The following is a 144,179-nucleotide window of genomic DNA, read 5'->3' as shown; positions in this document are numbered from 1 at the left end:
GCTGTGCAGATATTTTATAAAGTTAACATCTACAATCAGTTGGCTTTAAGCAAAAGAGATTCTTATTGATAATATGATCCAATGAATATAATGGATTGGATGATAATAATCCAATCAGGTGAAGTACCTGAAAAGCAAAACCAGCATTTCCAGGAAGAAGAAGATCTACTTCTGTATTCTCTGGATTGCTGCATCAGTTATTGCTTAAAGCTTTCTAGTGTGTCAACCTACCCTATATAGATTTTAGATTTGCCAGCCTCCAGAACCATGTAAGTCCTCTCTCTCTCTCTCTCTCTCTCTGTCTCCATCTATCTACCTACCTACTTATGTATCTGCATATATCCTACTGGCTCCGCCTTTCTTGTATAGCCCTGAAATCTCCCATGCAGAAAAATTCCAAATAATGTTTACATACATTATCCTTAAGGATGGTAACTCCCCTCTTTTTAGATGTGTCTGTACATTGTGACTTCCTTCAAAAAGAGTGAAGTATGGTGTGCTATTGATGTTCAAGGAGGGAGAGATCTACTGGGCTTCGTGGCAGAATTAGCTTTTGAGTTGGATATTAAAAGACAAGTGGTGTTTTGATGGATGAGGAGACAGGAAAGTAATTTCATGAGGAAGGAACAGATGGAGCCAGTCTATCAAGAGATAGACCTTGGCAATTAAAGTCGGTCTGGTTTAGAGAAGGGTAGTGTTTATTTATGAGAATATGGGGACAGAACCAATGAAAGAAAGTGTATTTTCTTTCATTGTCTTATCTCCCTAAAATTTATACTGAGCTTCAGTAGAGGTTTAAAACATGGTGATCCTGGGGGAACCTGGGTGACTCAGTCGGTTAAGCATCGGACTTTGGCTCAGGTCATGATGGACTTGTCTCAGGTCATGAGGTCACAGTTTGTGAGTTCAAATCCTGTATTGGGCTCTCTGCTGTCAGTGTGGAGCCTGATTCAGATGCTCTGAACCCCCCTTTTTGTTCTCTTCTTTTGCTCACATTCTCTCTCTCTCTCTCTCTCAAAAATAAATAATAAAAACATTAAAAAAAAACAACAACAACCAAACAACAAAAAAAGACATGGTGATGCATTAGTCCCTCAGTAAACATAGCCAAGTACTTAAGGAAAGACCTACTAGACATGCTAAGAATATATACACAAAAAGCTTATACACAGAGAGCTCTCACCCATTAGGAGGAAAGTGAAAGTGGGCATTTACTGAACTCCATTACTGTCACACTTATACCAGATGCTTTCAATTTCATCTAGCCAGTACCAGCTCTAAACCAGGCACTATTATACGCAATAAGAACCCAATGACACAGTCTCTTATCTTTCTCACTGTATTATGGTTATTTGTTTATGTCTATCTTTACTGCTAAATAATGAATTCTTGGCATGCAATAGATCACTGAGAAAGACAGCTTCTAGTCTGAAACTTAAAATAACACCTTCAATTGCTTAGGTGTGAACAATTAGACTGAAAAGTAATTATTTTATAGAGAATTAAAATTATTTTTTCTTTTCTGCCTTAAAACAAAATCTTTCAGTCTTGGACTAATTATACTACACACAAATTACTCCTGTGGGCTGTTTGTTTGGCTTAATAATGCGGAAAAAAAGTTGGATTAGAAGATTTTGGAAGACAAAAGAGAGTATGTTTTAACTTCACATTTCATCATCTTTAAAATTGCAGAGAATCTGAATAGTTTTTCATTTTCTGAAAAATATTATGATCCATCTACCATAAGTCAGGCAGTGTGCTTCATGCTGTTGCCTCACTGATGGAAAGTTAGTTGGTTTGCCCTCAGTGAGAGTACAATATAGTGGAGAAACGGACACATGAATATTCAAATATATGAAAATCAATCAACTTTTCTATTGAGCATCTACTACGTATTAGCACTAGCCCAGGCACTGGGAACATACTGGTAAACAAAATCAACTCAGCCTTTCCTTATGGAGGATATAGTCTAGTGGGGAAGAGATATGTAAAGCAAGGAAGTATGTCTTACCAAATATAACTACAGGTCTATACTAGGTTTTAATAACTTTGACACAATTAGCATTCTGAGCTGAATAATTCTTTGCATATTATAAAATATTCAGCAGTAACTTTGGTCTCTACACTCACTGATGCCAGTAGTAGTCCCTTCTCTTCATTCCTGCAACTGTGCAGTTAAATATGGGTTGAACATTGCCTAATGCCCCTGGGAGGAATGCTGCCCTAGAATGGGAACCATAGCTCCTAACTTAATCTATGAGATCACTGTCAACATTATCTTCACTTTACAAAGACAGTTCCTAATTTTCCTGAGGGTCATATAGCTAGGAAGAGGTAGAACAATAATTCTAACCAAGGCCTGATTCTAAATCAGGCCACCAATTATGTGTTATATTTACTACTTTTCAGCAAAGCCAGACTTTCTTAGTGAGCAAAACCAAGGGGGTAGAAATTAGTGGGTATTTTTATGAATGTGGTCTCAAAAATTCTTAGATAAGACCTATAAAGGAGATATAAACAAAGGTTACATTTTTTGCATATATTTTTAATATATGTTTCTAGGGCTTAGATATAAAGATAAGACTTGGATATAAAAATAAGGTAGAGGAAAGCATCTGAAATCATTCCAGTTTTTGCTTGACTTAAACATCATCCAGCCATTAAAAAAAAAGTTATAGAGAGCAAAGGTGGTTACTTGTTAAGTCTATCTTTAAACATAGGGTTCTTGAGCTACTTGAGTGCATTCCAGATAAAAATACCTAGTAGGCAGTTGGATATAAGAATCTAGATTACCATAAAGATTCCTAAGGAAATGTAAAAAAGAAAAAAAATGTGCCTAATGATCAAATCACAAATGGTTTAAAACAGTTATAATGAAAAAAAAGTTACAGTAACTACTATTTACATCTATGAACATCTCCACTTGAAATCAAGACAGGTATATGTGTATTTCCAGATTTTGCCAATGTACAGTCTATCTCATATTACTACACACCAACTTTATGTCTCCATATTTTTATTGTTTATTTTTCCAAGTTCAAAAACGTGCAGCCATCTCCTCTCACAAACTACATCAAATCTGTTAACAAATTGTCTTGTATTGCCTTCAAAACATGTCCAAAATTAGATCTACTGCTATTGTTGTCCAAGCCTATCACTTGGATTATTTCAATAGTCTTTTAAGAGTTAACTTTGGGGGCACCTGGGTGGCTCAGTCGGTTAAGCGTCCGACTTCGGCTCAGGTCATGATCTCACAGCCCGTGAGTTCGAGCCCCGCGTCAGGCTCTGTGCTGACAGCTCAGAGCCTGGAGCCTATTTCCGACTCTGTGTCTCCCTCTCTCTCTGACCCTCCCCTGTTCATGCTCTGTCTCTGTCTCAAAAAAATAAAATAAAATAAAGTTAAAAAAAAAAACGTTAAAAAAAAAAAAAAACAGTTAACTTTGTTTCTTCCCTTCCTGAATCTCCCATACTGTCAACACAGGAACCAGTGATCTTTTTAAAATGTAATGCATATATGATCAATTGATGTTGAAACAACCCAGTGAGCTAACAAAATGCGGAAAGTCTTTCAACGTATGGACCTCTATGAAAAATAAAAACAAGAACAAAATCCCTCCTCAATCCGTACTGCACTTTACATACAAAAATGTATTTGAAATACATCACAAACCTAAATGCAAAAGCTAATATTATAAAACTTTTAGGTTAAAGTATAAAATACCACTGAGAACTTGTGAAAACATGTTAAACAAGACATACAAAGTATTGATCTGAAAAGAAAAAAAAAACATTAATGGATTTCATCAAAAGTAAAAATTTACGCTCATCAAAAGATCCCATTAAGACAATGAAATAGGCAAACTGCACCCTGGTAAAAATATTTAGAATGCATATATCTAAAAACAGCACTTTTGTGAGGTTATATACAGAACTTCCACAAATCAACAATACAAAGACAAGAGACTCATTTAGAAAATAGACAAAGCCCATGAACTAGCATGTCACAAAGAAAATATAGAAATGGCCAGTAAGTGCAGGCAGTGATGTTCATCATTAACCAACAGAAAAATGCAAATTAAAACAACAAAGACCATTTCACACCCACTTTTATGAATACAATTTGAAAAAAATATTACTAATATCAATGGAGAACAACGACAATCCTAAAACAATGCTGGTGGGAGTATAAAATGATAACCACTTTGGAGAACTATTTGGAAGTTTACTATAAAGTTGAATATGTGTCTACCCTTTGGTCCAGCTCCCCAGCTAGGTATATACTCCAAACAAATAAAAACATACGGTCTCAAAAATACATTATAGCAACCTTACTAATAAGAAGTGAAAACTGGAAACAGCCCAAATATCCATCAACAGGAAAAGGGATACATACAAAATATAAACAAATAAACATTAGAATGCTGTGCAGCAATAAAAAGAAATAGACTATTAATTTATGTAACAACAAAGATGTCTCTCATAGACATTGAGTTGAGCAAGATATGCCAGTCAGAAAAAGAGGACATACTAAATGATTCCATTAATGTAGCTTTAAGAACAGAAAAAGAGAAGAATTGAATGGAAATGGAATGAGGGTACTTTCTTGTGTGATAAGAATGTTCTCTATTTTATTCTGAGCAGTGGTTATGTGGATATATACAAATAAATAACTGTCAAGATTCTTAGAGCTGAAAATTTAAGACCAGTGCATTTTATTGTGATAAATTTTGTTTCATTAAGTTAAAGGAAAGAAAATAAAAATAATTAAAAACAAGGGAGAGTATGCAGTCCTATAAGTCAGTCAACATTTTTACAAAAGCCTTAGAGGTCTGAACATAATCTTCCTTCCCTCAGACCCACCCTGTTACTTTCAGCCCTCATCTCTTACCACACTCCCTTCCTTCATTCAGTTCCAGCCGCTCTGGCCTCCTTGCTGTTCTCTGAACATACCAAGCAGAGCCAGCCTAAGGGCCTTCATACCTGCTGTTCCCTTCTTGTGAAAAACCCTTATCCAGAGCTCACAGTTTCTTCCACTGCTTCCAGATGTCTGCCCAAATGACATCTTATCATAAAACCTTTCCTGCCAACCCTAGTAAAAATAACTTCACACACACACACACACACACACACACACACACACACACATACACACACACACCTATATATTACCACCATTAACAGAATCCCCTTTCATCTTAACTGCTTTATTTTTTCTCTGCAGCAGTTAACACTGTCCTACTTATAAAATTTACTTATTTCGTTTTTACCAATTATCTCTCCTAAGTAGATAGAGGAAGTGTTCATTAGAGCCGGGACTTTTTATGTATACTTCTTCATCTTCATATATCTAGAACTGTACATTATATAATAAACTCTTGAAATATATTTGCTGAGTAACTATTACTTCAACATAGCTAATTTCTTTTAAACCTTAAATAAGTCATAAAATCTGAAAAAAAAATAGAATGCATGGCCAAGGAACAGAAGGGATGAATGAAAATATATGCAACTATGTAAAGGTGAAAATAATAATGGGGCACCTAGAGTTTTGAAAAGTTTGTGAGTCAGGAAATAGTCAAAGCTACAAGTTTGAATATGTGCTTAACTTCATTCACATCTGCAAGTATTCTGGTTGTAAAGACACACTGCTTCATCATAGTACTGCATGTGATCGTATTCAGTGTTGTAAGAGACCTGTTAATCGTGTCTGAATGAAATAGGAAGCTGTGAAGCATGTGGGGCTATGAGAAAAGGTGTTGTTTTTTTAAATCCATCCAAGTTGTATTTATGTTCATAAAATAAAAGTATAATAATGCCAATTTTAGTGAAATAAAACATTTTGGATCTTAATAGAAAGTACATGGAAGTCTATTTAGAGCTTCCCTTTGTAAATAATTATGTATTATTTTAATTCTCTAAATTAAATTCTGACTGTTGGAGTGTAGCTAATCCATCTTTTTTCTTTGAGAACTTAGCAAGAAGTGTGCTCCTGTCATCTCAGTTCCACTTCAAAAATTTTTTTCTTAATGTTTATTTATTTTTGAGAGAGAGAGAGAAAGAGAGAGAGAGAGAGAGAGCATGAGCGGTGATGGGGAAGAGAGATAGGGAGGCACAGAATCCAAAGCAAGTTCCAGGCTCTGAGCTGTCAGCACAGAGCCTGATGCAGGGCTCGAACCTACCGACCAGCAGATCATGACCTGAACTGAAGTCGGACGCTCAACTGACTGAGCCACCCAGGTGCCCCACCTCAGTTCTACTTCATAATGAGCAAAATAAATGGGCAAAACAAATATAGAAATTAAAATAAAGGAAAGGGCCCTTAGAAAGATGATAGATATCAAAGATGAAGACATGAATCTGGAATCTGAGAAAGTAGGTAAAGGATATTATGACATTTCATAGAAATGCTGTGAAAGCATCTAAACAAAAGCAATTATTTCATATCCTTCCAGTTTATTCAACAACCAAAAATAAATGTTAGCCTAGAAGTTGTAAGGATTGAATTAGAAACTCTGTAAATATAGTAGGAGACAAGAAGTAGTCGCTGAAACACACAATTTTGAACAGCTTAAAATTAGAAGGAAGCTTACCGAAGAGAGGACTGGGATGGGTGACTTACCAAGTGTGGTGCTAATGTAAGTTCTATCTGTGGCTGTCCTTAATTCTAAAGTCCAAAGTATGTAGAAGAAAGGTCTCTATCTACTACCTTCTAAGTCAGAATTTTTACTGGAAATTATTGTGCATTATAGGAACTGAATGTCTGAGCCTTTTCACTCCCCGTTTCATCATGCAATCTAGGTCATAATGTACTGATCTGCACCTCTAAGTTTGAAATTCATAAAATCATACCATATGCATATGCCATATTGTCATATTTCAAGAAAAATAATTGATACGTCACAAACAAATACTTAGGTACATTTTAAATACACACACACACACACACACATACAGAACACTGAGGGTGTAGAAAACAAGATGGGAAACTTACATTATTATATTTTATTGTTATTATATTATATTTTAATAATCTACTTTAGCTAGTGTCAAAGATTGATCTTTAATGCCAGGTTATTTTCATTGAGAACTGTGATGCAAAGTTCTAGCACATACATTATAAGCACATCAACAATGTCCTGGATGGCATCTTCTCATGTGGCAGAATTCTTCTAAGAAATTCACACTCTTTCCAAGCCTTTATCCTTAGGAACAGTAGTACTCTTAGAAAAAAAAAAAATCTGACGCAGGATATATCTTTTTACACAAAGTAAGAAAGTAGAACAGAAAGTTATCTGGTGGGTAGCTTTTCCTTTTCTCTACTCTCAAGCAAGAATCAATGAACTGTCAACTAACACTTGGCTTACGGATTTGGGAAAGAAAGTAGATTTAAGGATTTAGGAAGCAGAGGAATTCTTGTAAAATTCATGCCTGAAGAATTTAATTTAAAATAAATGGGGGGAAAAAAAGCACAGCCCAATCAAAAGACACAGGGATGACAAAAGATTTAAAATAGGAACTCCTAACCTTATAGACTTCTTAGTCTCGAGGTTAGATGTCATTAATGAAATGATAGAACCCTGGGGACATTAGCCAGGAAAGATCTAAATAAATAAAAGGAAATAAAAATATGTGTTTGGGCATGGGGGAAACAAAATAATACTGAGTGGAGGGTGGCAGGTGGGTTAAGGAGACAGGACTAGTCATGAAAAATCTGAGTGATAATGGCCTGATTGTGTTAAAAGCATTGTATGCATTCAGGATACTGAAAAATATAAGGAAACTCTTAGGGTAAAAGTAGAATGTAATTGCAGTACCAAAAAAAGCGGAAGTGAGCTATGCAAGAGAATCATCACACCATTACCAAGGACCATCATTGGTACTCTAATGATGAATTGCTTAATAGAGCTCTTCTCCTCTAGAGTCAACCTATATTTATTACAAAATAAATAGACTTCTTTGGCTTCGCTTTTTGCCTACTTAAAGCTGTTAAACCACCAAGTGTTATGGTTTAGCCAATGCCCAGGTATACACTAGGTGCTCAAAAAATTCCTGTAATTTGATATCTAGGTTATGACAAAAGTTCCATAATAAAGTAAAATTACTCTTACTTAACATGGTTTAAAAGGCTTCGTTATTTTAGGTGGGTAGAAAATATTAAGAAAAATCACCCGAAATGGAAAAGAGTACCATGTTTATTCCAATTAAGGAACCATTAAATATTAGCAAAGATCTCAAAAGTTTCAGAAGTCCTGCTCTATTGGATTCTACCTTTGTAAAGAGTGCTATGTATACTCTTAGAGACAGAAAGGGAAGATTATCTGTCATGTAGGATACAAATCATGCTTACTCAGAAATGCTGTCTTAATAGTAAATCAGTAGAAATTACTGCCTAGAAGAAGATATTATTCATTTTCAACAAGCTATCATTTGCAGGTGAGAACATATTTATCTTATTAATATGTACAATACAAGTATAATTCACCTGACTGAAGTGTTTATGTTCAGCCCCAGGCAAAATGGGTACCTTCATGGCTCCCTCTTACTTTTCCGAATAACATTCCATGCCTTCTAAACTTTTTAGCCCACCAAACCCACCATCTCCTGTCCTAACCAACTCGGAGTATGCATTTCAACATCTAGGCCTGCTTTCAAGTCTGATACTCTGGTCCATTTATACTTAAATACATAACTAGTACCTGTTTTTCATATGTCTACCCACTAAAGTGTGTCCTGTCTCCTCTAGTTGGAAGGAAATCCCAGGTTATTCTGAATAGATCCAAGCTAAGCTGTTAAGACCTGATCATAGGAGCTACTGCTGCTCCTCTTAATATTTTGATCAGGGGATAATTCCTTAACTGAAAGGTGGAATTGCAGCGGTCTGTGGCAAACTAGTACAGGAAACTTTCTGTTGCAGAACTTTATGAACCAATACAGTCTTTCTCAGAGAGGGTACGTAGAGAGATGAGGATGCATCTCAAAGGGATACATATATTATATAGATTAGATATAGATATAGATATAGATATAGATATAGATATAGATAGATATAGATATGCAGTGGTAGTTGTGCTTCAACTATAAAGCTGTATTCTATAATCATTTGTAAAGTAAATTCAATGGTCATTAGTTTATTCATTTTGTCCTGAAATTGTGGGTTTCTTCCTAAGTCTGTACTAGCAAACTTACTAATGCATTAATGAAAATAACTTAGAAGTATTTTCTTTTTTTAATTTTTTTAACGTTTATTTCTTCTTGAGAGAGAGAGAGAGAGAGAGAGAGAGAGAGAGAGAGAGAGCATGAGGGGGAGAGGGGCAGAGAGAGAGGGAGACACAGAATCTGAAGCAGGCTCTAGGCTCTGAGCTGTCAGCATAGTGTCTGACAAGGGACTCAAACTCACAAACCGTGAGATCATGACCTGAGCCGAAGTTGGATGCCTAACCAACTGAGCGACGCAGGCACCCCAACTTAGAAGTATTTTCAAGACACATACTTACCCTCCAGAAAAAGTTATCGTTATATAGTATACGTAAAGGATATAACAAGACTAGAGAATCTATTATAATTCCACTTTCCATAGATCTCAGCATCCCTTGCTATTAATTTTCACTTTCACTCATTCATTTATTCATTTAATCAACAATGAGGTCTCATTATATGTCCAATGCTGAGTTTGATGCTGAATATGGAGATTTTTCTTCTAGAGCTCCTTTACTAAAGTAAAAGGCTAAAGTTCCGTTAAGGAATAAGATGTGTGCTTGGGGTGGAGTATTCATACATAGGGAGAAGAACTTGTACATGATAGCCAAAAAAAATGAATCAATTTTTAGAGTATGGCAAGAATATATATATTCTAAAAGATATACATAGGAGCAAGGAAATATTGGAAAAGGAAAGGGACAACATCTGTCTCCTAAGATAATACCTGATTAGAGTTTTATTCCAAAATCCAAATACAAATGTTGGAGAGAATGGATTTTGCCATGATTGATTATAGAATTTCTAAATATTCTATCAACACAAACATTTTTAGTAGCGATCCAATGATATTTTGCTTAGTGCAGGCTGTCCTAAGTACCCTGTTTATGCTTTGCATCATATAAGGTATCCAGTTCAACATAATACTATCATGTGCTGTTGACATTTTACATACAGGTGCAAAAATATTATTTATTTGGCTTTAGGGAAGAGAATGAAGGAGAGGCCGAAGGTGGGTGATAGGATAGTCTGGGTAAATTGGCAGCCAGTCAGATGGATAAAGTAAATTCTAGAAAGAGGAAAATATAAAGAGTGATTTCTCAAGTGTAAGTTAAGTCCAAGCTGAAACTGAGGCGAAAAGACCAATAGGATTTATATGTAATGACAAGTGATAAGTGATCACCATAATGCTTTTCCTGGAATGGAGTCCTGCTAATCTCCCCTCTCTCACACCAACTGCTGTGGCTGTTCTAATGCTGTTTGAAATGGTATGTGTGTAAGCACAAGCAACTGTATTGTCAAGAAGGGATTTTTTTTTCTTATTTCTGTCTTTAAAAAACCAAAACATCTTTTGGTTAGTCGTCTTTAATATTTGGAAAGAAGAATGTTAATGCTTTCATTGTTATTTTTATTTATGATTCAACAAATGGATTGAATGTGGATAGATTTATTTGTGTGGTGGGGAACTGGGATGTGGTGCCTTGAAAATAAGACTGCAAACCACCTTATCTTTGGATCAGAAAAATGTGCCTCGAGAGAAAAATCCATTTCATTACAGATTTTACAAATGCCTTAAAACAAAAACAAAAATATGAATTTAACTGCTAGCTTTCTGCTTGCTCACTTTGCAGTGTCTTCCAGAGTCAAGAGAGGAACAGTAAATGAATATTTAACCAAAATGTTCTGAACAAATGCTTTCCTTATATACATAGTCTCAGTACACAGTCGCTGCTTTGCTGACCTCACTCTTACTACCTGACAAGTTATGGCACGTCAATTATATTTGACTGAGATCACATTTTGTCTTTCTCTCTTTCCTTTATTCTATTTCATTAAGCACTCAGATTTAGTCATTCAAGAGTCAGCTCAAATGTTACCTGCAGTGTGAAACCTTTTGGACATGTCCCTCCTTAGTCAGAATCAGTTTCTCCTTCTTAAGAATTCCCATAGTAATTTGTTTATACTTCTCTTCTTTCTACCCTTGACACCTTCCTACCCCTGACAGCTAGAAGGCAGAGATGTTACCGTACTCTATTTCTCTATCCCAAAGAGCCTAGAAGATGGAGAGACAGGTTGAAGAAGGGACTAACAGAAAAAGGCCTAAAAAGCACATATTTAGTGATAGCTCAGATGTACTGAGTGCCCATCCATGCCAAAATATTAGATTAAATATGTTGCATATTCATCTCATATAATCAAACAATTGCTAGCTAGTGCCAAGCACTTTACATAAACCATTGTTTTCAGTGCTCACAGAAATTCCTTAAATTGTAGTTCTTAATATCACCATGTTACAAGCAGTGAAAGGAAGGCTCAGAGAGGTTAAATAATCTGCCCAATGTCAACCAACCAGCAAATTACAGAAGGGATATGAAGCCTAGTTGGAATGATTCCAAAGTCCATGATCTAAATAGCCATGAAACACAATTAATTTGTGGAGAGCTAAGGACTCTGGCAGATGTAATCTAACTGTTAACAATATACACTCTTAAGACAGATGATGACGGTAGCTGGTCTGCAGCTAGTTTGGAGACTGGAGAGATGAACTGCAGTCATGAGAAAAATTAGAGAAAATGCTGCAAAGGCAGTGACAAGATGGAAAACTTATTCCCATGTGTGATAATAGATAACAACCCTGGGCTTATGGAATATGACTCAGAGTTCATTCTGGTACAAAGCTTAGCTTCAGACCAGATATAATTTCAGTTTCTCTAGGCATCAATCAGAACAGCGGTTAACTTGAGATACGGGCCCACTTTCATGTGGACCTGAAGCTATGAGACAGTTCCAGAATCTCCAGGGCCAGCTTGTGGGAGTCCTCTAGGCTTCATTAAGCCAAAGGAAAAGTTCCAGGTGAGAGTCATTGGTAACCTGGACTCTCCAAATCCTGCGAATAACTGGCCAGACTAAAAATGCACCCTCCATGGAGAGTTCTTATTCACAGATCACTAGAGAGTCATACATATTGGCTCACATTCTGAATGGCCCACAGCTCCTTCCCAGGAGACAGACAGAGAAATAGAGCTGCCAATCATGAAGGAACCTTCTAGAGTGGAAGATGCCAGTGTTTTTGAAGTGAGAAGAAGCACTGCAGTCCGGATAAGAGTTAGTTAGGATGTCTGTTGGTATGTGACACACCAGTCTGAGTTGCTAATCATACAGGTGGTCTTCGAATTGTGGTTCATACCTCTCTGTGAAGGTTTTTATGTCACATAACAACTACAACACAACGACAAGTGAAACAAAAGTAACAGCACCAGCAGTGACAATGACAGTTACAGAATAGTTACCACAAGCCAGGGACTCTTATGTACTTTACTTCTATTAACTCCTATAAGAAAGATAAATATAGAGAGATGTGTATATAGATAAAATAGACATAAGCCATACATAACCCTAACTCATGTTAATTCTCACATAGAACCTATGACCAAATCATCCAATTATCAGACAAAATCCAGAAAGCCTCAACACTAGAGTCCACACATTCCAGGTTTGGGGATATTCATGTCAGTAATCATGTGACAAAATGTAGTGTAAGAATGGAAGCAAACCTTTTAGGATTTTTCTAGCATTAGATGAGGGCAGGAATCAGTTCAACTTAGAGAATAGCATTCCGCATATGGAATTTGAGATCATAAAATCTGAGATCATTGTTTAACCGAAAGTAAATTTTGAGGGATATTATTATTGGTAGAGAGATATCAGGTAACAGTAACATTTTATGCTGGAAGGATACTTGGGAAGACTTAAAAATTAAGAAAAGAAATCTAATAAATAGATGTGTATGAATAGGAAATAAATTGTTCCAATTCACTGACAAGCATGAAGAGTGTTCTGGCAGCTAAATAAAATGTTCTATTGGCCTCTTACAATTTGCCAACCGATATCTCTTCTGCTTAATGTCACCCATTTCCATATAAAAATAATGTTTGATTCACATCCAGGTAGGAAAACATGTCCCTTGGATTCAGAGACAAAAGATCTAATGGTCTAGGATAAGGCTCGGGAGGAAACGAGGTACCCCTTGCATGTTGCATTGGCAAGGTTTCTTTGCAATCCCACCAAATATTTGTGCGAATTGTAGTCTGTTATTCTTTTGTTAAGATCTTTTTTTTTAAGTTTATTTATTTATTTGGGGAGAGAAAGTGTGTGAGCTTGAGAGGGGCAGAGAGAGAGGGGGAGAGAGAGAATCCCAAGCAGGCTCTGAACTGTCAGCGCAGAGCCCAATGTGGGGTTTGAATTCACGAACCATTAGATCATGACTTGAGCCAAAATCAAGAGTCTAAAGCTTAACTAACTGAGACACTCAGGAGCCCCCAATGGTAGTCTTTAATTTCCCTATCTATATACACTCAAACATATCTCAGGTTTGTACTCTCACTTTCCAAATATCTACTCGGACATCTCCTAATAGCATATCTATTTACTTCATGCCTATAAAAATCTTAAAAAAATTCTTATCACCTCTTACCTATTCTAAGATCAGTCTCATTCTTTAGACATACTTTCTAGTCTATTTATATCTACTTACAGTTTGGTCTCTGAAGCACCTCTTGCTAAATAATCTTTGAGGGTAAAATCTAATAAGGTAATGCTGAGATGAAGTTAGACTATGATATGGTGAGTATAGATGTTATTTCTTCCTGCTTTACCAAAACTCTAAATACAGACAAGCTTTTAGAAATAAGAAGGCAGTACGAGAAATATATTGACGCATGGTTGCATCACACATAAGAAATTTTCATTTACTTGTTCCTTACATCAAGATCTTAAGTTTGTCTTATTTTCTGTGTGTATATATTTATTTATATGATATACATGAATACATATGATATATAAATATACATATATGTGCCCATATATATATACACATACCTATACTTACATGTTTGTGTGCATGCACATCTATATTATTTTAAGCTTACAAAATGTAATCCAATTTGTAGATGTCTCGAAATTGCTAAAGAAGTAAGGAATAATTTCACAATCAGTGATCAGTAATCAACAGTCCATGATTTAAAATAAAAATGACTTCTGTAAGAAAGAAATATCTTAAAGCATGACCTGGGAGGATGCCACAACTCTACAATGATATTTTTAGGTGTTATATATTATTTGGAGGAAAAAAAGATCTTCAGTGTCTGAATTCACAATGGCAACCTGTCTTCCTACATGTATAATAATTTAAGAAGTGTAGGATATCAAATGAGTTCAAGGACTAGGGGATTGGGTTGACAGCTGTCATTTCCAGTTGTTTCAACCAAAACCCTATTTAAATCCCCCAATGTAGCTTAGCTTTTCCACATTCTAGTTTTTAATTTGTAAATCGGGATTTAAAGTGTTTAACCTCTTTGGAGCATATTTAACAATTTCCAGTGACATTAGATCACAGTAATTAGTATTTGTAAAGAGATTTGGGATTCTGGATGAAAGCAGTTATAAAAGTGCAGAATACTAGCATGTCTGTATATCATGAGACAATCTTAAGCAAAACAGATATAGAACAATGTGGTAATCAAAGATAAATCAAGGAATCAAGTACATTAAGCCTTCACCTTAACAACAACAGTATTTTTTCCTTGGTTTTCAAGCAGAGTTTACTTTAGCAAATATATTTTAAAAAATGTCAAATATATTAAGTCAACATTTTTGTAGATAGACACGTGGGCTTTTTCTTTTTTCTTCCCTGAAAGATGGGATTAGGCAAAGCAGCGGTAGCTGTCGGAAGCTCAAACTCCCTGCCTCCCAGAATGGGTACTTGTAATTAAAAGCTTAGCTCACCTTATCCTTCCAGTTTCCCAGGCGAAAAGTCAAAGCCTGCATTTAATTGCATATATATATGTGCATGTTTCTAAAACCAAAGCTCCAAAGAGAGTCAGTACTTAGGAGGCAAGAAGGTGATGCACAGACAGATATTTGACACAGAATCAAAAATAAAGAAAAATAGAGAAAACGGGATGATGAGACAACAGAAGTCTGGCACTTCCCTTTTGGCTTGTTACCAGCTAGAATGGGGAGTGCTTGTTGTTTGGCATTTCTATATAGATAAGCAGCAATAATAAACTGACCTAAGTATGCTCTATTGCCTGAAGGTTTGCCATAAGCATTTTCCATCTTTTGGTTGGTATATTTAATCAGAGTGCTGTCAGAACCGGGATTAGAAAGTGGCAGAATCATTCTGTTGAGGGAAATCCAGTACCAAGTGAGACCACTGGAGCCTATCTGTGGCATGACAGTAAGGCTGGGTGAATTACTGGGAGAATGGTAATTCAGGGATCAGCACTATGACCAACCTAAAGGGAAGAAAAAAATGTGCAAATCTCAAGAACTCTGGGCCAGACGCCAAAGTATCTTTTTAAACAGAAAAAGGACAACAAGATAAGAGTTTCAAACAATAGCTAATAAGCAAGAGCTAGAAGGTAGGAGTACGGTGGTAATGATCATAGTGGGACTGGAGATTAAACAGAGAACATCCAGCCTTTGAGAAAGCTGGATATAGAACCTCAAATACTCACTTGGAAATAAAGAATATTTTAACTGGAAATAAAGACCATATCATGATCAGCAACAGCAAATTGGACTCAGTGATGAGACCTGCTATGGGCTAAAAGACAAAGCCTGAGGATTATAGATCCAAAAGGAAGTTAAGGGTTATCTACATTCACACATGTTAATGTTAAGGGTTAAGGGTTATCTACATGCCCAGCACACAGTAGGTTCTTAATAAGAATGAATGCATCTTCCTTGTACAAATGGAGTAACTTAGTCCCAGACCAGGGAAGTGACCTGCCAAAGTTAAAATATTAGTGCATCATCACAGTTAGAATCCAGCTCTCTTCCAAGCCTGCAACATTTAACACTAAACTCTGCTACTTAACTCTGGGGAGCAATATGGAGATTTCCTGTTGCTGAGGGTTAAGTAAGTCATGGAGCTGAGGTAAATGGGAATCAGCAAGCCCAGGCAGGCTTTTATGAACTGACACTAAAACTTTAGAAAAGACAAATCATCTTTGTATCAAGATGATTGTGGCAAATGCTATGGTCATTACTATTTGTATGGTGATGGGGTTTTCTACAGTGTGGTTTTGGAAAAGATGCTATTCAAGAGCTTAAACTAGTGAAAAAGCATAGAGTTTTTAAAACGTTAGTAACTAGGGGGTCACTGAGGTGAAAAGTGCCTGTCGGGACCAGAGCTACAGAGCACTAATTCTGTACTGGAATAAGTGAACAGCCTAAATTGGCCTCACAAGTTGGATATTTTAATTTCCTTTCTGGCCTCTCTGAGTTCCTATGATCCTTAGAGGTCTGGCCTGATTGACCTCTGGTGAAACTGCTGAAGTAAGTAACCTATTTCCTCTCTCAGGGTCTCAACCCTCATCCAAACATTCATCTTGCTGAGGATCCTGCTCAACTATAGCAACTAATTTCTCTAAGGTATTTGCTGATAAAACTGCAGTATTGTCTTTCAGCAGGTCTTCCTTCCTTCCTTCCTTCCTTCCTTCCTTCCTTCCTTCCAAACAGCGTGTGCTTAATATGGCACAATCTTTTTTTTTTTTTTTTTAAGAGAGAGCAGGCACACAAGCAGGGGAGGGGCAGAAAGAGAGGGAGACACAGAATCCAAAGCAGACTCCAGGCTCAGAGCTGTCAGCACAGAGCCTGACACGGGGTTTGAACCCACGAACCGGGAGACCATGACCTGAGTTGAAGTAGGATGCTTAATTGACTGAGCTAGCCAGGCACCCCTGTCACAGTCTTTTAATAGGCAGGGAAATAAATCCATTATTGAGGAAACTCAGTCATAGACAGCATGAGTGAATAAAAAAAAATGAGGAGCAGTATTATCTTTTTATTTCTACCCAAATCACACAATAAAGCAAAACCCTATTATAGCTTAGCCCTAAAAACTATGAAGGACTAAAAAGGGAGCCCATGCTACATGCCCCAGTAGACATGGTTTATTTTTTGAGTGGGGGTGGGGAAGATGAGCAAACTCACTGGACTTAACCATAGAGAAAATGGAGAAAACTGTTTTGTTAAATTGCCAAATGAGACAGAGACACTCCTTTCTTCACAGTGCTACAATCTGGGCTGCAAAGCAACTTGGTAAGATGCTCTAAACTGAAAACCTCACTCATCCCCTTGTGAAATTTAACATGGCTGTAGAGAAAGCAATTTCTTTCTTTTAATAACAACTCTCATCTTAAGTTGTGCCTCAAATCCCAGTTTTCTATTTCATTTCAGAAGTTCCTTCTTCAGAAAATCATCTTTGTTATTCTGTTCTCTCAATCTCTGCTAAGAACTAGGAGATCTTGTCTCTGAGTAGTTTGCTCAGCAATCTCTAGTATATCCTCTCCTACAAAGGGACACACTATCCCTCTACTTCCAGAAAACATAAGACCACAGGCTTATTGATTTATAGCTTGTTTAGCTGGTGTCTCCTAGCAACTGTTTAAGATACAAAGAGGAAGAGTTTTTCAAGTCATAGAATCCCTTAGAACACAATAACATGGAACTTTAAATTCTTTCAGCAAATAAAAAGGACACAACAGCAAACATTAGAAAGAGGTTGAAGAAAACAGAAAACCAGAGTAGGGACAGAAGGTCTTCTTCACCTAAGCTCTGTATGGATTTATCTCTTTTTGTTGTACTTGTGTTATGATGGTTATATTATATAGAAACATGGCTATTCCTCTGAAGTCTGTGTAAAACCAAGGGCACTGTATGACAGGTGAGGCCAGGAAAGAAACTGTCAACTGTTGGAGAGGAGGCTCCAATTTAGTTCATAATACGTGTTGGCCTCTCTTGATCTATACTTTAGATAGTCTGGTACAAAGCAATATAGTGTTAGGTGCTGGCTACTATGAAACACTCAAGAAATAACAAACTTTTATGAAGAAATCAGCAGTAACCCAAGAAAGTAAGATATGGTTTTTCAAATCAGATGATATCCAAAAAAGATTCTCAGATTATTCTTTGTGGCCCATTTATGGACACTAAAGAATCCATGAGTTTTATTAATTATATACAGACGTGTTGCATGAGTATTTATCTGTAGTTTAATCAGTAAGAAAATCTATGATTTACATTAGATTCGCAAATGTCTATAAAAGCACAACAAGAAGACTTTTATCCTCTGTTGACTTTCCTTTACTCGTATGTTGCCTGAATATACTGGACTTGTCTCAGCTATGGTAGGGATATTAGGTGAAGAGTTATTTATACAGGCTAAGACCAGGGTATTACAGAGAAATCAAGTCTTATAGGCACTTTTGAGCTAGTGGCATCATTAGTAAGAAAATCCATGGGGAAAGTGGCCTGCAGAGGCAAAGTGGTATTGCATGGTTCAGCTCCTCTTTTTTTTTTTTCTTTATTATTTAAGTATAGTTGACATACGGTGTTATATTAGTTTCAGTTGCACAGCATAGTGATTTTACAATTCTATACATTACACAATATTCACCAAGATAAGTATATTACCATCTGTCACCATACAACATTATTACATAATTTTTTACTATACTCCCTATGCTGTATTTTCATCTCTGTGATTTTAGAATGAATGAATTCAGTAAAGTTGCAGGAGAAAAAATTAATACACCCAAACCTGTTGCATTTCTATATAGCAGGAAGAGAAATTAAGAAAGCAATCCCGTTTACAGTTGGACCAAAAATTGTAACATATGAGGAATAAATTTAACCAGGAAGGTCCAGCCCCTTTTTTTCTGAGTAATTAAGAATATCAACAGTGGGGCGCCTGGGTGGCGCAGTCGGTTAAGCGTCCGACTTCAGCCAGGTCACGATCTCGTGGTCCATGAGTTCGAGCCCCGCGTCGGGCTCTGGGCTCATGGCTCAGAGCCTGGAGCCTGTTTCCGATTCTGTGTCTCCCTCTCTCTCTGCCCCTCCCCCGTTCATGCTCTGTCTCTTTCTGTCCCAAAAAATAAATAAACGTTGAAAAAAAATTAAAAAAAAAAAAAAAGAATATCAACAGCATGGGTCCATAAATTTTGAGTGTTACTTTTACCCCAAAAAAGTTTTTTTTTTTTTCTGATAAGAACCAAGAGGATTTCTGTAAAAATGACATCTAACTCGGTAGATGCAAATGATATGCAAATGAAAGGCCAATTGGCACCTGCTATTTTCTTTTAGCAGAAATCACAGATTTTATATAATAGATCTGAACTATAAATATACTAAACTATCATTCTATTTCCATGAAGAGATGGTAATGAAAGGCAAACTTCAATCAGTATTTGCTGGACCATCAAGGAAGCACACATACTAGCTTGCCTCAGTTTACTTAAGTGTATATTGTAGCTGCCCTGCCTACCTCACAGGATAGTCATAAGGGTCAGAAGGGCCAAGTGATTCAATGAATATGAAAGCATTTTACAAACACCAAAGAGTGTTTCATTATTGCCATGTATATATGTTAGCACCTGGATCTCTTAAGCATTTCCCTGGTGGAAAAGAAAAATGGCTCAAACATCAGACAGTCTGGAAAAATGAATCATAATTCAAAATTTGTACTCTCTTATACTCAACAATTCAACTAGGAATGTAACCCAAAATTATATAACAATATATAAGCATATTAATATCAATATTGTATTTTTAAGGTTCACAAGTATTGTTTACAAGAATGTAAAAATTGAAATAACCAAAATGCTCATTAATAAGCAGGTGATCAAACATAATCATTTTAATATATAATGTAGCCGTTATATATGTAGGTCTATCCTTATTGACCTAGAAATTTCTCCATAATATATTTATTTAAAAATGAGACAGTATATGATTTAGTTTTCTTGTATATTAGCAAAGAAAAATATCGAAATGCTATATAAATCAAAAGTTAAAAGTGGATGTCTGAGAAGAGGGGTCTAATAAAAGATTATTTTCTTTTCTTTCTCTCGTACCTAATCCATACTTGTATAATATATGGATGGATTGCCTTAATGATCAGAAAAAGTGAATAAAGCTATTTTCATTTTTTAAATATTTTACCTTTTTCCCTGGATTATGAATTTACATTTTATTTTTTGGTAACCTCTATACCCGACATGGGGCTTGAACTCATGAGATTAAGAGTCATATGCTGTTCCCATTGAGCCAGTCAGGCATCCACCTTTTTTTCATTTTTAAATGAGAAAGAACAGTCTTCAAAGCTTTTAGCTCCTCAGAGGCCCAAATACATAGACCCAAAACAGCTCCCACCCACCATTGTCAAAATTCAAGCATGAAGAGGCAAACTAGTGAGTACTGCAGAAACATATACCACCTGCTTCACAGCTATGTCTTAATCCAAGGTGCTTATCATTGGCATTAAAGCAAGCATGGTCAACAACCCATCAAATTTCCAAAGGCCAAATTGATATTTTTCCTTCCTTCTTTCCTCTCTCTTCTCTGCCTACTCACTTTTCCTAATTCTAGGCAAATTCTCTTTATAACTTCATATCAAAGGAAAGAAAGACTGTTTGCTGGAAAGATTGGAGAGCCAACTACAGGTGACCCTTGAACAACATAGGGGTTAGGGATGTCAACCCCCCCCCCCCACAACACACACTGTTAACTAGATGCCTTACTGATAACATAAACAGTTGATTAACACATTTTCTACATGTATTATGTATTATACTCTTACAATAATCACTAAATTTTTCTCAGTTTTCTTCTCTTCCCTTCTCTTTCTTTTTTTCTTCCTCTTTCTTTCTTTCTTTCTTTCTTTCTTTCTTTCTTTCTTTCTTTCTTTCTTGATATTTTAGGCTATATAGTCTGTCTACAAGTTTCTTCAAATGGTCACAAATATCAAAAAAAAATCCCAATACATTTATCGAAAAACATCTGTGTTTAAGTGAACCCATACAGTCCAAATCTTTGTTGTTCCAGGGTCAATTGTATTAGCAAGTTTCTCTTGTTTTAGACTTGAATTCCACTTCCTTCCATATCAATATAGAGGGCTGGGAGGAGGGAAAGAAGTAGTATGTTTTGAGCCTTGAAAACATGCCAGTTCTTTTAATGTAAATAACTTTTACTTAAAGTTCAAAATTACCCAAGAAGTAGATCTTTTTTTTTTCTTTTTTCTTTTTTTCAGATACTAAAACCAATGAACAATGAATAACTTGCTCAAGGTCACCTGAGCCCTATATGGCATAACCCATTTCTGATCTTAGATCTGTATGACTCCAAAGCCAAGGAGCGTGCATCCTTAATTCAATAAACCTTATTGTCTACTACATGCCAATCACTGCATTAGGTACAGAGACTATGTAGCCGTAGTCTTTGCCTTGGACCTCAAAGACTAAGAGGAGACTCTGGGAAGACAATGAGATGACACAATGATTTGTGTCATTATTTCTATAATAATATGGGGATAGCAGTTCTTAAGTTGTTATCAGATATTTATTTCACAAACACAAACTCAGAAAACAAAAACTAAAACAAAACTCCTGAGATAAATCTGGCCTGTCCTAGGTAGCACACCCACTCTCTCCATTTCTATGCTATTTGTAAGACACAAATTACTAAATACATGTAATCTCTGATTTTATTAACAGTTTTATATTATATATGCAGATTGTGCTGTACTGATTTGGTGTTCAAAGTAAATGTTGACAACTGTTATTAATATTCACTTACCTAAATTTACAAGTTGATCTAAGGAAGTTGGCTTGAAACATATGGTAATTTTTTTTTAAAGGAACAATTTTTAATTAGGGAAGATTTGAAAATCTAGGGAATGTGTTTTAATTCCTTGAGGAGTTAAAGAAAATAGATATTAAAATAAATAAAGGAAGTAAGCTAAGCATAGTAACCATCAATTAAAAATATATATACAAGTTTCAGGGAGGATCATAGTAACACGGGTCATGCTCATTACTGAATTATAGATTTGTCATACCATGTCTTCGTTGCAAATCTGTAGCTTGAATTTCTCAATGTTCATTCATGACATTCCAGAAAAATGCTATTTATTTATGGCTTCTTAAACAATAGAATAAAATATAAGAAATGAATATTTGTGTCATATTTAGTTAGCTTTTACATATGGTGATGATTTCTTTCTTTTAGTCCTGTGGTAGCATTTTGCATTTCATACCTGCTATATTAGCAACCTTGGTGAAAAGATATGAGATTTTCAAATGGGAGATGGATATCCATTCCCATTCCTGTAAAAATGAACAAGTATATATGGAAGAGTAAGAAAATGAAAGCCTAGAGACACTTATCATTATCTCTTTCGTAAGGCTTAATGTACAGAGGCAAAATGCAAATGAAGATGGGGACCTGGGTACACCCTCCCCTCTGGAATTTGAGGCTGCCCCACACAACTGCCTGTCATGTTGACCAGGGGTCCCTATTGTGAAGCTCTGGATTGAATATTAATGGTGCTCAAAATCTAACTCTATTTCCTTCTTTCTTCCTTCTAAGTTGTGAATACATTAGCATCTCTGGCTCAATGAGTACCTAGCAGCAACCTCACAATATATCTAAGGTAAAACAGAAAACATAAAAAAGCTACTTTTGAATGCTAAGTCAACAATGCTGTTCAAATGGATGGAATGTCAGTAATTGCACCAAAAAATACTATTCACTATGTTATTTCTTCTTAAAAGGTGGTATGTGTCAAAATGAAAGCTGCTGACTTTGGCTTAGACTTCTACCACTCACCAAGGGCAGCATGGAGCCTGACATAGGAATCAACACAGACCTCAAAAGCACCCAAAAGGGCAAGAGAGCTTCACAGCTGCTCTACGATAAACTCTCTACTTACTTAACAGCACTTTGTAAACCCAAACTACTAGAATGATGTCTCTAACTGTTCAGTGTCAGCACATTGTCAGAATGACTGGTACCACTTGATATCTTTTTAATTTGCAGCTTTCTAGTACTATTTGAGAAATGGAATGTTTTTGATATTATGTAGCCATCGCCCCATAACAAACCAGTTTTAATTTCATACAAGGAGCATGCAAAGTGGACACAGGGGAAATGTGCAGTTTGGTGCACACAGGATAAGGAGTAACATCCCACAGGATGGCATTTTAATCACTGCTCCCCAATTCAGGGTTGTAGGAGGCTTGTTATTTTCCAAGTCCTAACAAACCGTTCAACTGCACAACTTTTACAAAGGCAGAAAGGAAAGAGGGGTACAGGCTGCAGAATGATTTATTGGAGTTGTAATGCTAGGACAGCACAAAAACCCCATAAATATTCTTCTTAATGTTTTACTTTATATGACAGCCTTCAAGCGATATATCATCTGACAATTTTCAAGATGGCTATATAAACACATTCTTTGCTGCAGTCTAATATATGATGAAGTCTCTGCAGGCTAATATATGGAACAGAGTGTGTTTTAGTGTGCATAGTCTTGATAATTGAGATTTCTGTACCTAAAAAAAATCTATCTTGACTTTGTACAGTGGGTTTCTTTTTAACATCTCAAAAGAAAAAAAAAGTGAAAGCAAAAGCAAAAAACAAACAAACAAAACAGTCAAGAGTAGTACCACACCTGTGTTTCCATTCTTACCCAACCAACCCCGAGTATCTGTAATTGTTTGCGTAAGCAGAACTCACAGCACTACAATCTCTTTACTCATCTTTATGGAGCCCTATACCAAACCTAAAGTTTGACAGTACCTTTTAAACTACATGTTTAAAATTAGACATACGATATTTTTTTCTTGGTAAGGCAGCCATCAAAGACACTAAAAGTGTAATAATGCTGCAGAAAGAATCCTAGTACCCACTGAAATGAGAAACTGTAACACAAACAATTATTTTTTTGTTTCCAAAAATTGGCCAAGGGGGTGACAGAGTGGCTCAGTCAGTTAAGCATCAGACTCTTGACTTTGGCTCAGGTTATGATCTCGCGGTTCGTTAGATAGAGCTGTGAGCCAGGTTCCACGCTTACAGCATGGAACCTGCTAGGGGTTCTCTCCCCTCTCTCTCAAAAATAAATAAACATTTTTAAAATTTTTTTTAAAATAATAAAAAATGGCCAGAATTTGATACTCTGCATAACTTAAGCCTGAGTCATGCTGTACCTTGCAGCAGAGGAGTGGGGAGGAGGAAGCTGTCTAGAAACACAGAAATTTGTGCTCTGAAGAGGTATCCTAGGGTAGATGTGAGAATGCCAAGGGAAAAGAGCTGAAGACCAAACTGCTAGATCCAAAATAACACAGTGAATCCTCTAGGTTTAGGCTGGGTTTTCCAAAAGGTCTGATTAAAGAAAGAGAAACAAAGGAGTCCACGGAGGGATTGGCTCGATACCCAGCAGTAGGTGAGGGTACTGAGCCCTGCCGTCATGAGGTGCCACCAGGATTCAAGCAGGACACTGTGACTGAAGGTGCTGGGACTAGGATGTAGACCCTAAAGGCAGATATCTGCAGGAGTGAGAAGGGGGCCAGAGGCCTACACAAATGGGCTTGGGCTTTGGGTTTGTTCCAAGGGGCTCAGAAGGGCAGGCAGCTCCGAAGAATGGAATGGAAATGTGGCAATGCACAGGGAAGGGGAGGGGTGGTGATTAGAGAAAGAAAGCTCAGCTTGGTGCTGATGCAGTCCTTGGGAGAAAAGGGACACCTGGCATAGGGCTACAGACTAATTTTCTTATTCCTGCTGGTAGAGAATTAGTTTCTAATATACCACCAGGCCTGAATCTTAATGATTCAGGAATTAGGCAAAGCTGAGCAATCTGTTGGGAGCTCTTCAGTAGCCACAGCTGGGAGTACAGTGGCAGAAACTGACAAAGGAGTCCATACATAGCAGGGATCTTTTTTTATTTTAGGAAATTTAAAATAAATGGGAGAATCCATTTAAAGGGACACATTCGATGCTTCAAGAATACACAACGCTTAACTATTTCGAGGAAGAGAATCTGTCACAGTGACTTTTTTTGTCAGTTGCAAATATATAAGCCACATGTCCAAGAATTATTCTGTAGGGTACATTCAGTCTGGTCTGACCATGCTTTTAAACAAAATGTGTTTCTAGGGAAAGTCTCAATGCAAGTCCTCAGTTCTGTTTTCAGTATCAGAAGAAACGCAGAATTGTGGCTACTTCCTCACAAAAGAAGAACTTGGGAGAAGAGGGTGTGGAAGTGTCAATAAGATGATCTTTAAGGTCACTTGTAACTTCAGCATTCAATTATTCTATCACTCACTCATTCATGTAGCACATGGGCAGTACCAGAGGCTGCATCTCTAAGGAAAGGATTCTTCCATCTGCACACGGACTATTTGGAGAGGAGGACACTCTTCGATGCTTATTTGCTTTGAGTGTGGTTAGCCAGGAGTGAGGAGTCTGCAATCTCCCCATCCTCCACTAATCCAAACTATCCACTTGCCAGGGAGGTGCTAGTTGACTGAAAAGAAGAAAAACTGCTCTAAAATCAAATCAGATGAATTCTGTAGTAATGCATACTCATTGAATCAGAATCTCTCCTGGAAAGGCAGAAGTTGGAAAGCCTCGGGTAGAGCAACTGAGCCTGATTTAGTCACAAAGCTTCCTAATCCCATGTATAGAGCACAAATGCACATAGCATCATTTCCCTTCATGAAGATAAACTCAGTTTTCCAAATGTCTTTGAAGAGAGAAAAAAAAAAAGACTTTTCTAGCAACAGAGCTGACAAAAACTACATAGACACTGCTGATTTTTATTTACTGGATCAATTAAGTATTCTTTTAGAAATTCTTGAATGTCCTATGACTACTTTAATAGATGTTTCTCATCTTATGCAGTTTTAATTCAACAACCATTGAGGGAACAAAAGAGATTAAAAGTAGAGGAAAGTGGGGGGGGAGGGAAGGCAGGGAGTTGGGGGAGTGTCCCTGGGTTGGGGGGAGTTAAGCCTCCAGCTCTAGATCTCAGGTCAGGTCATGATCTCATGATCTCATGATCTCATGATAGGACTGAGCCCTGCACTGGGCTTTGCACTGATAGCCTGGAGCATTTCTGGGATTCTCTCTCTCCCTCTCTCTCTGTCTCTCTCTCTGCCCCTCCCCCACTTGGGCGCTCACATGTTCTCTCTCTCTCAAAATGAAATGAAATAAAATAAAATGAAATAAAGTAAGATTAAAGTAACAGTATCTGCTCTCATGGTACTTACCACCTTTATCTGTACTGTTCAGTGCACTAGTCACTAGCCACATGTGACTACTGAGCACTTGAAAGGTGACTGATCTCTATCGAGATTTAATACAATGTTAAATACATGTGAGGTTTCCAATATTTGGAACAACAACAAAAAAAACAGAATGAGAAACATTCATTAATTTTTATGTAGATTAAATGCTGAATGATAAATATTTTGTATACATTGGATTAAATAAAACATATTAAAATTAATTGTGTCCTTAGGCCCTAATGTAAATGCTATGGGCTTTGGATGATAATGATATATCAATGTAGGTTCATTAATTATATAACAGAATTGCCATTCCAATAGGTGATGTTGATAACAGGGAGGCTGTTTGGGGGCAGGGGATGTATGTGAAATCTTCACATTCTGCTCAATCTTCCAGTGAATCCAAAACTGCTTTGAAAAATAAATAGCATTTTTTCAAAAAGAAAAAAAATAATAATTTCCTTTTTTAGCATTTCTTAACCTGGCTACCAGAAAATTTAAAATTACATATGTGGCTCACATTAGTGGCTTGCATTTTATATGTTTTGGACAGCACTGATCTATAATATGGTTGATATAGAGCCAGTAAACCCAAACCTATGAGACAGTGTATCAAGTGCTAGAAAGGGCTACAAGTAAAATATAATGGAAACTTGTAGAGAGTGTAAGTTATCAAAAGGAGATTTTCCCAAACTCTCTACCCCCAAACCTGCACATAATTGGGAATTCACACCTTACTTTCTGTCTTTTCCTGTTGCCACAAATAATTAATTAGCTTCCTGTTTAAGGCTAATTCTTAGTTTGCTTTACTTTCTTCCCTGAGACTTACAAGAATTTTCCCTCTCTTCTACATTTTCAATTTCAATCTTTCTACTGGACCTTTCTCTGTAGTATGTAAACATATGATCTTTCATAATTTAAAATATTCCTTTTTCACCCCATATTTACCTTTAGCTTCCAATGTCCTTTTTTTTTTTTCACTGTTTCACAATCTTCCTATAATAGCTCTCACTTGGAGTGTCACCATTTTACACTCATTCCCACCTCAATCCAGGGTAGTCTGGCTATACCCCCAGAGTTCCACTAAAGATGTTTTTTCCAGAGCTCACACTGATTCCTTTTAGGGCAAATTTAATAGGCACTTCTCATTCCTTATCTTACACAACTTCTTAGGAGCATTTAACTCTCGCTTATCTTTAACTTATTTCCTCCTACTGTGCCATCACACCCTCTTGCTTTTTCTCCCTTTGCTTTTCTGGCCATTTCTGCTTAGACTCCTGGACCATTCCTTAAATATTGGTATTCTTCAACTTCATGTTTTAGCTTCACACTCCTGCATACTAATCTTGAGCCATATCCTGCTCTGTTGTTAAGTTAGTGACCACAGCATTCTGAAGATTCTCAGATCTAAATTTTCAAATTATAGGTCTCTCCTTTCTTGTTCTGTATACCCAGGTTCCCACTGGATCAACGTTGCTATTGTAGTTTGATAACAACTATTATAAACTCTACTTCCTCCCTGTATCAGCTTCCATCACTTTTTTAATTTGTTTTATGTTCATATTATTTGGAAATTCTCTCCATTCCTCAAATGTTCTGTGTATTTTGTTTCATTTCATTTCATTTCATTTTATTTTTATTTTTTATTTTTTTAACGTTTATTTATTTTTGAGACAGAGAGAGACAAAGCATGAACGGGGGAGGGTCAGAGAGAGGGAGACACAGAATCTGAAACAGGCTCCAGGCTCTCAGCTGTCAGCCCAGAGCCGACGCGGGGCTCGAACTCATGGACCGCAAGATCATGACCTGAGACGAAGTCAGCCGCTTAACCGACTGAGCCACCCAGGCGCCCCTACTTTATTTTATTTTATGTTGGGGCCTTAACACATGTTTTCTATCTGCATGGAACCTTTTTCCCTCATCCTTATTCATCATTCCTACATTTGGTAAACTCTGATCCCAGCCTTGGCATAAATGTCACTTTTTCACAGAATCCTTTCACTGCTGAAGACTAGGCCAAGTTCCCCTCGAACCCAAAGAACCTTGTGGGTCCTCCCTCATAGTACTCTTTGCACATTGCTATGTTTCTCTTTTGCCTCTCCTTGGGCTTAAAAATCCTGAAGGCAAAAAAAAAAAAAAAAAAAATACTATCGCTAAATTATTCACAATTGTATTTCTAGTAACTAATGGTCTTACTAACATATAGTTTATCATCAGTAAAACTCTACTGGAAAGAAGAAAAGAAGTTCAGATGGACAGAATAAATGATTTTCTGGTACAAATAGCATTTGTGCTGGATCTTGAAAGATGATGAAATTTTATCAGTTCAGTAGGCATTATTTTATACAGTGGAAATAAAAGCAATTGGCCAATACTGACAGGAATCCAGGAAACACTTTATAGGCCAGTTTAGAAGCAGATACACATTTAAAATAGTATCTTGTTATGAAATCTTGTTATGAAAGACCTTGAATGCCAGGCTAAATTTGCCCTTCATTTTCAAGTTATCACAGGGACGAGTAACATAATTGGTGATATTTATGGAAAAAAAAATAAGTAGCAGGAAGAGTGGTCCAAGAAGGCATTGCAGGAAGATTCCAAACTCTCATGGACACACCGAACCTACAGCTACATGTGGATCATTTCCCTCTGGAATAGATCTGAAAACTAGGTAAACAGGTTTTCCATAACACAGGATAAAAGGATCACATCTGGAGAAGTAGGAACGACAGACACACAGTCTCACCAAAATCCCCACCCCTGGTACAGTGACACACAAAGGGAGGGATCTCACCGGTCTGTAGATTTTCCTGGAGGAGCAAGGGGTGAATGCCCCACATCAGGACTCCCGACCCTTGAGCTCTGCAACAGAGAAATGAGCTCTTTGGCTTAGAAAAACAATGGAGTTGCTGGCCAAAGTGCTATAAAAAATTGAGATTCTACTTTAAAAGACTTGCATACTATCTCACTTGACCTGGGATACAGTGCAAAGCACCAATTAGAAAAGCACCTGGAATGTATGTGAAGGAGATTCATTTGTTGTTTTGGGGGCATCTGCTGGAGGGGCAGGGGAAACAAGTGAGGCTCTCTGGAGACGAGATGCTGGCAGATGACACTTGTGCCACTCTCCACCTACAGTTAGCACAGGCAGACATGCTTGGCATGGTACCCTCCTATTGCTTTGCATGTGAATGGTCGTGGCATTTTCCCACTCCCCTTCTCAAGTCAGGAAGCAAGAGCAGTTTTAAACTCCCCAGCACCCTACCAGGGGCCATCAAGTATAGGTAGTTACAGCATTTTCCTGCCCCAACCTGGTCTGCTGGGCATGCACACACAGCACAGTTTCCTGTAGCATCTCTGAAGACCATTGGTATACCCAGACAAGACATTTTCTGGCTGGCTGCCTTTCACAAGCCAGTGAGTGTCCCTGTCTCCCACATTCTACAGTGGTCCTGCTAAAGACAGGGTGTCTGTGAAAATCACTTAGGGGATGCGGTTATTTGCCTGGCCAAAGGGACTAGTGGTATTGAGTTCCAAGGAACTATAACAAACAGAAAGAGAGTTCTTGACAAGCCAACACTCCCAGTGCACTCCACAGACAGCAGACACATGCACCGCTAGTCTTCTTGTGAAAAAGGCCTATTTACTTATCATAGAGCTTCAGCCTGAGTGACAGGCTTCAAGTTTTCCACACATCTAGAGGTGATGGAGGCACTCCAAGGGAATGTAATCAGGGAGACACCATCCTTGCACACTCTCTTGGTTTTACTACAGTTCAAGAAGGCCTCCCTGAGGCTCTTGGTTTGCTCAGTCAGTTAAGCATCTGACTTCATCTCAGATCATGATGCTGTGAATTCGTGAGTTTGAACCCCACCTTGGATTCTCTGCTGCCAGCACAGAGCCTGCTTTGGATCCTCTGTTTCTCTTTCTCTCTGACTCTCCCCTGCCTCATACATGCTCTCTCTCTCTCTCAAAAATAAATAAACATTAATTTTTTTTTGTTAAAAAAAAAAAAAGGCCTCCTATAAAGGACCTTATCCATTCATCTGCAGCCCCAATTTTTACAACCCTTGCCCAAGTGATACTACTATATCTCCCAAGCTGGAGGTCATCAGAGTATGACTGTGGCCCCATAGGTCTGTATATATTTGCATATTTTAAAAGCTGCTGCCTGACGGTTTTGAATCTGTTTGAAACCAAATGCTAAGTGAGATTCCTCCCAAGGAACACTGACAGGTCTTGACATACTTTCAACAATGTGGGGACATATCAAATATAAATCAGGCTGTTTAGACAATCACAAATGTTTGACAGAAAAGAACTAGGACAAGAGTGAATAAGAAGTCTTACCACCTACCCAAGGGCACTCCTTTAAGACTGCAAGAGGTAGCTATTTCACCTAATAAATGAAAATACAGAGAGCCAAGCAAAATGAGGAAACAAAAATAATATCCAAGTGAAGAAACAAAATCAAACCTCAGAAAAAAAAACTAATGATATGAAGATAAATAATCTACTTGATAAAGAATTCAACGTAGTGGTCATAAAGATACACACTAAAGTAAAACAAACAAACAAAAAAGAATAGATGAGCACAATGAGGACTTCAACCAAGAAACGGAAACTAATAAGGTAGCAAACAGAAGTCAAAGAGTTGAAGAATACAATGACTGAACTAAAAAATACACTACAAGGGTTCAACAGCAGACTAAATGAAACCGAAGAACAGATCAATGAGCTGGAAGACAAAGCATTGGAACTCATCCAGACAGAACAACAACAACAACAACAACAAAAGGAATTTTGAAAAAGTGAAGATAACTTAAGAGATCAATAGGACAGCATTCAGCAACATAATATTCACATTATAAGAGTCCTAGAAGGAGAAAAGAACATGAAGGGGCAGAAAAGTTAGAAGAAATTATGGCTAAAAACTCCCCTAATCCAGAGAAGGAAACAGACATCCAGGTCCAGGCATCCCAGAGAATTCCAAGTTAGATGAACAAAAGGAGATCCAAACCAAGACACAAAGGAATTAAAAGTTAAAAGTTAAAGATAGATGGGGTGCCTGGGTGGCTCAGTTGGTTAAGCGCCGACTTTGGCTCAGGTCATGATCTCACGGTTTGTGAGTTTGAGCCCTGTGTTGGGCTCTGTGCTGACAGCTCAGAGCCTAGAGCCTGCTTCGGATTCTATGTCTCCCTGTCTCTCTCTGCCCCTTCCCCACTCACCCTCTGTCTCTCTCTCAAGAGTAAATAAAAAACAAAAAACAAAAAACATTTTTTTTAAGTTAAAGATAGAAAGAGAATCTTAAAAGCAGCAAGAGAAAAGCAACTGATGTACAACAGAAACCCCATAGGCTATAAGGAGATTTTTCAGTAGAGGCTTTGCAGGCCAGAAAGGAGTGGCATGACATAATTAAAGTGCTAAAAGAAATACAACAACAATAAAAACTTCCAATCAAGAATACTCTACCTGGCAAGGTTATCTATCATTCAGAATTGAAGGAGAGATGGAAGAGTTTTCCAGATAAGCAAAAGCCAAATCACCACTAAAATGGCCCTACCAGAAATGTTAAAAGGACTTTATGCTGAAAAGAAATGGCACTAATAACAAGAAAATAAATGAAAATAAAAATTTCACTGGAAAAGGTAAATATGTAGTAAGGGTAGTAGGTAAATAACTTATAAAGCTAGTACAAAGGTTAAAAGATAAAAAGTAAAATTAACTAAAACTATAGTTAAGGGGTACATAAAATAAAATCTGTAAAATGTGGGATCTAAAACATAAAAAATTAGGGGTGGACAAATTTAAGTTGCTATCCAACCTAAAATATATACATAGGATGGTATTTGTCAACCTCATGGTAACCACACAGCAAAAACTTATGGCAAATGCACAGAGGAAAATGAGAAAGAAATATGAACATAATATTAAAAGAAGACATTATACCACAAGGGAAGGGGGAAGGAAACAAAACAAAAACCAAAGAAAAAACCAAAAACGAAACAAAAACAAAAAAATTGAAAAGAAAACAAAAACAAAAAGAAAGGAACAGAGAAGAACTAAAAAACAGCCAGAAAACAATTAACAAAATGGCAATAAATATATTCCTATCAATAATTACCTAAAAATATAAGGCTGTAATATCTGGAAAAAGATATTACATCCAAATGGGAGGGGGGAAAAAAAGCTGGCGTAGGTATACTCCTATCAGACAAAATAGATTTTAAAACAAAGATTGTATTAAAAGACAAAGAAGGAGGGGTGCCTGGGTGGCGCAGTCGGTTAAGCGTCCGACTTCAGCCAGGTCACGATCTCGCGGTCCGGGAGTTCGAGCCCCGCGTCAGGCTCTGGGCTGATGGCTCAGAGCCTGGAGCCTGTTTCCGATTCTGTGTCTCCCTCTCTCTCTGCCCCTCCCCCATTCATGCTCTGTCTCTGTCTGTCCCAAAAATAAATAAACGTTGAAAAAAAAAATTAAAAAAAAAAAAAAAAAAAAAAAGACAAAGAAGGACATTTCATAATAATAAGGGGCCAATCCAACAAAAAGATATAACATTTATAAAGATGTTATATCCCAACATAAGAACACAAAAATAAATAAATCTAATATTAACAGACATAAAGGGGAAAATCAAAAGCAATACTGTATGGTAGGGAACATCAACACCCCACTAGCATCAGTGGATAGATCATCCAGACAGAAAAATCAATAAGAAAACATTGGCCTTAAACAACACAAAACAAGTCTCAATAAATTCAAAAAGAAAACTTTTCAAGCACCTTTCCTGATTACAATTGTATGACACTAAAAATCAACTAAAGAAGAAAACAAACAAACAAACAAATTAAACAACATGCTAGTGAACAACATGCTAGTGAACAACCACTAGGCCATCATAGAATCAAAGGGGCAATTTTTAAAAAAACACCCAGAGACAAACAAAAGCAGAAATATGACGTACCACAATTTATGAGATGTAGCAAAAGTTGTTCCTAAGGAAGCTCATAGCAATGCAGGCCTACTTCAAAGAAACAAGAAAAATCATAAATAAACAATCAAACATTACACCTTAAAGAACCAGAAAAACAACACATAAAGCTGAACATTAGTAGAAGGAAGGAAATAGTAAAGATCAGAGCAGAAGTAAGTGAAATAGAGACAAAAAAAAAAAGCAATAGAAACAAAATCAATGAAGGTAAGAACTGTTTCTTTGAAAAGATAAGCAAAATTGCGCAGCCTTTACCTAGATATGACAAGAAAAAAAAAAGTCAGATAAATAAAACCAGAAATTAAAGAAAAGCTGCAACTGATACCACAGAAATACAAAGTTTTATAAGAGACTACTGTAAATAATCATACACCAACAAATTGTACAACCTAGAAGAAATGAAAAAAATTCTAGGAACATACAGTCTCCCGTGAGAATCAGGAAAAATAGAAAAATCTGAAGACCGATTACTAGTAAGAAAATTGAATCAGTAATAAAAAAATCACCTTGTTAACAAAAGTCCTGGACTAGATGACTTTACTGATGAATTCTACCAAACATTCAAAAAAAGGTTTAATACCTCTTATTTTCAAACTCTTCTAAAAAACTGAAAAGAAGGGAACACTTCCACATTCATTTTGTGAGGCCAGAACTACCTGGATACCAAATCAAGACCCCCCCCACGCCCACTCCCCAAAAAAACTAAAGAAAGAAAATTATGGGCCAGTATTCCTGATGCATATAGGTGCAAAAATCCTCAACCAACTGGTAGCAAATCAAACTCAACAATACGTTAAAAGGGATCACACACCATGATCCAGTGGCATTTATTCTAGGGATAGCAAGGATGGTTCAACATCTGCAAATCAACCAACATGATACATCACATTAACAAAATTAAAGATAGAAATCAAATGACGATTTCAAAGATGCATAAAATACAAATTGACAAAATTCAACATCAATTTAGGATAAAAATTCTTAATTAAGAAGGCAGAGAAGAAATGAACCTCAATATAATAAAGACTACATAGGACAACTCAACAATTTATATTATACTCAATGGTGAAAAGCTACAAGATTTTCCTCTATGATCAGGAATAAGACAAGGATACCCACTCTCCTTATTTTTATTCAGTAGAGTGTTTTAGTCCTAGCCGTAGCAATTAGGCCAGAAAAATAAAAGGCATACAAATTGCAAAAGAAGACATAAAACTGCCCCTATTTGCAGATGACATAACAGTGTGTGTGTGTGTGTGTGTGTGTGTGTGTGTGTGTGTTTAACCCTAATGACCCCACCCAAAAATGTTAGAACAAATGAATTCCATAAAGTTGTATGGTACAAAATTAATATGCAAAAAATCTGTTGTGTTTCTATACACTAAGAGGAAACTATCATAAAGTGAAATCAAGACAACAATCCTATTTACAATAGCAACAAAAACAATAAAATATGTAGGAATAAATTTAACCAAGGAAATGAAAGACCTCTACACTGAGAACTATAAAGCATCAATGAAAGAAATTGAAGAGAACACAAATAAATGGAAATATATTCTGCGCTCATGGGTTGAAAGGATTAATATTGTTAAAATGTCCATACTACCCAAAGCAATTTACATACTCAATGTAATTTTTATCACAATTCCAATTGGATTTTTTAAACAACTCGAATGAATAATCCTAAAATTCAGATGGAATCACAAAAGACCCTAAAGACCCATAACAATCTTGAGAATGATGGAAAATGTTGGAGGTATCACCTTCTTGGATTTTAAACTATACTACAAAGCTATAGTAATCAAAACAGTACAGTATTGGCATAAAAACAGACAAATAGAAGAAAGAGCTCAGAAAAAAAACCCATGCATATATGGTCAATTAATTAAGGACAAAAGAGGCAAGAATATGCAAAGGGGGAAGGATATTACCTTCAATCAGGGTGTTGGGAAATCTGGACAGCTAAATGCAAAAGAATGAAACTAGGCCACTATCTTACATCACGTACAAAAAATTAACTCAAAATGGATTAAAGACTTGAATGTAAGACCTTAAATTATAAAACTCCTGAAAGAACACAGACAGTAAGCTCCTTGACACCAATCTTATCAATGTTTTGTTTGTTTGCTTGCTTCTTTGTTTTTGGTTCTGCCTCTAAAGGCAAGGACAAAAAAAGCAAAAATAAGTGAAACTACATTAAACTAAAAAGCTTTTGCACAGTGAAAGAAACCATCAACAAAATTAAAAAGCAACCTATTGAATGGGAGAAGATATTTACAAGTAATATGTGATAAGGGGTAATATCAAAAAATCAACTCAATAACAATAACAACAAAATAATTGATTAAAAAATAGGCAGAGAATTGGAATAGACATTCTGTCTAAATAACACATACAGAGAGCCAAAAGGCACGTGAAAAGATGGTCAACATTACCAATCAGGGAAATGCAAATCAAAACCACAATGAGATACCACTTTTCACCTGTCAGAATGGCTGTCATCAGAAAGACAAGAAATAACAAGTGTTGGTGAAGATGTAGAGAAAAAGAAACCCTTGTGCATTGTGTTGGTGGCACTGCAATTGATACAGCCAGTATGGAAAAAAAGTATGGAGTTTCCTAAAAAATTAAAAATAAAACCACCATATGATACAGCAGTTCCACCCTGGGTATCTATCCAAAGAAAACAAAAACACTAGTTTGGAAAGATATATGCAGCACTCATTTTGGTTATTGCAGCATTATTCACAATAACCAAGATACGGAAATAATCTAGATGTCCACTGATTGCTGAATTCACAAAGAAGTTGTGGTATACACACACACATACACACACACACAATGGTGCCACTCAGCCATAAAAAAAAAAAAAATCTTGCCATTTGCAACATGGATGGACCTTGAGGATATTATGTTAAATGAAGTGAATCCAGTCAGACAGAGAAAAACAAATACTGCGTGATTTCAATTAACGGTGGAATCTAAAAAAACTAAATAAACAAGGAAACAAAACAAAACCCAGAGTCATAGGTACATTAAAAAAAAAAAAAATTGGTAGTTGCCAGAGGGGGAAATAGGGTGGGGGCAAAATTGGTGAAGGGAATCAAGAGGTACAAACTTCAAGTTGTAAAACAGTAAGTCATTAGATGTAACATACAGTATGGGGAGTATAGTCCATAATATTTTATTACTTTTGTATGGTGATGGATTGTAACTAGAGTTATTGAAGCATCCACTTTGCAATGTATAAAAAGGTCAAATCACTATGCTGTATACATGAAACTAATGTGACACTGTATATCAGTTATATTTCAATAAAAGAAAAGTAGCAGTATTACATAGAATGGATAAGAGTGAAGATCTTGATGTTTTAATAATACTGAAAGCTAAAATCTCTCACTATACTTTAAATATTTGGGATGATGGAAATTAGAAGAAAAAGGAAAGATGGATGGGTGACGAAGAGAAATAAGAAGAAAGCTTAGCATCTCAGTGAGGGCAGGCAGGTAGAAACAAGTGACATCAGGCCAAAATAGAAATAGGCCTTGAACATAACCACAGTTTTCTTCAAGCACAAATGGTCACTAGGAACCACATAATCCTGCTAATGTGTAAATACAGCCACATGTGTTTGTGAAAGCAAATATCAGGTCTGGCTCTTGAAAGTCTCCTGCAGCTGGATCAGCAGAGAGACAACAAAAATTTGTTTTTTCATTTAGGACAAGAGAAATAAGTTCAGAAAGAACAAGTTAAGTACCATCTCCACCCAGACATTTGGACTAGATTGATGGATTCTCAGAAAATGGAAAGTGCTGGTCTTTCTCCCTTGAAGAATGATAGGTGAGATAAAATGGCTCTAACTAATGTATTATGAAGGACAAGCCATTTTCTCTAGGTCCTCGTGAAAACCAAACCATTATGTAGGATTTTATGCAGGAATTACTGGTTTGAATAAAAACATCACAAAATGGAAAATGGCATAAACTGTCAAGGGTCTTTCAAAAACTACTCAGAAAACTTGGCTATACTTTCTAGAAACTTGGGCTACCTTTTCCAGAAAACATGAATCATATGCATTCAATAGCCTTGTTCCCCTCAAAACATTTACTATCTCTCCATTTTGATGAGGTAAAAGGGCTCTTGGCTGTAGCATAGGAAGAGAAAGAGGAAGAGAGAAAACCCTACTGCATGTTGAATTACTTTGTGCTTAATTTCAAATCACCTAGTTCAATATGCATGTGTTACAGATAGTTCTAGGAGGGCATTTTGCTATAAGCTAATGAAACGAGAGACATGGGGAGCAGAGGGCATCACTGGAAGCCACAGACCTCAGTTCTGGGGCTCATTTTGTTTCTGCTAAACAACTATTGTAATTAACAGTCAACAAACACTCTTATAATTGTATAATATTTAAGATCTATCTAGACTTAACATTGTTGTATAATAAAAAATTTGTTTGGTCTTTGTTCCAGGTTCCCGGCACAGAGCTTCTAAAACCCTTGGTGTTTCCTGAGTTGTCGAGTATTTATTATTCATAAAGCCCTTGGCTCATAAATGAGACTACACTAATGAGACTTACATAGGCCCCCAGATAGCTATGGCCTGGGGCATGGTCATCAGCAAGACCAACCCCTTGATCAGAGAGTTGGGACTTTGAGTCAGGCTGAACTCTGGAGAGAGGAATGAAGCTAGACATTGAGTTCAACATGCCACCAATGATTTAATCAATTGAACCCCAAGATACCCTCTGGACACAGGCTTAGTAGAACTTCCTGGTTAATGGATGCACTGATGCACCAGGAGGGTGACCCACACTAATTTCATGAGGAAAAGGCATGGAAGCTCTGAGTTTTGAGGCCTCCCAAACTGTACCTTATGTATCTCTTCATTTGGCTGGCCTAGATTTTTATCCTTTACAATAAAATTTTAATCGTAAGTACAACACTTTCCTGAGTTCTTTGTGGTATTATAGCAAATTATTGACCTAAAGGGGTCATAAGAGTCCCTGAATTTGAAGCCCTTCAATTGGAAGTGACAGTGGCCAGGAGACTCCCAATACACAGCTGCTATCTGAAGTAAGTGTAGTCCTCATGGGAACCATATCCTTAAACCAGTGGAATTTTACACTAACTCTGACTCTTTAGTGATGAAATTGAATTGTAGTACACCAAATGATGTCACAATAAACAGTATTTGCTTGCTCAAGATCAGAACTAACTAATGCTAAAAGGAGCAGGGAACCAGTCTCTCATTTAACTTTTAGCACATATGCTTGAAGGGAGGTGTGATTGACATAAGACTGGTAAGTCCTCACAAATTTGAGTTAGAGACATGACTACTGACGAATCTGGTGGTTTTTATGACCTGAAGTGAATGGTAAGGACAAAGAGCACGAAGGCACCTTGTAACCTTGTTGCTCTTAGAATCCTCAAAATGATGAATCATAATAATACAAGTATTAGAAATACGTTCAGTAGATTCTAGGTCAGTTTGTATACTGAAGCATCTCATTTGTATCTCATAGACAATCTAAAGTCAGTAACATGAAACTATACTTGATAGCTGATGACCACTTCCATTTTCTCTCTCATATGTAACCTGCTGAATCATACTCCAAATTCACAAGATTTCATTTTAATTCTGCCCATAGCATGTGGGTGGAAGAAGGAAAGAAGTGGGGCAGGGATGGTCATGGTATTAGATTTCTGGTTTCATGCTACCTACTTCTCAAAAGGCTCATACATCAAAAGGTAGTGAGTGATGAGAGGAAAAAAAAAAAACACCATCAGGTCTCTCTCTTTCATAAAGGAGTTTAGACTTTCAACATGATGAATTCTCTTTGATAAAAGAATAAAGAGATGCATTGTCTCTAGAGGAAGCTGCTGGGGTTTCCATGGTCTTCACAACAGGCAAAGTTCCAGCTATCCATACCTCCTGTCTCCTCCTTGTTTTGTCTCTTCCACATACCAAAATGAAAGACACAGATGTCCAATTCTACTCAAATATTTTCTTTTAAACTACAGAGATAAACTGCCACCTTCCTCTATTTGAAGGACTGAACTTTTGTGAGAAAAGAAATCACAGAAAGACAGTTTTGTTAGAAGCTGCTGAATAATAAGGCCCAGAGATAGGAACAGGACATGCGGCCCTTTAACCATCATCATAAGTGTCAGTGCTGTAGCCATTCAGTTATTTTCCCAAAGGAGCAAACACACCTGATCCTTTGGCTGTACCACATTCTATCTTTCTCCCGCTTCCTCTAAAGTTTTAATTAAATATGTAATGTTTAAGTGTTCTCAGGAATATGAGAAAATGTAATCCTAGGTCAGTTAGTATTAGCTTTTCCAGGGACAAAATGAGTTTCCCTGCCTGGTTCTGGATCCAGTAAGGATTGCATGTGACCTCAGAGTTTCACAGGGAACTTGCTTGTATCTCAAGAGCTGAATTATCCTTAGAATCTTAGTGTTACTTAAGACTAAATGCATCCTAAGAATGGAAATTTAGAATTTGAGCAGTCTGAGTGCCTTTCACCTAACAAAATCAGCTATTGTTTGGAAAATTACCCATTCGAGTTTTCCAGTTCTTCCTGCAGCCTATTTGTGCAGAGAAACACACTTCTAGATACATGCAAGAAAATTCACACATCACATCCAGCCAAAGTCTGTAGTAAACTACATTCACACCCTATTCCTTTACCCATTAAGTTTCAAAACATACAAAACATTTGTGAAGTCACAGTTCCTAGATTCTTGTTTATACTAGAAAACCCCATCCATGGCCTGTATACATTTTAAAACTTATGACTGCCATCGGTTTATCAGGTGACACATTAAATTGACTGTGACTATAAATATATCAGAGTATATGATGGAAATTCAAAGCTTAGATTCGGATTCTATGGCATGGCCACAGAGTCTCTATGCATGCCAGTTAGAAGTTATTCCTACATCCCCTCCAGTTTCTATATGAAATTTGTACATTTTCTCTGGATAGCATCCATGTTGATGATGGGGAATCATTAAAATAGATATGACATAATTTTTTAGTCTTCAGCTGTGCTCAGACACAGCTAGCTCATACACAAAGACATTGACCATTCTTTAGTTTCCACCCTGTGCGTATCTGTCTGTTTTCCTGTGTAATGAAAATAGTGTATAACTTAAAGTCAAAGAGATCCAACCCTTCATCTCTCACTTTCTAGTGAGTGATTTTGATATGTTAATGTTGGATACGTGATAGCACTGTTTTAGTTCCTTCACATATAAAAATGAGGATAAGGATGCCTATGTTACAGGATTATTTTATGAATTGAATAAAAAGTTATATTAAACACTCAGCATAAAGGGTGGCCTATAACAATTGCTAAACACATGTTAGATTCCTGTTCATGCAGAAAAGTCACAGGCCCAAGGCATCATCTGAATACAAAAGCAACACATTAGAATAGATGAGCCAAGGTCAGGAATGTTTTCCTTTCCAGGTGGAGAACTCGTGTGCAGTTGTGTATGAACTTTTCCTTAATTGTCAACTCCGCATCCAAGAACTTATACGCTGTTCCCTAGATAGCCCTACAAAAGAGAAAGAGTGAGGAAAAAAGGTGAAAACATGTGCCCCTCCCTCTTCTACTACACTGTCATTTTGGTTTAAATATCATCATTTGCATATTTTTTATCTGAACTGAGAAAGGCAACCTTCTCACACCTAATCACCAGGAAGCAGCAGGCAGCAGCATTGGAAGCTTTTATCAATACGCCAAATTTTATTTTAGTTTATAATTTAAAAAGTGAGAGTGAGGTGACAGAGGTAGTATCCTTTCAAAGGTTTTTCTCTTTTTTTAAAACAAAAAGTTCTCTTTCTCTCTTTTGTGAGATGGAGTAGGAAAAGTAAAAACATGGTAATGAAGTGAAAAAATAAAATGAGAAATAATCAAGACCCAGAAAGGAAAAAGTAGCAATATCATGGACCCCACCTCCTCCTTTATATATACAATCAGAATGGCTAAGGAACATAAGGCTAGAGGAAACAAAAAAGATTAACTGGGGTGGGACATAGATTAGAAGAGAGAACAATATCAACAATCCTCCTTCTTTAGTTAAAAATCATCATTTTTTGAGAAAAAAATGTTAAACTTGAGTGCCTATAGAATTAAACTAGAAGTTAAAAAATATATAGATCTGACTTCAATCTATCTTTTGGGAACAAAAATTCCAATGTGACAACTCCTCCTCCTCCTCTTCTTCCTATTACTACTACAAATAACAACAAAAATATATTTTCTTTAATATATAACTCACAATGTTTACTTAAAAGTCAATTCCAAACAAATAAATTATCAAACAAATAATTAAGTAAAGTGCAATTTCAGGCAGGTGCCTGAAAATCTGATGGGATTAGATGGGAGTGTGATAACATCTGTGAGCTCTCTTACCCTATGAATAACCAGTAGTTTTTCTACTGTGCTTTTTGCACATCTAACCACAATGTCCATTTCCTCTACAATCTCTCCACGTATGTTTAGAATGACAACATAGAATTTCTTATTTCCTTTTGTCCTACCTCTTCACCCCTTGAGGAGCTGGGGTCTTTGCTAAGAGTAGAAATCCAGACATTTTATTTTCATAATAACTTATGAAAGTAATGCTATATGAGTTGACCAATATCATCAAGAGACAGATGTCTTTGGTCATAGATGCACTACTCTGAGGGCTAGATCTTACAGAAATATCTACTAAAGATGTGCAATAAACCCTTGATACCCCCTTCCAAGACAATCTTATGACCACAAAAACCATTGGGTGTGCTTTGTTGGATGGAGCCAATACCCTTTGGTAGAACTGGGAATAAAATCAAATGACCAAGGAAAACAGTATAAAAACAAAGGTAAATCAAAGAAGACACTATAGATGTCATCTGTCTTAATGGAAAAATTAAAAGAATAGGAAAGGAAGACTTTTCAACATCCTTAGGTCTCTCTAGCAAATCTAATGCCACCCTGCATTCCTATCTGGCTCTATGCCTTAGCTTGAACTACTCATACTTCCTGGTTTCCATGACATCACCCTTTGTGGATGCTCTTTGTCAATCTCCTGTGCATGCTCTGTTTCCTGTACTTACTATATAAATATTGGTACTTCTCAAAGTGTGGTTCTGATTCTTCCGGTTTTCTCACTCTTAGAAACTTCACAGGACAGTTCTTTCTAGTCCCATGGCATCAATTGCCAAATATATACAGATGACTAACACACACACATACACACATGCACATACCAGATGTCTCCTGAGTTCTACACATGAATATCCAACTATGTAATTATGTGCTTATACACAGGCACTTCTGAAAATCAGCATGTCAAAGCTAAAATTCTCGCCCTTAACAAATTTGCTTCTAACTATCATATCTCCATAGTTGCTCAAGTCTGATATTAAGCTGTCATTCTTGACTCCTTTCATTCTGTCTGCCCCTCAATCCAATCAATAACTGAATCTTATGGAATCTAGCTCATAAATCTCTCAAATCTTTCTATTTCTCTCCATTGTCACTGTCACCACTGTCATTCAAGGCAACGTTATATTTCTCTCAGAGCACTAAAATATTCTCCTAATTGGTCTCTTTATCACTGGTGTTACTCTCCTCAAATACATTTTCTACTTGCAGTCAGAGCAGCATTTCAAAAACACACAATTTTACATGGCATCCTTCTTATTACTCTTTAATAGCTTTTCACTTTATTTCAAATGTAGTCAATATCCTCCCACCTTCCACAACATACACACACACTACTCACTTCTCTAGCACCATTTCTAGTTTCTCTTTCACTAACCACATACTCCAGTAGTAATAAATGTACCCCATATCCTCAAAAACACTATGTATCCTCACTCTTTTTACTTGAAACACTCTTCCCCTCTCAGCATCTGAATACTTATGTACTAGTGAATATGATTAAGTTTATCCGAAGAAGACATACAAATGGCCAACAGGTACATGAAAGGTGCTCAACATTACTAGTTATTAGTGGAATGCAAATCAAAACCACAATGGGATATCACCTCATATCTGCTAGATTGATCATCATCAAAAAGACAAGATATAACTAATGTTTGTGAGCATGTGGAGAAGAAGGGACACTTGTGAACTGTTGGCGGGAATATAAATTGGTGCAGCCACTATGGAGAACAGTATGGAAGTTCCTCAAAAACATTAAAAATGGAATTGCCATATGATCCAGCAATCCTACTTCTGGATATTTATCTAAAGGACATGAAAACAGGACCTTGTAGAAACACCTAAATTCCCATGTTCACTGAGCATTTATCATAACAGCCAAGTCATGGGAGCAACCTAAGTGTTCATCACTGGATGAATGGATAAAAAAGATATGAGATAGGTAGATGATAGATAGGAAGGTAGATAGATAGATAGATAGATAGATAGGGAGATAGACATTCAGACATGAGAAAGAAAAACATCCTGCCATTTGCAAAAACATGGATGGAACTTGAAGGCATAAATGCAGTAAGTCAGATAGAGACAAATAAATATTATATGATACCAATTATATGTGCAATCTAAAAAATGCTGAGCTCATAGAAACAGAGACTAGAATGGTGGTTACGAGGTGCTAGGGGCTGGGGGAAGGAGAGATACTGGTCAAAGAATACAAACTTCCAGTTAAAAGATGACTAAGTTCCAGGGGTGCCTGGGTGGCTCAATCGCTTAAGCGTCTGACTCTTGGTTTTGACTCAGGTCATGGTCTCATAGTTTCAGGGGTTGAAGCCCCACATCAGGCTCTGTGCTGACAGTACAGAGCCTGCTTGGGATTCTCTCTCTCCCTCTCTCTGTCTTCCCCTTTCCTTCTCACACTCTCTTTCTCTTTCTCTCTCTCTCTCTCTCTCTCTCTCTCTCTCTCTCTCTCTCTCAAAAATAAATAAATAAATAAAACTTAAAACTCAGAAGATGAGTAAGTTCTGGGGATCTAATGTACAACATTGTATTCATAATTGCTAATACTGTATTAAATACTTGAAAGTTACTAAGAGAATAAATCCTAATATCTTTGTACCTATAAATGAAAGACAGTGTAACCTTAGAGAATAGTTGGGATTAGAACACATATGTAAAAGTGTTCTGTAAAACTAATACTTGAAGAAGTCTGGGTGAAGATAGCAAGATAGGGACAATTATCTGCTCCCCATGGAGCCCACTGAAAGCTAGAAGACAAACAAAAAGTGGAGAAAAATATCCCACCTCCTGTGTAACTAGCAGATAACAATTTTGGCTCAAAACTTGTAAAGAATATTTCATTAATGCATAGATCAAAAGCAATGTCTCAGTGGGATCCCTTGCATGGGAGCCACAGTAGCACCCCAAGGACTCTTTCCTTGGGGACGAGGAGAATAGAAAGAGAACAGACAGCACAGAGGAGGTCGGTGTATGCCATCTCTTTAGGGGCAGGTAGGATGGGCTTCAGGGTGGAATGTGGGCAGAGAAGAGATGGATAAGACATAGGTAAAAATAGGTGGGTAAAAGCTAAACCACCACAGAAGGCCATACATTGCCAAGTTGATGGGGAGCATGTGCAACTCTTGCTGATCAGGAAGGCAGAACCTAAAAGAATGAAGACATGTGACATTGGTAGAGAATTTGTGAATTAAAAGAGAAAAATATTCTGAGACAACTTACTCATGTTAGAGATTTTGCTTTCCTAAATTATTCTGGTCACTATTTTAAACAGATGGTTACTTTTTAAAATAATAATGATGAAAACCTTATGTATCCTACCCAAAGGATATAAAGAAAGCTGTGCTTGAAAGAACATTTATATAATTAAATTCTTATATCTCTTGAAAAGAAACAGCAAAAATACATGGATTAATTATTCAATGAAAGAAATTAGAGCAATACAATACAAATTAACAGAAACAAAAGGAATATATTAATAAAGATAAAAGCCAAATAAAAATTAGCAAATTAAAAACTATAAAACCAGTAATAAATTGGGGCGCCTGGGTGGCGCAGTCGGTTAAGCGTCCGACTTCAGCCAGGTCACGATCTCGCGGTCCGTGAGTTCGAGCCCCGCGTCGGGCTCTGGGCTGATGGCTCGGAGCCTGGAGCCTGTTTCCGATTCTGTGTCTCCCTCTCTCTCTGCCCCTCCCCCGTTCATGCTCTGTCTCTCTCTGTCCCAAAAATAAATAAACGTTGAAAAAAAAAAATTAAAAAAAAAAAAAAACCAGTAATAAATTAATGTACTTTTTTGGGGGGGGGAAGAAGACTAATACAGTACTATTTAACCTAGCCAATAAAATAAGAGGAAAAAAACCCACAAAAACCCATAAATAAGAATGGGAAACTATTCACAAATACATAAAACACTGAAAAATGCAGAAGAAGCATAGTAAGAGATTTTTTCTTCAATCTATACTGATATTTGCAAAACTTGGGTGCAAAGCAAAACTAAGCCAGAATAAAGTTGTAATATATATCGTGCCATCAAAAAGAAGATTAAATAGCAACCAATAGACTAGGAGAAGATATTTGTAAATACATTTATAACAAAGGACTCAGAGATCATGATCATTATACAAAGGTAACTCAAAAAATCAATTAAAAACATAATCCAATAGAGAAGATTTGACCAAATGATTTAACAAAACTTGACAGAAAAGGCAATCCAAATGGCCAATAAACACATAAAAGGTGGTCAATTTCATTAGTCTTCAGAAAAATGGGAATTAAAAACCCCAACACACAGCAATACCTACAAAACAGAATAACTGAAATTAAACAGAAATTACCAAGGATCGGTAGGGAAATCGGAGCAATCAGAAGCCCATAAGCTGTTGGCAGAAATATAAATTTGTATATCCATTCGGAAAACTTTTTTGCAGTATCTACTATACCTGAGTACACTCATTCTACCACTCAATAAGACTACTTCTTGCTATATATTCTATTGATACACACTCATAATTTAAAGAAAAATACTGGAATGTGAAGGACAGAAATATTCATAAAGCCTCTAACTGAAAACTACCCAAAATGCTTATAAACGAAAGAATGAAAACTGCACTGTGGTATTTTCACAATTCACAAAATAGAATACTACACAGTAATAAGAATAAATATACAATGTAGTAATATGAATCTCACAATTATAATGCCAAGAGAAAGAACTCAGGCAAAAGGTATTTAGCGTATAATTCCATTTACATGAAGAACAAAAGTAGGCAGAGCCAATGTATGATAATAGAAGTTAGAAAAGAGGTTACCCCTAGGGGTGGGATAGCAACTAGAATGAGTACCAAAGGGCTGCTGGATGCTGGTAAATTTCTGTTCATGATTTCTATGTCGTTTGCAAAGTTATGCTTAGTGAAAATTCATTGAGTGGTTCCTTAAATTAAAAAGCAAAAACAAAAACAAAAGCCTCTGGAGAACCTAGCACGATGTTCAGTATAGAAAAAGGCTAGAAAAGAAGGCCCACTCATCTTTTGGGATGAGTACTGGGTGTTGTATGGAAACTAATTTGACAATAAATTTCATATAATAAAAAAATAAAAATAAAAATAAAAATAAAAAAGGCCCACTCTTTTTTTCTTGAACTACCCCCTCTTTACCCCCCACTATCACAACAAAACAAAATAAGACAAAACAAAACAAAACAAAACCTTCCAGTCTTTGCCACTTATGAAAAATCCTCCTGGTACTATATAATGGTAAAATTCACATGACATATAATTCACCATCTTATCCATTTTTTAAGTTTAGTGGCATTTAGTATATTAACAATGAGGGGCAATGAATACTTTCCTCTATCTGGTTCCAAAATGTTTTCATCACCTCAAAAGAAATCCTATAACCATTAACCAGTCATTTCTCACATCCCCCTCCTGACTTCTGCTGTAACCATTAATCTCCTGTTTCTATGGATTTGCCTTATTTCGGGTTTTGAATACAAATGGAAACATGCAGTATATGACCCCTTCTGTCTGACTTCTTTCATTTCGTGTAATGTTTTCAAGGTTTGTCTATGTTGTAGTATGTAGTATGTAGTACTTTTTCCTTTTATGGCTGAATAATATTCCATTGTATGGAGATACCACATTTCATTTACCCACTTATTACTCGGTAGACATTTGTGTTGTTTCTACAGTTTGGCTCTTGTGAGTACTGCTGCTATAAAATACTATGTACAAGAGTTGTTTACACATCTATATTAGTCTGCTAAGACTGCCATAAAAAAATACCATAGGGGGCACCTGGGTGGCTCGGTCGGTTAAGCGTCTGACTTCAGCTCAGGTCATGATCTCGTGGTTCATGAGTTCAAGCCCTGTGTCGGGCTCTGTGCTGACAGCTCGGAGCCTGGAGCCTGTTTCCGATTCTGTGCCTCCCTCTCTCTCTCTCTGACCCTCCCCCGTTCATGCTCTGTCTCTCTCTGTCTCAAAAATAAATAAACGTTTAAAAAAATTTTTTTTAAATACCATAGATTGGGTGGCATGAACAGGATTTTTTTTTTTTTCCTCACAGTTCTGGGAGCTGGAAGGCCAGAATCAAGTTTCCGGCAGGATTGGTTTTCCTTAGATTTTTCTCCTTGAGTTGCAGATAGCTGCCTTCTCACTCTGTCCTCATATGGACTTTCCTCTGTGCATATACAATCTTGGAATCTCTTTATTCTCATAAGAACACCTGTCATATTGGAATAGAGTCATACCATTATGACCTCAGCTAACCTGAATTACCTCTTTGAAGTCCTTATCTCCAAATATAGCTACAACGTAGTTACATCAGGAGTTAGGGCTTTCATATATGAATTTGTGGGAGTAGAGGGAGGGGGGTAATATAATCCTTAACAACATCTTCAGGTTGAGGTATATCCAAGAGCAGAATTGTTGGGGAATATGCTAATTTTATATTTAACTTTTTGAGGAACCACTAAAATGTTTTCCAGAGTGGCTGCACCATCTTACATTTCCACCAGCAATATATGAGGTTTTAATTTTTCCATATCCTCTAGAACACTTCTGATTTTCCATTTTAAAGTAACTATAGTCATCCCAGTAGTATGAAGCAGTATCTCATTGTGGTTTTGATTTGCATTTCCCTCATGCATTTTCCTAACAATGTTGACAATCTTATTACTTGTTTATTAGCCATTTATATATCTTTGAAGAATAGTCTATTCAAGTCCTTTGCCCATTTTTTTAAATTGGGTAGTTTGCATTTTAGTTGTTGAGTTTTAAGAGTTGGATTTTTGTTAATGTTGCACTTTATATGTGCATATATCCTACAAGCTCATATATAATAAACACACACACATAAAATTTCTTTCTCTCAAAATGAAAGCCAATATCATGTTTAGATGTAAAACATTTCAATGTATTCGTGTTAAAGTTAGCACCAAGTATATTTAGTATCACAAATATTTAACACTGTTCTGTAATTAAGAGATCATTATAAATAGACAAGATAAACAAATAAGGTATGTACTAATAGTAAACCAGAAGCAACATTGTCATTATTTAGAGATAGTATATTTATGGGCCTGTAAAACCAGAGAACAAACTGCAAAAGCATTAAACCAATAAGAGAAGTTTGACAAGAGTCTGAGTGTAAAGTTAACATATAAAAACCAATAGCTTTTCTACATACAAGCAAATGCCAGTATAAATATAAAGTAAGCATCCCACTTACAGCAGCATTGTGTTATGCATACAGTGCAGAATTACACTTAAAAAGCCACTGACCACCTTTAAAGTTCAGTTTTATTATCAATAAAATGGGTATAATGATCTTCAATCTGTCCTACTTCAGAGAGTTAGAGTAAGGATCAAATGAGGAAGAGCTTGCTGGGTGAGGTCCAGAGGATTACACGGACACTGCTGCACTAGGGCATGGCAGAACTGGATCGGCTGTGTCCCATACTAATTTCACTGGACAAACTCACATGTATTTGATCTCTTTCAAAGTCTTCGGAAGCTCCTGACTCAAGAGGTATTTTGAACTCTGATTTGTCTCATCAATTAATATGTTGTTTTCTTTCCAGGTGGCTGTGCAGTCATCCAAAAGAACTAAAAGTGGGATTAACTGTTATGACAAGATTTAAAATAGCTGGGAATTATATTAGTTCTTACAAAAGAAGGGAAATGAAGCACAGAAACAACCTAAGAGTACTGATTGTTTTACATATGAAAAGAAGGTAAGAATGCTTCGGAGGAAACAACATTATTGCATGGTTCTGAATTATTAGGTTAGGTTTACTTGTAAAGTTTGCATGTGTTCAGCATTATCTTCTCTAAGACTAAGGACATAAAATAGGAGATAGATTGTGATAGTCATCATCAAGTCACTTGAGATAGGAATTCTGAGTGTACCCAGTTCTGAGTATGGACTAGAATCACCTAAGAAGCTATTTTAAATATCTGGGGCGCCTGGGTGGCTGGGCGGTTAAGCGTCCGACTTCGGCTCAGGTCATGATCTCACGGTCCGTGAGTTTGAGCCCCGCGTCGGGCTCTGTGCTGACTGCTCAGAACCTGCAGCCTGTTTCAGATTCTGTGTCTCCCTCTCTCTCTGCCCCTCCCCTGTTCATGCTCTGTCTCTCTCTCTCTGTCTCAAAAATAAATAAACGTTAAAAAAATTAAAAAAAAATAAAAAAAATAAAAAAATTAAAAATAAATAAAAAAAAAATATCAATGCTCAGGCTCCACCTGCAGAGATTCTCATTTAAATGGTCTAGATTGTGACCAGGGTATTGGTCTTTTATAAAGTATTGAAGATGATTCTAATGTGCAGCCATAAATGAGAGCCATGTAGTCAACAGGCCTGAATGGAATATTCACTTTACCCCTTCTCCATTTAACTGCCTTCTTCTATCTCTCTTCTTTTTTTTTTCTTTTCTTCTAGAAAACTATGAAATGCTGAACTTCCATGCCATCTTTCAATTAAGTGACATGTGACATAAACGTCTGTCATTTATTTTTTTCGAATTACAAATTACCCAAGTCTCACATAACTGGTGAGGTAAGTGAAAGATGGTTAGTATCCATTATGTCACATTTCAGATAGGCCCTGGCAGATGTTTAACCTCAGTAACAGCACAGCCACCCATCAACAGGGAAGAGTGGTGTATTCAAGTGAAACTGTTTAAGGGAATTTAGAGAAACAGATAATAACTAACTTGCATTTGGATTTGGCTAAGGGGCCATGGGTTAAGACCTGAAAATTATATGCCTAAAATAGATCTTTAATATTGGCCAGCCATCTGGATCTTAACTTTATGTATTATCCAAAAATCATCGCAGCCTTAGTAGACCAAATATCTCTGTAAATTAAGGGAATATTCATTTCTTCACATATGGTATAGCCTCAAGTATACTGCTTATGCTGCATAAAATAATAAAAAAAAATAATCCATTCAGGGAGCAGTTTAATAGTGACACTGATTTCTGGGCAATCAGATATTCTCCAGTCATCTCCCAACCAAATTCAGAAGAATTTCAATTTTACTATAATCAAAAATCGGAACCAAAACCCTCACATGCATGCATGCGTGAACGCGCGCGCGCACACACACACACACACACACACCATTGCTTATTTTTTTTAATCCAAAAGTTGAGGCTTACCTTAAGAAAATATGTATACTAAGTATTTTAAAGAATTCCTCATGAGGCAAACTTTGCTAGAGAGAAAAGGTAAATAACTTAGAGAATCTTTACCTCTTTACCTGATACCTAGTTGTTAGAACATGTACCTCTGTTTTTCCTTATCAATGAAGACAGCATTGCTGAGGATCAAAGTGGCTCTTAATTATCAACCAATCTGAGAACTTACTATCTGTTTCAGTTCCTTGAATGCAGGCACCCATGGAGTTAGGAAAACTCAGGGAATACTTATCATTTAGAGCTATCCCTCAGAATCTACTTCAGGTCTAATTTACTGCTGGTTCTGGAGTTCCTTCTAGTGAGATTTGTGCCAGGTTTATGGCCAACTGAGGGATGTCATGTCATGAGTAGGACAGAATATGATACCTCCACACCCAATATAGACGAGACAACTACATAGTTTCATAAGCAAACTATTTGCCTATGATCTTCTCAATTTAGCCATTTTGGCCTCAGAATAGTAGCTACCTTGAATCTTGTCTCACTGAAATACCATGGGAATCAGATTCAAGGGGAATTATAAATTGGGTATTGCACTAGTCAGATTCTCTGGGTTGTGAACAACAAAACTTGACTTCAGTATATTTTAGGGGAAAAGCCTACTTAAGAACAATATATTGAGTGACTTGTATAAACACAGTTTAGGAAAGACAGGGACCCAGACATTTCCCAGGATTTTGATTTGCAGAAACTTGAAAAACATTTCATCAGGGCCCTTCCATCCAAACAATTGATTTTCAGCCATTTTATGCCTTTGGGTCAATCAGACTGTCATGGACATTTGTAAGCAGTCTCATTTTAATCCTTTCACAACTCGAAGATACTGTAAGTATTATGTCATTTCACTTGAGAGGAATTTGCCTCAACTAGTTAGTGCCAGAACTATACTCAAAACTGTACTCAAGACCATATACTCAAAACCAAATTTCGTAAGTCAAAATTTTATGTTCTTTACCTTCTCATATTGCTTTCATGAATTAGAATAAAATTGTTGGAAAGACACTGAAGTGAATATTGTCGTGTGTTCTCCTTTCCCAGGAGAGTTTGCTGTGAGATGCTGAGATGCTACAAGGAGGTTTAGAAGAAATGAAGGGAGGGGCGCCTGGGTGGCGCAGTCGGTTGAGCGTCCGACTTCAGCCAGGTCACGATCTCGCGGTCCGTGAGTTCGAGCCCCGCGTCGGGCTCTGGGCTGATGGCTCAGAGCCTGGAGCCTGTTTCCGATTCTGTGTCTCCCTCTCTCTCTGCCCCTCCCCCGTTCGTGCTCTGTCTCTCTCTGTCCTAAAAATAAATAAATGTTGAAAAAAAAAAATTAAAAAAAAAAAAAAAAAGAAATGAAGGGATAGGGGGCGCTCTTAAGAAGCAGTATCAGATACAGCACGGCCTTTGGAATCCTTTATTACAATTTGAATTCTGGCCTTTCTCCTATTACCTGCATGACCTTGAGCAACCTTACTGCATCTATAATATAGACATAGAAATACCGGTCTATAGAGTCTTAAAAGAATTAAATGTGATGATGTAAGTAAATCTCAGTCATAGAGTGAAACTATGTGATTTAAATAGAATAGGGGAAGAAAGAGAAATAGAAAATAATAGAAACTAGTAAAAAATAGAAATAGGGAAAAACCAAACTGAAATAGAGCTCATCTAGGGAATATATGTCACTAAACCAGAGTCTGGTGTTGTCTGAAGATGATACATAATAGAGATAATCAACAGGTCTGTTAGGGTTTGATTATAATGTCATATTTTGACTGGCCTTATAAGAAGTATAGGATATGAAACTTAGGGACAACTGCAAGGAGCAAAATATAGCTGATGGGGCACTGTGATTATTTGCCAAGGAGGAGATGAGATTCCATGCTACGCCAGAGTTGGAAATATCACCTTAACAAGCATGGACAGCCCCCAATGGACTATAAAATTCATTTGGTGGCTGTGATAATTCAAAAGAGCCAGGTGGCACATCAGTAACAAGGGAAGACATAAATTTTAATTTATGAGGCTCATCAATGTCCTGGTCAGAGAGGGACAAACTCTCTACTCTTCGGCTCAGTAATCCAATCTAATGGGAAGAGAAAGTATTTTGAAGTGACGCTCATCAGTACTAAAGAATCTTTTTAAAAAATGTGTGTCAGTGTGTGTGTGTGTGTGTGTGTGTGTGTGTGTGTGTGGATTTGGTAGCTAAATTGTTGACGGGGTAGTTGGGTGGGGAAACAGTCAGTAGAGTTTTTAATTATATATAAGCTAACACTTCTCCTCAAGGCGATTGCTTCTTTATTCAAAGTCTGATGGCTTTATGACTACCTTCAGTAAAAGTATGGCTGACCAGGCTTTGTGTCCTGCCAGGAAAGAAAACTTGCTTATGTAATAAAAACCTGACTCTAAAATGGAAATATATTTTCCTTTACTAACATACTCTAAAAAGTAATTATCTTGTTTGAGAAAACACATAAAACATGACAGGCACAATTCATGGAATTGCTAAGTATCCTCTGTGGCAGACACAGTCCATGTTGCTTCATACAAAGCAGGCCTTCCTACATAAAATCTTGTATACTTACACACATAAACCACATGTCTGACTGTCTAGCGCATTGCCCAGATCAAGCAGTTGCTCAACAGAGATTTAAAGCATGACTGAGGCCTACCTAGTATACTTTAAAAACTTATACCCTATATCTATCTTTTATCTACCTATCTTCTATATGAATCCGTATACATACATGTATATGATACATAGGTATGTATACATACATACATATATATGCAATACATATATAGATCTATATATTTATATAAACTGTTCTTTACCTCACTGCCACTCCCGTCACAGCCATTGCCACCTCAGCATGGCACTATTATAATGATACCTAACCACCAGCCCCCATTTCTCACCACTGTCCAAACTGGCCCTCACATTTGTCAATAGAGCTATCTTTCTCAAGTACAAAACCACCCCTAAAAATAATATCACCATTTGTTTCCTCTTGGATTCATCTCCATACCCTCACTTCATTCCACTTCCCTGGCTTTATTTTCTACTGTAGCACTTGCTAGCATCTGTTGATATTTGTATGTTTTTATTTTAGTTTACTTGCTTGTTGTCATTCTCTGTTCATATTACATGAGCTCAGCAGAAGCTGATACTTTGATGTATTCAGTTCTCTGTCATTAGTGTTTGGAACAGGGCCTGGCACTAATAGGGGCTTAAAACATATTTTTCCAATAACGAATGGATTCCTCTATTGCTTAGGTAGAGCACAGTGCCTGATACAGAGCAAGCAATCCAAGATGTTTGTTGAATAAATGAATGAACACATGAACATACCAAAATTGAAAATCTGTCTAAGAGATGTCTAAAGACTAAGGACACCTGAGTGGCTCAGTGGGGCGCCTGGATAGCTCAGTTGGTTAGGCGTCCAACTTCAGCTTAGGTCACGATCTCACAGTTCGTGGTTTCAAGCCCAGCAGTGAGGCACTGGGCTGACAGATTGGAGCCTGGAGCCTGCTTCAGATTCTGTGTCTCCCTCTTGTTGCCCCTCCCCGACTTAAGTGCATGTGCTCTTCCTCTCTCTCTCTCTGTCTCTGTTTCTCAAAAATAAATAAACGTTAAGAAATTCAAAAAATAATGAAGACTAATTCTCCTCCTCTCTCTATTCTCTCTCTCCTTCCTCATTCAGCCTTATGGTTTGCAGTTAATGATAAAGTCTATGTGAATTCTCAGGTTGAACTAGACACAGTTGGGGGAGCAGAGGCTCTCTTCTGCCTATTTAACCAACCCATCCAGGTCCCAGCATGCCTTTACTCCCCACCCCTTGAAAAACTGGCATGAACCAGAAATTAATAAATTGACAATATTCTGCTTATATATGTAATCAATTATCACTCTGCCTACTCATTCATTCTTTCTGGGCTTCCTCCAAAAGCTCTAAATCTAACAGACAGTGGGGAACAACTGTGAGGCTATTATCAAAACGATTTAAATGAGAATAAAAGGCTTCCAAAAACAGAAGCAAAATATTCACAAGATCCACACTCCCTCTCCACTGAACTAAGCCATTATATGCATATTTGCAGAACACACTTCACAAGAAATCTAAAGAATTTTGTTGGAAATCCTTTTAAAATCCATTTTCCTAATGCCAAGAATCATGAGAGTTACATTAAATCTAACCTATTTGAATCAGATCTCTCCCTTAAAAAAAATTAATGGAGACCTTCTAAGATCAATTACTTAAGGTACTTCTCATCTTTCTTACTACAATAGCCCTTCTATTCACAATTTCATGGTTATATACAAGTTTTAGCTCATTTTTTTTAATGTAAGGAAAAAATGATCACAAATTTCATTGAAAAAAATGTTAAAAGGTGCAAATAACTCTAAAACAACTGATCACTCATTCACTAAATATTTATTGAGTGTCCACCATGTGTCAGGTGCTGTTCTAGGGGCTTCAGATATAGCAGTGAACAAAAGAGACACATATTAATGCCTCAAGACACTACATTCTAGCTGGACAGGGGGGCATGGGTATATTACAAAATTAAAAAGTTAAATATATAATTTGTTAAACAGATTGTCTATGGAGTCACACGAAGCAAGAAAGGAAATGGAGAGGTTGAATGAGTTAGTTTATTTTATTAATTTTATAAAATTTTATTTAAATCCAAGTTAGTTAACATATAGTGTAAGAATGGTTTCAGGAGTAGAATTTAGTGATTCATCACTTACATACAATACCCAGTGCTCATCCCCACAAGTTCCCTCCTTAATGCCCATCACCCATTTAGCCCACTCCCCTACCTAAACCCCCTCCAGCAACCCTTAGTTTGTATTTAAGACACAGTTTATTTATTTTAAATAAAGGGCCAAGAAAACCTCAATAAGAAGATAGTATCTAAGTAAAGACTGAATGGAGGTAAGGGAGGGGCCAAGTGGTTATCTGGAGAAAAGACTCAGATACAACACCTCGTCTTTGATTTCATGTTTGTACTTAAAAAGCACATCTGTGTGTGCTATGTTACTTATGGAAGAGATTTGTTTTTGTTTATTTATTTATTTTTGAGAGAGAGAGAAAGAGAGAGAGAGCGAGCAAGGGAGGGGCAGACAGAGAGGGAGACAATTCCAAGCATGCTCCACACTGTCAGCATGGAGCCTGATGTGGGGCATGAACTCACACTCATGAACAGTGAGATCATAACCTGAGCTGAAACCAAGAGCCAGAGGGACACTTAACCCACTGAGCCACCTGGCGCCCCTAGAGATTTTGGAGTGAGGAGTAAAATGATCTACCTGAAGGGCATAAGTTGAATTTTAGAAGTTTACCTTCTCTTTTCAAATGTGTGGTTCACCTCTTTTCTTTCTGGACAAATTCATTTTTCTTCACTGTATTTCTCTTACTCTCTTTTTTTTTATAATGAGAATATGAAAACATTTGGATAGAACTGTCATGAGATTGTTTCCACTGTGCAATGATCAAGGCATTCGTTGCATAATTATTAGAAAACCAAGTGGGTTTTGTTGTTGTTGTTGTTGTTGTTGTTGTTGTTGTTTTAAATGTTTTATTTATTTTTGAGACAGAGAGAGACAGAGCATGAACGGGGGAGGGTCAGAGAGAGAGGGAGACACAGAATCGGAAGCAGGCTCCAGGCTCTGAGCTGTCAGCACAGAGCCTGATGCGGGGCTCAAACTCACGGACAGTGAGATCATGACCTCAGCCGAAGTCGAACGATCAACCGACTGAGCCACCCAGGCGCCCCTGTTTTTGTTTTGTTTTGTTTGTTTTGTTTTTAGCACAGTCTAGCATGCTCACATTGTTCATGATCCAGAAACAGGTGGGAAACCTGACATAACTGTTCTCTCTGCCGAAGGCTCATTTGGTTCCTTGTCTTAAACTTTAAAAAGGAAATACAGGGGCGCCTGGGTGGCGCAGTCGGTTAAGCGTCCGACTTCAGCCAGGTCACGATCCCGTGGTCCGTGAGTTCGAGCCCCGCGTCGGGCTCTGGGCTGATGGCTCAGAGCCTGGAGCCTGTTTCCGATTCTGTGTCTCCCTCTCTCTCTGCCCCTCCCCTGTTCATGCTCTGTCTCTCTCTGTCCCAAAACTGTCCCAAAAATAAATAAACGTTGAAAAAAAAAAATTTAAAAAAAAAAATAAATAAATAAAAAAAGGAAATACATAAGCAAAATTGGTGGTTAGTTATTAGCTTCGGCAACTTGTTCAAGCTTAGATACCCCCACCCCTGTTGGACCCTTCCTATAGTCAACTTGATACTGACCAAAGCACATCAAATTATTTGAAAAAAGAAGGTCTGTTATGGATAAGCTGCACCCAAGACTCATGGAATAAGAGATTGAATTGGAAGCATGGCAGATAAATCTCTAATGCTAAAATTCAGCCTTGTAACATAGACAGAAACACTAAGACACAACAAGTGGCTTGCCAGAATTACACCAGAAAGAAAGTAAAAGTGTGGATATCACAAAGAAGGAAAAAAAAAAACTGTGATAAGAGGTTCATAACCAAAAAGGCACAGAAGTTCATCTTGTTAATATGGTACAGTTAAAGCATATTGCATTTAGAAAGAGTTGAAAGGTATGGGCTACTAAAGAAAAAGGCAATGCAATGTTGTTTGACAATATTTTATTTATCATGTTATTGTGTGACATCATCCTAACCTCCAAGGCTTTCCTCTTCTCTTACCTCGTTTCCTTCTCTAAGCAGTATTGCTTCCCTTGATCCTTGATTTTTCCCTTTCCTTTGCCTCCCATCCTTACTCCTTTTCAAGGCTCAGATCGGGAATCCTCTCTTCCGGGAAATCTTTTGTTATTCTCCAGACTAGACAGAGGGACTATCCTACATTGTCCCATAGCTTTTTCTATGTAGCTCATCATAAAAAAGGGGACAATGATATTTATATATTTCCAAGCCCTGGAATAGTCCTATAACAGTCATAAATTAATGTTCACTGAATGCATAATTAAATGCATGCCAGACAATCTATTGGGATCCTGAATAACAAAGAAAAATAAAATGGGATGGCTATAAGAGCTAACAGTTTATTTATATTTGGTTGTGGATTTCTCTGATAGTTTATATAATGATATAAATTCCTTGAATAAAGATACTTTTGAATTATGACTTGAACAGCCCTAATGTTTCATTTGTACTTAAATTTGAAGGAGCTTGTTTATTTGAGTTGGATTTGAACACAATTTGATACCATATTACCAAATTCAAGGGATCCAACCCACCTTTCAATTAAGTGAAAGGAGCAGTGACTTACAGGAACTGTAAATGTATTAAAAATGTCACAATCACTTTATTTATAGAGCAACATAAAAATGTAATTCAGGTACTTTAAAAAAACTGACACAGACTAAGCAGAAAGATGAGCCAGAGGGGATTACTTAGTGATCTAAAAACTCAGCTCGGCAATATATCGAACCTCAGCTTCAATCCAGCCTGGGTCAAGACAACCTGTCATTCTCCAGAGACCAAACACTGCCTATCTCTTAGTTCACTGTGTGTTTCATATTGCTTGAGGACTCCATGTACTCTAAAAACTCATGGAATTTTCTATAAATGATAATGCTATCCCTAATAGCTTAGCCAAATTCAGAGAACTTCTTGATATATAACTGCAGCTCTGGATAATGCCCTCGGGTTGTTAGCCATTCTACAAAAATCAAATTCAGTCAACACTTCAAAATTTGAGTTTGCTAGAAAGTTACCTCATGCCACTTTTTCACCCTCACCCAATGTCCCACCATGTAGTGTCTAATCACTATTAACTGATTCCTGCATGAGTAACAATCTGTTCTTAAAACCAGTGAGAAACATGTCTTTGTGTTTTCTAGCATATAGGGGGAGTGACCCAGTAAGGTGTCTCACTTCTGTGCTGTCAACATTTTGTGTACCATTCACATGACAGTACAGAGTAGAAGGAGAGACATCTGCATAACTTGGAAATTTTATGATTGATAGTCATTGTCTTGTCAGTTGAAGACATGTGCATGATGAGTATTCATGATATAAGGAGATTCCTAGTTATAGAGACATAGGTTTATTCTGATAACGAACTTTCAAGATTCCAAACACCATTTCCTTTAGGGCAAGAAGATTAGTGCTGATATTTCAGAACACAGTCTTATTATATTCTGGATCCAGTTATTAAGTAGGAAAAGAAAAGACATTTGGCTCTCAGTACATGAACACATATGTGTACACATGCACATAACTGCACAAACACACATTTAGGTGATTCAGAGTCCTGGTGTAGAGAGAGCTGATGCATTCATAGGGGCAGAGAGGGCCACCAGGTCTCAAGGGAATAGAAGCAGAGAAATTAAACAATTGTCTGACTGACTCACAATTATCCCTCAGCCAAGGAAATGAAGGTGTGCAATAGCATCACAGGAGCTTTCAGCCATGCATGAACAAAACTGTAGTTAAAATTAAGCCAAATAACTTGTGACCTTAGAGAAGAGATGGAGAATCTTAAAGGGAGGCATATATCAATGAGCAAATTGAATTTCAGGCCATGAGGATGCTTGGATTCAATTTGACCATTTTCCTGAGGCTTTTCAAGGAATGACAAGCAAGTAACTCTTTGTAAAATCATGACCATACTCAAACTAAGAGAATCACATTCTTCTCTCAAGTGCCCACCTGATTTCTGGAGGTACTTCTGAATAGGACAGAGCTGAGCGTCCCTTGCTGTGTTGAGAAGACTGAAGCAAGCTTGCAGAAATAGAAAATTTTACTAGCCTGAAACCTTTTTAGGTGGGAAGCAGCTGGGAAAAATCACCTCCATTTGGACACCATATCACATGTAATCAAGCTAAGGTTCATCTCAGGAAAAGTTTAGAAAAAGTGCAAGGACAAAGTGGAGTCCAGGGAGAATAGTGAAAGGACTGAATCTTGGCGATGGATCAGGGATGATTTTATGTGTGTCTACAGGCATGTACCCATGCTCACTGTTTATCAGGCATGTACAGGCATGTATATCAGCCCGTAAACTTACCTGTGAACTCTAATTGGTCTTTGTTTTTGTTTGCTTGTTTTATTTATAATTTCTTTAGCACCAGCCATCTCCTGCCTGCAAAGTTACTTTCCATCTAATTTTCAGGCAATGGGCCTAGAAACTATATGCAATATCTAAGACATGGCTTAACCCTGGGTGTGGTAGGCAGAATGCCACCCCCCACCCCAAATGTCCGCACATCCTAATCCCTGGAATCTGAATTTGTTACTTCACATGGCAATTTTGTAAGTGTGATAAAGGACCTTGAGATGGAGAGATTATCATGAATCACATTGGTGGACCCAACATAATAAAAAAAATTCCACAAAATATGGAAGAGGGTGGTATACCACTTAGAGAAGGAAACAACAGAACAAAGTAGAGGTAACAACAGAAGTAGAGGTCAGCATGATGTGGGGCCAAAGGCCAGTGAAAGCATGTAGCCTCTGGGAGCTGGAAAAATCAAGGCAAGATTCTCCTCTGGAGCCTCTAGGAAAGATGAAGCCTTGTTGGACCATTTGAGACTTCTGACATCCAAAACTCTAAGATAATATACTCGTGTTATTTTAAGCCACACAGTTTGCGCAATAGGAAATAGGAAACTAATATACTAGGTGAGCCTCTTCTCAGATATTCTTCTACAGGAATATCATATTTTGACCATTCACTTAGTTACCACTCATTTGTCATTCATTCTCTCATTTGCCTTATGGTGACACTGTTATATTCTTCTAATTCTTCTAGGTTCTGGCAAGACAAACATCTAAAGCCTATCTTAAAATTGACTGGGAAGATATAGTAGGAATAAGGGTAGAAATGTGCCCAGCCTATGGGTGGGGTCCAAATGACAGGAAAGTCAGTTCTGCTTTGGAAAATGATTAGAAGATACTTTCTCAAATGGAAATTTGAAAGGTGTTTTGTTAGTTGTCAAGAAAAAAAAAAAAAATGAGAATAAAGATCACTCTAGGAAGGGGAGTAGGATGAGAAAAACTCCAGATGCTGAAAGAGCTAAATATGTTTTGGTGGGAATGTATGGTGTTAGTTTCCATGTTGATGGAGACAAAACTGAAGGTCTAAGTCTAGAATACAGGCTCTGAATTTTACCTTGTAAGTGGTGGGGAGTATTAATAACAGCAGTAGCAATTCTAAATATATGTTTTAGGAAGTTACTTAGGTGGTAAGCCAGAGTCAGAGAGACCAGTTAAAAAGTTAAAAGGTTATTGCAATGGCCCAAGGCAAAGGTAATGCAGACCAATCTAAAGTAGCAGCATTAAGAGATAGAAAGAATGACACTGAATCAAGAAATATTAAGAAGGTAGAATCAACTGGACTTGATGGTTAGTGAGATAGAGCAAGAAGAGAAAGGACAGAATTCAGGTGAAATCTGAGTTTGAGGCTTGGGTAGCTTGAGTACTGTTTTGCAAAAGAGGACATGAAGAAGGAGAGCCAGCTGGCTGGAAAGAGATAACAACTTAATCTCTACTTACAAGTCTTGGTTTTATGTATTCTTTCAGATTCTCTCTAATTACTTTATGAAATAATAACATGTTTCTTGAGAGGAGGGATCATATTTTCCGTCTTTAGCATTCTCCTTGCCTACCATAATGGTGGACACATGATAAATTCTTGTTGAATTGAAAAGAATATTGTGCTCAGTAAGAAAGATGTGTGTTTTGAATCCAATTCAAATGTGGTGCTTGGGGTTTAAAATTACCCTGAAGGTCAATCAACATAGCTCTAGGCAAAGACAGATCTCTTAGAAATGGATTAATCAACTATTGATGTTAGAATTTTTCTTCTAGCGTGATGCATTATCTTTAATGTTAAGGAAAAGAAACAACTCCCATGTATTCTAGCACTTTGATTTTAGGCATAACTACTGATCAGGGTGGAATTTCATTCTCTTTTTTGATAATCCAAGAAATAGAACAAGTATTTTTGCATACCTATTGTGTTCATTGAGTTCCCCTGACATACAGAAAGATGTATTTTTTTTTTTTTTTATTCTATTAAAAATCAAATCAGAGGAACCTGGGTGGCTCAGTCAGTTAAGCATCCAACTTCAGCTCAGGTCATGATCTCATGGTTCATGAATTTGAGCCCCCCCCCCCCATCAGGCTCTGTGCTAATAGCTCAGAGTGTGGAGTCTGCTTCAGATTCTGTGTCTCCCTCTCTCTGTCCCTTCCCTGCTCACACTCTGTCTCTCTATCTATCAAAAATAAATAAACATTAAAAAAATCAAATCAAATTTCTGCTAGGTTGATCAAATCCTCTGCTGTACAATTAATGACTAAAAGTTTAAAACACTGAACTATGAACACCACAGCTAATCCAGTCACAGTGGCAGACATGGCACAATGAAAGAAATTTTAATTCTCCCAGAGTTGAACCTACTTAACCAAAGAGGTTTTTATTTTTATTTCAATTGTACACAATCTTAATTTACCAGTTAATATATCAGTTATTCCTTCTATGGAGGAAAAGCATCCTAAATTTTTCTTATTCTAATATTACATGGGAGTTAAGACCTTGAACAAACAGCCCCTAGAACTGAATACTGAGTGTAATACTCTAGAAAGACAGCAACACGCTCAGCGGCCAACCAGTTAGAGTCTTAATTATATGGTAATATGCAGAACAAACATGGTGTCATGGCACTTGGGGAAAACAGCTGGTGAGAATTTTCTGGATGCTTTCATTGTATTTTCCTGGCCTAAGCAATAACAAACAATAGGTCAGGTTGTAAGAGTTCATTGTTAGCCCATGGTACCCAGCAAAGAAAATGGTGATATTTCCTGGCAAAGAATGTATCAGCAAGTATCATTTTGAAGATTTAATCTTATGACCAGAGTTAACAACTGTCTCACTATTTCTTGAGCATGGAGATCTCAGAGAGTAAATGGTTTATTGTTCTGACAATATACAGCAGATTTTAATGTTTGAAAAAAAAAATTGGACCTATTAATCCTGGTGTGTGTTACTCTTAAATCCAAGGAAATGGAGAAACATTGATATAATTTCTGCCTTTCAAGAATGAAAATATCTATTAACCACAGAGTACCCAGCAGCATACACAACCAGCATCCCTAGAGATACTTAGCCTGACATAAGAATTGTGTTTTGCTAGCTAAATGCTGATTCCCTCTTGGTATTATGCAATTTATTTCAAACAGACTGCTTGATCCAGCAGCTAAGAAGTCAGATGAAAATCTTCAGTAAGGACGTACTGAAATAAAAGAGCAGATAGAGGTAAAAAGGCCAGGCACAAAAAGGCAGAAACAGGAAGAATAAGTACCAATTGCTTTTAGCAGTGCTTAAAAGTACTGGTCTTTTTGGTCAAATGCATATTCTGATTCAGAAGATCTGAGATGGGGCATTGTAAACAAGTTCCCAGGACATGATGCTTATCCCGGGAAAAACATTCTAAGTACCAAGAGTAGCACTTTTCTAGTGCTTTGAGAAAGCTCAAACCACCAAAATAATACCTGCCCCCAATCATTCCTTCATGTTCTCTTTTATGGGATACAGTTTTGTTTCTCTCTAATATCATTTCATTTGTTCTTTTTTTAGTGCTTTATTATGTGTACTATCTCATGTACTGGCCTGGTGTTTGGACAAAGAATAAACTCAATGTCCTGACACCATCTTTTCCTTTACCACTATTTCCCAATTAGACGATGGAGTAGGCATTGTATCTTTTGGCCACCTGCCTGATAACCTAAGAGTAGAACTTCCTACTTACCTTCGAAAATGGCAAAAGGAAGAATAAATGACAGAATTCTCAAAAATTAAGCCAGTGAAGAGAAAAAATGCAAACACACAAACTAAAAACAAACCAAAACCAAAACCAAAACTGCCAGCCTCCAAGAAGGATAGTGCTGTGATCATTAAAAGTAATTTTAGGGGTTCCTGGGTGGCTCAGTCAGTTGAACGTCTGCCTTTGGCTCGGGTCATAATCTCACAGTTTGCATTGGGCTCTCTGCTGTCAGCACAGAGACTGCTTTGGATCCTCAGTCCCCTCTCTCCCTGCTCCCCCAACCACCTTAAAATACATACGCGGGGCGCCTGGGTGGCGCAGCGGTTAAGCGTCCGACTTCAGCCAGGTCACGATCTCGCGGTCCGTGAGTTCGAGCCCCGCGTCAGGCTCTGGGCTGATGGCTCGGAGGCCTGGAGCCTGTTTCCGATTCTGTGTCTCCCTCTCTCTCTGCCCCTCCCCCGTTCATGCTCTGTCTCTCTCTGTCCCAAAATAAATAAAAAACGTTGAAAAAAAAAATACATACGCATTTTAAAAAAAGGTAATTTTAAAACTTATGAGAAACATCCTTCATGCTTCAGTTCTCTTGTGAGAAAGACTGGATTGGACCAGAAGGTCTGCTGTTGGTGGGACATTCAAGTCTGTCTCTGTTGCTGTTTGAGTATTTCTTCAGCTGAGGAAGAAATATTTCCTGTAAATCTTATGCATAAAAGCCAGACTCTCTTGCCAACTAGGAAGACAGGGGGAAAATAAAGAGCAGGGTAAGGGTAAGGAAAAGAAGAGGCACTTCAACACCTGTTTCCTCTCTTAAGACATACTCCTCCTACTAGAAGGAAAACATCCAAACCAGCTCTTTACTTTCCCCTTATACCATTTCTGCCAGAGAAGGGGAAAAAAAAAAGGAAGAAGTTAAAAAAAGTAAAGGAATTAAATAAATATCATATTACACAGAAGGCAAGAGTTGTATAACACAATGTCAGTCAGTTTACGCAGATTTGTAGAGTGATATTATAAACCTTTGGCATTTAGTCCTGGGAAAATATTGCCGCAGCTTACATGAGGAGTCCACATTTGCAAAATAGAGTGTGATATGCATTGTAAAGGGCCTCAGTCTTCACCCTTTTGACCAGGGTAGTACAGGAAGAAGTGGTTTGCCCCTGTCTGCTTTATGGTCAGTGTCCGTCAAATGGCAATCCTAACAGGAAAAGCATGCATAGCTCTCATGCAGGAATTAAGATTGACGGAGTTTGTGAACAACAAGCAAACTGTCGTCACCATCATTACAACTGCTACCAATCTAGAGGCAAGATGGACAATGACCTAGGAAAAGGAGATGAGTGGAAGAAAAGCAGAGGGGAAATAAGCACTAGGCATGAGAAAGCCAAAGACCTGGGAAGGAATACAATCAAACCACAGGCAGCTGACCTCATTCTCAAAGAAGTGAATAATACATTTCATGTAAGTGGGTGAATGCAGGTAGTCAGCAACGGACGCAAGATCCTCTGCTGTTTTCCTACTCTTATGTTGTCAGGCTCGCCCATCATACATCCCTCATTCTTGCCCATCATACATCCCATAAGCTGACAGAAAGCAAAACAAAATCAAACAAGGCAGGAGAAAAGAAAAGAGGAAAAAAAAAAGAAAAAAGAAAAAGCCTTACTCTCAGTACTTTAATACAAGGGAAAACAGAGGAGGGGCACAGAGGAAGAAGAGATTAGAAAATGTATTAAATTCTCCCCCTCGCCTCAGATATGGTGTTTCTGCACATTACTAGACTTGCTCCTGAGCAAGAGAATATAATTTACCCCATGGCCACAAGCATGGCCTGGATAATAGGAATACTCGGGGGTAGCAATTCTGTAGATGTAAAAGGTACAAATTCAAAAGAATAAGAAAACATGGGAATGAAGAATAAAATAAAAGATTAGCAAGAGCCAGAGAAAGATAAAAGAAAGTGCAAGAGAAAAATGGTTCATTTGTAGAACTGATACATTAAAATAAACTCTAAAACATTGTCCCAGGTTTCAAAGACATCAAGGGGATTTTAAAAGAGGACAGACGTACCAGGGAACTGAGTAAATTATGTAATATGTAAAGCTAACTTACAGAATAAGAATAAGAAGATCTACCATTTGTTAAACTCCTACTATGTGCCAGGCATTCTCTTGGGGCTTTATATTCATTAAATCCATGAATGTTTGCCACTGTCATCTGATAGAGGCTGCCCAGAAAGCTCAAATTCACTGAACTTTCTTCCCCATCCCTGCCACAGCCCTCGCTTTCATTACAGCTTGAAATTGCAATTGAAAGTTAGTCCTTGATTTCTACTATTACAATATAAGAATGTAAAGGATAATGCCACATTTTTCAGAAAAAAATTAGCCTGGGTTAGCCATCAGGTAGCTGAGAGAAGGTAAGGTTAGTCATGAAGAGGAGATGAGAATAAAGAAGACAAGGGAATAGAATGCGTTCTCATCATTGAGGATCCAGGGTTCTGAAAAAAGAGATTTGTAACTATAGGCACCTGTTTCCTAGTCCATCATTTTACCTGGAGCTGGTGCCAATGGTATGTGGGGGGCGGGGGTAGAATGAGTACATGAATAATAAATATGTATCTCTGAGGAGAGAGGAGAACCTTGCTTTTGTGACAATCAGAATATTCCCAATATTCTGAAAGAGTGGGGAAGTTACATAGCTTTAAATAAAACTAATTTAAACACACACGCAAACACACACACATACACACACACCTTGAGGACCTATCTGGCTTTGTTGAGCTGAAAAACTGTTATAGGTAATCTATTCTAATCTCATCTCATTTCATAGGTGGGGAAACCATGGCCCAGTGAGATCAAGTGGCTTGCTCACCACATTCCATGTAGCAGTCAGCAGCAGGCCTAAAATAGATGTCTGATGACATTCACCCAATATCTTCAATATTACTCCCCACATCAAACAGCTCTACACAACACTAAAGAAAGTATACTTTCGATCAAAATAAGACAGAGCTTAAGCAAACACTTCCAGACCTATATAACAATGGTTACTGGGCCACTGTGAATCTTACGAGACAGTGGAGGAAAATGGGCTTCCTAATCAAACAGGGGCAAAACACGCATAACCCCAAATTATACTAAAATTGTGGGTGCTTTTTTTTGCCAACTGTATTATCATTTATATTTTATATTATTAGACTGCATATTGTGAGAATTAAATGAAATAATATATGTAAGAGGCCTAGCAAAGTATTGATTCTCATTTCTTCCCCCAATTATCAACAGATCATTTTGGGGGGAGGGGGATATAAATGATTCACTCAGTCTTCTTGGACGCCTTCATGATCTCCTCCGAGCATCCTAATTCTGTTTAAACTCTTATTCTCTTTTTCACAGATGGTGAAAAAAATAGAAGATATAAGATTTTTTTCTTGATTAACCACCCACCCCCAACCTTAGAGGCATGAGACGCTTAACTCTGCTTTATTAACTGTCATGCAAAGAAACAATGGCAACGCAAAATATCTGTGACATTTCTCTACGAACAACAGAAAAATTCTGAAATACAAGTAATATTGGTGTTGCATCTATATTTTATAAGGAAGAGACCACACATATTGTCCTGGGGAAGTACGTAGTCAGAGGTATTTGTGCACTTACCTTTATTGTTTTACATCACGTACCTCATTCTGGGTGGGCACACAGAGGAAAAAAAAATTTTTTAGGTTCTGTCTGGCTTCCACAAAGTTCTTTCCCTGGAAATTTATATGCTTTCCTTTTCCAGTCTATACTGATTCTCAGAAGCAAAGATTCTCCTGATTCTAGGCCTCGGTTTTGAAGAAAATAGGATAGAGAATGAAAAATGTGTATTATTGAGCATGGCCTTTGTTCCAGGAACCATTGCTGATATTTATTTAATTCATATACCTATCTTTCCCTCTGGGAGGTAAAGCAGAACATTTGTATTGTGGCTCACTACTAGTACTAAGAAGAATGCCTGACCCATAGTAGGTGTTTAATACATACTTATTCAATGAATAAATGGGTAGTCCACCAAGCTGGGTAGCATTCTCTTCATCGTACTGTTAAATTGACTAAAATCCAGAAAGATTAAATTTCCTTGACGTGGTTCTAAAGTTAAACACTAGGAAGAGCCTAAACTTAAATCTAAGTGGGACCAGGTCTCTAGTTTCTCTACTATATTGCATTGGTAAAAGGACAAATGGATTATACACAGTTCATTAGTCTCTTATCTTAACAAGTTCAGAAGTTAAAGCATTCTATAGTAATAAAAATTATGTGAATATGATTCTCCCCAGTCTTTGATGTTACTGACCATCTTCCTTGCCCTCTGAGGAACTTAAGTCTTATTGAAACAACAACAACAACAAAAAGTCTATCTTGTAGCCTGCAGACATAAAAGATCAATGTCAACTCTATATGGAGATAATTTTTTTAAGATTTATTTTATTTTTTTTTAGAGAGAGAGAGAGAGAAATTAGAGGAGAGGTTCAGAAGGGAAAAGAATCTTAAGCAGGCTCCATCCACAGAGCCCGACGTGGGACTCAATGTGGGGCTCAATCTCATGACCTTAGAATCATGATCTGAGCCAGAATTAAGAGTCAGACCCTCAACTGACTAAGCCACCTAGGCACCCCCTGTACTGGGATAATGTCTAATGATCAAGGGCAATACCATCTTTGGCCAAAGATCTTGTGTCCCCGACCTTGCAAAAGATGAGTAGTACGACTATAGACCAGTCATTCATTTCTGATTCTCACTTTTTTCATCTGTAAATATTAAGGTGTGGAAGAAGATAAATGTTAGTAGGAACAATTGCATCTCTAATATTCTATGATTTCTTCTCCCTCAACCAGACAGCTCACATTTTAAGAATTGAGAAAATGTTCGGGGCGCCTGGGTGGCGCAGTCGGTTAAGCGTCCGACTTCAGCCAGGTCACGATCTCGCGGTCCGTGAGTTCGAGCCCCGCGTCAGGCTCTGGGCTGACGGCTCAGAGCCTGGAGCCTGTTTCCCATTCTGTGTCTCCCTCTCTCTCTGCCCCTCCCCCGTTCATGCTCTGTCTCTCTCTGTCCCAAAAATAAATAAACGTTGAAAAAAAAAAATTAAAAAAAAAAAAAAAAGAATTGAGAAAATGTGAATTTTACCTTGCTTCTTCTCTCCTCAAGGAATCTCATGCATTTTTATAATTGTTACGTAATTGTCTACATAGTCCACTCAAGGACATTATGAATTGCGGAAAAAATGGAGTACATTTGTCCTTGCCTAGTCACATGAACAGTTAAGATTGCTTTCAGTGGTGGTCCCTTATCCATCAGATAGATTTTTTTACATATTTACCCCTTTTTTATTTTTAAAATTATTATTTTGATCAGGTAGATTTTTATAATTCTATTTATTTATTTCTACTTTATGTTTCAAAAATATGTTTGCTACAGATTTAGGTTGGTTATCGATGAAAACATGACAAATTTGAACTGTAGTGACTGCCACTAAACAGGTTTAACCAGCAGTTAGATCATTTTACTGATTTTCCATTACTCAGAATTATGGGCTTTGACCATGGGCTGTAACAGAGAGGCAACAAATGTCAATAAGTGAAGTGGATCAGGCAAAACAACAACAACAACAACAACAACAACAACAACAACCACAACAAAATAATGAATAACAACTAGCATGGCCTCCATTTTGGGGGTGGTAACAGGAACTGACAGAGACCATGGTTAAATGAAGACCACAGATCCTGTCTAAAGGAGGCAGCCCCAGCTGAGTTTAGCCAAATTTTGTCATGTATACTTACTAGTCTAGTGTATATAAATGTTATTATGTTTCTTAAGTCATAAATCTTAAGCCCAATGCGGGACTTGAACCCACGAAATCGTGAGATCATGGCCTGAACCGAAACCAAGAGTCAGATGCTCAACCAACTTAGTCACCCAGGCAGCCCAAATGTTCCATTTTTAATATTGGCTCCATTTCTAAAAATAAACAAAAACTGTATAGGCCAGATAAAATACATGGAATGAATTTGGATTTAAGTACTCTCACTTAGAGAGATCTTTTTCTGAGAATTAGTGTTTCCTTCCTGAGCAAGCAGAGTGTGTATCTGTGTGTATGTTTGTGTGTATCTGATTTAGCAAGTAGCTATTAGACACTAAAGAAAAAGGGGGGTGGTGGTGCTGGGTGAGCATCTTGATAAAATAACCTGTGACCTCATGGGAAACACGAATGGAGTTCCCAAGACACCCTAGATTGTTCTGTTAGACAAAAGCTATCCCAGTCTATTCTGGGCAGTTTCTCTAGAAATAGGCTCCACATTAAAGACTTTGTGAAATATCCTGCTAGGAGTAGGAAGATGGCTAAGATTAGCTCCTGTGGATAAAGGATGAAGTGCCCTGATATGTGATGGAGGTGTATGACAATGGATTACACAAGAAAAGCCCCTCCTAAAGGTAGAAAGATCAAGGAATAAGACAGTAATGTTATAAATCAGCCTGTACACACAGATATATCTCCAAGCCAATACTAACTTCTAGAGCACATTTCTCTTAAACAATGAACACTCTAGTTAGTATACAAGTTAAAAGTCTCTACCTATTTTCAATTTTAAAATAGTTTCTCAATGTTTTAGTGGTATGATGTATTTGCACACATAGTTTTTTCAAGTACTATTGTATGGGGAAGTAATTGACAAGGCCATAATGAAAGAAGACCTACACTGCGTTCCTCTCCTTCTTTGTGGAGGCCACTTTAAGGGTCTCAGCTTTACACAAAAGGGTCTGCCACCCAGGACCTATATGCCACACCAGCAACAAGGGTGCAGTGGGCCATGGCACAGCAAAATATGACAGAAGAGAGAAAATACTAAGCAGAAGAGACAGCTGAAACAAAGAAGCAGGAGGGGGTGGCACAAATGCCTCCTATCCCAGGTGTATTAAGTGATCAGAGAAGTGACAGTCACCATACAGTTGGGTTACAGCCATAAAATGAGACAACTGAGCCCCATCTGGGGTGAGATTAATTTTCTGTCCCTTATTTATCCCCTAATTTTTAAAAATTCCAAATATCACATCTACTATGAAAGAAGATTCCAAACACAAGTACTACTTTTCCTGCAATACAAGCAAATTTCCCGTTATCTCTTCTGAATCTTACTAGCAACACTGTCGTGTTCACAGAGTCGAATCCTTTTTTCTAAAGCAACATATTATAGGAATGAACTTTAAAGATGAAATAAGTGTAAGAGATATGATTATCTCTGCCACGCAACGAGAAACAATAATGAGGTAGTGTGGTTTTCTGTATAGCACTTCCCTTACTATCATCCCATGCTATACTCTCCTTGGTTATTCTCATATTCCCATCTACCCTGAGAGTTAAAGAGAACATGGATAATTACTCCATCTACAGACTCAAAGGCATTCCCAAGTTCCCATTGTTGGGTGAACTGAACCCAGACCTTGATTCCTATGATTCCAATTACGGAGCTTTGTTAATTTGCCTATAAATCTTGACTTTGCATTCCCATCTTTCAAACTATCATTTCAGCATAAAAATATCAAAGGGAAGCTATGAACTAATAATTAGCATATCACTTTAACAAGGCCTACATCTAAGAATCACCATGGTAAATGTGGGTAGTATGTAGGACACAACCTCAGAAATATTCTCAGAATTCCAAGAAGTAAGAACAAGCATACTTACTTTTGTGGCAGCTTTAACACTAGACAATGCATGTGCTATGAAGTAACCATTTCTCTCTTCCTCCTCCTTACAGCACAAAGTAACAGATGGGCTATCTCAACTAAAAATGTCAGCACTTTATTGACCAAGCTTCTCCTAGATTCCATAATAGCAATATGTGAATTATGATTTCTCTTTTCAGGGACTAAGGGGGCATAATTATTATTCAGGAAAACTTGCTTGCCTTTTTTCACACTGCCATTTCAAATGTTATTCCATTTTTAAGACACTTGTATTTTTCTCATTCTACAATATTGTCCTATGTAAGAAGTATTTCCTTCCTGACTCATAATTCAATGCTTAGACTATTAGACCATACCACCTGCTATAGGGTGACATGCATCTCATTAAAGATAGCTGCCGTTATTAATGATCAAGCACAGCTCAATGAGTACAGTAAAAACTTTAAACATAAGCATAAAGCAAAACGCTAAAGATAAATTAGGGCTGCAAGGAAACTCAGCTTCAATAAAGCATCTGGCTGAAATATCTATATTCAGCTTCAGTCTAATACACCAGAAAATACTGGATTTTGAGTATTAACTACAGGCCTTCTACATAACAAATATTCATATTTTTACTTCCCATCCATCCTACAAGTAAACCTAAACCCAAATCTTAAAGCATACCTAAAAACTTTAATAGGAACTCTATATAAATTCACAGAAATCATCTCTTTTGTTGGGCATATTTTATGAATTGGGTATTATCTGCATTAGCATGGTACAAGAAATATGTTAAATATTTTAAATGACTTGATTCAAATTTCCATTGTGCCTTCATATTGAGTAAAATAACAAAAAGCATTTCTCAAGATAGTATTGTTCATAGTTTACCATTGTTTCCTCCAAATGTGAGAAAGGGTCTAATTTATGACATTATGCTATGGTGTTTCCTTATCTTGTTAAATGATGCCATTTTCTGCCTTTCTCACCCAAACAGCATCTGCTAGTCACAAAACTAGAAACACATCTTTTAATTAAATGCTTATTTTATTTTCCCTAGGGACGATGGATTGTAGAATTACTTTCTCAAGATTTACTGTTTCCTTTCCCTTTATCTCAAGCCTGGATATACATTCAACATGTCCTCTGAAGTAACAACCGTCCCATCTGGCTGAGAAGTGATGGACACCGTTCCTTAATCACACCGTACACTCCGTTCTTGGCACCTCCATGCCCAAAAGATATCAACAAATTGGATGGAATTCAGAGAACAGCAAGAAAAATGATTAAAGAGATGGAGGCACTGACTTATGAGTAAAGATGAAAGGACAAAATCTGTATAGCTTGGCAAAGCAACAACTGAGGTACCATATGATAACTGGCTACAAGTGTTTGAAGAAATGTAAACACCAAGAGAGGAGAGGGAACTTTTTAGGATGATCTACAGAATAAGCAGAGCAAAAGAACAGAATTGAAGAAATGGGAGAGATTTCCTAAAGAGGGGATGTTTGCTCATCTGTTGCAGATGCTGATAAATACCAGAGTGAAGTCTAAAGAAAACAATGTGTGTCTCATGCTTTTAGGTGGCAATCACGGTTGACCTACACCAATAAAGTGGCAATCTGTTTGTATGCACACATATAATATTTGTGCTGTCTTTTTCAGTTTACCAAGTGCTTCCACACACATCATGTCATTAAATTAACAGAATGAACTTATGCCATTACTAATTAATCTTAAATAAGAAAAAGCAGAAGTTTCCTTCTGCCTAGGTATTGAGGCAACCAGGTAAATCACAAGCGAAACATATGCGACTCTGAATTTATAATCTGCTTGCTTTCTCAACACTCTATCTTCCAGAATTCCAATACAATTTAGACTATGCTCACTCACAATCTAGAAAAAGTATTTAAAGTTATGTCTAAAGCAACAGTCCTCATTCTACCTGTTCTCTTGCTGCTCTTTGCTGGAGGAGATTAGACATGAAGTATTACCTGGGCAAAATTTTGTGAGTAATCTTTTAATTCTATTGATGACCCAGTGGGAAAATGACTCCTGTTTGGCTACTCTCTTCCCTTGGGTGATGGGTTCCATCATGGCTTACTGCCTAATTCTGTCAGCTGCAGCCCTCAGATCATTCATTAATGCAAAGAGTTAAGATTCACTTAATATTATACCCCACCCCATGTAAGAATAACCCGAATAAAATTCTTTAAAGAGTTGCAGCTCAAATGTGCTAAGAGATGTTATGTGTGTATTGTTCACTGGCTTCAGGTTGTGAATCCTTTCCAACCACCTACCTACCACATGTTAGGTTTCTGATGGAGATATACTTGTAAAGTAATTCAGTTATGAATATTATTATTTCTAACTAGAGCATTGGGTCCAAATCCCCTAAAGATTTCTAACATTGATGAATTGGTCTGGAGTATGTATGAGTTACAAAGGCACTTCTGTATAGATAAGAGTCTGAAGTATATTCTCTGTTTCATGCTTCCTTTCCCTGGTCCACATAATGATTTCCTATTAGCTTTCTCTAAGTTATTGCTGGAAAGGAAAGAAAGACACATTTCCTACCCATTAGGAAACTCCAAAGTACCTATACCATAAAATATATTGGAAAAAAAGTGAAAGGATCAATGTCAAAGTAAATAATGTAATGAGAACATAAAATCTCCCCCAAATCAGGAGAATCTTCCTTGTAGAACTAAGAACTTTTAGACAATTTTCTCTTCATCCTGAAATTTGTGGACCTTTGCACAAAATGTGTGTCCTTGATCTAGAACATATAAAAACCTCTTGGGAAGTATAAAGAAGTTGGAAATGGTGAAACATTGGCCTTTACTCTAAAAAAAAAAAAACTACAGGATTTATCTTAAATACAAAGAGCTTAGCAAGCGATGTTTTGGCATGACAACCCTTCGGAAACATCTAGGGGTGCCTGGGTGGCGCAGTCGGTGAAGCGTCCGACTTCAGCCAGGTCACGATCTCGCGGTCCGTGAGTTCGAGCCCCGCGTCAGGCTCTGGGCTGATGGCTCGGAGCCTGGAGCCTGTTTCCGATTCTGTGTCTCCCTCTCTCTCTGCCCCTCCCCCGTTCATGCTCTGTCTCTCTCTGTCCCAAAAATAAATAAACGTTGAAAAATAGTGACATCTACTCTATAGCTGGATCTGTCTGTTAGATGTTAGATGATGGCAAGATTTTGAGTGTATATATTCTAGAGCAGTAGGTTTCAAATTTTGATGTATATATCAATCACTGGGGAAACTTGTTAAAGTGCAGATTTGTATATAAGAGGTCTGGACTAGGGTCTGAGATCTTGAATTTCTAATAAGTTCCCAGATGATGTTGATGTTACTGGCCCATGTACTGTATTCAGAATAGCAAGATTCTATAGGACATTTTCATTCTAGCTGTATGGCACAGCAGTAAAAAATGGCTACAACTAGCCATGTACATTTCAGAGAAAACTCACTTTTGAATTAAATTCATTTCATATGGTATTAACAGAATGCATGCAGGTAGCAGGCTCTTATATTGGTAGCTTTATTTACATTACAATTTTATAACATTTTCCTTCTTTTAATTCAAGTTCTATTTTTAAAAATATGTTTTAAGTCCACACCCTGATAATAATCCTACTTTGGAAAAGGGCCCTGTGGAAGGAAGGAAGGAAGGAAGGAAGGAAGGAAGGAAGGAAGGGCAGAAGAGGAGGGAAGGTGGGAGGGAGGGAGGGAGGGAGGGAGGAAGGGAGGAAGGAAAGAAGAGAAGAAACAAAGAAAGGAAGAAAAGAAAAAAAGAAAAGAGAAGAAAAGCTCCAGTCTGTCTGGACCTCTGAGAGATATCTTTTGCAAGGAATTTTTAAGTTTGGGCCCAAAAAGTGGTATTTCGTTCTTCATCCTAGAGGCTATAATGGAAACTAGGATGAAGAACCCAACAGTGGCTGTTTGGGAGTGGAGGAGGGGCCATCCAGACCCAGTGAATCACCAAGGAAACACAAGGCCTATTTTTCTGTGAAGCTAAACTTCAAAAAACAAGCCACGAGTTACAAAGGGAAAAGTGTGATTGCTTTGACAGCAAAAACAAGCAAATATCTCCAGAGGGGATTAGTCCCTCTGCTTCAAAGTAACCAAAACAAAGAGAGCTGAGCCAGCTTCACTGGGAAGAACACCTGTCCATCACACAAGGGTGAGCTAATAGAACAGCAAACCACTCAGCAGCGGGGATGGCTAAAATCAATTAATACACTTTCACTATCAAGATTTAACTTTCTAAATTCAATGTTCTTTCACGGAGTCATAGGCATGTTAAAGATCATCCACATCCAGGCCACATTCCCTTGCCCCACCCCCCAACCTCCAAAGCCACTGGGCCCTTCCTGTTCAGCCTACCAGCTTCCCTTCCAGGCTCTGTCCTAGCAGGTGTTCCCTGTTTCATGAAACAGCTTTAATTCTCCAACAACTTTAATTACTGGAAAAAAAATAACTTACTTAAATTAGAGCCAAAAGCTAAGTCTAATTTATGAAGAAGGTTTTTGGCCTTTGGGCAAAAACTTTAATTTCACTTCCATTCAAAAACTCTTCAAATAAAAGGATGGCTATCATGTCCCCATGAAATATTCATTCTCTCAATGTAGTCACCTCATACGGTGGTATACTGATCTTTTCTTTTAACCATCCAATTACCACCTAGGTTTCAATGCGCCCTTTAAAATATATTGGCTAAATGTAGGGCTTCAGATGTAATCGAGTTAGTGCACAGTAAGTTTGGATTTTTACTTCCCACAATCTGGGGGTTATATTTCTATGAACTCAGTGTAAGATCACTCTATTCTTTATCATAAGTCGTGTCAAAAGTTGATGTCTGTTTTTATATAAACTGATATTAAGTTACCTTTCCTCCAACCTGTCTTGTGCAATGAAGTTTTAATCCAAGTGTGGGACTTCAATTGATTGTTGCTGATTTTCAGCTTGTTTTAGCTCACTGTTAAGCTGACAGTCTTGAAGTTTTATTCTGTTATTCAGAATATGAGATATCCCTCACAAATTAGACTTTTGAAAACTTAATAGCAGTCCCTGTGGTTTTTTTTATACAACTCACTGCTAAAAATATCAAATACAAAAAGGTCTGAAGCAGATATGAATGTAGGTTGATAGAGACTTCCAGCATATTTCTTCAGCCAAATACAGATTTGCTTAAATATTCCATGTTTTCTCCCCCACCATTCCTCTCTCTCTCTCTCTCTCTCTCTCTCTCTCTCTAATTCCTCCATTTACTGGCCTTAAGCAAGGGTCTTATGTTTAGGAGAATACATCAGACCTAAAAGAATCCTCACTTTCACTATTAGCTTCTCACCCTTCCTTCAAGTTTCGTTCTTCCTAAAGATAAAATAATAAACAAGACTTGAGATAACACTCAAGTATAATTTCAAGTCAAATTAAGACTTGCTCTAAACCTCGTAAGTCTTGAACTGCAATGTACTGCTTCCCAGAATACAGACAAATTCAATAGACATCCAAGGAGGTCAGACTAGGGAGTTAGGTGACTCTTACTTGGGAGAATTTAAATAATTTGTGACCCGCTATTACAGTAAGAAACGATCCTCATAGATACACTAAGAGGTGTAATCCCTACATTCAAATAAAATAAAATTTAGAGAGTTGGTAAGTTTACTATAAGAAACAATGTGGATTGCAGTAAGTCAGCAATTTAGGCTTTCAATCAGCCCACAGTTAGATTTTGTTGAAGGCAAAATGCTCAGCATGGTAACTAATCAACACACTCTCTCCAAACATCCCCTGCCTTTATTTTCAGTTGCTTGTTACTTCAATTCACACCGATTTATCCTCCCTCACAACCCAACCCACAACTCTCTCATTGCCTGACCTGAGGCATGGATAGCAATTTTCAGTGTAATCAGCCAGAGGATGTAATCAGTGCAATTAACAGATGGATTGGGAATATTACATGAAACCTAAATTAAAATCCCACTAAAATTACTGTACTGTATCTGCAAATACTCATACTAAACGAATATTTCTTGTGATAAGTTTCTGGCAGTGGGATAATTATTTTAATGTGAAATTTTTGATAAGTTGAGCCCCCCATCTTCAATTTACTGATTCAATATACTTTATTGAGCACCTACCATACACCTATTCTCATGAAGAAACAAAAGTAAAATAGGAGGTGGTATTTTCTTCAAGAAGAACATTGTGTTGAAAAAATAAGTCTGAAAGTCATTAAAAACTTCTGAAAACAGCAAAAAATAGTAACAAAAAAACCCAAATATAGTGGTAGTATTAAGGAGGCAAATAAAGATTAGACTGGGAACAGGGGCTCTAAGTTTGTCTGGGCCAGTAATCTGTCTTGAATTCTGTGGGTCATCATTACGATAAGCCTTAACTCCTTTATCTCTCTTCCTCTCCATCTCACTTGATGTACCTCCCCACCACACTCTAAAGTTGCTGAACCCATCCATCTCCTTTGTCCTGCTTGGGCAGGAACAGCTAAATGGTGTTGGGGGAATGAGGAAAACAAAAACATACAACCAGCCTCACTGATTTCACTTTAATTCATGACCAGAAACTCATTTGGACCCTGACCACTGCCAAAATCCTATTACATTCTTCAAGAAATATGCTTCCCTCTTTTCTGAATGTATTATTTCATAACTCTTAACTTTCTTCAAATCTCATATTCCCATCCCCTCCTCACTCTAAGTTAATAATCTGTCTTATAATTTGTTAATAAAATGAACTGTTAGAGGGAATTTTTTTTACATTCCTAGTAACAAAGTAGAGAAACCAAGTTGCATCTTTAGCCTTCCTAATTAATTGTAAAATCATTCTTTCTCCTAGAAAAGGAAAAAATCTCTCCACCTGCAGATTGAGTTCCATCTTCAAATAATTCCTCAAGGAGTTTACTCCTTCATTTATTCTTTCTCAACTGATTGACAAATCTTCCCTTTACTACTAAATCATTCCCATTTGAAATTCAAACATATTTATATTCAAATATTGTCAGTATTTCTGACAATGTAAGAAGAAAGAAAGAAAGAAAGAAAGAAAGAAAGAAAGAAAGAAAGAAAGAAAGAGGGAGGGAGAAAAGGAGGGAGGAAAGAAGAAGGAAGGGAAAAAAAGAAAATGAAAGAGGGAAGAGAGGGAGAGAGAGAGAGGAGAAAAAAAGAGGGGAGGAGAGAGGAAGGAAGGAAGGAAGGAAGGAAGGAAGGAAGGAAGGAAGGAAGGAAGGAAGAAAGAAATATTGGGAGGAAGGAAGGGATAAAAGAAGGGAAAAGAAGGAAGAAAGGAATGAAAACAGCTCTCCTAACATATCATTTCCCTGAACTCCCTCACTATTTTTCTGTTCTCTTTCATACTCTTTTTAACTTCCACATCATTTATTCCTCTTTTTACTCAGTCTAATCTGGTTTCTAACTTCATATTCCAAGAAATATTTTTTCTTTCTCTCTTTTTATTTTTTACTAATAACTTCCATGTTCCATATTCCAGGAATAAGTTCTTATTCTATCACACACAGCAGAAAGCATTCCACACAGTAGATTATGCTCTTCCTCCTCAAACACTCTTCTATTGACTTCTATGATGCTACACACCCTCCTAGGGTCTTCCCTTCTCATTATTCACTTCTCAAACATCTTGGATGGCTTCTTCTCCATCAGACTAAAAAAATATATAAAGTATTTCAGTATTCCTTCCAAGTCCATTTTCTTTATCAACTCTTCTCCCTACTGATCTCATCCAGACCTATGTCTTTGAATTTCATCCCTATGCTGAATATTCCCAAACTATCCTGTGATTTATCCCAAGATTTTGGGATATCCCAAATATCCCAGATTTATCCTGTGAGCTCTGAACTGTCTATGGGTGTGTGCATATGTGTGTGTGTGTGTGTGTGTGTGTGTGTGTGTATGTGTGTGTGTGTGTACTTGGATCTTTACCAGGAATCCTCCCAGTCTTAATATGCTTACATTGGAATTCTTAATTCCTCATTCCATCTCTAAAATAGGAGATCCATAGAGAGAATTGGAGAAGTTAAGGAACCATAAGGTAAAATGACATCAAAGATAACATAGTTAGAGTAAGGGAATGAGAAAGTTGAGGAATTTTAATTGTTGTTGTGGTTAGGAAATGAAATTTGAAATTTAATATGTGAGAAATGAACATTTTCAGAGATGACAAAATTGAATCCATTATTAATGTGAATACTGAGAACTGCAATGGAGTTGAAACTTACAAGAGTCAAAAAAGCCAAAGAATTATTATGTCCTCTGACAACATAGGCCATAGGAAATTAGGAAATAGAAAAATAGGAAAAATAGGAAAATAGGAAATTAGAATGTTGTACTGGCCAGCCACATGGAACATGAAAAAATATAGAATGATGACAGGATTTAAGTAGAACAATGGGAAAGAAACTAGCTGGAAGGATAGAGGACAAGAATGGTAGAAAATAGATGGCATGAGAACAGAAAGACAACCTGTTTTGTTTTGTTTTGTTTTGTTTTGTTTTGTTTTGTTGTCATTGTTTGTAAATGTTGTCATTTTGGTTTTTTGGTTTTGTTTTTGTTTTTGTGAGATCAGAGAGTTTTGGTTGAGAATAACCAACAGTAGTCAAAGATAATCTGAACCCATGGGCAAAATTGTCATTCTTTACTTCTTATAGGGTTTCCTAGGTAAGCAGTATCCTTGGGAGTGAGTCAAGCTTTAATTAGAGCAAGTGTTAAAGGGAAGGAGTTGAGGATGTTTGGAAGTTAAATGATCATTGGTCAAACATTCTCAAATACACAGAGGAACAAAGGTTGACAGTGCTGGAAAGATAGATTAGGTGAGAGGAAGTAAATGGTAAGAACAAGAATACAAGTATGGGGGAGAACAAATGACATAAGGACTTGGCCCTCAGTGATTTAAGGTGGCAAGAATATGAGACAAAGTGCATTAAATTCACTTAAAGTTTACAAATGGAATTTCAAGTTTACTGACTCCTCTGAGGTAGGTCTAGCACTTTCCAATAGCTGTGTGACTAAGGTGCTCAGATCTCAGCAATGAAATTTGTGTAATTAATTTGTTTTTTTAACTGAACTTTATAAAAGATTTTAAACAATACATACATGGGGTAGATAACTGTGGTAGATTCTACTCTCAGTTTATTTTTCTTGGTAGCCATGTTGTCGCCCATGGTATTAGTAGTCAAAGTTATGGGAACTATAGATGGAAAAGATATACATAGGATGTGTGACATTTGATTCATTATTTGTCATCTAGAGTAACATTCAAACTGGTTTACTAAATGAATGTAATTGTTTCAAAATATCCTCATTCCTATTCCCATATTATTACCTTTTAAATAATCAATGTAAAAACATAATTAAGCATTTATGCAGTTGATTTGGAACATATGAAACACTTTTCAGATGAAAAAATGAAAATTCTTAGAATTTATTTGAGAATGTAATTTCTATGAAGATTAAGTTGAGTTAATGCTTCTAATTATATCCAGTGAAGTTAATTCTCAATAGAATGGAATAAAAGAGATGAAATATTTTGATAAAATATAGAGGCAGCTTTTGAGATTTCTTCCTGGGTGTCATTACTTAAAGTTCATTCAAGAAACTTGATTAAATGATGTCTCAACTCGGCTCCCTAGCATCTAACCCTCCATCTCCTGATTTCTCTGCTCTTTTCCCGATGCCATATGACTCCCTGCTCTCCAAAATCTTTAGAAGATTGAGCTGTCGTTGGATGGTTAACTTCCTTTATTATGTGCTCTGACAACATAGATTTGTTTTGCCTGTTTTTTAACATTGAAAATTAAATCATATGGGTTTTATACACATTGAGTGTTTAGTTTTAGTGATGCTGACAAATTAAATTTAAAGTTTATTATTTACTTTGAGAGAGAGAGAGAGAGAGAGAGAGCATGCATGTGAGTGGGGGAAGAGCAGAAAGACAGGGAGAGAGAATCCCAAGCAGGATCCACATTGTCAGCACAGAGCCCAACGCAGGGCTATGCTAGCAAATATAAATTTAGAAATCTAAGAATATTCTAGTCAAAATTCACTAGGAAAAATATCCCCCACAATGGCCATTTTTTCTTGCAATAAATTTTTTTCAAATAAACTGATGATCAGTGCACTAGAAATAGAGAAAAATACAGTGATATGTACACAACAGAGTTTGTTTCCCACAAAAAAGTTCAGGTAGATGATTTGGGTATGATATGGTGGCTTGACAGTGTTGGGTCTTGTCAGTCTGCAGTTTTCAAAATATGGCTTCCATCTCATAGTCCAAGATGTTCTTTATGTTCCATCATTATGAACACACTTCTTTTTTTTAATTAATTTTTTAAAAATATTTATTTATTTTTGAGAGAGAGAGAGAGAGAGAATGGAACAGAGAGAGAGGGACACACAGAATCCAAAGCAGGTTACAGGCTCCAAGTTGTCAGCACAGAGCTCAAGGCGGGGCTCAAGCTCACGAACTGAGCCAAAGTCTGATACTTAATCTGCTGAGCCACCCAGGCACCCCACACACATTTCCATCAGAGGAAAGAAGAAAAAGAAGGAGAGGTTATGTCTCTTCCTCCTAAGGAAATAGCCCAAAACTTGAATACAACGTTCCTACTCACATTCTATTAGCCAGAACTTAGTCACTGGGCCAGACCTTTCTGAAAGGAAGACTTGGAAATGTATTCTTTATCTGGGTGGCCACATGCCCAGGGAAAACCTCTATTACTGAAAAAGAAGGGGAGAATAGACAATGAAAAACAACTAGCAGTTAATGCTACACATATCCTTTTTTTTTTTTTTTTTTTGCTCTAAAAAAATGGTTGGATTTGTCCTGTGGTATCTTACAAAATTGTATTATTATGCAATTGATACAAATGTATACTTTATACAATTAATATAATTGCATTACATACTTATTTTTTGTGCTGGTTTGTTGAATGTCTACCTCTTTGACTAGATTCTAAACTCAAGGAGACTAAGAATCCTGTTTTTTCAACCATTTTGTAATCTACTTTCTATTACAAATAGTTATTTGTTAATAAATGGATACATGAAAGACTCCACGTTGAACAGTGTTTACCCTTAGCTTCTTCGCCAGGATCTATGGACTCTGAAAGCTGGTGATTAAATCAAGGAATAAAATCAGTATTCTAACAAAGTTTTTGCTTTCCAAGATCTAGAGCCGACCAAGAGTTACAGGCCCATAGCACACTCAGAGGAAAGGTAGATTCAGCAGATCATAAGGAAGCTTGTGACTTAGTCTGCTCCCTCACCTGGAAGCTTGGTTCTTGTGTCCTGTTCCTACTGAACATTTATTTCTATCAATTTCAGGTTCCCTTTTCAAATGAATATGTGCATGTGCTTCTGTATCAACTTCTGAAAGTGGAGATATTTCTGTCAGCATTTGCAAGCTACAATCCTTTATGAGTTTTTTTTTAAAATGTTTATTTATTTTTGAGAGAGAGAGAGAGAGAGAGAGAGAGAGAGAGAGAGAGAATGAGAATGAGTGTGCAAGCAAGGGAGGGGCAGAGAGAGAGGGAGACACAGAATACCAAGCAGACTCCATGCTCTGAGGGGTCAGCATAGAGCCTGATGCGGGCCTGAACCCAGGAACTGCAAGATCATGACCTGAGCTGAAGTTGGACACTTAACTGACTAAGCCACCCAGGTGTGCCTCTATGAGTTTTCCTTCAAAGCAGAAGGTAAACCAATAGCTTTGTGCACATTGGAATTGTTTCTTTTAAAATGTGTCAAAACATTCAATCACCTAAGCTTAAAGTGAATAATAGAGATAGGGTCATCTTTTGTAATAATTTTGTCCTAACTTTCCAGAAAATACATCAAGTGTTCACTACATGGGTGAGGAAGACCACATGAGAATTCTGTCTAGTGTGCTCACTTCTGTTACTTCTAGCCATCATTCTTGCATTTCATCCAGACAGAGGCCGAAGCACTGCCAAATAGAAGACAGGGAGAGTAAAAGGATGCAAGGATAACTATCTTGCTACATGCCACTGGCCAGAGTCAGACAAAGTCCATTTGTACACAGAGACATGAAGTCTGTTCCTCAACCATTTCAGTGCTGTGTGACTTGGAGAGGTGAAGCAGCAGGACTCTAGGAAGCTATAATTGGGCAGTCTTTCAGCCCCTTTGTTTTATTTGTTTGTTTGTTTGATCTAGATAGTTTCCTATTCTGTTGCAATGTCTATGAAACGTGATACATTTCCCAGTCCCCAGCATCCATTTGATCCCCTTTCTGAGAGCCCAGGTAAGATGGTGGAAGCACTTCACATCTGTAGCCACAGCTGGCAGCTTGGTTTCTGGATCCATAATCACACCAATCAGTGCTTCCTACACAAAACCTTTTCAACAACCCCAAAACCAAAGGCCCCAGTTGATACCACCAGATTTCTCTTTCAACTCAAGTCTTACAATTAGGCGGCTTTGTGCTTTTTTACACTTATGCATTATGATGGTTATTTAGGCTGTGCACAATAGTCTCCAAGAATATGTTTCTCCAATCCATGCCTTCCTCCTACTCAGCAATGTTGCTAAAAAATGCAGAGATGTTCAATGAAGGTCACAAGCAATGCTGGTCGTTAAGGCAACAGGCAACGGTTTATTTTTCTCCAGCTCTCCAATGTAAGAAAGCACAATATAGAACCTTCCATGGAGCTTTATGACCTGCCCTGCCTTTATAGCCTGGCCCCTCATCCTGATATACAAAAATCCAAGTATTTTGCTCATGTAGCTGTGCCTTCAGAGTCATTGTGTTATCAAACCCACCCATAACAAGACATATATCCCACCCACTCTATGTAATTAAAAAAAAGTCTCACTAAAAGGAAGTGGTCATTTCTGTTGCAATTGCAAAAATAAAAGCCTTATTATAGTATTTGACGGCTATACAATAAATAGGTAAGAATATTTCTGAAATAAGTAAAAGCTGTGATCATCTTTTTCCTTACGCAACGCAGTTCTTAAAAGCACCAAATACCCAGCAGTCAAAGTGAAAATAAAAACTCAGAATTGAGCATGAAATTATAAATCTCTCACCCCTGATGGAAGAATGACACTTAAAGATTTAACACAGGAAGTATCATGGTATCCATATTTCTTCTCTGTGGGGATGGGTTAGAGCAGCAAGGGAAGGAATTGTATTTATTTTGCATTCCAATTAAGAAATTAAAAGATTTTCTTTGGTAGCAAAGCAAAGTAGAAACATTGATAAGAAGGAATGACAAAGGTTGCTAGGGATCTTTAGGGAAATTAGGGAAAAGTAAGTAAAAACAAGTTATTCTTAGGATGTTAAGTAATGCAATCAGCATTTTGCAGAATATTGCACGGTGCAAATATCCAGAAGAATCAATAGAGAACAATTCCATTTAAAGTGAACTTTCAACATCTGAAGACACAATGGTTAAGAATTTCCTTCAAATTATTAAAGTAGATGTAGACTGAGCCCATCCCTGTATGTAAAGACAGGACAATACTGGATGTATAGGAGGGTATCAGAAGACACCATGTTGGACCAGAATAGATTATTCTTTTGCATATGCTAATGAACAGTCCTGTCTCCAACTTTGGGAAGCCCACTGCCTAATTTTCATATTTTATTCTTCATATAATCCAGTATTGAATTTGTAATCCAAATAACGTTGGATTTGTTATCCTATCCTATCCTGTATGAAAAGTTCAACTGATATTTTTTTAAGATTCCTGTAAATCCATAGACATTCTAATCTCATGATCAAAACCCTCTACCCCTATGTCCTGCTTCCTCAGTCCTCTTGCTCACCTTTCTTCCTTTGACTCTTATCTCTTTGTCCTGCATGGACTTTACTATGAAACATAGACCATTTTCCATGATACCCAAGACTTTACTTTCACAAGTTAGTAGGATACTAGCTCCAGGGGGTAGCAACCAAGGTGGGAGATATCACTTTGCTACACATTAGAGCATATAACTTAACTCTTTCTGAAATGTTTCTTAGGTAATAACCACTACATTTAATTTCTCACTGGTTGATTTTCATTCTAAACTCATTTGGCCCTACCATGCGGCTGAGTTCCTAAACCTACCTTTTAAATTCCCCTCATATATTTCCATTTCATGTCCTTAGAAAAAGAAAATAGGAAAGTAGCAATGACTACAAAGTGTTGCTTATATCTATCTGGGTGGCCATATGATGCCAGCACAGACCCATAGTTTATACTTTAGCTGTACCTGCTGAAGACAGGGAGAACAGGCATGGAGACAGAAAATGTTCATGTCAGGGCTCATACCAACACTGGAAGTAAAAGTTGTCTTTCTGTATCTTTGATCTATCCTGTATTGGAAATTTGGGCACCCATATTTAAGAGTATCTTTGAACTTTTCAAATAACTGCTACACTTCCTTCTGGAGTAGATAATAAAAGGCCAATTCTGACTATGTTCACATGCACTATTATGGACTCAGAAATTAAATAAACTATCTTTAAAAATCCTTCTGACAGAGTTGATCCTCTCAAGAGTTTAGTAAGTAGATAGAGGTAATGTAAAGTGCTTCCAAGAATATGGAAATCGGTTTACCCACTGAGAGTGAAATTAGCAAGAAGCAACACAGACTGGAAGAGATTAGTCATCTGTAGAAGTGCCAGAGAGAGTTTATAAAATGTGAAGCTAAGCAGATTTGGAAATACCCAAGTTTAAGTAAGATGACTTGGGCAAAAGCTTACAGAAGCAGGACTGGAAAATGAAAGGTAAAACTCAATCACATTATTTAACCAACCTGAAGAAAAGAAGATAATGGTTTGCATAGGTTCATAAAGGGAGCCAAGGGGCTAGTAAATGATGTCAGTGTATCTTCAGCATTATTTAGGCTGGAAAGTTCCTTGATGAGCAAATATAGATCTCCAGCTGGCACATGTGTGTCTATTGATGGAATGGAGTGCAGATTATACCACTATATCTTGATGTATTTCACCACTAAGAAAATCTACCTAAACTGCATTCCCCTTGATCTGTGCTCACCAAGCAACCTTCCAATTGAAATAACTGGCTCCCCATGTAGATTTTCTAACAGAAGAGGAAATGCAGTGGCAAGCTGACATGAATTTTTGGTCTGCCTAGAACTTCCATTAACTTCTCTATGTCTTAATTTCCACTGTATAAAGTGGAGTTAATAACAGTGTGTAAGAGAATTAAATTAATTGATATATGTAAAGTATTTATATAAGTGCTAGAAATACACTTGAATTCTAAGTAGATGTTAAATCATCACTGTTCTTATAAATTATTATGCTGTTAAAAAGCTGAGTTAGAGATGTAGGAGTTAGTCTCCAAGATTTGATCACCTTTGAATAGACTGGCAAAGCCAAGTATGGACCTGAGATGGTAATGTTTGGTGACCTGAGACAGTAACTTTTGCAGTTACTTCCATTTTGTGAAGGCCTGAGCCAAGGTGCCTCCTTCTTATATTTGTTTCTCTTCTATATCCCTTCAAAAGAATATGTAGTTTGTAGGATGCCATTTTGTTTAAAAAATTTTTTTATGTTTATTTTTGAGAGAGAGAGAGGGGGGGGGAGGGGCAGAGAGAGAGGGAGACACAGGATCCAAAGCAGGCTCCAGTCTCTGAACTGTCAGCACAGAGCCCGACACAGTGCTCTAAATCATAAACTGCGAGATCATGACCTGAGCTGAAGTCGGCGCTCAACCAACTGAGCCACACAGGAGTCCCCTTTGGGGGACTGTCTCTCTGTCTGTATATATATACATATATACATGTCTGTCTCTCTGTCTCTTTCAAAAATAAAATACATATATATATATACATATATATATACATACATATATACATATATATACATATATATATACATATATATATACATACATATATACATATATATACATATATATATACACATACATATATACATATATGTATATATGTATGTATTTTATTTTTGAAAGAGAGAGACAGAGAGAGACAGAGGGATGCCATTTTGTTTTTAAATGGTGGGGCACATTTCTTCTACAGCCAGGCTTTGTACTCAAAGCATATATGACACTTATCCTGAATAATTTTTAATTTCAAATGAGATTAAAATGAGTTGAGGGAAACCATGGATTAGGAGTCAGCAAACTTTCTGTCCAGGGACAGACAGTGAAAACTTTGAGCTTTGTGGACTATACAATCTTAGTCACTACTACTCAACACTGAAGTTTTATCATGAAAACAGCCATAGAAAACATGTAACTAATGAACATGGTTGAATGTCAATAAACCTTTATTTATACAAGCGAGGTGTAAGTTGCACTTGGTTCACAGGATATCGTTTACTGATGCCAATGATTATTAAAATAGATGAAGAGATGTCAATAACCTAGCACAACGGAAACTAAAATGACTTAGAACTTGATTCAGACAAACTAACTGTGATCTTCTATCTACCTACCTACCTATGTACATATTAGAGAAATGTAAATACTAATGGAATATTTGATATTAAGGAATTATTGTTAATTTACAGAATGACAAGTGTATTGTGCCTATGTTTTAAAACATTCCTATCTTTTAGAGATATGTACTAAAATATCTTCAAATGAACTGATATGATGAAGATTTACTTCAAAATTATTAGAAGAGAGATGGGGTGGGAATATAGATGAAACATAATTATTCATGAATTGATAATTATTTAATTTGTTGATAAATATATAGTGTTATTTATAGAATTCTATCTTTTTAGTACATTTGAAATTTTCTATAACAAAATGCTTATTTGAAGTATAAAAATACATAACACAGAATCTCTTATACACACACACATGCACACACACACAACTATGCAATAAGATGGAGGCTGCCAACTCAAAGAAAGGAGGCAAAAAAGTTCAAGATAGAGCTAAAGAGATGGCGTTTATGACATAGGATTCCTTGTGTTGACTTCAAAATTATTCTCTTAAATGACATAAAATTATAGTTTAAGGAGAGGTGCAGTGGAATGTAATTCTATAAAAAAGATTCCGATCATAGACCTACTACATGGAGTACCACTTTCTAATTTAGGGAAAAATGAATCAAGAGAATATAGGTCTCCTCAGACACCTTCAGTATTGGAATCCAGTCCATACAAGGAAAACAGTGAGTGTCTATTGGATGTCAGTTGGATGTGAGATGCACATCAAATCATGATTTACAAAGCAAAACTCCAGGCCTTTCCACATACTGTTCTCTCACCCTAGAATGTTTTCCTTCACTTGCCAAACTCTCCCTCATCAGTTTAAGGCTTGTTCAAATGTCACCTTTAGGCAGAATTTTACTCCCTAATGCTCTGACTGTGCTTATCAGTCAGATCTGGTTGTATCATGATTTATCTTTTACTGGTCTATTATCTAACTCCAACCATGCTCAGAACCCTTTACAAGCTAATTTTTTTTTTCAACGTTTATTTATTTTTGGGACAGAGAGAGACAGAGCATGAACGGGGGAGGGGCAGAGAGAGAGGGAGACACAGAATCGGAAACAGGCTCCAGGCTCTGAGCCATCAGCCCAGAGCCTGACGGCGGGGCTCGAACTCACGGACCGCGAGATCGTGACCTGGCTGAAGTCGGACGCTTAACCGACTGCGCCACCCAGGCACCCCAACTCAGAACCCTTTAAAACAGAGACAGCATCTTCTCTGTGTCTTCAGTGGCCTGACTCGTTACTGATTATCAGAAAGAAAGAAAAAAAAAAAACAACACATTTTGAATGACTCCACGTTTGTTGACAGAAGGGAAGCAGTACTAGGTGCAGTTGATCCTGTTATCACACCTGGTCACACCTGGTCACACCTGGTCCTTAACAGGTGGCACTAGACTCTTTCTTTTTCCCTGGTGAAATTATATCTACCAGGTGAGTTCAATGTTAGCTCTTGTGTTTAAGACTTACCCAACCATCTTAATTCTTTCCCAACCATCTTTTATCTTTTCCTCTGCAATATCCTTTTGGCAGTGTGTGTGTGTGTGTGTGTGTGTGTGTGTGTGTGTTGTCACATAGGAATTTTAGAATGCTGCTAGTTGAGGCTATTTCTCTTGCCTTCACTAAATTTTGATCTATGGAGAGTAGGGTCTGTGCTTAGCATATCATCTTATGTGGTATTAATTCTCAATAAACGTGTTTGAGTGAATGCAGGAATGAGTTGGATTGCTTTATCTGTATACCTCAAGCTTAAAATTGGTGTCAAGAGTTTCCTAGCACAACTTGTAATCAATTTATCAAGTCTATTTTCTAGGACCTGTCTGACCTGGGAAAAAAAGTCCCTTTAAGAGGCGTCTCTCCACTTTCAAGATGTATCAATTTACCAGTTAATTTCATCCTTTCTTGCTTCCTCAATAATAATAATTCCATTGTTCATTTCCAAATTTCCCATGCTTCCTAATGTTCTGCTTTTCTAGTAACTAGTATTTTTTTTAAATTCCTCCTTTATGCTTTCACCCCCCTGAGCACACTTCTCTACTTGTCACCTCAGCCTTGGATAAAGCCAGTCCACCATGACCCAGTATATATGTTCGTGTTCTTAAAGTCAAATGTGCTTTATTATTAGACTTGACAAAAGCAGATGTGAAAGAACAAATTCATTTGAAAGAAAGATGCTTTTCTTTTCCTGCTACTGATAAAACTGTTTTTGCTTTTAGCTTTTATTTCTAGTGCCTCCATTCCCACAGTTTACCTTCCTTTTCTCCATTAGTTATTTTAATATGTTCCAGGATTTCTGTGACATTTCCATATCAAATTTCTTCTCAAGTCTTTTCAAATATGATGTTGCTTTTCCATTTTGGATTTCTGCCTTTTTAAGGCTGGGGAAGGAAATTCCTAATGTCTGGAGTTCAACTTTGTTGCTTTTATAGTCTAAGAATGATGATTTTTTACTGATTAAAAAAAAAGAAAAGGAGAAGACAAAAAGAGGAAGCAGGCAATTGATAGATTCAGCTGCACAGTCATACTGCCAGTAAATAACCTGATAGCCCAGACAGTAAATTACCAATGAGTTGTACTGCCAGCTATTTATCCCCTGATCTATTCTGTCATAGCACACAGCAGTGTTAGTTGGGTCCAAACCACTATGTAATAAAATTTAGGTTCTAAGATGCTCCTGCACAGTTGCACAAATGAGAGCTATGCAAAAGCTTTGGCAGAAAGAACATGACTTCTGAGATTGAATACAGTTGAGTTGCAACATACCATTACAATCAATAATACAGCTTCAAGCAGGGCTCATTTTAGTCTTTCAGGAGAGATTTCTATAGCATAGTGTTTAGGAGCATAAAGTTAGACGTCAGGCTGCCTGGGTTGAAAAGGCAGTTTTGCCACTTAGTAGACATGAGCCAGTTACTTCAAAGGATCCATGCTCAGTTTCCTCAACTACAAAATGGGGCAATTAAAGTATGTGTCTTATGAAGTTATTGTGAATATCAACTGAGTTAATATCAGCAAAACACTTATGATAGAGTCTGCCACATAGCAAGTGTTAGCTATTGTTCCTGTATAATACAGACATCGGCAGATCCATGTATTTGAATCATGTGCAAACCAAGGGGATCAGGTAGCTTATTGCCTAAGGAGGCTTCCATATGAGCTGCTGAGGGTGCATGCTGCAATCAGTAATAATTGTCAATCGCAGGTCTCGTGATCAAATTATTCCTTCCAAGGTAAGACTCTGTATAATTCACTGTAATTCAGTTGCATGACGATCCCTCCCTAGCCAGCTATTGTTCTCAAATTATTCTCATATTGGTTTAGAATAATCCGATTTGACCCTTACTTACTGTTGCCAGGAAGATTAAACTAAAGTCTTTGGCAGCCAAAAATGCAAGAGCTCAGACCAATAGTCCTGGACTAATCCCTGTCATTCATGGCCTTAGGGCAGATCTGTACCCTGCCCAAGGAAAACCCGGGTAGGCACTTGGCCCAATTTCTTGAATGCACCGTGACAGTGCTATTAAAGGTCTCACTCAGGAGCAGAGAAGCTGAATGTGCCACTAAAGCTTCACTTCAAAACAAATATTTGGCAAGAGGAGTTTATTTCTGGTTTAACCTCCCAAAATGGGTGCAGGCTAGTAACTCTGAAAACCATAGTTACTAAAGCAAAGCTTTGTAACCATTGAAACCTAGGTGGTATATCCCTAAATGTCTCCAAAGCCAACATGCAGCCATGGTAGTTTAAGAAAAATTTGGGATTAAAGAAATTTGTGCAAAATGTGGGAAAAAAGAAAATGCTAGAAACTTTACGGTTTGATACTTTAGGGCAAGCGTTTGACAAACATGCACACCTGTGAACTCTGAAGTATTCCATACTGCACATAATGTTTGATTAATCACCAAAGTGATTACGCTAAGTGGCATCCACAGTAATTTAAACAGATATATAAATGGTTTGTAATTACAGGATATTGGGCTCTATAATTCATTGCTTAGCAAAGAGGTATTTGTTGGGTAATTACTGTATCTTTGTGAGATATTTGCTGTGCATTTATGGTGTAGTTTATCCTGAGCTAGCAGGCTATGGACTATCTTTAGTGCCCTCATGCCTAAACTGAAGACGTCTTTAATAAATGGCAAAGCCAGGATAACTTTGCCAGATGAAGAACTTTTTACTACTTGAGAAGGCCAGGAATGTGGAGAGATTTATGATAACAATATTCAAAAAGCAAATACAGTTAACACTTGATTTTTCCACACCACTGAAGGGTAGCATTGCTGTGGCTAATAGTGTAGCTCAAAAACTCTGTGCAGCTTAACTCAAGTCATGGACCACAATGAACTCATTTTGGGGACTCCAGGAGTGTCCATCTTATACAGCTTGCTAGCAAACAACTATGCCCAGTATGCACTGGAAAATATATCAGTGCCCCCTACATGGATAATAATTCAGGGTTTTGAGCTGAAGGGAAAAGCTAACAGGAAAGAATGAAAAAGTTTAAGAAATCAAATTTTTCCCTATGCCCTATAAGTATAATTGGGTGTATCCTGTAAGTATAGTAGGCATGAATAGATTTATTCATGCCTGTGAAACTGGTTGTTATGTAACAGTGTCCAATTGTCCATTTCCACTAAGTAGAGACCAAAACACAAAAGTGCTATGTGAAAAAAGAGAGAAAAGCTGCAAAGGGAAATTTAGTTTAAACATAAGGACACCTTCAGATGGGTATCTTAGAATTATTTTCTTAATAAGAAGTAACAATAACTGAGATCCATACACAAATAATCCAGTTAACAGAAAGAAAGAAATAGCTAAGTAAGAGATTTGTATCTGATGGTAATGGAAAATTTGAGATTTCGGTATTTCCATAATAATGACAGTCTTACAGAGAAAGAGCATAATGGGTAGGGTAAACTGGGGTTTAGGGAGCACACTTTCTGGAACAACTTGGGAACATTTGGTACTGTCTCTGAGAGTGATGAAGATGATGAGCCGCTAATCTTTTCTAGATATAAGAATGTATGAAATTCATAATTGTGCTCATGCTCAAAGGTTGCACATAACAAATATTTTGAGGTAATTATGACCTCCAAATCAAATAATAATAAATATCTAGGTATTAGTAAGACAACAATTTAGTCAATAGGAACAAATAACATATAATTAATGCCTCAGGCAAGAATGCAAAGATATCTGGAAAAACTTCTCTTACACCTAGAAATTAACTTGTCCAGTTAGGACAAGGGAAACAGTATCTGGGCTATTAAAATAATGCCAAGTTGGGCATTCATAATCTTACTGTTTTTGTTAGAAAAATGCAAACTAATCTTGCAAATATATAGAAAAAATCAACACTTCCCTCCGGTTCTTTGGAAATTAATAACCATGACCACAAATTTTGTTTTTCTTATTACTAGGAAGAAAATACTAAACTACATCTTTACAGTTCTTAGTAAATGTAAATATATAAAATCAAGGTTTGTGATAAAAAAGACACACATATAGAAAAGATTAAGGTGTTAGATATGGATGTTTTAGAAGTTTCTAGGGCAACTCTTCTATGATCTTTCCCATAGGGCTATGATCAGCCCTAGTAGAATAATAGGTTCCCTATTACTACAACCTGACCATGGTGAAGGGTCATTGCAGACTTGTTTAGAGACCAAAAGTATGAACTTCAAGACATGATCCAGCTACTTGAAAATATACACAGAGGGGCGCCTGGGTGGCGCAGTCGATTAAGTGTCCGACTTCAGCCAGGTCACGATCTCGCGGTCCGTGAGTTCGAGCCCCGCCGTCAGGCTCTGGGCTGATGGCTCAGAGCCTGGAGCCTGTTTCCGATTCTGTGTCTCCCTCTCTCTCTGCCCCTCCCCCGTTCATGCTCTGTCTCTCTCTGTCCCAAAAATAAATAAACGTTGAAAAAAAAAAAAAAGAAAATATACACAGAAAGATCTGTATTTAGATATATGATAGAAACCACACACAAGAATGGTCATCTAAAACACCTCACTTCCAAATATCCTTTCTCACTTTTTAAGTAAACCTCCCAAATTTCTGGTAATTTCCTTTATTCAAGCAATTAATCTATAATTTCCACTTAAGGCATGATTTTTTTTTTCCAGATGACACTTCCATTTTAAAGTTATAAATGTCACCGTAGATTGCAACTACATAAAAAGACTTTGAAGATTTTTTTAAGTTCAAAAGAGATCTGAAAACTCATATCAATCAGATTTTCCTTACCTTTCTACCCATGACTGTAACAGCTAGTATCTCTCTTTTTGTCTTTGCTTAAACGCCACCCTCTCAGAGAGGTTCTCTTTGACCTTTCAGAAACCGCACATCTTTCCATGATTACCACCTCTCCGCTCTGAATCCCCTCTCCCATGCTCAATTTATCACCCATTGAAATATTATAGGTTTTGCTTATTTACTATTATTTGGCTCCTCCTGCAAAAATGCCAGTTCTATAAGAAGTTGGAATTGTATTGTATTTTGCTCTGTTCTAAATCCACATCTAGAAGACTATATGGCCTATAACTGGCTTCCATTAAATATTTGTTAAGTAAATGGATCTACTCCCATGATTTCAGTTGCAATTTTTATATGGTTTCCAATTTGTTTCTCTAGCCTAGGATGCTTTCTTAAGTTTAAAATTTATATATTCAACTGTCTGTTTGAATCACCCCAAAACATCTCAAATTCAGCATACCTATGACTGAATTCATTACATTGCCTCCTCACAACTCCGCATCATCCCCTCTGCCTGCTATAATCTTACATAATCTCTTCTATGGTGATTTTCACCCATCCATCCACCCAATGAAAAATCTTGAAATTATGCCACAGATACTTCTTGCTATATCCTTAACTGCTCTTGCACCTATGTCCTCCCTTTACTAACTTATCTTAGTAACTTTCCTCTGGTACCTTTGTTTAAATTAATACAGTAGGCTTTTGATTGGTCTTATTTCTGGTCTCATCTTTCAGTGATCTCTATTCCACACTGCCCAGAGTCTAGACTAGATTTATCTAGTCATGTCATTCTCTCTGTTAGAAACATTTAGTGGAGATCAGTGGCTACAAACTACTTAGTACAATAGAGACCCTGTCATGATTTAGTTTCTACTCCTCTCCATTGCCTAATTTTCCCATTATCTTCAGCTCAGTCTCAGTGTCAACCTCTGTTTCAATTCACAAGTTGCTTCATTTATCCATGCTCTTACTCGTATTCATCCTTTAGCAAAGAAAGCTGTTCTTTAATTTGTAATTTCCAACTTGATTTTAATATTTAGCCTAATGTAATTGTACTCATTTTTATGTGTTTTTATGATATTACTAGACCATAAGTTCTTAGAGAACAGGGGCCATATCTCACTCATCTTTGCAACCTCATTGCTCCTTATAGTGGGGGAGTGGTAAATATTTTAGCTAAATAAATGAACAAATGAAGAACTATGAGTTTGGGTAGAAGTAGAAAACCATGAGGACACGGAAATAACTTAAGAGTAATTGATTAACTAATTAATTAATTGAAATATAGTTATTATAAGTTCATCAATGAGGAAGTGACAGACTTAAATTTCTTTTTTAGAACATTTGAATCTATTATCAGCATTAAGATGCTTCAGATGTAATGAAGGCAAGGCCCAACAATTAGGAAGCCACTGAAGGAACCTAGAAGTATGATAGAGGGGAAAAAATGAAATTAAACTGTCCCAATCCACCAGTTTGAATTAGTTGCTACCATTGCATCTCTGCATGTCATTACACTCACAGTGCTTAAAGAGCACCTATTCACGTCTATAACTCTCCTATCAGACTATAAGCTTCCAAGGTCAGGCCTGTGTATTATTTATCACCAAAATGCAAATATTTACCCTGATGTCTGATAAATGGTAGATACACAAACTTTTTCATGTGAGTTAAGAAGAAAAATAACAGCTCATATTAGGGTAATAGCAGTAGGAAAGAAAAAAGGACAGCACACAAAATTCCAATGGAGGATTTTCTGTTCAGGTGGCTCAGTCTTGCTCTTGGTTTTCTAGGCATGGGCTCAGTGGTCATTCATTATTCTCTCTCTCTCTTCATTTCATCAGAATGTCTTCCTTTTCTCACTCTTGATTGCTAAATCTCTGCTTCAGCACTTGGTTGGCTTTTTGGTAAATAAGCATTCAATAAATTCTGACTGAACAATAAGTCTAGTCTTTTGACAGCCATTCTTCCTGCTAATCAATCTGAGTTATAGCTTTAAAATCTATGCTTATTTTCTACCATATACAAGTCCCTCTAAAATGCTCCCCTCAGCTTTCATCTACCCTGTCCACTTACACCCGCTTTGTTATTAGCACACACTACCACATTCCCCCACCCCTACATGCTCCTAAAGCCCTTTTTTTCAAGTTGTGAATAAATACTCGGGCTCTTCTAGGACCCTCTCTACACTGCCTCCTCTACAAGTATAACATCTTGAAAATGTGGGCCTTAAGAATATGATCCCTGGATACCTACCCAAGTGACTTTAGGTAGGGTTCTATTTTCACTTGAGGCCAACTAACTATCATGATCTGGTCAGAAAGCAAAGGCTCAAGTGTTGGACTACATGAGCTCTGCCCATGTCAGAGTCTGTGGCTGCTGTGTATTTGATCTAGCATAGTGAAACACATCAAATTAGGCATATATACCTATGTATACATATTTATGTATTATATATACACATAGATTTATTTTTTTCTGATACTGAAAGTGATATATGTTTATTAGAAAAATTAAAACTATAAAAAAGCATAAGGAGAAAATAAATTATCTTAAATTTCACCATCCCGAGATAATCAGTGTCAACATTTTATAGACATTTTCCAGACATTTTTCAAGTTCTATGCAAATGTGAGCATATACATATGATTATATACAAAGCCATATTCCCAAATTAGATTATATTATGTATTCAGGCTTCAAAATTTGTACTTCTTATTTAACAATGTATTTATGGAACTTTTCTCATGACAAATATCATCATTATCATTGTTAAATAATGGTGATTACAGTGTTGTGTCAATATTTATTTAACCAGTCTTTATTATTTTATTATAGGGTATTTTGTTCATCTTTTTTTTTTTTCCTATTTTTACATTACAGTCTAGGTTGTGATGCTTGCCTATGCACAATACATCTTTGTGTCCTTGTCTGATTAGTTGCTTTGGAGAAATTCCATGAAGCAAAACTTCTGATCCAATGATCCATAAAGTTTTTAGAATGTAAGTGCCTGTTTTAGTAACTTCCTTTCCCTCTGGGTCACTGATGGCAAGAGACTATGGCCAGATGTCCCTGTGGATTGTTTTCTAGTACCAAAGAACCAATCTGAAGTGACATAATTAAAAAAAAATGGAATTATGTAGATTTTTATTGTAACTAATATTCTTTATCATGGCTTTGTTTTTGTTTTTCTTTTGGATTTCAATTGCATGGAATTAGAGGGGAATTAGAGATGAAAGGGGTTGGAAAGCATATCTTAAAGTAATTTAATGCAAAAGGGCTAGTTGTGTCTGTCTTTCTTAATCAAATAAGTACAGTAGGACAGGACATGGACAGTGAATATTAATGATAGAAACTTCAGGGTGAGTTCTTCCAAATATCACTTTCAAACAGAAAAACTGTTGACTGTGGCATTGAACTTAATCAATGTTGATTGATGGTTCTTAAGGACCAAGTAGGAAGTTGCAAACTGCAGAACTTGAGCAATGAGCATAAATTTTCAATTGAAGAGCACAGAATTGGGTTTTGTACATAGTATGTCCCCAGTTCATGCACAAAAATAATTAATTACTGTAGCCTTTCTGACACATCTATTACATCATATACAGAAGCTCAAGGCTGAAGGCAGTGTCATTTTCAGTATTTCAAAAGAGGATTCTTAAAAATAAAACTAATATAAAATAAAATAAAAAGAAGAAGAAAAGAAAAGCACCATGGAAACTTAAATTCATAAGTACACAAATGTCAGGAATTTCACATTTCTGGTGCCCACGGTGACTGTAATTTGGCCCCATTGTGCATATATAATAATTTAGAGTTAAGTGCATATTTGGTAATATGAAATGTTACATACGCTCAAGGGGAGAAAAGTTATGGTTGCTGTGGGAAACAGAACTCTGAAATTCCCGATTTTTGTGTTGTAAAATCTCAGCCATCAGACTGCATTAGCATCATTTTCTACATTTAATAATAGATGGCTCCATTGTTGCTTTCAAGAGAGAAAGGCTTTTTCCCCCTTCTCCTAATATATTTAAAGTGATGGGATTTATTTTAAATTGAATTAACCAGAAAACACAGGTTCTTTATCAGATATAAGTGACAAGCAATAAGCCTGCATCCTGCCTCCAATTAAACAATTTAATCAAAATAGTAGTTAAAGGATTCTTAATTTTTTAAATGTGAAATATATATTAACTGGGTTTGACAGACATAAAACCTATAAATGATTTTGCTCAAAAGATATTTAAACATATTATTTAATTTTTTTTTCACACAAAACCTTTTTCTTTAATGGCTACCTATAATACCTGACTGCAGTAATAAGTAGCATTGTCTGATTTTCCTCTGTAAGGGAGTCTGATATGGCTGTGATTGCATTTTGAATCATTTCCATCGTCCTCTTTATCCTCAAAATAGTTTTTCTGTGTTGAGGAAACTGGGGCTTACGAAGGTTAAATAAATCACTCACAGAGAAAAAAAGCTGCGATTGAACAGAGCCATGTTCAAATGATCCTAAAATCTATGCACTTTCTATTTCACCTTACAGCTCCTGGCCTGCCTTCCTGTACTTGATCTGACTCAATACCACTAAGGGCAGATAACAGTAATGATGATGATCATCATCATATGCAAAAAGCCTTAGTAACACTGATAACAATGAACTGGTGTGGCATCAGTATGCAAGAAGGTGGGAAGTTTGGGCGCTTAATACCTACATTGTAGCAGCATTAAATGAGGAAGAGCCAGTCTATTTTGTACTGTGACAAGAGATTGTCATGGCATGGGCATAGCTTGAATCATAGTGGACTTAACTATGTGCCAGGTGCCATCCCAATCACTTTACAACATTAACCCATCTAATTCTCATGACAATGCAATGATTCAGTGATTATAATTATCCCAACTTCACGTATTAGAACTCTGAAGCACAGAGAAGTTATGTAACATACTTAAGTTCCCACAGCTATTAAGTGGTAGAATTCAAATGTGATCCAGGCTGCTTGGCTTTAAAGTTGGTACTCTCAACCACTATGGACAAAGATGAGAGTTGTGAAGGGTACAAGTGCATGTCTTCTCTGTTTGTGCTTGATAAGTTATATAACTTACCACAAAGCGCTTTGGTACTGCTTCAAGGTAACAGAAGATCTTGAAAGAAAAAAATCATGAGCTAATTTTGATCCCCCCATTCCCACCTATAAAGATCAGTGTTTAAAATATAAAATTTTGAGTCTTTCTACTGATAGTGACTCCATAAGCTGTTCCCAAACCACTTTTATAAACACTTGTTGTTATAAGCCTAACAGCTCATCTATTTCTCTCACAGTGAACTTGACTATACAATTTTCGATTCTGCTTTCGTAGAGATTGTGACCATCCTGCCAACATATCATTAAAGCAACCTACTACACCTCTAATTTGAACACTTTCTCATGCCTCAGCCTTCTGTTCTGCAAGTTTAAATGCCTCCATGGATTTTCTACTTCCTCAATGAGACCTATATTGCAGAGATGTTCAGAGTATTAGAAAAAGATGATGGTAAATCAAGCAATATACTCAAATTCATATTATGATCTTAGCACTAAAGAAGTTATTTTCTCCCTTAAATACACAAATTCATCAAATCCTGGAAAGCAGGAAGGGAGAAATAAGACTTCGTTTTTTTTTTATCTTAATTTTTAAATTCTGAAAAAGACGGTCCATATCCCCTTCCTTGCACCCTCCCAAAATTTTCAATTCATCACTTGAATTAACCTCCTAAGCACTGAAGCCATCAGATAGCTAAGGCACTATCTGGTCCATCAGTGGAGCCCAGCCGCTCCAGTGAGACAGCGCTGAGCCAGAAGCACAGGGCCTCGGCTGTGTGGGCTTTGATAAGCGGAGCAGAGCCTCCCGCAGACACTGCAAAGCAATTAAAACCGCAAAAGGGCTTCTCCCTGCCACCTCTTTTCCTCTTTCTTCTTCCTCCAAAGTTGAATAAAAATGATTTGATAAATTATTCTTTTCAGAGCTAACCACTTGAGAAAGAGAGAGAGAGAGAGAGAGAGAGAGAGAGAGAGAGAAGGAAAAAAATTAAAAAAAAAGGAAAGTCGCTCTTGAGAACTCATTATTAGCATGAATTCCCAGCACTCCAGCAATTATTACAGATCCACACAAGAGGGAAGGCAATGGGATAAAAGGACAGAAGGGAGTTTTATCTCAAGGCATGCAGGAAAAGAGGGAAATGTTCTCCATAGGCTCAGAGCCTGGTCCGCACTGGAGCCCCTGTTAGGCCTGGTGTCTTTGAAAGGCAAACCTCAGACCCTGAGAGTTAAGTCTAATCTTGAATGGAAGAAATAAACCTCTGTAGTCTCCACTAAGATAAGGGGTGTGCCCTGAAACCTGGCTAGGGAGTATCTTCAGAGTAAGTGAGACTCACATGTGGAAGTAAAAAAAAAAAAAAAGAGCCTCCTTATGAGCAAAAGGAAAGAAGGCTCTTGAGAATTTAGGAGAAATTCTGGGGAGGGCTAGAAACTTCCAGGCAAAAAGATCAAAACAACAGGAAAATTGGGAAGAGGGAAAATAAGAATTTAGACACTGATCAAGGGACAAATTTAGAAGGTACTCACTCAATACAGATATAGTTCACCATGGAACAATGCAAAGGTTAGGGGTGCTGGCTGCCTCACACAGTTGAAAATCTCCATGTAACATTTGACTCCTCTAAAGTTCATTATTCACAGCCTACTGTTAACCAGAAACCTCACTGACAACATAAATAGTTGTTTAACACACATTTTGTATATTTTATGTATTATGTATTATATTCTTATAATAAAGCAACCTAGAGAAAAGAAAATGGTATTAAGAAAATCACAAGGAAGTGGCACCAGGGTAACTGAGTCAGTTGAGCATCTAACTTTTGGTTCCAGCTCAGGTAATGATCTCAGGGTTGTGGGATCAAGCACTGAGTCAGACTCTGAGCATGGAACCTGCTTAAGGTTCATTCTCTCTCCCTCTCTTTCCCTCCCTCTCTCTCTCTCTCTTTCTCCCCACCTCCTCCCTGTGTCCCTCCCCAACTTGTGCACACTCTCCCTCTTTCTTTCTCTCAAATAAAAATGGAAAAAGGAAGAGAAGATACATTTATACTACTATATTGTATTTATAGAAAAAAAATAATCCACATGTAAGTGAACTCCTGCAGTTTGAACCCTTGTTGTTCAAGGGTCAACTGATTTTGCATGATTGAGTAGCTTTCTACCTAAAATATGGGTACACTAAAGTTATATTTATCCAGTCTCTATGGTGTGAAGAAGAAGCAGAAGGATGTGAGATTCCAAAACTACTAGAGGTATCATAACAATCACTGAAATCATTGGCCATAGTTGAAGAGATGAAAAACTAAGGATTAAAATTCCCCTGATCTCTAGAAGAGAACATGGAGTACAATTTTTTAGACTCTAATCTTAATTCAGTGGACAGGTAGACTGATGGATTACTGATAGACTTCTAACTGAGTCTGTTAGAAATTTTTATTCCTTTTGATTCATAAATATGACAAAAAAGCAAATGACAACTGTCATGTGACAACTATGGCATATGACATCATAGCATTGTGCCATAAAAGGAATCTTTTCTCCCAAGCATTTCTTCTGTCCTGTCCTCAGTCATGCTTCATGTCACCAATCCAGTCACTCCTCTGTACTTGAGGCAAATAAAAAATTAGAATCATATTGTTTTCTCTGGCCCAATGGGACTGTGGCACTTTGTGAAATGGTGTCACCAAATTTTGAAGTGTGAGGGCAGCCTGAATGAAGATAATGTGGGCAAAGAGCAAGACAGAGGTAAGCAATGTGAATTACAGAATGCAATGGGGGAAGTCTAGGGCAGAAAGAAATGGAGATACATAATCAAAGATTCTTCTTTTTTACAATGGAGAGTGATTTATTCTAGATCTCCAAGTTAAGCAGACTTCTGATCCCTCTTGAAGAGTGTTATTTTTCCCAGCTCCTTACCACATACGTTCAACCAATCATGATTGATTCTGCCACCAGAATACTTGTAATATCAAGGTCAATGCAAGAAGCAGTTAAGTTAAACATCAACTGAATGTCACTCCCCTTGCTAGGCATTAAGGCTATAGACATGGACACAACACAGCTTTCTCAAGGAACCGTTAGCCTAATTAAAAACCTGCATATGCAAATAAGAAATTTTAGTATACATGATATGGTGAAAGCTCACAAGGGTGGCATGTAACCCAGACCAGAAAAGGTATAGGAGAGGAAAACAAAGACTTCTTGGAGGAGATGAAGTTCGAAATGTTGAAAATGATGAAAGGCACAAAGGGTATTTCATATTAGGTGAGCAGAAGGAGTAGAAATGTATACATACACAATAACACAACACAACTGGGAACCACAAAAAGTTTTGGAAAGTTTTAAATATGAGAATAGACAGGTAAACAGTCCAGATTACAGAGTAAAATCTCTGTATTTGAAGATGACCTTGACTTGTAGAAATCACTTCCATTCATTATCCCATTGCCTGAAACTTAGTCAAAGGGCTAGATGTATCTTAAATGGATGCTGGGAAATGTAGTGTACTAAAGTAGTCAGTGTTCCAGGAATAAGAGAAAGACTGATCTTAAGAGCACAATAGGCAGTCTACAACATATTTTATCCTATTGACTATAGATAGCTCTCAAAGGGTCTAAACATGAAATGTTTTAACTATATTTGAAGCCCAGAAAAAATGTTCTTGGAGGAATATAGAGAATGTAAAACACAGTATAATGGAATTAGCTAGCAGAATGACTGAGAGGCTGATAGAATTCTGATGGAGGTGGCGAGACTGTGAGTTGGAGTTGAGATTAAGTTCATTTGATGAAAAAAAAAGAGTCATCTTCTGTATGCTTTGTTGACTAAAATTTTCCCTTGCCATATGTATCGTGTCTCCATTATTTCAAATTCAATCAGTGAGGGATCCAGGTAAAGGCAACAGCTTACATAAAAACCTAGATACAAGACAGAGAGAATGGTTGGTATCAAAGAAGCAAAAGTTTTCTAGCCTGTGCAGGTAGGGTTTGGTGAGCAAAGGCACAGGAGTGGTAGGGGGTTACAGATTTTGCAGCCTCCCTTAGGCTATGCCAAGGATAAGGGACTTTACTGGGTCATGTACAAACACTGCATAAGCGTAAACAAGGAAGTTGCATCACTAACATTTGTGTTGTTGAAAGAACACCTGGATGCTGAGTAGGAATTGGATGGGAGGTGAGAGGGGTGAACTTGAAGCAGGGAGACTAAAAGCAAGACAGGGTGATGACTGAAATTAGAGTACACATGAGAAAATTCTCTTCAAACTGAAAATGGGCAGAATTATTGGTCCTATTAGTTTACAGTGAAGTAAGAAGGCAGACAGACGTTTACTAAAGAAAGCAGATATCCTACAATGACTCAGGAGCCAGCAAAAGGGAAATTATCAGAATACTGCACAAAGGGAGTAGTTAGGAAGGGGCGAGCCAAGGGTACTGTTTTAAAGACAGACTCTGAAGGGTCATCCATCAAAAGTAGCTCAGCCCTTCAGTCCCACTGCTAACAGGTGATGAAACCTGATTCATAAAACATTTCCAGGGTGTCACTGAAGTGAAGCATTGGAGGGTTTTACTCACCCTGAATAAGAAAACACTTCCAGTGCTTGAATTTTAACAGATGATCTTCTCCTCCCACTTATCTAACACACACACACACACACACACACACACACACACACACACACACCACCTTTTTAAGTGTATGGCTGCAATAACTATAGACAAGGTGGGAAAGATGGGAGACCACTAATATATTTGCTGTTGTTATGATTAAACCAATAATTCATTTATTTTACCTTTATTTTCAGTATCTGTAAGAGCTCATTTAAGGAGTTTTAGAAACTGTAGTAGAAACAAGCAATAGGTAATACAGGATCTCTTCTCAATGATCACTGAGCTTAAAATCATAAAATCCCAAGCTTGGAAGGAACTTTAGATATAATAAAATTCAACCCTTTAAATCATGTGTGATATTTTACCACAATTTACCACCAGGTAGCTTATTGAGAGTTATTTGTTTCTTGAATCAAAACTTAGTTTCTGAATTTGATCTAGTAAATTTTTGTCATTTAAAATATGGCCCTTTGTAGCAACATGGATGGAACTGGAGAGTGTGATGCTAAATGAAATAAGCCATACAGAGAAAGACAGATACCATATGTGTTCACTCTTATGTGGATCCTGAGAAACTTAATAGGAACCCATGGGGGAGGGGAAGGAAAAAAAAAAAAAAGAGGTTAGAGTGGGAGAAAGCCAAAGCATAAGAGACTCTTAAAAACTGAGAACAAACTGAGGGTTGATGGGGGGGTGGGAGGGAGGGGAGGGTAGGTGATGGGCATTGAAGAGGGCATCTTTTGGGATGAGCACTGGGTGTTGTATGGAAACCAATTCAACAATAAATTTCATATATTAAAAAATAAATAAATAAATAAATAAATAAATAAATAAAAAGTTAAAAATAAGAAAAAAAATTTTGTCATTTAGAATATTTTAAAAAATGTAGTCAGTCTCTCTTTCATGCTATAGCACTTTAAGATTTTGAGGACTTCCTCTTCCCCTCCTCCATTCTAATCTAGTTTGAATAATCAAGAGTTACTTCAGTATTTCCTCATATGTCATGAATGTCAAACATCCCACCACCCTAATAACTTTTATCATTGTACATCCTACATTTGTTACTCTTTCTTTTAATTATGTAAAGAGAACTGAATATAATACCTCAGGTGTGGCCAGAGTAGCTTCAGTTCAGCTATTCCCTTGCTTCGATTGCTCAAGAAATTTTACTTCTAGTATATCTATTTGGGGCAGTATGGCAGAAAAGGTACTTTGAAAGACCCACCTATTACCTTACAGTTATATTCCAGATAAATTACAAGGGTAATCTTTTTAAAAATGAGCTAAATGCCCAGTTTAAAGCATAGAGAAACAGCACCAGAATAACCCCCCACAATAAAAAGAAATAGAAAAAGGATATAAAATATAGAATACATTAATAAAAATAGCAAATAATGCTAAAATAAAGACATTCAACACAGGTAAAATGTACTCCTATGAAAAGACTAAAAATAGGCAAAACTTTGCCAGAACTAATCAAGGAAAATAGAGAAAATAGACACACAGGGATTTAAATTATAATAACAAAAGTTAGTGAACATTTTTATGACCATAAATTTGAAAACTTAAGAAAAGTGGACACATGGGGCGCCTGGGTGGCGCAGTCGGTTAAGCGTCCGACTTCAGCCAGGTCACGATCTCGCGGTCCGTGAGTTCGAGCCCCGCGTCGGGCTCTGGGCTGATGGATCAGAGCCTGGAGCCTGTTTCCGATTCTGTGTCTCCCTCTCTCTCTGCCCCTCCCCCGTTCATGCTCTGTCTCTCTCTGTCCCAAAAATAAATAAACGTTGGAAAAAAAAAAAGAAAAGTGGACACATTCTGCATAAATACAACATATCAAAACTGATCAGGAAGAACTAGAGAGTCTGAAGAGTCCTATAACCAATAATTAAAATATAGAGTGAGCAGTTAAAAATCTTCCTACAAAGAAAAGATTTAGCTTAGACAGTTTTACAGAAGGTTGTGTCAAACTTTCAAGAAAAAGGTCATTCTAACCTTACCTTTTTTTGTTTTTTTTTCTTTCTGGAGAATAGAAAAAAAGGAACTTTGCTTGATTGAATAAGCTTAGGATAATATTGATACCAAAAAGCAAGAAATGATCATATTTGAAAGGAAAAGTATAACCAATCTCAATAAACTTAGATTTAAACTTCTGAACCAAATATTAATAAAAATTCAGAAGTATGTGATAAAGGTAATACACTATAACCTAGGTGATTCTATCTTAAGTGTCAAAGGGTAATACATTATAAGAAATCTATAAATTCAATTTACTCCATTCACAGATAAAGGGACAATAAAATGTAATAATCTCAATAAACACAGAAAAAAGAATTATGATAAAATTAAACATTATAACAAAAACTTTGGGCATGTTAGAAAGAGAAGGAAACTTCCTAAACTTTTGCAAAGATATCTACTCACCTCTCCCCCTACATACTCCAAATATCCAATGGGCAGCTGGATATGAAGAACTCAAGCTTGTAGAAGAAAGATAAAGATACTGACTTGTAGTCATCTGGGCAGAAGTGATTTTTAACTACACCAAGAATGAATGCATTCCATGACACACCCAACTTCACACTGATTTCAATATCAATTAAAATCGCTAAATGTTCTCCACACCTGATAATTTTTAGCCTTTTCTTTCCTTCCTCCAGATGCTTATCCTAAACTTCTGACTTTTAGAAAAGAAAACACCAGGGAAAGACATATTTTGAGGGCTACTTCTGATCTCATTGCCACAGACTTCCTTGGAGACAAGAGTACAGAGCCTGGCTACTTGCTTTAAAGAAGAAATAGAAAGGTAAGAACATTCTGGGATAAAGAACAAAAATAGTATCTCAAAAAGTTGGCTACATCAAGAATTGGAGTTAGGTACTTTAGGAAATGAGGAGCAATTAAAAAGCTACTTTTTTGAGGGGCACCTGGGTGGCTCAGTCAGTTTAGCATCTGACTCTTGCTTTCAGCTCAGGTCATGATCCGAGGGTCATGGGAATGAGTCCCACATTGGGCTCCATGCTGGGCATGGAACCTGCTTAGGATTCCTTTTTTTTCTTGTCTTGTCTTTTCTTTTCTTTTTTTTTTTTTCTTTTCTTTTCTTGTCTTGTCTTGTCTTTCCTTTCCTTTTCTTTCCTTTTCTTTTCCTTTTTTCTTCTCCTCCTTTATTTCTCTCCTCTCTTTCTTCCCTCCCTTCCCTTTTTTCTTTCTCTTTCTTTCTTTCTTTCTTTCTTTCTCTCTCTCTCTCTTTCTCTGTCTCCCTCCCTCCCTCCCCAGCTCATACTCTTACACTCTCTCTCTCTCTCCCCCTCGCTCTCAAAAAAAAATAACTTAATTTTTTTTTTAACAAAGTGACATTATTAAAGTGAGATGTTAGGAAAATTCATTTAAAAGAATGGAAGAGGTGGAAACCAGAGGAGATTAGTATATTGTAATAAAGAAGTGAATATAAATATAAATATAAATAGGCATTTTCTAACTTTTTTCCTACCTTAAAAACATTTTTTGTCTCTAGTCATTCACACTTTTGCAGCTTTTGTCAGAGTATTAAAAATAATAGAGGAAGTCAGTTTATCCCACCTCATTGGCTGTGACTGTTAACTTTATGTCAACTTGACTGGCCATGAGGTGCCTGGATTAGACGTTATATCTGATTGTGTCTGTGAAGATAATTCCAGTTGAGGTTAGCATTTGAATCAGTGGACTCTGTAGGGTAGATGATTCTACCCAACTTGTCTTGGTACCATCCAATCTATTGAGGGTTTGAATAGAACAAAAGATAGAAGAAAGAGGAATTTGTCCTTTTTTTTTTTTTTTTTTTTTTTTTCCTTACTGTTGGAGCAGGAACATCTCATCATATCTTCTTCTGTCCTCAGATGGGGATTTAAACCATTGACTGGGTCCCCTATTTCTTAGGCCTTAGGACTAGTTTTCCTGGGTCGCTAGCTTCCAGACAGAAGATTGTGAGCCTCCATAGTTTTATGAGTGAATTAATCATAATAAATATAAATAAATAGATAAACAAACATAAAGACATGAATGCATGAATATTGGTTCCATTTCTCTGGAGAACTCTAGCTAGACACATTAGCCAATTCTACAGAAATGCAATAGTGATAGATGATGAAGGAAGGCATAGGCATTGCTTGGAGTGGGAATGTGAAAGTTGTAGAGCAACAATGAGAAAAGAATTTAAGAGAAACTTATACACCTTAGAATTGAATTATACATCCAGAATGTGAAACCTTAGTCTCTGGCTTTTAAAAAGTATTTTTCATTTTTCTGTAAAAGTTTCTCAAATACCAATTTCATATCTGTTAGAAACCTTACCTGTACGAAGCCCATATAATCATTTTATTCTTTAATATTTTATTTATTTATTTATTTATTATTTATTTATTTATTTATTTATTTATTTATATTTTGTAAGTGGTTCTTATTGTGGAAAACAAAGTGGGAAAAGAATGAAAGCGATATCTTGTGTAATGTCTTTCAAGTTTACATATGATAGCTTTGGAATGAAGTCTTACATATACTAAAGTCTTAACTATCCTAAAGGAATCTTTCAAATTCCCACATCCTCCAGAACCCTGCAAGGTTCAAAATCCTGCTTGAAATTTTTTCTTTCCTATGTGCACCACATGGAATCAGTACACAAATCCTTCCAGGTTTCCCCCATGTTCCTCCAGTTTGTCCATTCTTTTCATTTCCCACATTTCTTAATTCATGTCTGGATTCCTGAAACCATTCCTGGCTTGTTCTCCCTGGGATCTCTCCATCCTAACCATAGATGACAGATGGCCAGCTGGAACACATTGTTCAATTTGCTTTTCCAAAAACCAGTCTTCATGCATTCCTATGGACCCAGATCTGAAGCCTTCTAGCAAATGACTCCTTCTTATCTATCCAGAATCGCCCCTGTTCTTCCTCAAAAGAGTCTTTCTATTCCAGGAAATGAAATCCAATCTGCTTGATGCTCTTAACTTGTTAACTCCCACATCTGTGCCTTCTTCCTTCACAACAACACCTTCTTCACTTTCTGACAATATGTTTTTATCTGCCTTCAAAACCCATCTGCAGGAAGACTTTCCTGACTCTTTTTGTGTCAGCTAAACACTCCTGTACTCTGCACCCACTGTGTGTGTGCAAGCATGGACACTCATACTACTATTTATATGTTGCATCACTATTTCCCTCTAGTTGTTTCATTTGGGTCTCTGTGAATCTTTAAAAAAAAATCTTTTCTTAGTGGTTTTAAGATTTTATTTTTAAATGATCTCATAATCTCTATACCCAACGTGGGGCTCGAACTCACAACTCTATATGCTCTACTGACTGAGCCAGCCAGATGCCTGCCCCTAGTTAGTATTTTTAGTAGAAGTTTCACTCAATAATAACTCAAAGCTGAGATGGATAGCTATTATAATAGATGAAAACTTACGATTGAATATCATTTCGACAGGATAAAAAAAATGGCAAGGCTTCTAAGAGATTAAGTTAGTGGGAACAGATGGAAGGGCTGCACTTGGGAAGTAGTGGGAACAGCACTGGTGTTGTCAGCAAACACTGTGCAACCTCGGCAGGTCTATTTATCAACTTTCCTTACCTAGAAAATAAAGGGTCAGCCAGGTGATCCCTCAGATTTGTTTCAACTCCAATCTTCGATGTAAAAGGTGAAGAACGTGTCTTCATTGATGTTTTCCATAGGAAAAATTATGGCCCAAATAAGAATCCATACTCTAATCCCTGGGGTTGTGACTAGGTTTCCTTCCATGGCAAAAAGAACTTTGAAAATATAATTAATATTACCAAAAAATAGACCTTAAAATAGGGTGATTATTCTGGATTATCTAACTGGGCCCAATATAGTCACATAAACTTTTAAATGCAGAAGAGGAAGTCAGAGGTTAGAAGCATGGGAAGGATTGTACCTACCATTGCTAGTTCAAAGATGAAGAAGACCACATGGAAAGCATAAAAGGAAATAAATTTTCCATAGACAGTGAACTTGAAAGAATTTACTAAGCCCCAGATGAGAACCACAGGCCAGCACATACATTGATTACAGTACAATATTACTCTGAGCAATATACTCTCAGCCATGCTGTGCTGAATTTCTTACCTATAGAACTATGAGGTAATAAATTTGTGTAATTTTAAGCTGCTAAGTTTGTTACAGCAGCAAAATGGAAAAATAATGTACTCTCTAAGAACAGAGTAATGCATTTCTTGTTTTCCTAAAACCATATTGTAACCAATATAGAATAATCTTGAAATGTCCAGAGGGCAGCTGGACAGAAAAAACTGGAGCTCATAAGAGAGAACAAAGCTGGAGATACCGACTTTAAGTCATCTCAACAAAAGCAATTGTCAACTGTATAAAAATAGATGCACTTACTGAAACATTTAAGTAAAGCTAGGGGAATAGAAGCACTTAGGAATAAGTCTTTAGGAATGCCCACATTTCAGCAATGGAAAAATAAAAGACACAGGATTAAGGAGACGGAAAACAAATGGTGAGATACTAGGTTGTGAACAGAAAGTATGTGTATATGTATATACATATACATATATGCATGGAACAAAGGTAGAGAATTTTTAGGAAGAAGAGGTAGTCATACCAGATCACTCCCATCATTTCAGTGAAGCAGGAAGCTAAATCAGTTCACAGTGGTGCTTACTGGCACACTGAGAAGAAAGTTCTGCAATACTCTTTGGAGTCAGTGTTCTAGAACATCAATTAGAGATACAGTAAGGGTGCCTCACCGGCAGCAGGGCCAGAATGATTTCATGGTAAGTCAGGAGTATAATAGTGTTTGCGTCTTCTCCAGGATACACTGTGATTTAGAACCGGGAGAGCCATTTGTGACAGGTGATTGTGTTCTGAGCTTGGGCAGTGGTACACTGTGTACAGTAGAAGATCAGCAAAAGAATGTTCAACTAGAACAGTGGCTGGAATAGAGAGGAGGTTTTGAAGAGCTCTCAGTACAGTAAGGAGCAGACTGTATGCCTGGGTCAAGTAACTGAGATCCCTACAGGAGGGCTGAAAAGACTTTGCCATGCTGGAGAATAAAAGAGGTGGCAAACAGCCTGCCTTTCTGATGGCAGCACTTTTCCTCACGGATCATCATATTCAATCTTGTCAACTTTAGAATAGGCACTATTTATGCTCATTCTCCAGATACAGAAATAGAAACTTAAAAGTTTATGTGGCTTATCCAAGATCACATCGCAGGTCAGAAGCTGAACTTGAGTTTGGAAGCTTTGCATCTGCCTCTAAATTCTGCCAGAGGTTACATGTTCAGAAAATGCTACAGCAGGGACCAAAACCTCCCGATTTCAAGGCCTATGCCCTCGCCACGTGATCACATAATCTTTCAAAACCATACTCTTGGCTTGGTTATATCCAAGTTCTTTAATGAGCATTTTTATATGCATTGGTCATTTTATCCTCATGGAAAACCTGTGGTGGTAGGTGGGTGAAGATTTAATTCCCATTATATATATAAGGAAACTGAGGCTTACTTAGAGAATGTAAGAGACCTAACCAAAGAGCACAGCTAGTCAAAGAGAGTTAGTACTCTTATATTATCTTTAACCCTACCAGAAATGTTTCACAAAATACCAGATACCTACATTCTTTTCATCTTTTCCCTTAATTGTTTTAGCCTCTCTTCCTGTCCTAGAGGAGATATTTCATATATATTTCACATATATTTCATATATATGTCCTAGAGGAGATATTTCATATATATAGGAAATATTTCATATTTGAAATACATATATATTTCATATATATATATTTCATATATATATATTTCATATATATATTTCATATATATCAAATTCTCATACATTAGGGATGTAACCACATAAACATGCATATTTATTACATATTTATTACATATATATAAAATCCCAGCACTACTTTACCCAATCAGAGGAAAGACAAATGACACAACCAGCATCCGGTCTCCTACCTAAGCTCAGAAGGCATTATGCGCTCTCAGAGATGACCTTCTTTGGAATGAAAAGTGGGATTTGGGTGTGTCCTTCCTCATACTATTTCTTTTTGTTTTGTTTTGCTTTGCTTTTTATGAGAGAGAGAGAGAGAGGGAGGGAGAGAGAGAGAGCTCATGCACACATGGTAAAGAGGAGCAGAGGGAAAGAGAAAGACAAAGAAAGAGAATCCCAAGCAGGCTCCACACTCAGTGCAGAGCCCAATGATTGGCTCGATCCCATGACCCTGGGATCATGACCTGAGCCAAAATTCAAAAGTTGGACACTCAACCGATAGAGCCACCCAGGCGCCCCACACTATTTTGAATCATAAGGACAGTGGGGATACTTTCAGAAGACTGACAGCTGGTGTAAAAAAGCTAAGTTAATTTGCATGTGAAATGGCAGAATGCCTTAAAGAACATGAAGCAGTTGGAAAAAGAAAATAAGAAATAATAGATGTCTTAGAAAGGAAAAGAAAATGGAAAAGAGAAAATGGGATAAAGAAATGGAGAGAAAACAAAAATAAAATCAGAGGAAAAATGGGAGCATATCACAAGGAAATAAATTCTATGAAAACAGCTACATAATAATAATAGTAATAACAATCCCTTAAAATTCAGGCTAAAAGGAACATGTGTTGCCCCCCGCCTTCCATTCTCCTATTCCCTCCTTTCACTTAGCAGAGAATTTGTTACAGAAGATGCAGCTAAAAAAAAATAAATTAAGGTCTACCTGACTTTAGGATATTTCTTTATTCCCAAATTTTCATACAATAGGGATGTAACCACATAAACATGCATATTTATTACATATTGTATCCTTTCTCTTGATCTGACTTTCTCCTTCAGGAACCTGATGAAATGAGAATATGGGAGGAGACCCATTGAAAGTCAGTTGGTATCATTAGTTCACTATATTAATGAGGACAGGAGATGCCACAGCACAGGCTGGGGTAATAAAAAGCCTCAATAATGTCCAGGACCACACTGGCCATTTCTGGCCTTTGAAAAATGCAATGAATCAGAAGCAACATCTAACACTCTATTGGATTTCAGTAACTTTAATTTAGATAATGAGCAAATAATGTTATGCATTCCTCTTTGCATTTAGTCAGTGAACTGCTTTAAAATAGGAGCAATTCTTCCCCCAAATACGCTTAAAGATAATTTGTTTCCCTGGACCGCACTGGATTCCCTCAGAAAAGAGATTTTTCACCTTCTGTGGTAAAAGCCTTAACTGTGAGATGGAGGCTCCCTCTACTGGACCTGTGGTTAATTGCAGATGCAAGTTCTAACCTGCTTTGAGTAGCTAATTCCTTGTGACTGGTGTATGATTATGGTTAATGAAGTGAGCACCAAGGATAATGTCTAATTAACATGCACACACACCATTCTTCTCTGAAAGTCTAGAAAGCAACAATCTCTCATGAATAATTTAGTATTTATTCTCTATCTTCTTTGTGCTTGCCACTATAGATGTCTAAGTGTTTTTTTTTTTATTTCCGTAACCAGATTGTAAAATTCAAGGATTGAGTTTTTATGTTATACTGACCCACGTTCAATTACAATTATCCACTTACTATATTGAAAGCATGGTCTGTACACATACTATTTGTATTACCTTGGGTAAATTAATTTCTTAGAACCTTGGTTTCTTGACGTTAAGAAAATAAAGAAAATAATAGGCTTGTCTAGGTTTGTGAGAATGAAAAAGAAATATATATCAATATATAACATTTTTTGGCATGGAAGAACATGATTCTCTGAGTAGTTTATAAATGCTAATTTCATGTTCATTCTCTGACTTCCTCTTGTAGCTAGGTGAATGGATTTATCTAGAAACATGTGACTCACAGTAACTAAAACAGAGTTGATTTTGTCTTAATACTGCTAATGTCTACACAAATGAACAAATATCTATTGGGTATCTTCTCTGACAAAGCAATATGCTAGGAACATAGGCTGTCAAAATGAATGAGGTAACACTGCAGGTTTCTTTTCTGCAGGAACATATAGAAGAGAAAAGGTCTGTTTCCTGCCTCTGTCTCTGTTCTTGCTCTGAGACATCCCTGGTAATGCTCGTTGTAATTGCTCAATAGATGTTTATTAAAATCATCTTTAGCCATCTATCTTGGTCTCCACCTTCCCTTTTGTGAAGTATAAAATACACATACTTCCCATCCAGGACAGCCTGCCATTGAACACATGTTTATTTTTCTAGTCCACATCTATTGTTCCCCACTCCCTTCTCTCAAGATTTTGAATACACTATAATGGAGCTGCTTTCTCATTTTTTACCTTTCATGATGAGAGTTCAACATATATTCCACTGTTAATCCATATACTTTATTGTTACTGCGTCTCCCTTTTGGAGTATCTTATTCTACGACAAAGACCATTACATGTCAACATAGAGAAGTAAATATGTGAGGCTAACACTCACTTGAACCTATAGAACACAGTTCATTCTCTTACACCTGGCTTGAACAAATAGCACCAAATACAACTAAATCCATGAGAAAGAAATGAAAAATCTCTGGATTAGTGTGTCGCCACTGGGGCTTGGGAGTCTGTAATGTTTGGAGTAATCAAAAGCACGGCATGTAAGTATGAAACACATTTCATTCCTAGTAACTTTCTTGAAGATATAACATAAACTGCCCTTAGAAATGCTCCCTTTATCAACATATTGTAAAAACAAGACAACAATAAAAAGTAAATAAAAATTAAGATACAGATTCTAAATAACCCTTTATCCGCAAAAGCCCTTAACAAATCAAATATGTTTGTACTATGGACTCAGTGTTAGCGTCCCCCCAAATTTATGTTTTGAAATCCTAACCTCCAATGTGATGGTGTTAGGAGGTGGTTGGTGTCTTTGGGAGGTGATTAGATCATGAGGGTGGGGCACTCATGAATGGGGTCAGTGCCCTTAAAAAAGATACCTCAGAGGCTCCCTTGACCCTTTTAACACGTAAGACCCCAGCAAGAAGATAGCCTTATGAGTCAGAAATGAGTCCTCACCAAACACTAACTTGGCCAGCACCTTGATTTGGACTTCCCATTTTCCAGAACTATGAGAAATAAATGATTGCTGTTTAAGCCATCCAGTATATGATAGTTTTGCCATAGCCCCCTAAATGGGCTAAGACAGTTTCTTTCCTTAGAGCTTCAAACATGATAATACGAATTATGACTCTCCAGGAGAGGTTAAAGCATATAATAGTTATTAATTTAATAAATCCCAGAGCCATTTTTATTTTACAGTTCATCTCACTTGAGTTGGATTTTCTCCCTTGCTAACGTAAATCTCTCTAGAAATTACATGTGAAATGCTGTCTTGCAGATTGGACCACAAGCTTCATAAAGGTAGGGAAGGTATTAGTTTTGATCTCTAAGGCATCCCTGGAACTTATTACAATGCCTAATATACAGCAGTCACACAATCCGTATTTGTTGAATTTAACTGAACAGAGCATCTTTCCTTAAAATATTTTTTAACCCAGGTACAACTGCATGATTGTGTTAAAAGCAAGAATCTGAAACAAACCAACACAAGCCCCCAGGGCTGCAAGATAATTTGAATGTATAGAAGTTACTAGGGTTTGGTTTAAAAATGGTGGCACTGGAGGAAGGGGTAGGGGAAAGAATCTGCCGCTGTAATGATTTTCTGCCAATCACTCTCTAATATCTTTCTCCTTACAGCTCTTTGAGTTTTTATATTTATTTTTTCTTAGTCACATGTAATAACTAAAAGAGAACAATTGAGTCAGACATCTTCTGTCACAGTCAGAATTTCAGCACAGACATGCTTTATAAATGGATCCCAATAAAGAGGAAAAGGATTCAAGCCCACAGTCACTATTAATATCCATCTAAGTCTTCACCTAGCTGTACTTCTGTAGATTGACTATGTGTCTCTTCTGATGTATCTACCTGGTAACCTTGCTTGACTGGAAACTATTATATTTTCTGGCATTTTATCACTGTACAGAAGTCACAAAGTATCTTCTTCACTTCCTTCTCACCCTAACAAGGATAAGATTTGGAACCCAGAGAATCAAGGAAGGGGCCGCCACCCCCCCCCCCCCACAAGAATACCTGCCATGAAAAATTGTGAATAATTCAAAGATCTGGGCAAGATGAAGGACATGGCTGACATAGCAAAACTGAGAACCTGGAGCCTAAGAGCCATGTGAAATCCCAAGTTTAGTAGTGACAATTCAGGGTGCAGCAATTTACATGAAAAGATGGTTCTAACCTGGGGCACAGAGAGTAGAATAAAAAGAATGGCATCTCATACCCATTTTGGGATTGACATTGATATTCTATTGGTCTTTTCACTGTTATGCTACTTTCTTGCTCAGGGTTTTTCCCTCCCAAACTTCATTCATTATCTTTTGTATTTTATGTCTGTTTGTCTGTCTCTCATGCATCTGTATGAATAGTGATTAATAAAAATTAATTAGAAGAACTCTTTGATGAGAGCCTCTGCTAATTAGAAAATAAAGAATATGAATATACAAGAGAGGCATCATTATTGATTGTTTTATTAACTTGAGAATTCCTTCAGCCTCATTGCTAAGTAATATGAAATGGAAGAAGGAAAATGGTAGAGTTGCACCAAGGAGAAAAGCATTCTCCCTTTATTTCCTATCAAAGTCAATGTTTGAAAGTATATAATACTCTCAGAATTACACAGAGCATCTAGCCATCTGTCTACAGTGGAAAATTTTAATCATCCAGCTAGTTCTGAGCACTGAAACTCCTATAGTTTATGTGGTTTGTGATGGGGGTAGATATTAAAGGGGTTTCACCTATAAATTACAGCTAAGCCTCTGTATCCAAGTGGACATGTCCCATAAAAACTGAAAATACGAATTAGAGCCCAGAAGGGAGCTGAGGGAAAAAATGCAATGTCTTGGCTTACATGTGATCCATAAAACCAGGCACGTTGGTAAGATGGGCTGAAAATAGGAAAGAAACTCCTAAATTGAGGTCTGAGGTGCTCAAACATGTAGACATTAGGAGAAGACAAAGAGCCAGCAAAGGAAACCAAGGAACAGATAGAAATGTGGGAATAAAATCATGAGAATCCAGTGTCATGGAATCCAATGGAATACAATCCATGAAACTGCTGAAAACCGCTTGGAGGTAAAACAAAATGAGGTTTGAAAAGTATTGAATCTGGCAACATGTTGGTCACTGGTGCATTTAGCAAGAAATATGCCAGTGGAATGGTGGTGGGTTTAAGCCAGGTTGGAGAGGGACAGATGAGAGAAGGGAGAAAATCACTCAAAATTTGACTTTAAAATGGTATAAAAACATATTGACAATAAAGGATAGGGAGTGAGAGAGTGGGGGACCACATGGGCTTTTATGAAGGACAATAAAAAGATGGGACTGAGGGCATAGTGTTATAGTATCAAGGCTTTTTTGTTTATTTGCCTTGTTAGAGTCTAAGTGCTAATGACAAGAATTAATAAAAAGAGAATGAAAGTAAAGTATGGTTAAAAAAAGAGATTTAGGGGGCGTCTGGGTGGCTCAGTCTGTTAAAGATCCGATTCTTGATTTCTGCTCAGGTCATGATCTCAAGGTGGTGAGATCCAGGCCCCTGTGGGCTCCTCTGTGCTGAGGGTGGACCCTGCTTGGGCTTCTCTCTCTCCTCTCTCTGTCCCTACCCACTCACTCGTGTACTCTCTTTCTCACTAGGTCTCTAAATAAATAAATAAACATAAATAAATAAAATAAAAAAGAGGTTTAGGAGTGTGCGTGTGTGTGTGTGTTTGTGTGTGTGTGTGTGTGTGTGTGTGTGTGTGTGTGTGTATGAGTGTTTGTGGAATAACTGATAGAATTATGTTCCAGAGAAGTGGGAAACATTCAGAAAATTTGGAGAGACTCACCCTTGGTGAGGGGAAGGATGCTAACTTAGTAGTAACCAGAGAGGACAGAAATAATGTAATTGTAGGTGAAGGTACATTTAGATTAGGTAATGGGAAGGCAGACAAGGAAAGTTGTCCCATTTGCTAGTTGGTATTTTCCTTTTGTAAGTAGGAAGAGTGAGGGGTCCCCAGGAAAAAAAAGTTGAGACAGCTTTCCTGACACAGAAGTCATTTTAGCCCAAGACCATTTACCCTAATCTATGCCAGATTTGCCCCAGCACAGGTCTTGCAGAACTTCCTAGCAGGAGTTAGAACAAAGAAATGCAAAAACCTCAGTAGTTAAGGATTTTAAGGGAACAAAGGGAACGCAAAAACTAACAGTCTTTCCCAGGTCAGGAAATTGCCTAATCATATCAGAGACAATAAATCAATGCTAAAACTCCCAGTGCTGTTTCAAAAGTAAAGATTGCCCTACCACACGCTCTCGAGTTGTTTTTTTGCAGGTTTGAAACTGTGACCCATAGGGTTAAGGAGCTTAAAACTGTCCCCAACAAGACCCCCATCAACCCTCCTTCTGCCTCACAGGAATGTTAACCCTATCTTTTAGAGGGAAACCATAGGAAGAGCTCCTGGGGACCTAGACCAGTTTGAGTTCTAGCACCAACTCACACCTGTGCAGATGGGCCACAGAGTGTCCTCCTACAGTTACCACTACCTCATTATAATGTTAAATTCTCTGCCCAGGGAGGAACACATGCTTCATCAACATAACACACCATGCATGCTTAAGTATGTTTCCTAAGTACACATGCATGGCCTTATGCCCACCTCTACAGGAATGGACAGAACTCCCCTTTCTGAATATTCATCCTAACCCTAAATAAAAGAAACCCCCAGTTGGGGAGTCATGGCTCTGGAAGTTATTCTCTGAGATCTCCCTATTGGCTACAAACAAATTTCCCTTTGTGAGACAACTCTACTTGGGTGTGGTCTGTATCTGTAACTCAGCAAGGAACTAGCTTACTTGTAGTCCCTTACACTTACAGAGAACACTGCTTGGAACAGTGCTTTTTTTGCCCGTGAAATCCCATACTGATACCTCCAGTATTCAATGTCGTATGAACAAACAAAATAAACATACTGGAAATGTTAAGTGTCTGGGATGTGTGTCATTTCAGAACTTTGGTTTTATCATGTTACCAAAAGACATAGGACTGAAAAGAAAAAAATAATACGTTATAAAATATTTAACAGCTACAATGCAGAAAAATTTTCTGAGCTTTTCATAATATTTATCTTTGAGTTCAGTCTATCCCCTGAACGGTTTTCCAGCACTATGTCAGGGTCTTTTTCAGTAGTATTATTAGATTCTATTTACAGTAGGCACCAGTGGACCATACTTTTCCTTGGTTTAAGCACAACAATAGCATACAGTGAGTGCGTGTGTGTGTGTGTGTGTGTGTGTGTGTGTATAAAATCATGTCCTGATATGTCAGAAAACAAAATTTCAGTACCCAGAAAATGTAATCATAATGTAATAATTTCTGCTTACAGAGTATATTAATGAACGGACAAATACTTTTTTTTCAGCTTTGATCAATTTTTCTTAACTTGTGGTTACCATCCATTTATTCAAAAAGAACAAAGTCATGCTGTTGCTTGTAACGTTTACAGTGTGGCAGAGAACTGGGTCATTGTTAAAGTTTTTTACACTTTTATGTTTGATAATATCGTCTCCTTGAATTAATCAGAGGTCCAAGGTGTCGTTCAAAATATTTAATATTTTTATAAATAAAATTTCACAATGCAAGAGTTGTGGTATCATTGAAGATTCAACTTTGAGTGTTGCTTAATGTCTAGAATCCTATTTAAAGTTGAATATTAAGGATCAGTTCAGGAATATAAAAACTATCTAAATCTCATGTTTACAGATAATTCTGATAAGGGTGGTAATGATGATGCTGAACATCTACTGTTAGTGATGACCAAAAATATTATATAAGCTCAGAAGAAAAAGGTTTTCCAAACACTCTAAAAAAATGACCACTTTTTTTTTCACATCCAATATACTGAAGAGCACTTTTCTTTCACATCCAATCTACAATCTGCAAGCAAATGAGACAAAAAAAAAAGGAGGTGAAGCCCCTTCCTCTGCTCTGCAGATTTATAGATAATAAGATATTTCCATACTGCTGACAAAGGACTATCACTGGCCCAACCAGTAAAGATACTTTTTCTAAGTCACAAACACATCTCTTGAAAGAAAGATGCTTTGGCCTTTGATTTAATACATCATTCTCTAGAAAGGCTGCCCTATGTACCACGAAGGGCGTAGGATCGCCAGCCTTTCTTTATTGTGAAAATATGGGAAATAAGTGAATGACAGAAAAACCAGCTAATGACAGAAATCTTGCCAGGAAGGATATTAATAGGTCAAAACTTAGAATAAGTCCTGAGATAAACAGTGTCAATTTCTATACCTATAGAGACTAGACTGAGAGTCTAGACACTGCCATTTTAGATGAAATGAGAATAATGAATTATCTGCAAAAATAGAATTAAGACATTTTTATAACATTTTATATTGGAGACATTAGAATTTTAATGGCCAGTGACCAAAAAAAAAAAAAGGGGGGGGATAAGGAAATTGTGGACTATTTGCTCTATGGAAAGTTATACACTGATAAGAAATGAACAAATATAATGCTGAGTGAAAAGAGAAAGTCCTATAAAATAACATATATTTAATATTATTTAATAAAGCATAAGGACAAGTAAAACATAACTTATTATTTCAGCATATATATGTATACACGTTATGTATGTATGCATGTATATTGCTATTTTACATATACCTGGTATGTGCATACCCATTTAATCAAAAAGTAAATACAAAATTTAGAATAATGATTATCTACTTCTTAGGGAAAAAAAGAGGATGAAATTGTAAAGGAGCATATTGATAGATGCAAATTTGGGCAATATCCCAATCATTAGGTTGGTTATTCATTATAAATTTTTACTTTATCATATTATATGTGTGTGATATGTGTATGTAAATATAAATGTGCACATATCCATAAATTATTATTTAAGCAAAAATTAAAACAAAGATAAAGTCTCAGCATTAAAATGTATTATTTCTCCAAAATATGAAAACGAGGTATGTTTATAGTCATTATTACCAATGATTGATGATCTATAGTATAGGGAGTAATCAATCAATAAGCACATTGTATCTGACAGATAGTATTCGTGCTCCAATCTGTGTTTTGTATTGCTCACTTGATATCTTTTCCTAAATGTCTATAGTATCCAATATGCAACACTTAGTACAATACCAAAGAAATATTCAGTTCACTTTTTTTTCCTGATTAAGGATCAGGCAATCTAGATGTTGACATAAAACATTCCTATCACAAACCATTTATGCAGCAATATTACATATTTCAGATTAAGTCATCATACTGTTGTGAAGCTGTTGACTTTCTTTACTGTTTTCTAAAACAAAACAAAAAAAAATCTGGTTCCTCACAAGTAAAAAAAAATATATAGAAGTGTAGAACATAGTCCAATAATCTAAATTAAGAGTTAAGATAAACTCGACCCTGCTGCTATTGTAACTCAGAAATTCCAGCTACTCCTACTAACACCAAGGGATGCTAACCAAATGTGCATTTTTCAGTGTTTCCTCACCACCACCAAAAATTCTATCTGTAAAATTTTATAAATTGTTGTACAAATTCTGCTGGGAGACTCATGGTAATTATCATTGCTTCTGCAGTCACAAATCAACTACATCGATTTCAACCAAAAGATACATGCCTCAAAAAACAATTTCTCTTCTATGAAAACCCCTGACCTAATTATCCAGGAAGACTTGGTATCCCTAAGTGGTGCATTAGGCATAAAAGAAACTACCTCAAGTCTTTCAAGCTCCTAGTGTAGTAGTTGTTAAAAATGGCAGGGTGGGTGGGGGGCGGGGGGTCTCACGCTATATCTGAGAATATGCTATATTTATCTTCTCAGTAAAATGTATATATCCATATGCACCAAATATGTCTTCACTTTCAGGGGCTTGTGCGTTTCTGAAACTCATTCATAGACTAAGGATCTGTGGCTTTAAATAGTTGTGGATAGCATGCCTGATGTCCATATTTTCTTTGAGCCAACATGAGTAATAAAGGTGAAATATGGATTGAGTGTTTACCATCACTTGTTTGAATTACTAAAACAATGTCCTATCTGGTCTCTCTGCCTGGATTCCCAACAAACTCTGTCTTCTACACTGCTTCAGTAATAATCTCTTGAAAGCAAAGATTGAATCATTTAACACCCACCACTCCCTACTGAAAAAAAATTAAGGGCGCCTGGGTGGCTCAGCTGATTGAGCATCAACTTCAGCTCAGGTCACGATCTTGCAGTTCATGAGTTCAAGGCCTGCATAGGGCTATCGCTGTCAAAACAGAGCCTGCTGCTTTGGATCCTCTGTTCCCCCTTGCTCATGTTCTCTCTCTCTCTCTCTCTCTCTCTCAAAGAAATATTTTAAAAGTTCGAAAAACTTTTTATCATCATTAAGAAAAACAAACAGAAAACAACTTATGTAAGACCCTTGGTGATATAGCCCCCACTTATCTCTTGGATTTTCTCTTTCCCTATGCCCATCAGACCCTATGCGCTCTGCACTTTGCCAGGTGATCTTATACTCCAAGAACTATATCTGTTCTCTCTGCCTAGAATATCATCCTATGGCTTTATTCTCAAGTAAATAATTATAATTTATCCACCTTTTCTGAGACTTGGTGTGGGTTTCACTTCTTTCTCAGAGCCTTCTCTAGCCATCCCCCAAGCTCTATCCAAAGCTGTTCTATGTATATGGTGCCCAAATAAACCTATGCAATCTGCCATGATAACATTTATCAAACTGCCTTATTACACTAGTTTCCCTCTGCAGGCTGAGAGGTTCTTAATAGCATGGACTGGATTTTTGTTACTTAATCTACAATGGCTTCAAAGAAATGCTAGGCACATTAGAAAAACAATGCTTATATGGAATGAATAAATTAAAAAAATAGCTTTCTTTCAGGAACAATGTAGTTTTTATAGGAAAATGAATTGAACTGGTTATCTGAAGACTTTTTCTGGTATGGTATTTGCTCCCAATTCACTGAAAACCCTTGAGAAAGTCCTTTTTTTTCCCCCTGAGTTTTCTTTTCCTTTATGGAAAAATGATATGGTTTGACTACATGCTCTCAAAGCCCCTCTCAAATCTAAATTTCAATTTTTATAAAGCTTTCTGCTTAGTTTCTTCTCCTATCTAGGATATGCATTATTGGGGTGTTATATGATTCGAAGAGAGAAGGGAGAAGAAGAAAAATTGAATTACATGTACTCAACCAGAAGACACACAGCAATGTCCTCTGGTAACATTGATAATAAGCTTTTTTTCCCCCAGTTATTTTTTTCCTGCTGTGAAGCAAAAGTGAAAATAAAACTTCATTACATGGTCTTGGTCATTTTTTAAGTTAAAAGAAAGTAGGCAGAGGAGGGAAATGTTCTAACAAGCTTACATTCATCATTTTTTTTTTCTTAAACAACGATTTAGATTCCTAAGTTGATATTTCTGACAGATAACAAAATAGAAAGGCATATTTCTGTTATAAGGCTTAACATGGGGACAAGCACCTTGTCTGTTTTGCTAACCACCATTTCCCTAGTGCCAGACATGTATTGGTTGCTCAGTAAATACTTATTGAATGACAAGTATCTATCTGACCACGCTTCTATTCAAGTGTATGAAGGAGACCCCAGTTCTGGTGGGATAAGTAATACGGAAGGATTTCATCAATTTGTTATCCAATATTTCAAAATATGTGTTTGAATATGGGCTGGGTGGGTGTTTATAAAGAAAGGATTTGCTAAGCCTACCTGACTACTCTTAATAAGTCTGAGAATGCAAGTTGAAAACCAATCAAGAAAATTCCAATTGTTATTTTAAAAAGTAGCTATTTCCATATAAGCAATCAGTATATATCAATCAAACTACATTTGATTTTAACCTGTTCTCTGAAGCAATCACCCAAAGAATTGTATTAGAGCACTCTTTAAAACCCGTATTTCTATAAGATGCTAGTGTATTTTTTTCTTTTAGCAAGGTGTTTACTTGAAACTCTTGATATATAGAAAAGAAACATTAGAGCACAGGCATTTTCTCTGTAAGTGCATTTTTCTCCTAAAAACATATGCTCAAATTACAAACGGAAACAGTTATTTCAGATTTACAGAACGCTCGATGTTTAAATGTTTGATAGAATATAAAGATGAATGAGTCATCGCCTCTGACCTAAAACAACATAAAACCTAGGAAAATAAGTGAGAGTTAGGTTCAAAGGATAAAATGTACCATTTGTGTGGTATGGCAAATGCTACCTTTTTTTTTTAATTACATTGTATTGTATTATTTATTTTGTATACGAGGCTTGACGAGGTACGCATGGGATTTCTTTCTTGGCGTGGTATTCAGAGCAGTTATCAGAAGTGAGGTAGGATATAAGCTCATTCTTGAAAGAGGGATATAGTTTCAGTAAGTGAAAGGAAGGGGGAAGGCATTTCTGGTAGAGAGAACTACGCAGCAAAAGTCTAGAATCCAGGTAACACGGAACAGACATGAGGGACAGGCTCACACACAGGTGAGATCGAGGAGGTGAAGCCTCAGCAGCGAAGACCAGAGTTACAAATCTAGGCCACACCGAAGGCCACATTAAGAATAGTGACTCTCTTTTAGCATGCAGTGAACCGGCAGCAAGAATGCAGACACCAGAGCTGCAGACTTAACTGCAGTGTTATTGCACGCCCAGTTACGAGTCTGGACAGAGTTTGGGGGAGGGGGTGTGAATGGAAGAAGATGAAAGGAATAAAATTTGAGAAGAGTCAGTGTAGCATACTGATACAGTATCTGGAGAAGGATGCTAGAAGAGAGAAGAGAAAAATGAACGGGAAAAAAATGATGCCATCAGAGAGAAAGAACACAAGTCAGCAGGGAAAGTGAATTTGCTAGGAAGACGATGAGGGGTAAGGAATAAGGCTATGCCATTCACTTTTTACAATTTTTTTTTAACGTTTTATTTATTTTTGAGACAGAGAGAGACACAGCATGAACGGGGGAGGGGCAGAGAGAGAGGGAGGCACAGAATCGGAAGCAGGCTCCAGGCTCTGAGCCATCAGCCCAGAGCCGGACGCGGGGCTCGAACTCGCGGACCGCGAGATCGTGACCTGAGCTGAAGTCGGACGCTTAACCGACTGAGCCACCCAGGCGCCCCAAAAAATGTTTATTTAAATATTTGTTTAATCTTTACTTATTTTTGAAAGAGAGACAACGTGTAAGCAGGGAAGGAGCAGAGAGAGGGAGACAGAATCTGAAGCAGGCCCCAGGCTCTGAGCTGTCAGCACAGAGCCTGACGCGGGGCTCAAACTCAGGAACTGTGAGATCATGACCTGAGCCGAAGTTGGACGCTTAACCGACTGAGCCACCCAGGTGCCCCTTAATGTTTATTTTTAAAGTGTTGAATTTCAGGTAAAAGAGGGTAAAAAAAGAAACAAACAAACAAACAAAAAAAACTGTCCAGGTGGAGGTTGTGAGTTTGAGCCTAGGTCAGGGCTGGATGACTACCTCTCCAGAGATTTCTGACAACATGCTTGTAATCAAAGCCTCAGGACCAATGACATAGTGCCAACATAACTATTCATCTTGCTGATAGGTCCCATCTCTAATTTGGGACCTCTCTCTCTTTACCATCACATTTCTCCTTTGGTCACTAGATTTGCAACTAAATTAGTTGAAAACATTGTAAACATCAAAATTTGGCAGTTTGAATTAAGGTTTCAGTGCAACATTTGAAAGCTAAAATTGTCAATGGCTTTTGGAAAGCAAAAATAGCAAATGATAGACTACTTGAGTCATTGAGACTCTGAATATCAGGCTGCTCTTAATGACAGCCCATTTACACCCAGTTAGCCCATAAAGAATGTGTCCGTAATTCCCTTTCCAAAGCAGCCAGAGTCCACAGGCAGAGATCTGGTCGCTAGCACAGTTACCACACATTCTGAGTCCTCTTGGGAATAATGCTGTTCATCTCAGTGGAAGGGCTGGCTTGGTTGCTTGGGATCTCTTAGGCTCAGAACCCCCACCTTCAGTACCCACGCCACTGTGCTTAGCATCTTTGTTGGGTAGTGGGAAATTATTTCCTTTCTTTCCCTTCGGTCAGAGGATGTCACTAAGCATCAAATGCTTATTTCCATCTTTAGATTTAGAAAGCACTAAGTCAGTTTAATGCTGATTCCCGCCACCCCCCTTAAAAAGCAGACAGGTGAATTAGAGAGACAAATGAAAAATAGTTGAGTCACTCACTTATCATTTCCAGAGATTTTTATCATGGGCCTGGAACATGCCTGTTAAGAACTTAAACCTCTGTTGACTCCATTTAGCTGGCAGTCTGGAAAATGCCAGTGATAAGTTGTAGTCCTTGGGGAGCTCAGCCTGTATTCTTCGTCTCTTCCTTGATAATTCCAGAAATACCATGGAAGGGGTAATAATATCTACAGTAATGAGTGTGCCTTGGGAAATTGCTAAACTTCTGAATTCACAAGAAAGCACATCTTCATATCTCAAAATAGATTCTCACTTGTAGCCTCTCTCGTCTGCTATGCTTAAGCACAGGGAATATCAAAATGTAACCACTTCTCTGGCCAGCTGAGGGCACGATTGATCTGCTTTTGCAGATACAGCCCTCCTAATGCACAGACAACAGCCCTTCTAATGCCTTTGGATAAGAGTCCACTAAGCCATCTGCAGAGAGAGGCCACTCAGATAAAAAGCTGGTCTGGAGGCAGGGGAGAGTGGGCAAGAAAATCTAAATGCCGCAACACAGAGCAGCCCCAGAGAGTTTTGAGAAGCATGGAGAAACGATATTTCATGCATAAGACTCAAGAGCTTTTGTTTAATGAAGTGTATTTGGTTTACAGAACAAACAGGATAAGTTTTCCATTTTGTTAGTGTGTGTGGGTAGGTTTAATAAACATTTATTTTCTACAATTTTTAATGCCTACCTAACTTCCACACATCTGCATCGATTAAAAAACAAAACAAAACTAGAATACCGATTTTGAGTTTCTCAGCCTACTAATACATTGACAAGAACTGTACTGGTTTTGTGTTTAATTCTTCATCTCATTTAGGACAAAATAATGCTGAAAGGAAAATTATAGTGTCTTCTAAGAAGACCTACTTTCTCTCACCTTGAATGTATGCCCTGACCATTCAGAATTCATTAATATGAAGCTAAAACAGCAACTTGCCAAAACTCACTAATAACTTTATCATGCAAAACACCTAAAATATGTAGTGCTACAGGAAATTTAAAGGTCATTTGTAGGATGTCAGTATTTACCTAGTGAATATATCCAGACTACAGCTTGGGCTTGATAAAAGTCACCTCTGCTACCTGCAACGATGTGTTTGCATTGCTGACACATCTTGATTTTTGTCTTTAAATACTTTTTGAAAGTCTGTATATACCCCTTGAGTCAATAAGGTATACGTACAACTGAGGCACAGAATGTTCATCTATTTCTTTCAGGAATCTTGTCTATTCAATCTATTTTGCAACCCTCTAGACAAGTCCTTTTGCTAAGGTGGTCATGGATCTACGGCCATCTCTTACTGAGGAAAAGCAACACAGCCCAAGAAATTCCTGCAAGTCTCAAGATCTGGAAGGGATCTGATCAATATGATCGAGGGACTGATTAATCAAAATAATAGATAGGAGACCAGAAGTGAGATTATAGACAATTCCATTTACACTCTATTGCCAGACTAATTTCATTAAAGCATAGATGGATTCATTCACTTTCCCCCTCCCATCATGCATAGCAAAACCCTATTCTCTCTGGCCTAACATCCAGAGTGCTCCTTGAACTGGCAACAGCCGACTCTTCCAACCTTCTTCCTGCTGCCCCTTGAGCTCCAGCAAAACTGAACATGGGGTTTCATCATTTACATCCCTCCACTTGACCCCTAGGCAGGTCCGTCTCTCTAGAATTCAACTGGAGTGAAGAGTGACCACGTTTAAAAGGCAGTTCATGTCCACACATAGTTAAGGAGTTCTAACTTCATACATCTACGTACATCCTTGCTGACCCAACCTAAACACAGTTTCTGCTGTCAAATTTCCCTAATGTCTTCTAGAGAGTCTGTACTCTTTTCAACATGCATCACATCTAAGCTTTCTTAAGTCACTTAATTCTTGGAGCATCTGGATGGTTCAGTCAGTTAAGTATCCAACTTTGGACTTCAGCTCAGGTCATGACCTCACAGTTTGGGAGTTCAAGCCCTGCGTGGGTCTCTGTGCTGACAGCTCAGAGTCCGGAGTCTGCTTCAGATTCTGTGTCTTCTCTCTCTGCCCCTCCCCACTCCGTCTTCCTCAAAAAAATAAACATTAAAAAAAAAAAGACACTTAGTTCTTTCTACCTTAAAATGTGGTCTTTATGAACATATATTTTGTCTAAGCTGACTGCAAGTAGAATCTGTATCTGACACATCTTTTTATCCTCCAAAATATTTAATACGATGCTCAGCACCAATAGAGACTCAGTAAATGTTTACTGAATGAATTAATAAATGAATTAACTTACAGTTTCTGCTAAACCGAAGTTACTTTCTAGAGAGGTATCTAATAAGCTTACTATTGCTTAGCTAATTCCCTTCTATATAAAATCAACTACAAGTCAACCACTTAAATGCAGAGGAGTTACCATGTTGCTGATGAGCAATGACTTAATTCAAGGGGTAATTGCTCGTGTGGCTCTTTTGAAAGGAGAAGGTTCAAATATGAGCAAAAGGTTGATAAGTCTCTTAACTAGAAACTCTCAGCATTCTTGAAAAAAAAAACATTGATAACTTTATAAAAAACTGCTTGGTGCTCACAAATCCTAGCACTACTGCTCACAATCCTCAGTCATGGAAGCAATAATAGTCGCCTCCTTGAAATTGCCTTTCTCCGCAGTCTTTGCTTGATTTTGATAGTGAGGTACAGATATGGAATTCAAGGGAAGCAAACAGAGCCTCTATAACATTTAAATCACTTTTACTTGTTATCACTAACATTATATTGCATGCAGTATATGCACATGTTAAATATTTACAATGAAGACAACAGGTTCAGCTATACAGTGGGATTTAAAATGCAAAACACTCAAACTTTACAATAAGAAAGAAGTGAAAGGTAGATTTTAATTTGACAAGAGAGGTTTTAAGTTTTTAAGTCTTCTTTTAGTACTTTAAGAGGCATTAAATATTTTTACCCTCACCCTCTATTTTCTCATTAGACGAATATGGTTTTACCAGTTTCTTTGCAACCTAGATACAAAGCAGATGCATATTTCAGCACCTAAAAGCGAATAATACATCCTGTCCATTCAATGGTTCCTTGGGACACTGATGGGGTAGAATCATGTGCCAGATATAGCTTCAGCCTCCTCATTTGATAAAAAAAAATTACCGAGGACACAAATTTAGGACACATTTATGCCAATATGTGATACTAAATTAAATAAATGACATAAATCAATGTATATTCAGGAAAGAAAAAGTTAGTGATGACTTCAAAGTTCTAAACAAAATTGATTGGGATTTTACCTGATGGATCCCACAGTAGGCAAAGATTTAGTGAAAATAGCCTATTTATAAAGTGTACGCAACTAAACAAAGACAGGATTGAAAATGGCTTATTTATTGGATAGTAGGAAAATTGAACTGATAAGAATTTATTGAGTATTTACAATGTGGCAGGCATTGTACAAAAACATCTGAATGAACAGGTTGTATTAGGGTTAGTGTTTCTAAAAGTGTGGTGTCCCCAGGCCAGCAGCATCAGTAGACCTGGAAATTATTACACATGCAAATTCGTAGGCCCCACTCCAGAACTAATCAGAAAATCTGTATTTTAATTTGTATTTTAACCAACTTTCTGGGTGATCCTGATGCTCACTCAGGTTTGAGAACTGCTCGGTTAGAGGAAATAACCCTGACCAGGTGGCATAAGACCTAAAATTACAAGCAGAATTGCATTAGATGAATTAGAAACCGGAAGTCACAGACAGATTTTAATAAGACCAGTAACATGAAGAAAGTGATGTGTATTTTGTTCAGGTCACTCAGAAGAAATATGAGCAGTGGCTAAAAGTATAAAAAGAATTATTATCGGGATATCTGAAATCTTTATAAAAGTCCCCTTAAGCCATACAGCTACTAGAAAACAGAGACAAGTTTAATGAAACAATTCCATCTTTTGAGAAGAAATGAGTCACTCTTCTTAAAGAAGTTTCAGTAAAATACTTAATTTCTTCCCTTTGTTCTCTCTGCCTTCTCTAGAGTGCAATTCAGCATGGTCACGAAGAACTCTACTTTACCTAAGAACTACTGGGACGAAACCTAGTCTATCACCTTTTTTCAGTGTTCTTGATTTTTTTAACATCAATTTCAGATACTAACATGAGGAAAAAGAACTTAAATTACACAGCCTGAATCTTATGTTTTCTTATTTTAAAATTGAATATTAAAGTAAATTCAAATCTTACAGCTATTATAAGGATAACTCTCCTCTTCATTATACACACACACACACACACACACACACACACACACACACATGCTTATGAAGTGTGTGTGTGTGTATGTGTGTGTGCACTTATAAGTATTTTTCTACTTTAAAATACCTTGTGAAAAAGTGAAGCTCTGGGGTGCCTGAGTGGCTCATTCAATTAAGCATCCAATTCTGGATTTCCACTCAGGTCAAGATCACAGAGTTTGTGGGATAAAGCTCTGAGTCGAGCCCTATGTTGACAGCATGAAGGCTGCTTGGGATTCTCTCTCTCTGCTTCTCTCTCTGCCCCACCCCCCACCTCAAAAATAAATACATAAGCTTAAAAAAAAAAAGTAAAGCTCTGTACTTGGCTTAGGTAGCTCGGAAGAATACCCTTCTAGAGGGTCACAAAGAATGAGGTGGTTATTGATTATTTCAGGTAGGAAGGAAAAGTAGGTGTAAGACAGAAATAGGCAACATCTGAAATGCAATGATAAGCAAAATTTTAGATATTTAAGTAGGAAAAAATAATTTTAAAAAGCTAAAATCTGAATGTTACAAGAATTAGGTTTAATGAAAAGCATCTACAGAGTGTGATGGGTAGTTACATGTACACTGCTATCTGTACTACTTGATGAATTTTATTTATCAGCCCAGAGCTATCTGGAGAAGCCTATGTTCCAGGGAAGGGCTTTCTGGAAGATAAAGGAAATCAATCAGATCATGGAGGTCTTTGGGTTGGGAATTGTTTATTCTCCAGGAACATGCACTGTCTGGCTCTTCAGTCTCAATTGTAAGTTACAGTTGTTCCTCATCATTTGGGGATTCCAATATTTGTGAATAAGCCTACTCATCAGAATTTATCCCCAATTCAACACTCACTATACTTCATAGTCATTTGTAGACATGTGCTGAATGGTGAAAAATTTGAGAAGACCAACACATATGCATGCTCCCAGCTGAGCTGCCTGTTGATTCAGCACTCATCCTATAAACAAGTCTTTTCTGTGGTCTGCTTAGTGTTGCATTTTTCACATGTTTCACAAAACATTTTTCACATGTTTCACAAAACATTTTTCTGTTTTGTCTTGGTGATTTTACTGTCGACAAAGACTCCCATGTGTAGTGCTGAAGGGTCACCTATTGTTCCTAACTGCAAGAAGGTGTGACCTGCCTTCAGAATTTGAGCAAGATAAACTTCATTTGTGTGTGAATTATAGTGCTGTTGGAGTAAGTTTGGTTAGTGAATCAACCAAAGAATTCAGCTTACAGATTAACATTTAACAACATATACACAATAAGGGGTCTTTAAACAGAAACACACATAAAACAAGGTTATGTATTCATCATTATGACCTAAGGCTTGCAGGAACCTAATCCTATATTTACCCTAGGAGCAATAGTTCAGTATTTGCCAATTCAGTGTTCACAGGAATTTTACAGAATATAACGAATGCAAATAATGAGAACCAACTGTACGTTACATGTAATTTGGAGTATTACCTCAAGCAAGAAGTCCCCCAACTTTATTTGCCCTCAATCCTATATATGTTTGCTATTACAGTCCACAGCTCTTTGGTGGTGGTGGGGTGATTACAGTAGAAAATATTTTGTAAAGTGACTTGCTGACTTCCATCTAAGTGTTTTGAGTATTAAGCATTAAAATTTTACTATTATGATTGGAATGGTATAGAGACCCAAATTCTGAGTTATATGTACCTTTGTTGGTAATTAACATCTTAAAACCTCAACCAAATATTCGTAATGAGGAGCTTCTGGGAGGTTTCTGATTTGGAAAGAAACATAGCTTTGATACATCACTGCCGAGAAGGTAATATAAACCTCAGTGTCTTAACAATTTACCACACATAGGCCAGGTGGAACCCTCAGTATCACAGTGAGTACTGGAGAAGCAGCTTTAAATGTTGCCTTGCATGTATAAAACAACATCTCACAGGATGTTTCTGGTACATAAGAAACATGGAGAGAAGTAAGCATAGTCCCAATATGAGTAAGTCCAATAGCCATAGACAAATTCAGCCTGATTCTGCACCTAACACAGAAAGTCTCCCCGAGTTTTATCTTGATAAGAATTTGGGCAAAATTAAACATGGCTCACAGGAAGAAGAGAGCTGGACCAAACCCTACAGCTGATGAAGGGCTGCATTTCATTCAAGCCTTCATTTGAAAGCTTCTTGAAACAGACCTAAGTAAGTAGATTGAAAAGTTTGAGAACTACAAAGAAAAGGAAAACAAACAAAACAAATTAAAACTATAACCTGTGTCTGTGATACAGGTCAATTTCCCATCCATAACAGGTAAGAAATTATAAAAGGTAATTTTATTTTTCTTCCTGTCTTATGTTCTGTCTTTATGCAAACACATTTCAAACAAGTGACAGTATTAAAATCCAAATCACTTCCCAGTGATACCTCAGCCTCCATACTCTAGGCTTTCTAAAGATTTGGAGACCAGAACTTAGTGACATAGGTCTCCATATGTGTGTGTTATGGACATGCATCTCAGTGTCTGTCTCTCTCCATTCTCCTCCTCCTCCTCCTCCTCCTCCTCCTCCTCCTCCTCGTCTTCTCCCATCCCTGCATACTTCACAGCATCTTTGCAATCAGAACTCTGTAGATCCACATGATGGCATGAAGAATCTGGTTTAGTTGGTACTGTTATTTAGGAAATGTGTGTGGGATGGTATTGACTTTTTTGATTTATCAGTGAAAAGGAACTTGTAGAATAAATTAAGCCATAAAATCAGAGGGCTCCCTCACAGGAAGAGAGAAAAGGTTGGAGGTGAGTGGGAGGCAGGGTACTGACATTCTGCCTCCTTTGCTCCACTTAGCATTTAGGATGTTGACCGTAGGGCTCATCCCATCTACGGTGATCCAATGTCAGGTGGAGTAGAAGAATACCATGGGTGAGTATATAGGGCTTCAGATATTTATTTAGTCTGCTGGGTCATTTTGTGTTGGGCTAAACTCTTAGGACCAATTAAAGAGGGTAATTTCCTAACTGAAAAACTTCCTCTTTGCTGCATTGCTAAACTATGTTGTCTAGCCTACTCACAACTGATGTGCCACTGAAATTTTCCAGGACAAAAAGTTAACCTCCAGTGAAGAGGGATTCTTGGCTTTATAAAAGGTGGTGACACACAGTACGGATCCCAGTGTCTAAGGAACAGCTGCTGCTCTCTGAGACACAGAAAGGAAGCCATTGAAATTCACAGAAACTGCAGTTCAGAGAGTAATTTGCCTCACAGGAGGTAGAGGTGTCACCCTCATTGGAAAAATTGATAGCAAAAAAAGCCATTCCCCACAGTGGCCCAGGGGGAGTGAGGCCTTTGAGGTGTCCCAGATAAAGGGAAGAGCCAGCTCATTAGATAGAGGTGGGGGACAGACAGAGAGCTACCTGAACAACTGCAGAAGTACTTGGGCCCCCAGAGAGGAAGCCAGGCTGCCTCTTAGGGCCACACTAGTTTATTAATAGGGATATGTCACATGAGAGACTTGGCCACCTAGGTCTGTTTCACAACTTAGGCCAGTGTTTTTCAAGTGTAGCAAAAAGATTAGAATTTGGAGAAGGAAGTAGTGAAAGGTGTCCTTGAGACAGATTTTTTTTTTAATCTTGCAGACTTTCAACAATGACAGAACAAAGGAAATGGCAGAAGTGGATTTTCCTTCTACTCCACAAACTACTTCTCCTCTTCCAGGATATTATCACTATGTAGAAGGAACTTCTTTTGAAAATACATTCCTGCTGTTCACAAAATTATAGATGTTCTTCCTTTACAGGTAGAGAGATATGATCGAAAAGAACTAAGAAACCTATATTTGAGAATAATGTTTAAATTATATTTTACTTTCAAAGCATTTCTAGTTCTAAACCAGAAGTCCTCTACCCCTTGTAGTTTCAATCTGAGCCCTAATAGACACAGAAAGCTTTAGATGCACACATTCACATATGTGTTTTATGTGTGCTTTATGTACTAGTTAGACATAAATGTAGTCTTCAAGGATCTTGTAATCTATAATCAATATGATCTAAATAATAAAGAGGCTTTTTCATAGAAAGTAAATGATAACAACAGGTATTTTTTTTTATTTTATTTTAAGGTAGTCTATCATGATAGGGTGTTTTGACTTATGAGTAAAACAAAAATGAAGTGGTAAACATTGCCCCTTAACTAGTCCTATGGAGTTGATTTCATGGACCATGCCTAATTAGGAGAGTATTTTATTTTTAAAAATGTTTTAAAAATATTTGTGTGTGTGTGTTTGTTTGTTTGTTTAGGACAGAGAGAGAGAAAGAGGGAGAGAAAGAGAGAGAACGAATGCAAGTTATGTGTGTTGGGGAGGAGCAGAGAGAGAGAGGGAGGGAGAGAGAGAATCCAGAGCAGGCTCAGCCCTGTCAGCACAGAGCCTGATGTGGGGCTCCATCTCCCCAGCTGTAAGATCATGACTGAAGTGGAAATCAAGAGTTGGATGCTTAACTGACTGAGCTACCCAGGTGCCCTGGTACAGTGTTTTAAAATAAACATACATGAATGAAGTAAAACTGAAGAATTTTTAGGTTTGGTGAAGCAAGTTAGAAGATAAAGGAAGTATGAATGACTGACTTCCAGTGTGATGAGCAGACACACAAGAGGACCAATGAAATGAAAGGTGTTGCTTGGTATAGATTCCCCTCTTAGAGATTCTGAGGTGAGGACAAAAAAACAAAACACAAAAACCAAAAACCAAAACAAAATAAAAACAAAACAAAAAACTGTTCTTAATATATTAAGCACTGGAAACTAATGGTGACTCTTTAATTTTTTTTTTTAATATTTATTTTATTTTTGAGAGAGAGCGAGAGACAGAGCATGAGCAGGGGAGGGGCAGAGAGAGGGGGAGACACAGAATTCGAAGCAGGCTCCAGGCTCTGAGCTGTCAGCATAGAGTTGGAGTCAGACACGGGGCTCGAATTCACAAACCGTAAGATCATGACCTGAGCAGAAGTGGGACATTTAACTGACTGAGCCACCCAGGTGCCCCTTAATGGTGACTCTTTGAAAGGATGGAGACAGTCGCAGGGTTTTACAATCAAAGTGGTAAATGAAAAAGGGAAATTTTAACTATAGTGTTCAGAACCAGAGATTTAGATCCTTAGATGTAATACATGGATAGAAATAGACACATTGTTCTAGAGCTACAAGAGACTTTGGTCTCATCTAGCCCAAAGGATTCAGCTCACAGATTAAGATACTGAACCCGAAATGAGTACATGGCTAGTGTGAAGCCATGAAGCTAGCAAAGGACAGGGGCAGGACTACAACCCAAATTTCCTGTTGGAAAGAGCTGGCCTTTCTTCTCTTCTAAAGACTATTAAACATTTTACAAACACAGAACTCTTTCTATTAGAAAAACTTACACAGGAACCAAGATGAAAGACAAATGACACTTTGTGCAAAGAAATGAGGTGAGTGTGAAGGGCTGAGGGGGAGTGTGGAGGGCAAGTAGTGCCCCCAACCCTACCAACTCTTTCAGGGCCCTTCAGAGGGTCCCTAAGTCCCTAAGACAATTGAAAACTCTTGAAATATAAGACCTTTTCTCTTTTTTTCTTTTCAAATGAAAAATAAGCCAGAATACCTTACGAGACAGCTTCTTAAAAAGTATAAAGACTCTGAGAAAATAAAATCGTCTTAACAATTACTGCATCATCTTGAGAGAAGAAAAGGTATATTCAAAATTTACTTTTATTTTTCATCCTTTGAATTTTCAATTAGTTTCTTGTATTAAATCATTCATTCTTTCAGCTGATTCTACAAACACACGTTTAGCACTTACCACGTGCCAGATCTTGGGCTAATTATTTGGGAAACAAAGCCAAATAATAGGTCATCTCGCCATCAAGGATCATATAGTAAAACAAGATTATAATGCAGGATGTTAAGGGGTAGATCAAGGCCAGAAGAGGGTGTTCTTAGGGCACATAAAAGGATGCAAGTGAGGAAAGTCTTCCAGGAGAAGGAGATACTTCGACAAGGATTTGGAGGATAAGGAAGAATTAGCTGATTGGGAAATGGGGGGCCTATTTCAGGGCAGCAAGTGCCAAGATATGGAGGTGGGGAATACTGAAGCCCACACGGTTCAGTATTGAATACAATTCTGACACAGTAGGCAAGCACTAACTCTCCACTAAATGAAGTTAATTAGTAACAGCAGGTTAAAGAATTAAGCTACAGAGAATCTTGACTCAGTTTCCTCCCCATACAAAACTGAATAATAACAGCACCTGTCTCACAACTGTTCTGGAAGATCATTGGCAAGTTCCCCTTTTATATAATCTCCCTCAGGTAATGAGAAACACCAATTAAAACTTCAAGGTGATGCTATTTGTCATTTATCAGAGAGGCAAAAATCAAGTAATTTATGTGCAGCAGGAGATGAGTGAAAAGCAGTTGCACATGGAGACCTTTAGGGAAGTCGGTCTGGATATATAATTCTGGTTTGTAAAATCGTACAAACCCTTTTATTGAGCAATTCCCCTTAGGAATTAATCCCATACATAGACTCAGATATGTGATAAATGACATATCTGTTACACGGGTAATATCTTGATACTGTTTAATATTGTTTTGGATTGAAAGTAAAGATACTAGAATACCATTTGGTTGATTTTTGCCTCTTGGTGTTCTGAATCTTACCACTCACTCCTTATGTTAAAGTTTGCAAACTAGTCCTAGCATCTAAAACAAAGAAATGGTGAGGTTTCAACACATGAATTCATGTGAAAATGTCTAGCATAGTGTCTTACTACATGGGTTGGGCTTAATAAAGGATATGATTGTTAGCTATGAGATAATAGCTCAAGCTATTAGAAGCCACTTAGTGATTTTAAGCAGAAAGTAATTCAATAAGATCTGGGATTTAGAATAATCACTTGGGCAGTAGGAGAAGGATAAGGTGGAGAGAGGCGACACAGGTGGTAAGGAAATTAGTTGGAAGGCTATTAAAATTGTCTAGATAAGAAACTACAAGGCCTGAGCTAAAGCATCAGGGACTGAGAGACAACAACAGATTGGAAGATGTTAAAGGTAAAAATTTTTCAATATGTGGACCTGAATGAATGGAGGAGAAAGATATGTAAATATGAGAGACATTTACATATCCTATAAATATTTTGCAGGCAACTTTAACATTAAGGAAAAATGGGAAATGTTGATTAAAACTGAATCAAGTCAATGGAGGAACATCTTTGCCTGTGCTTTTTTGCCTAGGCAGGAATTTTAGACTTCTACAAAAACTCTTTCCAGCCACCATGAAGCACACATGCACGCACGCACACACACACGCACGCACACACACACATGTGCTTATGCATTTAATCACAGAATTTATTCTCTCCCTTGAGCTAAGAAGACCCTAGTGTCATGGCACCTCAGGTCAGTATCCTTGCCAAGAGATGTCATCTCCTCTCTACTCATATCAGAAGTGCCAGGGAACTCTCTGCCTACAAGGGGCAATGCACTGTGACGCTCAGCCATTAGTCCTAAATCCACAAGCTTAGTGGCCCAGGAAAGTGTGTTCTGCCAATATCACCATGAACTCTTAAGCAATACGTTTTATCTTGAGTCTTCTCTGTTCCTAGTATACTTTGGATGTCAGGCATCAGCTAGATCTACTCCCTGTGAGAAGAACAATTCTGTAACATTTGAAAAAACATAAAACATGTGACTCTTAATATGGTAATTTATCCCACCCATCCCCCAAGCCATCCCAGATAGTCAGGAAATTATATTGATGATTTTATAAGGGAAAAAGAGACTGATTCATATTTATTTCTATTCCTAAGCATGATTTTAACACTATTCTCAGAAAATGTTGCCTTGATTGCTTTCTACCTCTTAAATTTCCATATGCTTCCTCAAGCAATTTTTCCGGTCTTTAACTGGCTCCAGATAGAGTATGTGTGACAAGAAGGCAACACTGGTCTCCCACTCAACCTACCCGGGGGACACTTAAATAAGCTTTTAACCCATAAACATTTGCATTCAAAATGAAAAACCTCCCTGAGCTAAGTCATGTCAGGAAAACTATGGCTCACAGAAAAGTACAGAAGCTGCAACCAGACCAGGCCTCAAGAGGGCAATGCACTCTAGGGTGTTTAATAAATACTTGCCGGTTGACTGACTGTTGGCCCCTTTCCAGTGCTGAGGGGCTGCTGTCATCTCTGAGCATACAAGCAAGAGCAGAAAACAAACCATCTAGAACCCTGAGCAGCAGGACTGGCCTCCCAGGCATATGGAACAGCCATTTGGCTCTGCAATCTGATGAGAGGAGAGCAGCTCACAAGACAGATGCCCCCAAATAACATTCTCACCAGCCTGTCCCTGAGATGCTTCAACACTAGAAGTTTCTATTTCTTAGGTTAAAAATCTGGGCTCTAGGAGTCTTCTGTCATAACGCAGAATGTCTGCAGGAGTCACACTATAGACTGGAAATACTCTTTAGTGCTCTAAAATGGGGGCATATCAGGTTGTTTTCTAATATGATCACCACGTAGCTAGAGTGGGATAGAGAAAAAGCTGTCACATTGGAGGCAGGTAAAGGTGAAGGCTGGACCGCAGGCTGTTGCCCAGAAAGTGCAATCAGTTTGAGACCCCAGAAGAAGCAGGAAGTATTCTGTCCCAAGAGTCGTCATCTGCTTCATCCCTTTGCTTTCACAGTATACTTCTGCCAAATGCGCCTATTAGCAAACACACGTAGCATGCCAGTGTTTATATTTCAGTTGGAGAAGCTGTTAACATTCATCCCTCCCATTGTTTTTCCTAGTATAGTATGGCAGGAATTTTTATTCTCTAAGCTAGGCTTCTGTGGTGGGAGAAATCAAGTACGTTGCTTTCTTTTGTTTTTAAAAACCATCTGATGTCATATATCTTAAGAATAGTGTTTATGAAGAAATAGCCATGGGGCAAATCAATAGATCTATATACCTCTCCTCCAACCTTATCCCTGATACTTACATATAGGAGTTTTTTTGTTTTTTTTATTTTTGTATTTTTTTTCTGAAAAAAAAAAAAAACACACTCAAGACTACTTTTAAGGGAACTAAAATCTCAAAGAATACAAATAATCAAAAAGAACTAGGAGATTAACAGCCACATGCTAATTTTGTCCTAGTAAAAGTAGGGTCTGCTCCAATGTGGGCTGGCCTTAGAGTGGTTACAGTGGTCCTAGATATTTTTGTCTTTCACCAGCTAGAGCTGTCAGGAATTACTCCCTCACACAACTGAAGATCAGTCTTTGAGTCATTTCCATTTGCCTTGGCTACCACACCAGTATAGCCAACCAGCCTATTATATCTGGATGCTGCAATACAATAGACTATTTACAGGTATCCATATTGCCTTATTCTCCTGATTCAGTCAGCCAAAGGAAGCTTCTACATATATAAAGCAGATCCTCCTCTTCTCTGGTTTAAACTCCTTTAAAAGTTCCCCGTAGTTCTTAGAATAAGATCCCAGGCTTTCAATGGCCTGCCTGAGTCGGTCCTCCTGGATTCTCCAGCGTCTCCCAGGCTGTTCTCCCCTTGCCTACAGCACTCCAGACACTTTCTCCTCCTTTCTTCCCTCAAATTTGTCAAGCCCATTCTTCCTCAGAGCCTACTTGTTCCTTTAGGCTTCAACCTCTCCTCCTTCTTAGCTCATGGCCAAGTTACCATCCACAATCAGGGCCCATCTGCACAGATTCCATGAGAAATGTAGATATTTATGGACTTGTTTTTTGTTTGTTTAATTTATACCTCTTGCTTCATTAGACCTGTACTATAGCTCCTTGAGGGCAGGGATTCTTGTCTAAGTAACATATTTCTACCTAGCCAGAGTCTAACACAAGCCTGGCACATCTTATTTGCTTATTATTATTTGCCAAATGAATCAATTCTGTTTTTCTAAGCAGCTATTCTCTGTGATGTTTAGTCAGGATATGAAGAGTTAAGAAAATCCAAGTACAGTATACTGCTTTCCACAGAATTAGCAATGAGCAGAGATGCTTAGGATTATTCTTCCCAAATTTTGCATGTTATAGTCAATTTAAGACAGATTCTTATTAGCTTAGATCCCACACCCAAGCACAGTAATTTATATTCTGCTCCTTTGTTCTAAGTTTTGATCTGTGACAGTTTTAGATAAAGGAAAAAGAAATTAAGAGAATAGAAGAGGCTTGGCAAGAGAATAAAAAATCATCTTTCCTTGCCACTCAGCAGTTCAGACACCTTTAAAATGTATGGTTTTCTCAACGTTTATTTATTTTTGGGACAGAGAGAGACAGAGCATGAACGGGGGAGGGGCAGAGAGAGAGGGAGACAAAGAATCGGAAACAGGCTCCAGGCTCTGAGCCATCAGCCCAGAGCCCGACGCGGGGCTCGAACTCACGGACCGCGAGATCGTGACCTGGCTGAAGTCGGACGCTTAACCGACTGCGCCACCCAGGCGCCCCAAAAATGTATGGTTTTCTAAAGTTCTTCATTTAAAAAGTATAAACAATATAAGTTAATGTCAAATTCTCTAAATAAGTGTGATGCCATTTTTAAATATATATTAATGCTAATATTTTTGTGATTTGTTATAAAATGTGTTGTTTGTATAAAAGTACATTTTAATATGTCAGATTTGTATAAAGAGGAGAAAAACTGTAACCACAAACAAAGTAAGAGTTGGGATTTTAATGAAGCATGTTTGGCCGTGGCTCTTTATCCTGCTGCTCGACAGTTGTATGATCTTGTACAAGTAGGCTAAGAATATCTGTGTTGAGTTTCAAGATCTTGGGCTGTAAAAGGTGAATGATTCCATCTGCCTCTGAGAGCTATTGTGAAGCTTAGATATATGATAACGTAAAAACATCCCCACCAATACCTGGTGTATAGTGGTGCTTAATAAAGGCTAATTCAATCTAAAGCTAAATCTCTTCTCACTTTCCAGGAGATTTTAATTGGTCCCTCTGCTAAAAATCATCTTGGTCTCTTAGTAAATCCAGTCATGTGTTTGGATTCCTTTGAGCCTCTATATTCTTAATTGGATGGCTCAGCCCAAGGTTTATATAAAATTCCAGATTCACTATCAAATTATACATCAATGAATCATTACAAGAAAAACAATTAATGTCCATCAATGGGTTTGATCATACAACTGTATCGTTGCTTGCTCTGCTTTCTCTGACATTACATGGTCCCAAGTGAGGGGTCTGCAAGGGCTCAGGATTCTCTGAAGAGTTCCCTTTCTTTATTAAGTCTATCCCCTGTGGGAGCTCACCAATGAGATTCTTTCACAATGGATTTCATCTTCCAGGTGGGTAGGAGGGGAAGAAGACCTCTGTGGTCACTGTTGGGTGCTCTGAATAAAAGAAGAGCTTCAGGGGCACCTGGGTGGCTCAGTTGGTTAAACTTCCAACTTTGGCTCAGGTCATGATCTCACGGTTTGTGGGTTCAAGTTCCACACATCAGGCTCTGTAGTGACAGCTCAGAGCCTGGAGCCTACCTCAGATTCTGTCTATCTGTCTCTCTCTCTCTGCCCCTCCTCTGTTTGCACTCTGTCTCTCTCTCAAAAATAAACATTAAAAACATTAAAGAAAAAAAAACAAAACAGGAGAGCTTCAACCATGTGCTTTGTCACTTTAGCAACATACATTCTCAACAGGGGCATTATCAGCCCCAAGAGGGTAAAGCCATCTTTTTTTTTTTTTAATTGATTATTTTATGTATTTATTTTGAGAGTGAGAGAGAGCACGAGAGTGAGCAAGGCAGGGGCAGAGAGAGAGAGGAGAGAGAAAGAGAATCCCAAACATGCTCCACACTGTCAGCATGGAGCCTCATGTGGGGTTTGAACTTATGAACTGTAATATCATGACCTGAGCCGAAATCAAGAATCAGATGCTTAACTGACTGAGTCACCCAGGTGCCCTTATAATCTTAGCTGTTGTAATCTGTAGTCTTGTAATGGGCCACAGTATATTGTACACACACACACACACACACACACACACACACAGAGTATATCATTTTATTAAAATTTCATGAGAGGAGGATAATCATAGGGTATGGCAACATCAACGAAGGTTCAAAAACACTGCCTTAGAAGAAAATCCTCTTCCCCTCTTAGGATTCTCCTTCTCTTGAAGAAAATGCATTTAAAGCAGAGCTACTTACAGACAGTGGGAAGATATCAAAGACCTGTGGGTTGTCTGCACTGTCCTTTTGAGTCAAGGCAAGGACTGAGTTTGAGTTAGGCTGCCCTGTTGGATTATAAGTCTTCTAACACCTCCCTTTGTGACCTTGGACAAGCTATTAAAAGTCTTTGTACAATGATACCAACTATCAATGTACCAACTTTGCAGGGCTAAGGGATGGATTAGTGGGAACAGTGTCCCTTGCCTGGCATAGATTAGACATGCAGTAAATGGTCGCCATTGTTATTGTCATGACTGCTGTGGCGAGGGGTGATGAGATGGCAGGGAACCAGCAGCTCAGATTTCTGTGGGAGAAGCAGCCTTGGGTAAAATTAGATAAGAAAGGTTCTAAGAACCCAAGATTGCCTTGCTTTCTTGATATTTTCCCCTGTGATTTAGTTTTAGCATATTTTGACAGCTTTTGGCCATGGAATTACTTTGTTACTCACAAATAATTATGTTTTACCATTCTTTCCTCTGGGCCTATAACCTTGCCACTGTGCTAGGTTTATTATTGTGCTGTTGCTGTATAGTGCATAAAGAAGCTATTTGAAGCACTTGTTTCTACCTAAGGCTGTAGGAAAATAGTATTTCAGCCAGAGAAAGACCATCACAGTAAATGAGGAGGGCTGCTGCTAGCACTTCCTGAGTTGAGCTGGCACCTGAGGATTGGAGACATGCATATCTCCCAGACTTCTTCCACAGAATGATTCATAGAGGACATGTACAGCATAGCATATAGGTATATTTCACGCTTAAAAGGCTAATTCTTGACTTGATTTGTTTTAGAAGTCCTGGAGATTCAGTGGAGGACAAGAAAGACAAAGAGAAGAATTACATGGCTCATACTCTTCAAAGAGAATAATGGAAAGAGATGAAGAAATTCATGGAAAGAATTATTTGGTGTTTCTGTAAATTTATGTTTCATTTTCTCATAATCCTCTTCCATTATTGCTTCTATTTGGTACATCTTTCCTGCTAAGGTACTGGGTATCCTTTCCTTCCATTATCACTTCTAATTTCTCTCAAAACATTCTTTTTTTCACAAAATCCTTGTTTAAGGGTGAGAAAAGAGGAAGACAGGCATAGCAAAATCTGGAAAAGTAAATTCTGTATATGTAACATAAGGAAGATAGTCCATAATGATAGCCAAATACAGTTCAAATGCTTCCTTTTACATCTCAAGATCAATGAGTACAAATTTCCTGCAGAAAGAGGTATGCACAGATAACTTTGGTGAATTTCAGGATGCATTGTTCAAGCTACTGAAAGTGATAACAGACTTAAATAGAACATGCTGTTATAATCACCACTAATATTTTATTTATGTGTTTACTTCCTTGTGTTGGGAGTAATGGCACCACTGGATATTTTGATTGTAGAAAGAGCACATTATTTTTCCCCTAAAAGGCCAGAGGTTGGGCTATAGATTTTCACAGAAATACGGCACTAACCTCACATTTCTACAGAATCTTGCAATCCCCTCATTGTCAAATGTATTTCTTAACAAGTACATTTTTGTTTCTGAATCCAAAGGAAGATACTAGGATATCTAAAGAAGGGAGGAAGAAGAATATC

This window comes from Lynx canadensis, chromosome C2 (assembly GCF_007474595.2).
Source record: "Lynx canadensis isolate LIC74 chromosome C2, mLynCan4.pri.v2, whole genome shotgun sequence".
Lineage (NCBI taxonomy): Eukaryota > Metazoa > Chordata > Mammalia > Carnivora > Felidae > Lynx > Lynx canadensis.
The sequence above is the reverse complement of the archived record's forward strand: the minus strand, read 5'-3'. Positions refer to the sequence as shown.